The sequence below is a fragment of the Ptychodera flava genome, chromosome 4 (genome assembly GCF_041260155.1).
Source record: "Ptychodera flava strain L36383 chromosome 4, AS_Pfla_20210202, whole genome shotgun sequence".
NCBI lineage: Eukaryota > Metazoa > Hemichordata > Enteropneusta > Ptychoderidae > Ptychodera > Ptychodera flava.
Genome location: NC_091931.1, coordinates 3829762 through 3951657, shown reverse-complemented (window position 1 = coordinate 3951657; position 121896 = coordinate 3829762). Strand labels below are relative to the sequence as shown.

At 36.3% G+C, this 121896-nt stretch overlaps 2 protein-coding genes across 14 annotated transcripts; one reads left to right on the top strand and one right to left on the bottom strand.

Moving 5' to 3' along the window:
* Window positions 1–1806: 1806 nt before the first annotated feature.
* LOC139130708 (stromal interaction molecule 1-like) lies at window positions 1807–86697 on the bottom strand. Of its 13 annotated transcripts, none has more exons than XM_070696465.1 (23): window positions 86378–86697; window positions 63906–64039; window positions 52911–53025; window positions 40585–40696; window positions 39848–39960; window positions 39019–39193; window positions 38281–38458; window positions 37780–37947; window positions 37266–37366; window positions 36162–36331; window positions 31564–31662; window positions 28228–28359; window positions 26648–26776; window positions 20534–20665; window positions 19179–19304; window positions 18378–18500; window positions 17253–17381; window positions 15219–15350; window positions 11513–11701; window positions 9293–9406; window positions 8018–8321; window positions 7050–7471; window positions 1807–6456 (listed from the first exon to the last, which is right to left on the bottom strand). In XM_070696465.1, the coding sequence occupies exons 1-23, from the start codon at window positions 86541–86543 to the stop codon at window positions 6284–6286; spliced, it is 3636 nt and encodes a 1211-aa protein (XP_070552566.1). In that variant the 5' UTR covers window positions 86544–86697; the 3' UTR covers window positions 1807–6283. The 13 variants fall into 13 exon arrangements, with proteins under 13 accessions (XP_070552566.1, XP_070552567.1, XP_070552572.1 ...); XM_070696466.1 differs by having other exon boundaries at window positions 11579–11701; XM_070696471.1 differs by lacking the exon at window positions 11513–11701.
* Window positions 86698–86931: 234 nt separating this feature from the next.
* On the top strand, window positions 86932–104612 carry LOC139130710 (steroid receptor RNA activator 1-like). The gene is made up of 6 exons (XM_070696479.1): window positions 86932–87070; window positions 90217–90354; window positions 98210–98451; window positions 100927–101035; window positions 102331–102401; window positions 103178–104612. Exons 1-6 carry the CDS (start codon window positions 87052–87054, stop codon window positions 103352–103354), a joined length of 756 nt encoding a protein of 251 aa, XP_070552580.1. The 5' UTR covers window positions 86932–87051; the 3' UTR covers window positions 103355–104612.
* Window positions 104613–121896: the final 17284 nt, after the last annotated feature.

Below are 121896 nucleotides of genomic sequence, written 5' to 3'. Positions count from 1 at the left end.
CCGTGGGGACTAAAAATTGTGTCACTGCATCCTTTTTGCAATATGAATACGATGAGAAACTAAATTTTAATTTTTCGTGGCCTTATACATGGGAGTCTATGGAGATCTGCCTTATACATGGGAGTCTATGGACGTGTAAACTAAAAATATGCAAATTTCACCACGATTTGCCCAAATTTGGGAAAGGTCACTCCTATGCACTTCCATACCAAGTTTCAAATCAATCGGACTTGTGGTTTCAGAGCAGGAGATTTTTTGACCAAAAATGGGAGAAAATTACAAAAAAATTCATGAAAAATAGCAAGTCCAAGATACTGACCCAGATGTGCACAATCATTTCATGTCAGCCCAAAGTACTTACATGCTAATTTTTCATGTAATCTGCTCAGTGGTTATTGAGTTTTTTCAATTTGACTGTTTTTACAATTTTTCACTTAATTTGCATATTTTTGGCAATGACAACTTCATTTGAACAAAATCTCATCTACAGCCCATCATCCATGTACACACCAAATATCAAGATGAAATGTACAGCGGTTTTGGAGTTTTTGATGTTGACGGACAGACATACAGACATACAGACATACAGACACACAGACATACATACATACAGACATTTCCCTAGCCTATAAGAATAGCTTCCATTGCCATATATACATATGGCTATGGGAGCTAAAAATGAGGGAAACATCAAAAGTAAGTGTAAATAAATGTTTTTTTATCTCATTTAAACAAACGCGAGTATGGCTATCCCTAGAAAATTGTTTTGTAAAATAATATTGCTATCTGACAAGTGGTTTTGGAAAGTTTTGCATTTTTAAATGCTCATTTGCATATTTTGGGCAGTAGCATGAACACTGAAAATAATCTTGTGGACAAAGAAATGAAACACATCGTTATCCACTGTTCACAGAAAAAAACCGGTTTCAGTGATTCATTATTCAATTCTTAGTCCCGCTTTTGAACTAAAATCACATGATGGCTAGCCTTGCTTGAGAACACCATTATTTAAGCTGACCTCATTGACTTTGACAATGCAAGTAGATTTCTATGAAAAAGCCTCTGACATAGAAGGAATAGTCCCAAGCTCACACTTAAAGGGGCAGTCTTCAATCCCTGATACTCGCACTCGTGGTTGTTGACATTGATTGTTGATGTGATTTCAGTCCTTTGTCCTCTTTTGAAATGTGTTCACAGTTAGTGAATTTGCTCTGAGTAAAGCCTGCTGATGAAAAACCTGCCCCTTTAAGAAACAAAACATCCGCATTCAGAGTGTTAATGAACATTGACCAAATGATATATCACATGGGACTTGTGGAAGACTGTTTGACCTTTTATAACTTGAGCAGACATCATCCAGGTTCTTTCTAGTATAATTTAAGAATTGTAACTGTATTGGAGACAAAGGCCTGAACATGAATGCCAAAGACACAAGACAAAACACTAAAAGAGTATGTATATCACCTTTGTATTGACAAGAGTATTGATGGATAAGTGTATTCCAATCTAGCTCATATTATTACAAAGGAATAAGTTTGCTAAGTTTGGGAGAAATAGGGACAGACTGAAAAAATTCAGTGAGGTGTGTGTCATTGTGACCTCTGACCCATGACATGAAACATTGACGGAGGTTATAAAAAGACTCTATTGACACTTTTCCAGTCAAGGGACAACTATTTTTTGATCATAAGACAGTGAGGAGTGTCATATAATATCAAATCACAGTTCCCTAACAGACATGTGCCTTTTCAATGACAGAGATGTGGATGCTGTAGTCTGTATGAAACAAACATCAAGACAAGGTGCTTTTGTTTTGAGATCTTTTATTTGAGCAGAAAGTCAATAGATTGTGTACAAGGCTCTTTTTAGCACACACTGCTTTAGACAAAACCGAAAAGACATCAGTAAAAATAAAGAGTGAAAACAATTTTGCTCAAATATTACTCTTTGAGCATTTTCATTAAACATCAATTATTGCAGTGTACATTAAGTTTACAATCTGACGTCTATGGTTAATTCAGTTCATAGCACTGAGATTATGCAAATATTCCTTGAGTAAGTCACTTTGCAGTCAAGAAGAAAAGCTTTAAACAATCTAGAAAATGATGTACTGTATGTGTTTTGTTGCAATTACCTACCAGAGGCAATAAAATTGATCACTGTTGACTAAATTTGCAAAAAAAGGGAAAAAAGAACTCAGAAAAGTTTCAAGGTTTGTTACTCTTCAGAAAATTTCAGTTAGCTGAAAACTGACAAGGTTGATAGCACTGAGAAAAACATGCATATCAGGACCAGTCCATCACTGCAAATTTTGCCATACAAGAATTCCGATGAAAACTACTTTTTAAGTATGCTTCTTCATGATGAAAATGTTTGGACATTTAAACATTAACTTGGTGCAACTGTGCATGTTCTGTGAGGCGCATGTCGAAACGCTCGGTTAAACTTGGCAAGTAATTCAGTCACAAAACAAATAACTCAATCTTGACAAAACTTGACAAAATAACAAAAATCTTTAAACTGGAAATCCTTTCTGACACAAATGACACATGGTACATCACAGTAACTCGGAATACAGAGTACATTAAACATCAAACCATATTGAAAGGAAATAAGTTGATTTGCTCTATTCAGTTATTAATAACACTATTGTAACAAAATCAGTCAATGACTGATTTTGTTAGTACTTGAATTTTGAACAAAAACAATAAAATAAATAAAATCAAAGTTGAAATAATCACAACAAAAACAAAAAATTGACAACTGGCATGTGTTCTACAAGAAGTTTCAAATTGAGAAACAACAAACAAACAACAAAAATAAAATAAAAATTTGAAAATGCCGATCTCACAACATCAAATGATCAATATTTGTACAATATATATTTTATAATTTTCAAAAATATTAACAGCTTATAAGTAATACTAACACTTCACTGTTGTTCACAGTTTAACTGCAATGAAGGCAGATGTCTGCTGCCTTTACATCAAAATGTCCAGAAACTTGACCTCAAAAACTATAAAATGCCACTTTTCATTTCCAATTCATGATTTTCATAATTTTTTTCACATTGGTTGAGTCAATTTCAGTGACAGCAATTTATATAACTACAATTTGAATCTTTGGGTTAGATGGTCCTTAGAAAATACATCACTTGTAAAGGAAAGATATTATAAGTTATTTATGTAATCATGGGTTCTATTACACTCGTCTGCCATGTTTCAATTTTCATGTTTTAAAGTATTGACATTAAGTCCAGGCTATTGTTCCCTAATGCTCAAAATCACAGCTGTCAACTATCTTTCTCAAGAAAAATCTCTAGAAGACATTTTCTTTTATTTCTAAATGCTCAGCTTGCTTTCAGTAAAGTTTCTTGTTATTGCTGAAGAAAGTCTACAGTATACTGCAACACTAAACTGCACATACAGAAAGCAGTTTTACAGTATCTTACTACAGGTATAAAGATGCAACAACTGAAAGTTGGTACTTGGCACCATCCTAGTGTAATATCAACAAAAAGAAATGTGGCAATGAATGTGGCTTTGGCTTGCTGCATATAAATCTATTTATATCACAGATCATGTCTTACAGGCTTGCTTTCTCAGATCAAGTCACAGAAATACTGCAATATTGGCACAAGCAAGCAAACTGGATTACGGAGTGCTATATGGCACATTTAAGGCTAAAACCAACACTGTATACATAACACATGATTTATTAAACAAATGCAACAATTTCCTACATATAAATTAATATGTTTACTGTCACAATCAATGGTATTCACTATAAGAACTGTATGTTGATAGAACTGTATGTTGATAGTAGCTGTGAAATGAATCTGTTAACAGGTGATACATTTGTACACGGCTGTTGATGTAGTGATGAAAACTTGCATATTGATTTTCTGAATGTACCATACAATCTGATTGGTTCATGGTACAGCTATGGTGTGTGGAGTATATGCATTCTGTGCATTTTGATAAAGGCAGTAAAGCAGTAAACATTACCAGACACTCCCATGTCAGTTTACCAGGGTTGTCCTTGGCATAAAAACACAACATTTTTTATAGAGGACAGCAACAATGTTATCACATTTCAATGTTACTAGGATTGGAAAACCACTTCAACCAGGGTTTCCCTTTGTATATCAATTCAGTTACTGCAGGGAACAGAAGTGATCTACTGTACTTGATAAATTGTTTATCTGTGTTCTCAAATGTTTGGCAAATTATGTTCATTGGTAGGGTGTAGCTATGATGACACTTGATGGTAATTGGAACATTTCTTAATCCCTAACTTGCATACATCTTTTCCATTATTTCAAATTTATTTTTTCATATGGCTAACATTGTTTACAACTTTGTTGAAAAACACAACAGATAGCTACCAGAGAATGAGAAAGGAAAACATGCAGTAATCAAGAAAGCATAACTCAGACATTTTTGTAATCAAACAATCTCAAGAGTTTTAAGCAGAGAAAACTCATTAAAATATGTAAGAATTAATGCATAGATCTTACCAAGCAATATCTGATGGAACCTAGCACCTTGAGTTGTTTCAGCTTGTATGAGTAGCTACTGGACAAAACAATGGCTAAATCTAAAACTAATAGTTTACACAGATTAACCGTGAATTTCAAGTCTGATGGTTTAAAATTTTCCTGGTGAGCTATGAAGCATGATATCAAAAGTTCACCATGATACTGAAAGTTATTAGTTGATTTTCAAAGTACATGTAGAGCAATCTGTGTCATTCTGTATTTTATATGTACAGAGAGATTACTGGCATGGTGAGAAACCCTGTACTGACCACATCATGTAAATAAGCACTTAATAAGCACCTGAATTTCCAATGATCATATTCAATACCATATTTCCAACAATTTATACATATTAAATCTCCAAAGTTAATTCTTGCATATATGCCTTGCTGCTTGTTGTTCATATGACTTTGCAAAGATGTTTAATACTATGGCAAAAATTGCTGACACTACCGGTACAGCAGTGACACTACACTGTGCTCTATTCTGTTTTCAACAATGGCAAGGTCAAGGCCAAGCTATCTATTCTGACAGCTGTGAGCATGGTCATAACTTACATTTCAAATACTTCTCTCATTTCATCTTTCTTTCATAACAGGTATTTCTATGTCATGTGTATTCAGAGAGTACAAACTATTGTTTGTATTTTACAGGTGAAGTATGAAGTTATTTCATTGAAATAAACAAATGGCATAGTATGACAAGAATGAAAGCATATTCTCCAGAGATTAAAATGATTCATTAGTGTTCATATAATTGTACAGTGCATTGCTGAGATCAAAAGGTAATCCAAAGACACTTATTGTTGTAATTCTTGTTGCAAATTATTGTTGCAAGTTATTGTCACAAATACTTCAAGAAGAATACTTCAATTGAGATATTTGAACTGCTGGTCATTGCACCATCATCTTCATATAGTAGATACACACAGATGTTGCATCTATGGTTGACCATTATTGTTGGTAGCACAACAACAAATATTTTGACCGTCTTGAAAGTTTCTGCACACTCAATTTTGTATTTATTATCTGGTACACCAAACATAAATCAGAAGACAAGATTGTTGGTATTCACTGCAGTGGTAATACTGCAACTATCCAGGTAGTGTTGCAAGTCTACATTTATCACAAAACAATACAAAACAGAGACAGAAGAATACTGTTATTTTTTGTGAAAAATGTAAATGATAGACTTTGGTAGGTGGATGTAAATAGAAATCTCTGGATAAAAAAGACAGTGTTCAATTGTTTTATGAAATGCGCCACTTGACATTGAAAAAAGCAATGATCATGAATTCTTACAACATCACTTTACAAAAACATCAGATGATCAAGGTTCATTAAACTCTCAGTAACAGCAAATACAGTCAAAATGAGAATCACATATTTAGTCTCCTCCATCAAACAGTGATGAACATAAACAATATACAATAGTGAGAATTGGATCAATCTGATACACCATTTTGCAATACTTTTATAAACCTATGGCAGTTGAAGCAAGCACTCTAGGCAAGCCACTGGACTCATTACAAAAGCTATATAAACAACACACATGTACAGATGATAAACAATGCTGCCTGAACAGATAACATGGAAAATAGCCACATCTGTCAGATCAGAATACTTCATAGCCTCTGCATATTGTGTGGTTGGTAATACATTTATAAAAGGTCTGATGTGAGGTTGTGTAAGACAATGACTGTGTCTCATTATTGTCACTCCGTTGTATTTTTGTTCTTTGATTCTATTGTTGCAGATACCATGTTGGTTTGTGTTTATCACTGCCCTTTCCAAAACTTATCTTTTTCTTCTTCTTTTTTTTCTTGTCATCACAGTCAAAACTATCTGAGCTATCACCAGCTTCATTGCTTTCCGCCTGTACTGTACTTGTTGGACTACTATGTTTTTTGAACCAACCTGAAAGTAAAACGTGAAAGTATACATTGACGTATTTGATTAAAAATCAACAAGAAAGAACAATGTCACATTATTAGCTCCAACAGTTACAAGGAAACATGATAATCTATTGTTTCATGTTATACACTAAAAAGACAAGGAGACCAGCATATCAGAGGACAACAGACTGCAGACTAAATGTCAGTCAGATTTTCTGCTGAGAAAACATGAACTACACTAAACAGAAACAACAGACTGATTATTAAGTCTTGTGCCTGGTTCACAGATATTTGGACTCAAAGTTTTACAATACCTTTCTGATCTACCACTTGTATGGGCTAACGTTAAAGCTCTCAGAGTGTATATAAACTTTGCCACCTTCTCAGTAAAAACTGAAATATCAATTATTTCCCATTTTAAGACATTTTGAATTCAAATATTGGTAACTTTACGGTAATTTGTATCCACAGCACCAAAATCTGCATGGTGACCATGATTTTATTTTTACTTTGACAGAGAAAATTTGAGCAAAAGTTCAAGCCTTTCAATTTCAAGGTGTATACTACCTAGCAAGCCTGCGAACAGCAAATGTTATTTGTAACTTAATTTCTCACCTGATTTCTTTTTGGCTGTGCTAGGCAGAGTAGCCGCATTGTTATTTTCAACATTTGCAGATGTCATTGTGCTCAAATTTTTCTCTGATTGAGAGAGAGCCAAGCTGTTAGGTCGTCTTACTTTCTTCATCAATTTCCCATCAGGTACTGTTTGTGACATTTTAACCCAAAACATGCTGTTTGCTATTTTCTTGACGTCCTGGCTAACCATGAGTGCACCGGCAGATTGACTCATCTTCACTTGTTCTTTGGTGGCTTTTGACGGGTTTTTCGAACTCTGTTTTTGATCACCTGCAGATTTGCTTCTTTTCAGTGAATCTTGACTGCTAGCTTTCTTTTCTTCCTTAATATTGCTTGTTTTCTCATCGTTACCTGAGATTGGTTTATCTTGTCTTGATATTGCACCAGGATCTGCTGAGGGACTGTGAAAGAACACGGCATTGGCTATTAGTCACTGGCTTCCATGAAATAATAGAGGCAAAAGATAGTCAAACAATTGTTTTGATGATAATGATAAAATTGTATACCATTCTTCAATGCTTAAATGGAATCATTCATTTTTTTCAAGGAAAGCATATCTGTTGACTTTTGTGTCTAATTGGATATTTCTATAAGAATATCATGCATGCAAGGCTAAACTATTTTTTGTTAAGTCTATTTATGCAAGTCCTTGCATAACTTTCTTTAATCTTCAAAGTTCCTTGTCCTTTCTTTGACTCATCTGTGACTGTAATATTTATGGTAGAATTAAGTCAAAAATGGGATCCTTTAGACATGTTACTGTTCACTAGTTGTTTGCAGATTGCACATGTGGCAAGTCAGGTAGCTTTACTAGCTCTGGGAGAGAAAGCAAATGCATGCTGCAACCATACTGTTACATATCAGTCAGCTGTTCCAATCTTTATTAACCTTGAAAGGGAAAGTTCAAATAAATGAATGCTGCAACTACCCAATATACTGATACATACCTGTCAGCTGTTTTAATCTGTGAAGTTTGATGAGTGCCACTTGTGCTTGCTGGTTGTGAGGTGATCTTTTCTGTGGACACTTGTGAAGTGCTAGTACTGGGAGTTGCTTGGCTGCTTGTTATGTTTGGATTCAACATTGTGTTACTTTTACCCGGTGCTGGGCGACTGGTGATGATTTCTGAGTGAGCAGTCCCAGTACTTGTACTGGCAAATGGCATAGTTGCAATACAAGAGGCACTTTGTACATTTCGTAAAGGTTGAATTCTTTTCATTGAACCATATCTTGGTGGTTGGTTACTGGCATCTGTAAAGAAAAATTACAGTTTAATTTTTATGATGTGATCTGTTCTAAGGTTGTAATGACTTTAATGATACTAATGCCAAGTGTTTGTAAAAATTCTATTCACACGGTATTCAGTTACAAAAGCCAATCAATTCTTTTAATTTCCATCAGGAAATATTTATAGTATTCAGCTTTTTAGCAGCTTAGTGTTTGCTTTGACAAGGTCATTAGTCAATTCACTGTTTGCGTTAATTGGTTTTGATTCTATCCAGGTTCATAAAGCAATCAACTTTTACAGGACAATAACACTTATCTGTTGAAATAACTTGATATATCCTCTAATGTTAAACAGAAATGTCAAGGCTGAGAAAGTTTTATGTTTATTTCCCATCCTAACTTTCTCACAAAATTGTTGCTACTGGCTTTATGATTTGCTTGAGCAGACAAGATCCAATACTGACTACATACAAACAACAAAGTAGGAATGTTTACATGCATCGGTAGATTTGACATTTGACAACAACAGTGTCAACTACACTGATCAGAACTGTACAGTTTATTTTATGCGATATGGACATTTTCTATCATGCGTAGGGCACTGTCATTTTTTTATACTTAATTTTTTAAAGTGAACATGGGGGAAAAAGGCTGGCACCACTAGTTTAGATCAACATGTACATGGATGAGAAACAAACCCTTTTCTCTCTAAGGGCTTGAAGGCCAGTAAGAATTACAAATTTTTGCTTCAGAATTGCTGATTCTACTTTGCAAATTTTGAACCTCTTTCTAAGATATTGTAAAGTCGGCCAAACACAGATGCACTGCAATTTGCTCAGCTTCAACAATCGATGATCGTAGTTTATGTTATTTCATTACATAATGAACAATTTCTTGGTTTACAAGAGTAAAAGATTTCACTCCCTGTGGCTGTTGTCTTGCCCAACAAAAAATCCAAGGTAAAATACCGTACATGATAATGTGTCTGGCCTTACCTGTTACCATGGAGTAGGTAGGAGGTAAATCTTCATCACAGTCAGCTATACTGATATGGGGATTGAGTTCCATTGGTGTCAAGTTTGCAGATATAAGTGGTGAACTTGGTGAGCCTGTCAAGATATCAGATAAATTTAACAGTAACATGTCAATTCAATGTGGTAGTTGACTTGACAAAAGATTACACTCAATGGTTAGTAGAAACAACAGACTGGGGTCCATGGTGGAAAAAATGTGCTATATAGATCACCACTACAGCAATCAGACAAGTAAAATACAATGAATTTTGTGCTGGTTACGTTTGTGTAAATATTGAAGGTAAGAAAGAAACTATAACAAACACTAGTGTGTATCATTTACAATGTTATACTGGCACTTGGTTCTGTCAGTGCAGTTATCTTGTGACTTTCACAGTACACATATATTATTCAACTGTAAAAGTGAGACTGCATGTGAATCATCTTGCTCTGAAGGGATTCATAATCGATGTTAGTAGGTAGATAATCTATACATAACTAGGATATATGTATAGCTACTTTTTCTTTACACTGCAAAGAATTTAACAGAAGAAAACTAATTAATGTTACAATGGAATTTGTGAAACAAGGAATATTAAAGGACCATTGTACAAACACAGTCATGTGCAGAAATGTACACAGACATATAGTATTCTTGTGCACCAGTTCATCCATGTTTTGTTTGTACTAATAGAACATGACTTCTTTAGTATCTGTTTTCCATAGAACACTGCAGAAGTCAGAGTGTAACATGTAATTGCAGAGTATGCCCACTGGCAATTCATTCATCCCATTATAGCATATCAAACAGCTCTATGGAGTGACCTCCTGTCAGATCTTCCACAACTAATTAGAAATCAAATTTCCTTTATGGGAAGGGATATTCCATTTTTTGAGCCTTTCTGATAATCCTTGATCTGATTATGTTTTGGTGATTGTTTGTAGATTAGAATAAAATATTAAAACTTAATATTGTTACAATTTGTATCTTATAATGATGCACATGAATGGAACCTTTGAATATGAATCCATGGATGGACATGGATCAAATTTAAGGAAAACTGATCATTCCGTGACTTATTACATTTTCCATGAGGATATTGATTAAAACGAATCTTATTTGCTGTTGATATGATTCAAAACAAAGCAACATTTAAGGTTCAATTTTTCAAATACAATGGTAACATTTTTAAAGGAAGTTTATCATCTTATATATTATGGACAATAATCATTATCAAAATTTGGATGATTTGGTTCAAACAGAAAACAGTCTGACATGATACAATCAACCTTTTATAACTTCTCAATGAAGTAAATCAGCTTTCTGTGATGCTTTAATTTGTAAAAAATGAAATTCTTTCCTATTAATGGTGTAATGGTTTACAACGTTTACTGGGATGAGTTTGCATAATAGAACTTGTTTGTTTGTTTGTTAAGACAGTCCTCATTCCTCATGCGAAGTACGAATATGAATGAGCATCAAATTGAAATCGTATGCCAGCATGACTTATTACTGCAACAGCAATGGTGTGAGTTAGTACGCATGAAATGTTTCTAAAAGTAGTGAAACTGCAATGATTAGTACAGAAGACTATGGTAGTCACAGTGTAAATGCTGAAATGAAACGTGTAACAGATACAGTGACAGTGTTAAATAAATAGAGCAATGGAATTATTGTCAGGTGTGTTATCTGATATAAGACAATTAAAAGTAGAAAAGAAAGTGTTAGTAAAAATTAAGAATGCAACTTTTTGTTGCCTTTGTTTTTCCATTGTTGTCTAAAATGACTCCACTATTTGCTTGCCATAACTAATATATTATAATCATGTTTATTTGTCAATAATTCTTAAATCTTTGTCTGTTTTTATGAAAAGTAAGCATACACTGATCAGATACAAAATAATTGATTTGCATAGTCAAAAATGTTATTTACATTTTCCAAAGATAAATAATTCAGAGTACATATTACCTAATAGCCATACAGCTACATAAAGCACTGTGCACTAAGTTCTGGTGATAGGATCATTGTAAATATTGCTGCAATTACAGCATTCATCGTGAATTGAGTGAAATTTCACAAGCCACAATGTAGGATATTGGTATTCTGTGACTTTCCTCAGTGAGGAAATTGGTAATTTATACATCTGAATTGAGAATTCAAGCACTGTAACTGTACACTGTTTTGATGTCAATGAAATGTACCATGAAATAGCTGATCTGTACTGTTGGTGATTCTGGAATGTATGATTAATTTGTTGTATGGTCTACCCAGTTTACTGAGATCTGCTTCTGAGCTTGACTTTCCTCCACTGTACAAACTGCAACCAAATTGGACTGTACGCTTGCTCTTGATGCTTTGGGTTGCATCACTGGAAGGGCTGGCTTTGCTACCTGTGAGGGGGTAAATCAGGGGTATATTTATACTATATTTGGCAGTGGCATAGTTTTAGTGACCTAGAACACCAAAGATAAAATCTGTTGGGTTATGGACACAAAGTAATGATCTTTATCTAGTACCAGCAAGCAAGATTCTGCTTGTAATAATTTGTACAAAATATGGAAATCCTTGAAAAATGTTGTAAATGCAATGGTATCCATTGTTTACTTTAGCAATTATTGCTACTTAATCTTTTAAGATTTAGTCTTACAACTTTCTTTAGAAGTGAATCTGTATTTTCAGATTATCACATTCATAGGCTTTTGCAAATTAATGCTATTTCAACAATAATTTCCGTTTTCGATGGCAAAGCAAAACTGTACAGAAAAAGTCAACTCTACAAAACCTAGGTCTCGGTGACTGTATTTCTGTTATGTGTAACACTGAGAATATTTTTGAGATAAAATCTTGTTTCAATGAAATGCTTGCTAATTACCATGTAACTTCCATGGTGAATTGCCAGCTGTAACTTAAGTACTATAAAACAAGCTAACCACAAATACAGGTTTCTACCACATCAGCTGGCAATATGCAAGGCAGGTTACAATGATAGTACTCGTACTTATAATAAATCATGTGCTAGCTAGGCAATGTTGACTTCATGCCAAGACGTCAACCATCATGCAGGATGACTGTCTGACTGCAGACTACCATAGGCTTTCTAAAACACGATGCAAAGTTAACTAAGCTGGCTAAAACAAGAAATCTGCACACAGGATAGAATGTACAGCCATCATTTCACAATATATCACTCTATCATGTCAACAAAACTTTCATGCATGTTCACAATAATGTTAGCCACCACATTCTGAATGATGGCGCCAGTTACTACCATGCAACTAACAACTTTCATGGTGTTGTACCATACCAGCTAAGTAGAATATTCTATAGGTTGCTATGGCACCAGCAAATCAGCATTCTACTGGCTTTAAGTTGAGCAAAACACTTTGATGGCACTGGAACCATTCAGTCAAAACAAGAGCATTAATTGAACTTGATTATCTTTTGTACAGCAGAACAACACAATAGGTAAGACCTAGATGTTATGCAAAGGTCACCTACAAGAAATGAATATGGCATAGCAAAGATTAATATGGTATTGACAAAGGCTTTGCAAAATTGTTCAAAAACCTACCAAATAATAAGAGGAAAATGAACAAATATACATTTAGTGATTTGTTTATTTATCCATTTATCTATTTAATCATTGATACCAGCAAAAATGTGTAAATGAAGATTCACAAAAGCAACCAATTCCATCATTCCAGATATGACCCAAAACATTCATACATATTGGACCTAACCCAACATGTAGAAAGATATTCTGTGGAATATACATATTGTGATGTACGTGGAATATCAGAAAGTCATGATCTGTAAATGTAACAATGTGTTCAGAAGTTTCATAAATGCTGGTTTTTACATGAAAATACACTGAGGTGTATTACCTGACCAAGAAGACTGCACGATATAATATAAACGAGCTTAACAATTTCACAGATTCACAGTAGAAAATCAAAGACATTGACACAAACTGTGCTAACAATTACAAAGGTTCTGGAAACTGTTACATCCATAGTAGTCACAGTCATAAGCTATGGACTGACAGATTTCATGCAGAATTGTTACATCCATAGTAGTCACAGTCATAAGCTATGGACTGACAGATTTCATGCAGAATTGTTACATCCATAGCAGTCACAGTCATAAGCTATGGACTGACAGATTTCATGCAGAATTGTTACATCCATAGTAGTCACAGTCATAAGCTATGGACTGACAGATTTCATGCAGAATTGTTACATCCATAGTAGTCACAGTCATAAGCTATGGACTGACAGATTTCATGCAGAATTGTTACATCCATAGCAGTCACAGTCATAAGCTATGGACTGACAGATTTCATGCAGAATTGTAAGCTAGCTGCTATATTATGCCTACAAAGATTCACCATGTTACGAAAGCTCTTTAAATTGGAAATCATGTCTGTAGAATTTTTCAGTCTTTGTCATTTTGATTTTAAGACATGCTTGTATTGGGGCTGGTGGGGTGTACTGTTTCACAGGTAACAAAAACAATGCAGCATATTTTCCAGGTTGGCATATATTGCTTTATACGCAATGATGACTATCACAACTTTAATTTTATTCATTCATGTTCAACAAGACTGTCATGTCACCATTATTGTAGTTTACATCACTTGACATTGTAAAATTGTTATGATCAAAATCAGTTGAACATACCATCTGATTCATTACATTTAATCATTTAACTCCATGGTGTATGGCTCAAACCCATTATTTTCAATCATTATGTTGATTATGGACAGGGAACTGGATAAACAGGTTAATGCATAACTGAGTGACTGATAAGAATGTACTGTATTACTTGTTCAGATGATTTCTTACAGTTATGAGTAGTTTTTGACTGAACTTAAAATAATAATAATACTTTAAAGCCAAAAACTTTCATCAAACCAAAGCTCTGTCACTGTCACATAAGATCTTACATGACACAGTGAAGCCAACCAATAAGCAATGGAATGATTGTACCTACATTACCAAAATGAAACCTGATGTGACAACGGAACAAATAATCAGAAGTTTGAATCAGAACAAAGAATCTATGATCACAGCTATTAAAATCTTGGTTTTTCAGTTAATCATCCATGGATACCATGGTGTTTATCAGCTACTATTATATTACAACCAAAATGAAAGTTCTGTATAAAGTAGAACATTTTTACTGTTTTAGTCCTCTTGAAGATGTAGCATAATGCTACTGTTATTATAAAATGACCTATCTCTCAGTAAAAGCCAACACTAGCTGGTTTATGCTGGAGTTTTTGCTCTCACAAAATGCCACTTTATGTGCACTGTTACCCTACTGATGAAATCTCATGGCTAAATCATTCACTGTGGTTTTTGCAAGATGTTTAAGGAATACTATGGAGGACAACTCTGAGCAAATGAATTTGAAAAGTGTAATAGAGATGCCAGAACTAATTTGCTATTAGCATAGAACACTTCTCAATAATTGAAGGGGGCTGGGGGTCAAGGGAAACCATACAACAAAATTTTACCAGGCAAGATAATATATAATGCTTGAACATTGCAATTTTTCAACTTGGATATAGTTAAGACAACAGCTGAGAAATTTACCACATACATACTCTACTGTTATTGTCTTAAGAGCATCACATCAGTGGAATGAAGCTGGTTTCATCACCATAGCAACCGTATAGATCAATATTTGCTTGGAAAGGACATTACATACAGCTGTAACACCATTAGTCACATCTGTAGGAAGGGGTTACAACTTCAGCAATGAAATCAATTATTGATATCCCTTATATCTCACAGTTTTAATTATCTGACAGTCCTATGGAGGGATAATGAATGAGTGGTCACAACATGTCTAAATATGAAATTGATCAGAAATATAAGAAAGAATTTTCACTGTATGGTATACCATTATCAAGGATGTCGCCTGCTGAACTTGATCTTGGACGCTTCAAGATGGACTTTGTAGGTTTTGTACTGACAGGCTTTTCTGTTTTATCATCAACTGGTGCTGGTTCTGCAGCTGAAGTCTTTTTATCACCTGTTCAGAAAAATTAGGTCTATCAAATTCAACCCTGAGCTTTGTGTCAACTCCTCTGATATTCTACTAAACCTTTGTATGGTAGAATATCTGGACAGCTGTTGTTCCCACTTGTAAAATATACAGGTCAAGTTAAGGTCTGTCCTGATTGTTCAGTCTTTTTTTTATATCTGAGACTTTTGCAATTTCAGTATTTAGCAATGTAACTGCTATGCATTGGGTTTGTTTTAATGTCATATTAAATGAAAATCAACATATCATGTGTATGCTTGGATTGTATCCAAGCAATTTAAAACTACTTGACAAAACCATTGGTAATGTAATAATAGGAAAGCACATAAATGACAAAGCTTGGGATGAGATCTGCAGTGGAAACAGTGTTCCTAATTCACAGATATTGAGTATAAGCAAGCTCTCCAATGGAAATGGTATGGTTTAAATTGTTGATTTAGTGCCGTTGGGCAGGACGACAGTGGGGGAATATGCTGTACAATACATCAAACATGCTAGTCGGATCTTATCATTTTCAAGTGTGACATGAACAGAGAAGTAGCAAACAGGGTGTGACTGAATACCAGATGTTTGAATGAAAGCATCATAACTATCTGCCTCTGTCCACTTCTAGCAGCCTAACTGCTACATGGATATTGAGAAAATATCAAGATAAAATTCTTTTGCACCTTGTGCAGTTTCTTGACTATCTGATAAAAAATCATGTCAGCGACAGTGCTGATAGATCATAATTAACACACCGGGTACATTGATAGGTTTAACTTTCCAGCAGACTGTTCAATGTGAGAAGGGTACATTTATAGAAGATGTCTTTTGCTAAGTATATAAATTGGCTCTATAAAAATTGAAATAAAAATACTTATACAATTGTGATTTGAAGCAATCTGAATGAGATCATCCTTTAGGCTAATACAAGCCAGATTTGAAAGCTATGGGAGAAAATTTGGCAAAAATATTCACTTGGTATATCCAAGTATTATGATTAATTTAGCAATAAGGTAATCCTTGGGAACCTGTCATAGTAATTTTATTGCTATAGGATAAGTGTTTTGAAAGCAGTAGAGTTTTAGAGACAAAATAAGATGAGAAATTTAAAAATTTACATTTTCAAATTACAGACTATTTGAATAGATCTGAATTAGGCATATATTTACCAAATATAAAGGCAACTTGGCTAAAGTTCCCTTGTTTCTGTAAATCCATTTATGATTTTTCGACTATTTTTATAATTAACTGATTCAAGCTTGCTTGAAGAATTTATGATGCAGATTAGTAAATGTAAAACTTCAAGCAGGTCTGTGTTTGAGTCTTAGAAGCAATAATATGGAAAATGACACTGGCATTTGCAGGTTTCTACTTGGCCAAGAACAGACATGGAATGAGACAGTTGTCATGACAACCAGAGAGAACCATAGCACCTTGCATGAAATGTGTTTGAGAGTTAGAATTGAAGTAGGGTAAAAATTGCCATATCTACAGGTGACCATAATAATTGCCTATTATATTAAGTTACCATTCAAAAAAAGAGTTTCAGGCAGGACTTTCAATGGTTAGTTTTAATCATTCATAGATATGATGCCCCTGAAATGAATGTTCATTGAAACTTTTTTATTCACTTATAGCAATAACAATGTTATGAACACCATGATTCCACATTCAAGGTCAAAATAGTCTGGTTTGATTTATAATTTTCCATGAAAGTACTGGACAACTGACAGAAAGGCAATACAGTGAGAATGGAAGAATAAGAGTGACAGATAGCCACCATACAATTCCCATGATAGTCTACACATTACAGCTACTGTCAAATTCTAACACATTACAGCTACTGTCAAATTCTAATATGATGGTAGATGGGAAACATGAAGGATATCAAAAAGAACTGTATACCATGTGTAAGGAGGTCACTAGCTGAACTTGATCTTGAATGCTTCATAAGGGACTTTGTAGATTTAGTTTTGACAGGTTGTTCAGTTTTATCACCTGGTGGTGCTGGTTTTGCGATGGTTTCTTTGGTACCTGCAGGCAAAGTTTCATCTATCAAAGTTAAGCTTTGAGATACAGAGCTCATTAATGTGATGTTCAACTACTGTACAACCTTCATCACACCAAAATCCAAATATTACACAAACAAACTGAATTACCTTGCATCCACAGGGAAGTAAACAAACACAACAAATCACAACAACATTTCTGGCAAACTCGAACACAATTTTTGTTGAGAACAAAATATAAGTTCTTTGATTGATCGCTGTCAGATCAGCTGAACTTTCATGTACATGCAATGATTTGCTATATACATGACAAATAAATGCATGCTTCAGCATCAAGCCACTTTTGCTGAAAGCTTGTTGACAGGAATATAGGCAGCAGTGCAATGACTTCTGAGAATTTTATACAAGTAAAGCTTTGGTCATGAAAAAAGTAAATGAAATAAGACTTTTCCACATTTTCCCTTTTGCCGCAACTCAGAGTGGAAGTCTAAGCAAACAAGGGGTGCATACCATATTCACATTCATTTGTACCGTTCATAAATTGTTCAAATGCTAGAATTGTTGATTACTTATCACTTCAATGGAACTTTTGTTATGAAAACAGTAAAATGACATGAATAGGTGAGGGTTACAAAAGCTCCGGTTGAATCAATGGAACTTTGAAAATGTCCAATTTATGATTACTTTTCACAGCCATGCAAAATGAATTTATAGTCCATACAACATTGAACACATAAAGATTTTGGGGACCACAAACATCACCATGAAGCCCATTTCATTCAGTTAGTAACAGAGAATGTCTATGATTGCCTTGGTTTGTCACGTACATTTCAGGAAAAATACTGACAATCAAATTAAATAAAAACACACAGATACAATAATACCACCCACTTCAGAGCACTACTATGAATGACGAGGGAAGAATTCCCCATGACAAAATGAAAAGCCATGAAATCTTTGTAATGCTACCATATGATACCGGTATTTATGAGGAATTTTTTAAAACAGCTTCACTTTATACCATTATTGAGGATGTCACTAGCCGAACTTGATCTTGGACGCTTCAAGATGAACTTAGCAGTGACAGGCTGCTCAGTTTTACCATTGTACGGTGCTGCTTCAGCAGAAGTATTCTGTTTATCACCTGTACCGGAAAATTTTGTCTATCAAAGTTAAATGTTGATATACCAGTATATTGGCCCTATCACCATGTTTTACTTAATATACACCTTTGTCAACTCAAACTCCCAATGGTATACCGGTATAATATAGAGAGTGACCTTAAATCCATGGTGTATATTAGACACGACAAACCAAAACAAAAATCCTGCAGCATTATCTACTTCACCGAGACCAAAGTATATGTAGTTTGTCAGATTTAATTAATCATGTATATGGCTATGCAGAGTCACATACTGAATGGAGCAAGATGTGTAAATGCTGGTTTTAATGTCAAGCAACATTTGCTGAAAGCAGAGATGAGATTATGAACATCATTTGAATAAAACGATATGAAGTCATGTCCAGGGATTTGTAAACCAAATATTAAAGTTCTAACCAGAAGTAAAAAAGTTGATGCACAACCAACCTAAGTATCTGATAGGTTTAAAGTTTTACTGTAAGCACTGAATAACACATATCCATATTCCATACACTCTCAATAAAGTAACAATGATTTATCACCATCAAAATATGTATTATGCGACTGTCCAGTACAAAAAATGGCATATGGATGAGACATTATCAAACTGGAGGAACGAAGGTGTGATGCATTCAGCATGAGATGCACACGTCACTCTATCTATTAAGTTTAAAATTCTACCATTATCATCTGTTTGATTGGAGGTTTTAGTTTGATCAATGGTTTGAGTCTGACCGATGGTTTGAGTTTGACTGGACTCTGTAGGCAAGGCTGCTGGTCCATCACCTGACGACTGACCACCTGCTTCTAGAGATGGGTAAAACATCAGTGGATTATAACCTGTGAAACAAAGCTGCAAATTGTGCACACACTGCAATGAAATTTTCAGGTTAAAAGTACAATTGTCAAGGCTTTTTGCTATCACACATCATGATAGAATAGTCTCTAGCCACTGCATATTTTAGGGTAGTATGCACCTCGAAAGTGAAAGACTTAAACTTTTGCTCAAACTTTCCTACATGAAACTTTCAAGCATTCTCTTACCAAATCAACAAAAATCAGGGGTCACCGTGCAAAATTTGGAACTAGCGAAACAAATTACTCAACATTTTGCGATATTTGAAATTCAATATGGCCACCATCATTTTAGATTTTCAAAAACTAAGATGGTGAAAGTTTTTCTTTCTTCAAGAGCTTTAAAATTAGCCCCCACAAGTGGTAGATCAGAAAAGAATTGTAGAAATTTGAGAGTCTGAATATCTGTCCCCGAGGCGCATTCTACCTCAAGGAACTATCAAAACACAACACTACTCTACGGAAGAAGTTGAACACAGCAGATGTCATGACATTATTGTCCACACAATGAACGTTGTCATGAAATTTAATGCTACTGCAAAAATTCACACAAGGGCACACTATGGAAAAGACTAGCAGTAAAACTTAATGATGCATCAATTGTTGGTTTCTTTTAAGAAATGTGATGACAGGTTTTACTAGTGATAGGACACTGAAATCTGGTTACACTCTGTTAAGCTTTATGCTAGCAAATAGTGCCTTACATTACAAACTAAATGACAATAATTGTTTTAAGTTTTCTTGTTGAGAAAACATTTACGAAAGTTATAAACAGCGATGACTGATTTTCTAATTCCATTTGCTTTGCAAACATTATATGATTTTCTAATTCGATTTGCTTTGCAAACATTATAGTTGCCAAGTGATCGATATTTGAGAGTCATAATACTCTCTTCATGCAAGATTTGTTGAAAATATGGAAAAAATGGTATTAACAGCTAAATGCAATCATATTCATGGCTAGATGTGATCCTTTGCATGGAAAGTATGTTGAGGCAGTTGTAACACCATCAGTCACATCTGTGCAAAACAAGGACTTCAGCAATGAAATCAGTGATTGACACAATGAATCAAGTCCCCTAGAAACATGTTCTGTTACTTTATATAAAGCAATGAATGGATTTACAGTTATAACCTAAGATGGATTAATATGTGATATCAGAAAGAATCTTTACATATACCATAGTCAAGGAGTTTACTAGCTGAACTTGATCTTGAGTGCTTCAAGATGGACTTTTTAGATTTACTTTTGTTAGTCTGTTCAGTCTTACCACTGACAGGTGCTGATTTTGTAGGAGTAGCCTTTTTATTACCTGTACAAAAAAATTGTTACTTTCACAATTACATCTTGAGATGCGGACTTCATAAATTGTGATGTGTGACTCAGCTTGGTTGAACTGACATTCCAAAGTTACCCACAAACTCCATGTGCATGGTTGGACTACCAATGAATTATTCATCATTGTGTACCAAACCTAGCTCAGTGTAACTATAGCTTGGCATGTACTTGAAAGTGACATCTCAATGTACAGGAAAATGGAATCACTGATCATGATATATCATATGCAATCTGTGTCTTGAAAATGATTGAGTGAATCAAATGTTGATTCTTTGACAGGCAGCTGCAGCAAATTTATTAAAACTGTGTTGCGTAGTGAAGTCTTTTTTGTCAGACTTTGTGATTTTTGAAGCATGACATTTAGAAGCAAAAGCAGCACAGATTTTTTTGCATCTTCATGTTTCGTTCTGGAAGTATTCAGACTCTGAGAACTTCCAATTGGTAGATGACCTCATTCAAAGAGCCGATGATGAATACTTGACATAAAATCAAAGGAACTATTGAAGCAGTCACTGATCTCTTGGTAGTTTCAACTCAGCTGATAGGTACTAGTGTTGTCTGTATGTCACCTGTGTTGTCTGAGGGTTAACACTGTACATCTTTACCATGTATGAAATACCACCTGATTGTGTTGAAATGGTAGAAGCCCCTCAGCAATGAAACTGCCATATAGCATATGTTGGAAAAATTGATAGTGGCCTGATAAAATCAAAGTAGACATGAGCAGTGCTGGCCATTCTCCAGCTCCAGGAATCAACATGTATCTTTCAACTGGCCATAATGTTTGAACTTCCATAACATTGCTCTATTCTACCATGAGATACGGCTAGACCGCTGCTACAACAGTAATACTGTTTTACTGGCAGAATAGGAAATATCAAATTATGCTGTGACTTTAGGGTTTTCTTTATTTTTGAATCAAAAATGTTCAATAAAACACAGAGATAACTTCATTCCCAAGTTAAACATGTTCATATCAATGACTATGGATGTCATTAGCAGCTGCTTTGGATTACAAACAAAATCAAACTATAGATTCCACAATTGATATCCTTGTCATTATGACATTCTCATTAAAAATTCACCAATCGAGAGCCTATGCTATCTATAGCTGGGGCATCTGGTATGTGCATTTCTCCAGTCACGTGATTGGCGGATATGTACCGGGTAGAGCTTGATATATACGACTATAATGCCTAAATGTTTGCTTAAAATGTTTGCTTTTAAAGCACACTTTGCAACCTTTGCTGAAAACTGTTTTGAAGACAGTAGAAATATGCAAATTAATTCCATTACTAAGTCAATGAAACATAGCAATTTATTACAATGGTATACATGGGAAACCTCACATATCAAACATGAAACTTCATAATATAATTAATTGATCTTTCTTTATTATCAAAACTACAACACTTAGAAGATTATAAAATTTTCCTCAATGGTTTTATGAAATTTTAGTCTAATGTTAGACGTTAGTTGCAGATCTCCCACAAATACGGTAATAACAGAAGCAATTTCAGAAGTATGCAAAAATAAAAAAACATATACAGTGTTGTCCTTATATTTAAAAGTAGCCGGGTAATTTAAGAAAGTAGACGGGTGGACTGCGAGGGAGCGAAGCGACCGAGCGGCGAGTGAGGGTAGCGAACGAGGGGGAAGAGCGCGAGAGGGGGGTGTCCCCCCTCTCGCAAGGCGAAAAATGAAATTTTGGAGTGGAAATGGTGTTCTCTGGTGGCATCTTAGGTGACATTTAGCTGAGACTGAAACAGTACTTTTGTTGTGTGTCTTAGACGTGGCTCACATACAACAAACAAACAAACATGATTTTGTTTTGTTTGTACTATTTATGACACACTTATGGTTTTATTTGCGGTGAAGATGTAACATTTAATCTTAAATCACCCGCTGTCTGCTCATTTCATTGCTCATTCCCATTCTCCATTACCACATAGCAGTTTCCCAAAAACTATCAAACTCATTCTATTCTAAGGCCAAAAAAAAAGAAATGTTTCTGGTCAGATTTTTCTTTAAAAAATGCTGCGGCGACGCGCATTTTTTTTTTTTCAATTTTTATTTTTTTTTCCCTCAAGGGAGGGAGGAGGGTCAGTTTTATAGTGTTATCAATAAAGTCACATATGTACTCTTCATGCAGTCACTGATCATGCCCCAAAAGAATTTTCTCTTTCTCTTCAGCCATTTTGGTTTGGTGTCAGCCACGGCCGCCGGCCACAAACAGAAAAAAAAGGTGACGCGCTGTTGTTCAAGTGACGCGCGGCGCTGACCAGAAACATTTCTTCTTTTTTTTGGCCTAATCAAAACACATTCGCTTTTGTTAAGAAAAACATCGGTAAGATAATTCACTGTAACAGTGTTCGCATTTACGAAAAAAATGCGTATATAGAAAACTCATAACAATGCCGCATATCTTTACGGCCCTGATACGGCTTTTGCGGCCCGAGGTCGTACGGCGGAAGGGCCCGAGCGTTATAATATTCAACATTGTTTAGGAGATAGAAATGTGAGCGATATCAAAATTCATCGCCATTTGTGTCAGTTTTTCAGAAATACGACGGCCGCTTCCCGTCGCGGATTGACATACATAATGACGTCATTTGTTTACCTGCAGAATTCTAGAACGCGCAAAGCAACATCCGTACTGTACGTGACCAACAGAGATCAAGGCTGAAATCGAGGTGTAAGAAGGACAAAAGCGTAATGTCAGTTTCTGGTCATTTATACTGAACAGGCACACACTTAGGATACACAGGATTTCACTAGAATTTAGAAATAAAAGCCGATGTCACCTGCGCGGCTCCACTGTCGCCACGCGCAACTACGATCTGAGCGAGCAGACATTTTCCTAATCTCGCGCTGGCTTTGTGTACGAATGGAACGTTTGCGGATAGCAACGCGCGTAGTAACCAGAATCGAGATAGTTCAGAAATGCACGCGATTGCCCATATTTGGGCACCGGGCCGGGGCGTGATACGTAAAAAATGCACGGATCTGAGGGCGCTTTCTCCCATAGCTTTACACAGGCACGTGAATGTAGGTATATGATAATATTACGTATTGCATTGAGTCTCTACGCATTTTTCATTGTTATGAGTTTCTATACGCAAACGATAATAGTAAAACGTTTGCGAAAGCACTCTCCGCGACTGAGCTTAGGCGACAACCAGACGAGATGAGTGCCCGCTTAACATTAAATTTGTTGCAACATTTCTGTCAATCACTCATTTTGTGTGGAAAGTTTCGGATTCTCTGAGTGTAGTCTGAAAAATCGGCATCGTCGAGTCAGAGGCACGTTACCATGTCAGCTGTGCCTATGAACTTATACTACGTTGCTAATTTTCAGGCGAGCGATAGTTTCTGAAACTTATGACACAAAGTGAGTGATTGACAGAAATGTTGCAACAAATTAAATGCAAACCGCGCACGATCATCGCGTCTCGCTGTCCCCAAATTTCATCAAAGCAGATATGCAGCATGGCGTCGGAAGGAAACAACTCTATTTTCTTTCAAATTTGCTCCACGAGTCCGTGAAAAAAAATGATTCAGAGGGTCCATCGAAAGACACTATCGGGCAACCCAACATAGAGAACATGGAGAGGCGCATTGAAATTGAACCCATGCCGGAATCCACGACATATTGTCCTGTTGTCTTAAACAACGGGATATTAGCGCCACGGTTGCTGCGTAAACGAGCCCTGCCACTGCTTGAGATATTCTTTTGGGAGTGACCAAGCTACCCGAGTGGCAAAGACTACGGATTCTCAGCAACACCACGGTGAAGCCGTGAGCCGTGACGATGATGCGCTGGTCGGCAACGGTCGGCAACACACATTATATGCCTGTGACCGTGGATTCTAGTACGTAAAAATAATCAATGAAAAAAAATACCCATTCAAATAAACAGTTGCTTCTAAAAAAATCAGTTCTAGCTCATTTTTTTAAAATCAAGAACATGCGTTGGTATTGCTCTGAGAATAACTTAATTTGTTGAGAAGATTATACTCGTAGTGACCGTGACGTTGGCAGCCAGCGCGGCGGCGGAAAACTAGCTGCAGTCTCATGAACTTCGAATCGTCGATTAAAATCACATCTTTTCGGCGCTTTTTTCTCACAAATTCAGCGAAATTGAAGTTTTTCATACATAAACTAAATATATTTTTGGAATCAAGTATACCTTTCGAACGGGCTTTCTTCGGGAAAAAATATTCCATCGGCAAGGTGCCAGTGGCCGACGCCACATTTCTTTTTGACGCCTAAGATGACCTTCATACTAATCAAACCAATTACACTGCTCGTAACAAAGACAACACCATATAGGCGCGTCCATCAGCCAATCACACTATTTAACAAATAAAAGATCGGGCTCAAAAAGCCACAAACGGGTATTTAGAAACTGTTTTATGTTTGTGCAGTTCCATGCGGGGGAAAGGGGTCGCGAAACTGCTAATCGTACGTGTGCCGTCTAACAGCTGGCAGTGCAATCCCGAAATTACAGGTCTATAAAAATAATCTAATGACGTTAAAAGTAGCCGGGAAAAAATGCAAAACAGCCGGGTTATTTACCCGGCACCCGGCTTCTAAGGACAACACTGCATATAAGACACTATTTTGAAATAAGGTCTAGAAAATGAACAGCAGTTTTATTTTTTATAAAAACCCTGCTTACACTTTGCAGTGTAGGAATATGATCTGTCTAGGATTATTGACACAGTTTGCTCAGTGATTTTATGTGATATCAATGATTATTCAATTGCCTAGAACTGCCAGGTAACGTAGATTTAACAAGAATCAAAGTCCATTAACTGACAGACAATATTAATTAATTAGTCTTCTTATCCAGGCCAAACCATGGATTACATGATGTACTAGTATTTACACTGTAGAAACACATTTTGTTCCTTTTTATCTGTCTTTGCACTAGTACTCTATTAAGATATCTTAAAACCAAATTGAAAATTAACCAAGAGTGTGATTAAAGTATGAAACACATTGTAGAGCCCTACTACTAGGGCAACACCTGATACATTTGACATTTTCCACTTATCCATGAATTTAATTATTTGATAAATTTAATTCTACATTTGCTCTCCAAGAAACTGCACTTTGTGCATTTTAATTTCAGTAACAAATATAAAAGTCCAATATACTGTAGAACAGCATTTTTCAACAGTTTAATCCACTATTGAATACAGCCTCGTGTCAGCTGACCAAAGGAATTTTTTGGCAAATGTGTATTGCTATAGCATTTGGCAAAGCATGCTGAGGGCCAATAGCTGTATCCAGTACCCATAAGCAATCCATGACCAAGGCAAAGCTATAAGCCCAGCTGATTTTATGCATTAATGAGCTCCAGAAGTTTGGCTGGTATTGATGAATGCTAATACTCTTCAGTCTGTTCATGCTTTCATGATAAGATTTCATTGGATTGTGTTAATCTTGGTCTGTGAAACAAGCATATCGATAAACTGCAAGTTGATGTCTCTTCATTGAGTAAGCAAAATTGATATTTGGAATGATTGAATGACAGGTCAGGTGGTTTTACGTCAGTTATGATGGAATAGCAGTGTATCTCATGAAGTAATCGGCAAATTTCTTCTGAAGCCAATAGTGACATTTCTTACACCAGTATGACCAATGTGATAAATCATCATGAACAAACTACTGGTATGACATTTTACAGACAAATCTTTGGTGCCTTTAAATGTAAATTTATCAACAATACACGGTACCTACCATATCTCAGATGCATGAACACATGGAAGAATTATGAATTCCACAACATACATGTTATTCAAAGTTGCTGACTTAACCTAGTGAACTAAGATGATGACAAATTGCATTTCTTCATATCATACAAATTTGGTTCAATTAGATAATGAATTGATATGTGAAATTACAAAACTAATGATCTATATGAGGAATAGAAAGGAATAAAATATACCATAGTCAAGGAGGTCACTGGCTGAACTTGATCTTGAATGCTTCATGAAGGATTTTGTAGATTTAGTTTTTATAGGTTGCTCAGTTTTGCTGCGGGCAGGTGTTTCTTTTTTAGCAGAAGCCTTCTTACCTGTACAGGAAAATGCCTAGCACAATTAATTTCTTAGCTGTGATTCTTAATGGCAGGATTTTCAACAACATTTTGTTGAAATATGATGCTGATTGTGGATATATAATGAAACAATACTTTATCATACTGTATCTGGTATAATAATCAGATGGCGCTTCAAAATCCTGATGGCCATACAAACCATGATACAGTTGGTGGATATTACATGCAAATCTCTCTTATAGCTTATTATACAGGCATTATTTACTAAGACCCAAATGGTCATAAATACATGGGAAAACACAAATCTTAAATAAGAAACATTGTATCGAAGTTCACAACAACCAACTTTATATGATTATCCATAAACTATAAATGGAAGATTTGATAGATAAAAATTCATTATTAGAAGAAAGATTTCAAGAACATCCAGCTCAAGTTTATATATCAAAGGTTTATATTGATAATGAGTACATAGGCACAATATTGTGACACATCTGTTGGGAATATTCCTTTGACTTGTAAAGAATGGGGCAATTGTTATCTTATTGTACATGTAGAAAAACCCAAATGTGAACTTCAATATTGTTTTACCCATTTAAGTTTAATACATGTATGTGGAATTTATTCACAATGAAAGATGCCGTAATGTTATGCCCAGTGAGTCTGTTTGCAAAACAATATTTACCGGTACCCTCCACAGCAAAACTAAGCACAATAAAAGCAAAAGTGTTATAAAACAATTAAAAAAATGATTATAGAAAAGAAAATATATGATCTAAAATCTTGATGAATATAATTTGTAAAGTTTGTTGTGATTACATGGGAGGAACCTTGTCATTACAAATGAATATGACATAATAAAAGTTATGACAGCAATACATCTGGCCACTTCAACTACCAGTACATAGCATGACAAAAACTATAACTCATATAATTTCGTTGATTTTGTTATTCTGAATGCTAATTTTAACTTCTTTGAATGATTTCAAGTACAATGAAAAGTGCAAAGTGTCTGAGTACAACAAAGGTTTACTGTTGCACAGGAAATGTCAACTCTCTTTGAAGTATAACAATATAAATTACATCATTTTTTTTCAATAGAATGTTTTGAGCATGTCCACAGGCTTCTGTGACAATAGGTGAATGCGACTAATTTCAAAGACTTATGTTTACATGAGATAGGACCTTCCCTGTTAAAATGAAACAGTCCCTCTCAAAACTTATGAGGCCAGGCACCGTCCCTCCACCCACGGTGGAGGGACGATGGGCCAGGCAAGTAGTTCTAGAGTTAAAACAATCTTTGTTTACAAATGAAAAATATAAGCTTTGCAAATGTTATAGATTTTATCCTCTTAATTGATGAATGGGTGAAGCATACTGAATTCCTATATGTACATGATATTTGAGGGATATCAGAAAGAATTGTATACCATATTGATATTTGAGGGATATCAGAAAGAATTGTATACCATATTCAAGGAGATCACCAGCTGAACTTGATCTTGCATACTTCAAGATGGACTTTATAGGTTTAGTTCTGATAGCTTGCTCGGTATTGCTACGAACTGGCAGTGGCTTGTGAGAAGCTGCTTTCTTAGTACCTGTACAAGAAAATTGTCTCTCAAAGTTAAACACTGATCCATAAGGCTTACAATGTCTTATTCAACAAGCCAAGAATATTTCACCACCACCATGATAACCAGTACTATCACTATCACTGTTGTGGGTTTTACTTTACTACACCATTTGAAAACAACTATCCCTTCCAATGCCAATAAAAAGCACCATATGTAAGCCTGGTATTGTGAGTGTAGGTATTTGTATGGAAGTTAAGACAGATGACTGGGGATGGTAGCGGTTGCCTGAAGTTTGACACAGTCTATAAGAATTACATCCTACACTTGTGTCATGAGTAACCTCCTATCAGCATGGTGGAGAGCATGAAATGTGCTTATACACTAAGTCACTGTTAAAAGTATTTGACAATTTGTAGCATTTCTGTATGTACTTGCAATCTTTCATTTATTCTGATACACAATATCAAAGCTACCTTGGACTTTGTGTTACATTAATTGGAAACTGTACAACAGTATTTCTCACACAATTACATATGGCTGACGCAGACAGCACTTCTTTGCTTTACAGAGAGGTACATGTATACCATTATGTATGAATTCAGTACTTGAAGTAACAAACATGGCTCTATCCTACACAACATTTTGAACACAGACTTGGGAAATGACAGATTTGGAATCCTAACTGATAACTACCAAAATATAGTAACTGCGTGCTTGCTCAGCTAGACTCGGAATGCCCGTTGATAAGAACTTGAGCATAAGTGTACAGTCAATGTTCCTTTACACATTCTAATGACCAATGCTAACTTGCCATCTTCAACGTGATTGTTGTCAACCACTTGTTAACATTAAAAAATCAACAACTTAGAGGACAAGATTGCAGAATAGTGAGTTTGGCCAAGCCACTAGAAAATGAAACATATCACATCACTACAAGTTATATTTCCATTTATATTGATTGTGAATGGTGGCCATCAAGAGGACATCCAATCCAATTATCCTGATGACACAGAAATAATACTATTCATGGAACTTGATGATTGGGCAGAAAATCAACTCATTGCAACAGATACAACCACCTGGCACTAGTCATCTTTCATAAATAGTGTTGTGTATGAACCATGGAATCATCGGATACTTCCTCTCATTGATGTGTACTCAAAGTCTGACATGAACTCAATACTTTCATATTGTAAATCACTAACCTACACTGCAAAGCTATGCACTAAATCTAGTTATATGTCTCCTATCCATACTTCAACATAAAAAGTATATACTTATATGTTACCACCATTTTTGGGTCACAAGTTTTTGTCAAACATCAATGATTTAATAAGATACATCGATTCAGCCGACAGAATGTGTCAGTAAGTAGTTTAGGTTTATATTTAGAATTATGCCAACAATAAATACTCTACGCGTGTTCTGAGTTATCCAGCCACAAGGTGTGTGATATTTCAATAGCTCATGTTCCATAGATGAGGATAATTGAAAACTAAGGCATCAAATACATCCCTATGTGTATATTGCCATTTTATTTGCTCCCTTTGATGATACTATTGCATACATTGATTTGGTCTGGTCAGCTCAGAGCCACTAAGTATATCATATCACAGGTAACAAAACACCATTGACAAGATCAATTTTGATACAAAGTCTATTTGATAAATTGGTAAACTATGTACATTTCGGTAAGATGTCTTCCATGTTTGTACTCTACATTACTGAATCTAGGTATCTATGAAAAGATCTCGACAATTAAACATACTCAACACACTTGCTTTGAAAACTATTTCAATTCCTGACCTTCTATGTGCACTATTTGATATCAAGCTAACAAGTAATACTTTCAAACTAAATAGTTCCAGCTTCTAATACTGTATGTTATAAATATTTTCAATTCCTGACTTTTTTATACATGCACTATTTGACCTAAAATGCACTAGTAAAACTTTCATCTCAGATGAATTTAATAGTTCCAGCCTCTACTATGTGATAAATATTTGGATAATCATATTTAGCCATTGGCAATGCCATTGCTGATTAAAACATGTGAATTTCACATTCATCAAATTGTGCAGCATCCAAATGTCAATTGAAAAAATAAAATTTGTAAAATTTTTATAAAATCTCAGAAACAATTAAAAGTTATCTTGAATAGTTCAAAATGTATAAAGTTAAACCCTGACTGCCCCATACATGTATTTGCATTGAGAAACAATTTGAACCTGTGCTTTATTCTTCTTTTCTACTTTTGAAACCATTTTTCGCCTCATCACTTTTGAAACTCATACATTAAATGATTTTCATAAGATCAAATGACTCAAATGTTACTTGTTCAAGAAGATTTACATTTAGTTGACATTGTTGACAATTTATTCACCTCTCCACCAAATATTCTACCATGTGAATGCCAAGAGGAATGACTGTGATTATCAACAGCTACAGCATGCATCGATGAATGAAGGCAGCAATATGAATACCATCTACGATCATACTCAACTGATTTTCTATTCATTATAAAACACATGTTAGGCTGTACTGAGATAAATTTATGTAATGTTTCATATTCCAGCAAAGACCTACCTATGAGAGCTGATAGGATTGATTTTGTTAATGTTGTAATGTGGATCATCAACACTGTGCCAAAGTGAAAACTATATCAGTCTGCACTGCTACACTTTAAAACGAAGATCAAGGTTTTCAAACAATGAAATTCCTCTAAATTCATTTTTCACATAAACTCAAAGACAATTTTCTCCCTTCTGACTGTATATTTATAACAAATCAGCTAAATAAATAAGACATACAAAGACACATATCAAACTATTATGATCAGTTTTAAATTCAGTTTGACAATTATAAAATATGCACAAATTTGTGAATTATTCACAAAAGAAATATTTCGATGGGTTCAAACTTGAAATAAGAACTTTTTGAAAGTACATTATACACCATAAAAAGATTTAGGACATAACTGCAATAACAGTTAGGTCTTATCCCTGCAACCTTTGAATGATATTTTGCATAAATGAAAGTGCTTCCTAGTATCATGAAATTGACACCAAAATGAATAGGGTCAAATGTCAGTTCTGATCACATGACTGTCACATGGTCATGAAGGGATGGTTTGCATTTGGTGAGTACATAGATGGACTGGGAGTTGACTGTGCTGTGGTGATAGTTTACACACTAAAAATTAGTAGAAAACTAAGCTTTGAACGCTACCAGTCTCTTCTGCCTCACTTGAAGTCTGCTGCCTATATTGGCTTGGTGGTGTTGGCATGGCAGGTGTAACAGAAGAGGTTGGACAAGCTGAGCCATCACCTGTGTCATGCAAACATAGTACAGGACATAAGAGTTACAGGGGTGAAGACACTAACAGTGTCAAATCAACCAAAAGAACAAAAACATAAAATAATGATGCTGCGTAGTTATCAAAGCACAGGGTTATGCCACTTAAAAGATGAGATACTGAATGCATTTGGAAAGTTTTGACATAAAGTGAGTTACTGCATATACCCTCAAGAAAAACGGGACAGGCAACTGCTGTGGTTTCTTTGTGCGATCTATCTTAGAATATCTTAAGTTTATTTGCCAAGCGGTCCCTGACAACAATACTTTGTACTTAACATTGAACGTCATTAACGATCAAACTGACGTTCTGGATATGTACACTGTGCTCTTGCATGGCACGTTCCGAGTAATGACACAGAGAATTTTGAGGGTTTTTTTATACCAGTCATGGTGAATGTTCTGGTAACGATGAAGATCACGTTTTGGATTCTAGCCGAAGCCAACAGGAAAACACCAGACGATAAAAACAGTGTACATTTAGCCATAGACGCTACAGAAAACTCTTGCTAGGTATCGACATCTTAAGTTTACATTCCCTACCATAAAAATCTCTGATAACAACAAACATTTACAAGTTAGACAGGTCTACACTTCCCCAGTCCTGCAAAACAAAAATCTGACCTATATTTTATCTGTCACACAAAATTTGACGAAAATCAGGGTATAAAAAAATGACTACTCCATCGGAGCTCAAGTACACGACCTCTAACATTTTGGTACTGTTTTAGCCTGAAGAAACACCAAATTTCGGATATGCTACACATGTCTACACCCGCAAAGTACTAGAAAATACATTTTTAACACTGACTTTCGCTGTCAGGCGAAACTTTGCGATAAATCGGGACTCAACAACAGTTGGTGGAGTCAGAAGCAGTAAGGTAGACAAGCATTTACACAAAGCTAAACGCTGTTCTTTCGATCTTTACAGCAGTTGCCTGTCCCGTTTTTCTCGAGGGTCTATGGTTAGAGAACCAAAATCTTATCAAGATTTGTTAAAGGGTACAAGCTGACATGCAAGCATGCAGAGTTGATAGTTGCCGTGTTTTAAATAGCAGCAGTCATAAACCAACATGCTTATTTACCTTACATCACCACTAAGTCTTGTGTTATTGGCCACTAGTGAGACAGATACCCCCAGACTGTCTATGCTTTCACCAGCATCAACAGATTTCAGTATGGTGTCCAAATCATCACCACCCATCTTGGTCCATCATTGCATGTGTGTACAGAAACTTCTCAAAGTTGTTCTCAACTTATGGACATAACTGTCTCAGTCACACAACACATCAATGGTCCATGTGCATGCTAAACAACTAAAGCTACAGCCTTCACAGGTCACAGATTCATTATTTTTACAAAATGCAAAATAGGGCTGTGTATTGAAAACAGAAAATGGCCGTACCGCTATTTTAAGTTGTTTATTAAAGTAGTAAGGAGTACACAGAGAGACGACATGATATGAAATAGGGGAATCAAAATACATTATGTACTCATAAATGTTGAAATTTTAGAGTGCTCAATGTTAGCACAGACCATACAACATTATCTTTACATATCTCTCTTTACAGGAATAAACTTCCTGCATGATAGCTCAGACATTTCCTGTTCACTACCGCTATGACACAAATTGTATGGATGGGTACTGTACCTTCACTTCGACAATTATGTCTGCACTGTTTTGATAGAATCATTGATGTACCAGAACCAGTATCAGACCTCAACCAATAAGACATTCAATTTAATCTGTCACACTGACAGAACCAATGAGACATTCACTTTCAATCTAATCTGTCACACTGACAGAACCAATGAGACATTCACCGTCAATCTAATCTGTCACACTGACAGAACCAATGAAACATTCACTTTCAATCTAATCTGTCACACTGACAGAACCAATGAGACATTCACTGTCAATCTAATCTGTCACACTGACAGAACCAATGCAACATTCGCTTTCAATCTAATCTGTCACACTGACAGAACCAATGCGACATTCACTCTCAATCTAATCTGTCACACTGACAGAACCAATGAGACATTCACTGTCAATCTAATCTGTCACACTGACAGAACCAATGAGGCATTCACTGTCAATCTAATCTGTCACACTGACAGAACCAATGAGACATTCACTGTCAATCTAATCTGTCACACTGACAGAACCAATGAGACATTCACTGTCAATCTAATCTGTCACACTGACAGAACCAATGAGACATTCACCGTCAATCTAATCTGTCACACTGACAGAACCAATGAGACATTCACCGTCAATCTAATCTGTCACACTGACAGAACCAATGAGACATTCACTGTCAATCTAATCTGTCACACTGGCAGAACCAATGCAACATTCACTGTCAATCTAATCTGTCACACTGACAGAACCAATGAGACATTCACTGTCAATCTAATCTGTCACACTGACAGAACCAATGAGACATTCACTGTCAATCTAATCTGTCACACTGACAGAACCAATGAGGTATTCACTGTCAATCTAATCTGTCACACTGACAGAACCAAAGCAACATTCGCTTTCAATCTAATCTGTCATACTGACAGAACCAATGAGACATTCACTGTCAATCTAATCTGTCACACTGACAGAACCAATGAGACATTCACTGTCAATCTAATCTGTCACACTGACAGAACCAATGCAACATTCGCTTTCAATCTAATCTGTCACACTGACAGAACCAATGAGACATTCACTGTCAATCTAATCTGTCACACTGACAGAACCAATGAGACATTCACTGTCAATCTAATCTCTCACACTGACAGAACCAATGCAACATTCGCTTTCATCTAATCTGTCACACTGACAGAACCAATGAGACATTCACTGTCAATCTAATCTGTCACACTGACAGAACCAATGCAACATTCGCTTTCAATCTAATCTGTCACACTGACAGAACCAATGAGACATTCACTGTCAATCTAATCTGTCACACTGACAGAACCAATGAGACATTCACTGTCAATCTAATCTCTCACACTGACAGAACCAATGCAACATTCGCTTTCAATCTAATCTGTCACACTGACAGAACCAATGAGGCATTCACTGTCAATCTAATCTGTCACACTGACAGAACCAATGAGACATTCACTGTCAATCTAATCTGTCACACTGACAGAACCAATGAGACATTCACTGTCAATCTAATCTGTCACACTGACAGAACCAATGAGACATTCACTGTCAATCTAATCTGTCACACTGACAGAACCAATGAGACATTCACTGTCAATCTAATCTGTCACACTGACAGAACCAATGCAACATTCGCTTTCAATCTAATCTGTCACACTGACAGAACCAATCAGACATTAACTCTCAATCTAATCTGTTACACTGAATAGCAAATGGCAACCAGTCTAATAGTACAATGTACATGTATGTCACCATTTTCAAGATTTGTCAAAATGATCATTGCCAAAGCCATATCCATTTACTGAAATTTAAAAATGATATGGACTAGAAAGATTACACCATGCAATGCCACAGTGTTAGCTAGATCTGCAAAATAATACTGTCATGTGTTAGTAAATTACCTCAGAAACAAGCATTATCTCTACCCACCTTAACCGTTCATTGTCAATGATGTATACATATTTGTTTGTGTAGTTGCAGTTGCAGCATTATCAAAGTATTAATTATACTGCTATTAAATATCACCCAATACCACAGTGCTGTACAAAGTAACAATACTGGTATCTCTATATTTTCACACCTGTATCAGATCTGCCAATACTGATGGTGTGACAAATCTATGTGTGTTACTATAGTTACATTAATAGCTTCCCACCACCAGTGAAATATTCAACAATTGCAGATTTTAACAACAGTTCCATTCTTAGCATTGTCACTTTATAAGTATCTACTGAGGTGTTTTCACAATTTCTGAGAATCATATTTGATCAATTTCAATTAAAATGATGACTTTGTCTATGGTTACCACAACATTATTCTCAGTCAGAAATTTTTTGGTATTGACATCTGATACTATTTTAGAGAGACTACTTAAACATCATTTCACATCTGTGCTAGCACATTCTTTTGAGATTTTTTCTGTATCAACACACACAATTCACGATGTGTTGTAAACAGAGCTGACCTTTCACAAAGCAATATTTTCATTTATACATCCTGTACAGTACCTGGTGCATAAATGTGTTCATAATGAAATGTACTAAGTTATCGTGGCCTGTGAGACACCACAGGGTAAGTTACAATTTAAGTCAATGAGTCTATGATATCCACATACCACTCGGTAAGATTTCAAAGACAGAAGACAATATCATTTTTGTTAGATTGCTGTAACAGTACCCGTTTTCATCGTCACTTCACAACAGTCTGGAGGTTCTGCCCATTTCTAAAACTAAGTAGTTGAAATGACTGTACAAAACATACTTCATCACACCATCAAGACAAACATACACATGCAACTTACTGGGCATACTGATTGGTGTTGCTGCCGCTGAGCCGGTGTCAGTTTGTAAAATTTGTGTTAGGTATGAAAGGCCTGGGTTATTTACAATGGGTAGACCAATAATTTGTTCAATCTGTCCCCATCTATGTAGTCTCTCTTGTAAATCTGATGTCACCTCAGCCAGCGCTGATCTGTCAATTCAAAACAGACACATGATATGGACATTTCCAATTGAGAATTCTCTCCAGCAAGTACACAGTGGTACACAATGTCTTTGTTTCTACATACATGTATTATGAATTTACAAACGTGGTATTTATGGTGGGATTTATGCCGGAGTAGATCATACGGCGAAGGTATCAGAGATGAACCATGTACAAGGTGTTGTACTCATATAGTGTTTTCAGAATACTCTGTACCTACACAGCATTGTACTGGTTTGATTGCATCAAGACAACATGTGGGTATATTTTTTCCGTATCAAACCAGAACAAAAAGTCAATCTGCACAGTGTTGTAGTTAAGCAGAATTATTTCACATAAATCTACAGGTTTTGAACTTGTCTTCATTCAATGCATGACTAAAGAGATTATGAGTTGTACATTTTTGAAAAACAGGCATCTTGTTTTCCCAGTGTTCACATTAACAGATGAGGTCAAAGGTCATATACCAGTAGAGTCCAATAACATCAAAAGTTATTAGACTGCGCATCATACTTATTGGACTCTCTGTCCACAGACACCAAAACTTCTTGTGTATCAAAACATACCAGATAACAGAATAGATGGAGGTGTAATAATAATGTTCTTCCATCTCTTTAAGTCCAAAATTACAAACTGCCATATAACTTCGTCATTCTGAATGAACACCAATCTCACAAGTGTATACATGTAGATATAAAAGCATATGCCAAAATCCTGACAAAGCGCTTCAGCTCTGCAGTCAATTCAAATGTGTGATCTTATAGACTCTTTTTCCGCTATACGGACTTTGCTAATATCTAATAATGATTTGTTTTGAAATATACCATTGTATTGAATAACATCACATAAAACACAATTTGAAACATCTTTTTCAATGCTGCTTTAGCTTGTCAGAGTTAAAAAACAAAATAATATGTCTTACTTAGCACTGACTATCCTATGGTCCACTTCATCTAGTGAACTACCATGTGCAATACGAAACGAACCCATAAATGTACTACGTTTCTTTCGTAATTTTTCACACTGAAAGAAAAAATATACAAATATTTTTGAGCACTGCTAACTGTAAAATGCATTCTATATACTGATTATTTTTATGATTGGTTGTACTATTAAAGATTAGCCATGAAAGGATAAATGGTTTATGCAGCAAACATTTTGTAGCATCTCAAACATGGTTCAATATGGCATTTGTAATGTAGAACAGTGACTTTTCCACTTGCAACGTTGTACCTCAGAGATAAAGAAAAGAAAATAATCACAGTCACCTTTCATAGTAATAATAAGCCACCCTTCTTTCCTGAACACAATACAAAAGATCACTTTTTAAAGTCACTTGGGCACCAAGATGGTATACACACTTCCTTCCTGTAAAAAAGTGTTCACTTTGTTAAATAAGAAAAAGTCAAAATCTATATATGTCTGAGATTTTTTACCCCTTCTTTTGCTGAAGCCAGCTGTTTCTCTGCTGCTTGTTTTTTCATACCATAATACATCAACTCTATTTCATGTGTAACTTGTAACCATTGTTGTAGAACAGGAGGAGCCGACCAGGCACTTCGACATTCTAATTCATATTCTGCTTTTCTCAAAGCCCGGCGAACCTACAAAGGAAAACAAACCAAATTGTGTTCCTCATTTACAGTTCCACTGAAAGGGGTCTCATACACAGTTCTACCATAGTACTGCAGGATGATATATTAACTATGAACGCATGAAGCTGCATATTGTGTCTGTGTTCAGTCTAGGCTGAACTACACTCATGCCTTGTTTTTTCTTCATTGCATCTTGTATGCAACCATAGACAGTGGAGGGGGAAGACCACTGTCTATGATGCAACATAAATGTTACTTGGTGACCATGCATTTCATGCAATCATATGAGATGACATTCTTACAATACTGCACTCTATCAACGGTTTAAAAACCACTCATTACCTGTTCAAGTTCTTCCTCAGCCAGCCTGAGTCTGTTTAGTTCAGTGTCTGTATTGTCTCTGGCAAGATGTAATCTCTCTGCTTCAGCTTTGGCTGCCATGACCTCATCTCTCATTTTTTCCTCTAATGATTCTTTCTCTTCTAACACAGACTTCTTTTGCTGGTGTGCTTGTTGTAATCTGCAGTATATGAGTCAAGGTTAAATGTTACAAATATATTGATATTATACATACATGTACACACTGCTAATATTAAATTTTACAACAGATTTGAATGAACGTCTTACACCCAATTACCGGCATACCGCTATGGAATATGGTATGTTCTTCTCAAACTTGAAAAACTTATTAAATACAAAGTTGACAAGTAGTCATGCATTTTATTTCTGATTCATCAGCACTCACAATAATACCACTATGAGTATTAAACATATAAAAATATGCTGTGTCTGACAATCTCCATGCAATGGTACAAAACTTCAGCGTATCAAAAGTATTTATTTTGAAACTTTTATATGCTGACCTACTCAGTCCCTGTGCAGAGCTTCAGTATGTCCCTCCCAATGAAAACATCGGTATATCTCCTGTTTTCTGACAAATACACCCAACCAAGTACCGTATAGATTTAATACCATTATCCAAACTACATGAGAAATATCTTGTAAATTTTTGTCTGTAAGATGGAAATCAAATGAATTAATCTTGCAATTACTCAATCAACTAATGAAAATCTCTCTTACTTTTCTTGAAGTTCAGAGAGAGACTCTTCAGCCTTCTGTAAATTTTCCATGTCTTTCAACATTTGTTTCATATGAGACTGTGAGTATCTATGTTGAATGTAAGCAAACCAACATCCACCAACAGCTATGACAAGTGACATGACCAGTGCAGTGTCCTTCACATAGTTATGGCTTGCTGAAAACAGAAATGTGAAATAATTAGACATGTACAAAGGATAGATGGATGTGCCTGTTTCCGTTGAATGATGAAAAAGTTTGATGAGATGAGGACAACGCTTGCAATAGTTATCAGTACATCATACAATCTTTCTGAGAAGATGATTCTTTGATTAAAATATTTTAAGTTTTGTATCTAAAGCCTTTGTATTGTACTGAAATGGTCATTTTCTGCATATTTGGCAAGTCATAACTCTGTTTTTTCTATCTACTGCACTGCCTAAATTATAATGCATGTACAGCAATTTACTATTGACATAGTAACAGACTTTACTATCACCTCAACTCAGTCTATAAATTCAACACAATGTCACAAGATTAACTGAAGGCAATGATCACCAGTTTGACGGGAAGTGTATGTAACATAAGTTGATCAGTCATTGCTTAAGTCCTCCTTTGTTATAACAATTATGGACTATGGTATATTATGGATTGCGGCCAGTGATCTGTGAACCAAAACCTCTTGTACAGTGTCCTGATGACAGCAACAAGAAAGAGTTTAAGAAAATTACCTATATTTTGTCACTCTATGACATATCAATATTGATAAGAAATAAAAAAATACACTTTTGAAATGTCATTACTTTATGGTATGCAATGATAGTTTACTTACGTTTTGGTGCCCCGAATAATACCACATCCATGGCTTTTACCATAATTTTTTGTTTGTGAACAGGATCTTTGATACCAAGGATTGTGACAAGGAATTGACTATTAACAGCTAACCTGAAATAGAATAAGAATGTTAATACTGGTACATATAAACAATATGTCCATAGCATAATATGACTGTGCATCATCTTGAAAAAGAACAGCAGTTGGTACATCAACATCATACTAGTTCTGATACTGTGATTGACTGATGAATCGTACATCAATGTATTGTAAAACTGGAAGCATTCAGTACGTCTTTATTATCAGAGGAGTGAGGTTACTGCTTTTAGTATAAAGATTCTCTCATAGCCCCATATACTGCTGTACACACACTGTAAGCAGTGATTTGTTGACCTTAAAGATACTGATGATGTGAGAATATATAGATTTACAATGTCACGGACTGTTTGTGACAATTTTGGATCAGAAATTCTGGAGCCATTATCTAGCGTACATATCAGACTTTTACCTAACAGTATCAATATTTCAAGTTGATCATCCATTTAACATTTTCAAACAATATTTCGTGATAAGTTTAGCAAAAGCCAGTCACATTAATTTGAAAATGGACTAGTTTGGTTATGAAGTTTCAAGAGTACAGAATGAGGGATTGTGAAATTTGTCAAGTCCTAAAAGGGACTTTGTTGTTTGGTTAGGTTCATTGATCTACATGTACGATAAGAATACATCTAGTACCTTGGTAACATTGCTCCATCCACTGCATTGTTTTGAAATGTATCTCTATACTGTGGCAATTCAACTGAGTTCACCAACCAATCCAGTGTCTCTTCAACTGTCCAGTTGTAAACTGAAAAGAATGAAAATGAAAAAGGTAAATTAGACATAAAATAGAGGTATACGATATCAAAAGTAGTATTCTTGAATTCACCATACAGTAAGCATTCATTACCACATGTTCAAATCATTCTTACATTACTAGTTGATCAACCACAAAACAAATCTAGAAGGCAAACACAAGAATTTTTCTGTCTCTGTCAGTGATAGACCACCTGAAGTCCCCCTCTTCCAATACTCACCCCTACATGAAATCATTTTAATAAATCCCCCAGTCTAATAATCAAATGTAGCCTTGCCTGGGTTTAGGGCCAGGGTTAGTATGCTAGACATGCTTGGTTTTCACCAAATTAGTCTGGACACATCATAATAAAGGCTACATGCAATCTACATGTATACGGTAGTATGCAAAAATAGCTGTCGGTTCAATGTGATGGACTGTATACAAAATGATAAACTTGTACTTCATTCATTCAGAATCTAACATGACAGTGTAAATAATATCTTTCACAAAGCAATGACGATAAATACTCAACAAATTTTCAATTCTCCATACTGAACTACATTTACTAAAAATCAAAGACTGTCAAATTTTCATAAGTAAGTTACTGTAGATGTTAGTTCTCAGATACGTACCGGTATATCAAGAATTATAACCTCTGCTTGATGTTGTTTTATGAGTATTAATCAAAAGTGTGGTTCATTTTCTGCATTCTATACTTTAACATAGTCTTCCCATTTCATAGATTATCACTAAAACCATGACACTATATGATTTGTTGGTACCTTGTTGATATTCTGACCCAATAATGGCAATATGTTACGAAAAATCTCACAAGCATCATGTTTTCAACATACAGTATGGTCATCTGTTTCTCCAATATTGCTGTAAAATTCATACTTAACTGTACACATCAACAATAATGACTGAATTATGAAGCAATTTTAAACAATATGGTCAGATGGTCTGTACATATGGCTATCACTTGGATGGTTGAAGAAAAAAAACCATGCAATATTGTATACCAGTATTATTTATAATGATCAAATTATTTTAAACAACATAGTCATAAGTTCTGCCAATAAGGCTCTGACATTGACATTTTCAATATAAGAACTGCCAGCATTTCTTTGTATTTATATGAATGACTTCATTAAAAACATTTCATATCTACTAAACCATCTATTGCACTCACATTAAAAAAATCCAGAGCACTAAATCAAAGTTTCACAGCTGTAATCGTGAAAACAGAAATTCTTTTGAAACAGTTAAATGATGTTGCAGATGGCTTTCATTGTAACATGGTGTATTATCATACTTAAATCTCACTGAAGATCACTCTTTGCAGTTTTATTCCTTATAAATTGTTAGCTTATTTTGATTGGAGGTGTGTAGTATACAAAATGAATGATGAATACTTTGTATTATTTCACACTAAACTCTTTGACATCCTTGATATTCAGAAAATTAAAGGAATTGGTAAATTCTGTTCATTAAAATCTTTGTCAAAGAGTGTCATAATAATAATTTTCAGGCTAAGAGAATGTAAATTGTTCATAATTACTGTTGACAGTTTCCTATACGTTGATCATGCCTCTTCCACACAACAGAAACATCAGCTCCAACATCAACACTGCGTTTGCCGATCATTAGAAAACTGACAAAGAAGTCTTGTGCCAGGTGCACATGACAAACAGTATTTATCCAAATGGCTCTAAATTGTGTCTGATTTGCAAGCTCCATATGTAGGACAGTATTTATCCCAATGGCTTTGAAATTGTCTATGCTCAGTCCACAAAAGCTAGGATCTGTCCTTGAAGATAAGCATTGTGAAAGCACTTCACATCACCAGGTTTTCTATCTGGCATACTTTGACGTCTACTTTTCATAAAGAGGAACTTCTTCAGTTGGCTTTACAGCCAAGAATAGATTGTTTCTGAGTGCCACTGATTATCAAGACATTTGTTGTACTGCAAAACTTCATGGTATACCGGTACATGTACCAGTAAATCTTTTAACCTTTTTCCACAATAATGGGAAAACATTTAACTCCACAGTCATCAGGGCAAAATGTTGTTTTGGAAGCTTTTCCTTTTGAAAGTAAGATGGAAGCTTTTACCCCAACTTTACGCATAAAACAAAACAATTCTGCAGACTTCAGGGCAAAGACACATAAGGTAAAGTGTGTCATCGTACCATTTGATATTACCATCTTGTCTGAGAGAAGAATCAAGAATTGGAGCTGTGCGAGGTGTCAATATTGGTGGTGTCCATCTGTGTACTAAAATTGTGGTAGCATTGTACAGAAAATGTGTGAGCTGAGACAAAGCGTTTAATATTTCTTCATATTTTTCAGCATTGATGAAAAGCTGTTCATTGTTTTGATGAAGTGGCTTCATTGTCTGCAATTGCTGGAAAGACTTTGATTGGATGTTTGCCAGAGGGTCTTCATTTGTAAGGGATTGACTTTGATTCTATACCAGTATGGCAAGAGTGTGAAGATTGGTGACAACAAGTACACATGTGTACTCCTACATCATCACTTTCAAATGATTTGGTTGATGGACACTTCTAATTGTTGTTTCAGAAAAAAACATATTTTTTCATAATACCTAAATAAATAGAAGTGTATGTATGGCACAGTGGGAATGCTACTCCCTGATACTGTTTTGATGTGAAATAAATTAAAGGTAAGATACACTGAAAATTATCACTCCTATACAGCCAAAAACACTGTAAAAATTTTCAGCTTCCTGTCATCCTTCGACAAGCTATATTGCAACTTTCAAGTGTCAAAAGCTCACACAGTCTGATTCATGCTTGTGTAAAGCCCTGACAAATTATTCAAATCAAAATATTTTATGTGTACAATTTTGTATTTCCCAAATACTAGGCAGCAATTGGAATACAAGTGTGTTAGTAACACTAAACAGGCATGAGTGATTCCAAGAAGGATGACAGACCTAATTTAGCATGAGTAATTTCCTGATACTCACACAAGTGGCAGGAACTTGACAGGTTGACAATCTGATTGACCTACTTATACACATTCGCTTTACCAAGCCGTCATATCCTGTTTTGATCAGGTCTTTCTGGAACTTGTAACATCTTTCCAGAAATGTGAAGGCCTTAATGTTCAATTTCACGTGTTTGATATTTGACACACCTTCATCTCCTGGCATCAGGTCCAACTAATGCAATTTATCTTTTATTCCAACCAACCATAATACAGCCATGAAATGATGCACATATAAACTGTTATGTTCATAATACAATGAGTTTAGATGCATTTTGTAGATATTTACATCTACTGTAGTGTCCTTTAATCATCATTCTGATACTCACTATAAGGATGAATAAAAAACAATAAACTGAATGAATTTGACTAGGACTGTCAGAGTTCCATCATTATTATGCACAAATAAATATCTGTCTAAAAAGTTTGACGAGACTTTTGGATATTAATTTTACAGGAATCATCTAAATAGTTCTTTGATGACACCTATGTTCAGAATAACACTATTACAATTTTTTTTTTCCAAAGGATACCGGTATTACCAGAAGCAGCGGTAACAAAGACACGTGTGCTCAGACAAAATTTGTCAAAATTTCTGTCAGCAGTTGCAAAATATCGTGCCACCGTTACTACACTTCTTAACAAACCTTCTGTTAAATTACACATTGTCAAGATTTATCCACATTGCATGTTGTATTTTTTAATACATAAGTTTCCTGAATATATTACAGTCATCCTTGTGAAATCTGACTTTTTTACCCCAACAATGAACAATATAAAGTACTGGCATGCGGGAGAATACACATAATTATGTAAATGCCTTTTCTTCATCACTTTCTGGCCAACATGTGTCTGAACATTCACATAGGAATTATGGAAGAACATGTAATCAAGTAGCTCACTTACTAACCTGTGGTATGGCATATTCTGAACATTACTTTTTTCATAAACGACAATAATTATAGAAATAGCTGGGAACATAACCATAAAGTTTGAAGCTTTTGATAAAATTGTGTTGAGCTATTTGTGTCATTATTGTCTATGGTTCCATTCATTGATGTCCTGATCAAATGTCTCATTTAATGACCATTTAGACTTCATGTACATGTCATACAGAAACACACATACACAACTGGAATCCATTGGACCACATCACCAAATGTATTATTTTATGATCACACAATTTTAAAGCGGATTTTTACACTTTTTTAAAGGTCAGAGTAAACTGCTGTCAGTCAGTAAATATTTATGACAATTGCTTTAATTTTGCAATGACAGTAGAACAAATGTGGTACCACTATGCAGAGTACTATGGTCACAATAACGAAATAACAATTTTTGAAAAAAAATTTTTCAGGCTTATTGAGAATTTTCCAGCCAATAAACATAGGAAATATGTATTAAATGTGCAAATGACATTACTAAGTCATAAATGGAAGTCCAGCACACCAGTAGTAATATTTGTAAGGCTTGCTATCAAATACATGTACCTTTGGGGTGAGCAACTTCAAGAAGATGAGCAATTAAAAACGTGCCAAGGTACCTGGTATATCACTCAATGTACTGGTATCTAAATTTATCGCCTGTTTTAAATTCTTAATTAAAGGCAGGCATACAAAACTTACTATGATCACTGTTTATGAAAAGCATATAGAATGGTAACCATAGAGTTTATTTTGTTTAATGTTCCTGAACTACTGACGATGGGTCAATAAAAATGAAATTAAAGGCAAAGAGATAACTCATATTAGTGCAAGAATAATCAAAATTTTTAGAAATTACACAGCAGTATGCCTTTTTGGTAATTATCACATCTGTAGGAAGGTGTGTTCTGCAGAGGCAAGAAAATGTCATATGCCATGTACCAACATTAGGCTAACACAAGTAAATGGAGTAGTAATATTTGGATAACTATATTAATAGCAAGCAATAAGTTCACAGTTTATCAGCAATGAATCCCACTGTGCATATGTACAGGGCAATATGAGGTAAATCTTTTGTTAAACCACCTCATTTTCAAATTAACAGTCCACTGAAAATATCTAATTATTTCAACGATTCTCTGTTAAGTATACCATGTGACACTGAACCAACACAAGACATGTTGTTACCCGTTACAAGTTACAACTGGCCTTGCATCCCTTTGCTAAATGTATGTAACAGCATTGACCCTAAATGGTAACAGTTGTGGATTTTAGATTGTTTCAATTAAATGTAAGTTGTAAATTGTTGTACTGAAAATACAGTACATGACTGCAGGATTGGCACTACATTTTGAAACTTTTTAGACAAAATTTCCTGAAACAACCTGTATAAAGTTAGAAGTTTTACAAAAAAGGAAAAGAGATTATGTACGCTTGAAAAAGTTATAGCCCATCATCTGATACAATGTTATATGTTACATCTGCCATCTCTACATACTGTAGTCTGTATAGTAAAACTTTCTTTCATTGAATTTATACCTTGCATGAATGAATGAATGAATGAATGAATGAATGAATGAATGAATGAATGAACGAACGAATAAATGTATAAATGGAAGAAATGTTTCATGTTTTTATGTCTTTGGGTTGTAGACACAGTTCAAAAAGCTCAAATCATACTCTTATTTCCTAACTGCATAGTTACAGAGGTTTTGACAATCAAATGCAATATTCAATATTCAGAATATTCAATTTTCAGACATGATTTGATCACACATGGCAATCTTTGCATTTGTGAAAAAATTTGCCTTCCTCAGCATTTGAATCTTTGATTGAATTATTAACTGAAGCAAAGACCAAAATTACACGGATGGAGATAGAAATCTAAGTTTAAGAACCAGCAGCATATATGGACAAAAACATCAAACTTAATGCCTTTACAAAATCCCTTTCCCCTACATGTATGATAGTGACCGCCACTCTGCTGACAATGCAGTGACTGGGCATTCCCTCACTGTGTACCAGTACTAAAGTGATCTTCCTACGATAGTGACCCCCACTCTGCTGACAATGCAGTGACTGGGCATTCCCTCACTGTGTACCAGTACTAAAGTGATCTTCCTATGATAGTGACCGCCACTCTGCTGACAATGCAGTGACTGGGCATTCCCTCACTGTGTACCAGTACTAAAGTGATCTTCCTATGATAGTGACCGCCACTCTGCTGACAATGCAGTGACTGGGCATTCCCTCACTGTGTACCAGTACTAAAGTGATCTTCCTATGATAGTGACCGCCACTCTGCTGACAATGCAGTGACTGGGCATTCCCTCACTGTGTACCAGTACTAAAGTGATCTTCCTATGATAGTGACCGCCACTCTGCTGACAATGCAGTGACTGGGCATTCCCTCACTGTGTACCAGTAGAGGTATTTCGAGGTATCAAAAACGGAGGAGTGAGGGACAAAGTGCGGGACACGCAAACTGTAATTTATGGCACTCTGAGGGACGTCCCGCACTGTGTAAAATATGGGACTCTGAGGGAACGTCCCGCAGAGAGTTAAAAACTGGACTCTGAGGGACGGGGGCGCCCCCAACGATGTGCATTGGTCCGGTACGCGCTGACGCGTTACTTTTCAGTTTGGCTTTTTCGTTTGCAATGGATCGCCAACAGCGTCGTCGAAAATTTGATACCTGCCAACAGAACGTGAAAAGAAAGATGCAGCTACGCCAGGAAATCGCTTCTAACGTTTATTTCGTTTTTAGCAAAATACTTTCTATATAGCCCATTCTTCATGATGTCCTGTCTGATGTGGCGCTTGGATTGCCACCACTGTCATGGCGAGAAATGGTATAATATCACAAGCAGATTGTGCCTCGAAGTACGGTCCCCCCCGGACGTGTTGAAGTTTATCGAAATGCTTTTATGTGAAAATCTGTTCTCGTGTGAACAGATTATGACATAGCAACCACAGTCCTAGCCTTGCGTACAGGTCTGTGTGTTCCCGGCGTTATACAGCCTCTCACATGTAGTAGGCCGTATAACGCCGGGAACAGAGTAAATAGATCTTAACGCAAACGGGGTGTTATTATAGGAAAGGCAGTGACTTATTTTAAAGCTGAATAAAATGCTGTTTCTGGTTGTGTAAGTCTGTCGATCGAATATATATTTTGTTCCCAGTTGATTAATCATGGGGGAGGGCAGTCTAGATCTCCCCTTTAGATGGTTTGATATTTACTGACTCTTCCTTCTCATTTTTGTCAATCGATGCACAGTCGTTGGAGAGCTATTCAGCGTTGGGACTATTCGCCCCATAGACGAGTATACAGAAGCGAGAAATACCCAAGTCTGGAAACAGAATGGCTATAAAACCACGCCATGTCACATTCCGTGTCCGATTTCACTGTGAAATTAGCAAGTTCATCTATCATGCAACCGTCGATCGTTCCCTATCATTCTAAAATTTCATACCTGATACTTTATCTAATTCAAAAACGCTCGTTTCGTGTGATTTTCGGCCGAATTCGACGGACACCTCGCCAAAACCTGAGGGTGAGCAACATTCCGGTCACCTCTTGGATACCTCCACTTTACTGACGTTAGCGCCGCCTACCCATGAGGGATGACTGGACTGTTGCTCACGCTTATGTTTTGGCCAGGTGTCTCTCGAACTCGGCCGAAAATCACAGGAAATGAGCATTTTGTAAGCAGATGAAGTATCAGGTATGAATTTTCGTGTGATTTTCGGCCGAGTTCAGAAGACACCTCGCCAAAACATAAGGCATGAACAACCTTCCAGTCACCCCTCATGGGTACGCGGCGCTAACGTCAGTAAAGTGGAGGTGCCCAACGTCCACTGTGAGGTGACCGGAATGTTGCTCACGCTTATGTTTTAGCGATGTGTCCGTCGAATTCGGCCGAAAATCACACGAAACGAGCGTTTGTGAAGGAAATTAAGTACCAGGTATGAATTTTGAGAATGATAGGGAACGGTCGACGGTTACATGATAGATAAACTTGCTACTTTTCACGGTAAAATCAAACGTCGAAGATGACATGGTGGCACAATCCCTATACGAAATAGCCATTTCATTTCCTGACATGGGTATTTCTCGCTTCTGTATACTCGTCTATGGGGCGAATAGTCCCAGCGCTGAATAGCTCTCCAAACGACTGTGATCGATGAAAGCATTTTCGTCTTCCATATTTCAATCTTACTTTGACCGATGTTATATCCTGACCTATTAGTGTCATTAGTTTTGACCAACGTACAAAGACGTGGCCCATGCGCCCGGTTGACGAGATATTTTGCAAAACTGTGAAGAAATATTTGAAAACGTACGGCCATATATATACTGTATGCATGGGGGCCCGGGAGACATCGATGTCAGTCTTTCCGGACTGTTTACATGTAGCTTAGGGGATATCAAAGCAGATGAATCAGTTAGTTGAATAAAACATAACTTTTCGGACATATTTTATGTCAATTTTGTCAATGTCGGACTTTTGATTCGATTAGAGAAACCAGAATAATCTACAGAGATGTCTGTATTAAACACGGACGCACAATTCGGAATAGTTTGTTGTGCTACGTCGGTCTCAGTCTTGGTGTCTCTCCCATAAAATTTCGAATCTATAGGCCTACACTTGTCGTTTCGATTCACAGGTAGCGGTACAACCGATGACCAGATATTGTATGTTCTTAAAACTTTTCTATAAAGCATTTTACGACACTCTTTGTCATCGTGTCTCCCCGTGAACGTCCTTGAACCTATGGACGTGACCATTGTTTTTCTGCGCCCATTATAGTGTAAACACCTGCTCGTTCCAGCAGAGTACTTTTTAAAGTTCTGCACATCATTGTACACTGTGTGTATAAGCCCTAAACATTGTTCAATTATGGAAAGGCATAAAGAATAAAGGGTCGTTACAGTTGCAAAAATTGCGAGAAAAACGGCATGTTTTTCCAGTACTTTTACAGTTCTGTGCTTTCCGTCCCTGTTACTCAAATAGAATAGTCATATTCACAAGCGCTATTGTTTTAAATCACGTCCAGGATGTGCTGTTGATTTTCATTCTTTCGTGCAATTTCATTCATTTGAAGCAATTATCCTTTCATTTGACTGCTCTGTGGGACTCTTCTGGATATGTGTTTTGGATAAAAAGAACTCTACAGAGAAAGACATAAACTTCGACGGTGATAGGTATACAATATCGGTTTGATGTGAGATTACAAGTTATTTTAGAAGTTCTCAAAACCAGTAAAAATATTCTGCGCACGTCTTGTGAACGTCTTTGAATCCGTGACCGCGACCATTGTTTTTTGAAGTGTTCGACGGTCGATGATCGGTAGATTAATGAAGACATATGTTACTGAACTATTATGTGATTATTAGCATGGTTAGGTAATAGACGGTGTTGTAGAGGCTATGCGGCGAAAGTCCACGGCCCAAGGGAGCATGAGACGTACATCGCATGCTTTCTCAAAACGAACGAGCCGTCGGTTTCCCTACGTGAAATCCGGCCTCACCGATGTCCCTGTCCTGATTCGGAGAACAACTTTCAAGCTTTGGTTGAGGTTCAGATGTCCGATTTTTTTCATATTCAAAAGGCTTATTGATTTACAGAGAACGCCCGTCTTTTCTTTAGCTTTAACTTAGCACATGATGGCAATTGAAAATTCAAAGCCAAATAGCCAGTGGGAAAAAATTCAACAACTCGCTCTCACCAGCGGTCGCAATGGAAAAAAAAATCGAAGTCTCTGAAGTCGGTATCATTGCTCCTCCATGTTTATTGTTGGTTGTACGGCCAGTTTAAAGTCAAAGACTTTCTTCACGGTAAAATTCATATAATTACCATACCGCGAAGTTCCCTGTGCATTTCAATATGTCTATTTGGAAGCAAAGAGCGTCACGGACATTCGATCGATGGTGATGAACTTTCTCCAGGCCGTGACATGTCACCAGTTACGAACTTTACCGGTTTTCGATACGAAAGATGCAATATATTATCAGCATTGTTCACATTGTTTTTGAGTCTGATATCGAATATAACAGAAAAAAACTAACGATTAGAGTGACGACAGAGACCATGCCCGATACGGGAAATTGACATCAACTTTTGCATTGAGCAGTGACTTCAGACTGATATATAAATGTCGAAAATATAAAACATTGAAAAATGCCAGAGAGAGAGAGAGAGATAGGGAGAGAGAGGTTTAAGCTGTCGCGAACTGATTATACTCTTTCGGATATGACTTCGGTATAGACGATACACAGACATCAAAAATGTACATCTACTTTACAGAAATTTGACAAATCTTATAATAAGAGTAGAAAATATCCAAAAGTGTTGGTTGAAGTAAATCTTCAGATGTTGGTTTTCCAAAGTTAGACAATACTTACAGAAATATGGTCGTCATAGTCTTCTCTTAAAAACTATTTTCTTCAACACCACGTTTCTTATTTATTTATTTATTTCTCTTTAAATCGGACATCAATTGTCCATAGAACACTATTACAAAATGAAAGAATAAACTTAAAGACACGTGGAATAAAGCACCGGTGAGGGTGCTGACAGCCAACCTTATCTCACTAGAAAAGAGAATCAATCCAAAACTTATGATCGGTGATGTCATTTTTTATTATTTTTACAAACTTCCAATGCATCAAACACCATTAGACTATCTCATCTGACTGTCAGGGAGTTACAATATATTTCCAAGGGCTGGCACGCGATGTCAACTTACGCGTCGTGTGTCGTGCGGCCGGTGCAGTGTCACAGATCGCTCCGTCTGTAATCGCGGCCACTTTTGATGTGACACCCACGTGCGTTTGAGGGTTTTTGTTACCTAATTTGTCGACCTCACAAAATTTCACAGTCCTGGCTCTGCATGGCAGGGCTGTGTGTTCCCGTCGTTATATGTGGTGGGAGGCAAACGCCGGGAACACACAGCCCTGCCATCACAGGCGTGATGTTTTCTGGGTAGTTTCTATAAGCGTAGTTTATCCTACGTTTCGACGTTCTCTTCCGTAGCCTAATCATCAGAACGCCGAAACGTAGCATAAACTACGCTTATAGAAACTACCCAGAAAACATCACGCCTGTGCGTGCTATGCAGAGCTACATGTACACAGTCCATGCTTTGAAGCAGTCTCAACATGGCAAACATGTCTCGTGTAAATTTCATCCTCGTCGTTCCAATTAATTCAAGACTGCCCATAGCATACAGCCCCAACACGGGGAACACGCAACTCTCTTCACCTACACGCCTTTCGATAAATTTTCACGTAGTACATGCAGTTTCAGCGACCTGCAGCGCAATGTTTAGTAAGCCCGATCTCCATGGGCCCGATCGTGATTTTGTGCTATACCAATGCACATCGTTGGGGGCGCCCCCGTCCCTCAGAGTCCAGTTTTTAACTCTCTGCGGGACGTTCCCTCAGAGTCCCATATTTTACACAGTGCGGGACGTCCCTCAGAGTGCCATAAATTACAGTTTGCGTGTCCCGCACTTTGTCCCTCACTCCTCCGTTTTTGATACCTTGAAATACCTGACCAGTACTAAAGTGATCTTCCTATGAGAGTGACCGCCACTCTGCTGACAATGCAGTGACTGGGCATTCCCTCACTGTGTACCAGTACTAAAGTGATGTTCCTACATGTATGATAGTGACCGCCACTCTGCTGACAATGCAGTGACTGGGCATTCCCTCACTGTGTACCAGTACTAAAGTGATCTTCCTATGATAGTGACCGCCACTCTGCTGACAATGCAGTGACTGGGCATTCCCTCACTGTGTACCAGTACTAAAGTGATCTTCCTATGATAGTGACCGCCACTCTGCTGACAATGCAGTGACTGGGCATTCCCTCACTGTGTACCAGTACTAAAGTGATCTTCCTATGATAGTGACGCCACTCTGCTGACAATGCAGTGACTGGGCATTCCCTCACTGTGTACCAATACTAAAGTGATCTTAAAGGCTACATGTACGTACAGGGTAACTGTACATCTACACATGGCAGCTCTGATGTCTCCATAAATTTTCCCTCCTTGTAAATCTTGAATCCTCTCTGTTGACTTTGTTTTTCTCAAAGTGTTAAGAGGACAATGAAGCCACATTTATTCTTAGGAAGAGATGCACATCATCAACCTTGATCTGATGAATCACATTTCTGGATGACCATCAAGTCAATACAAGAAAATGTAAATTTGGTTTCAATGTCCTCCAAATGCAAATAAAACTTTGAAATTCTTAACTTTAAGTTTCAGATTCTCCTACCTTCTGAGTTTTTCCAGGCACTCCAGAGGTCATCAACGCTGATAAAATTATCATCTCCATGGAATGTATTGTGTCTGTCAAAATTATCTTCATACTTAAGTTCATCTCGCAGAAACTATGAAAAAACAAACAAACAAGTAAAACGGTTAAATATCCTCTGGAGCCACTTCATGTATATGGCCTGTGAAGTTAATGTCTAGAGGCTGTGTGCATGAGAATGAGTCCTGGAGTCTCAAACGCTGTTTTATGTTGAAGACACTGAAGGGAAAACATAAGGACATTATGAACAAGTCATCGTTGATGACACAGTCCCCACTTGTTAATGGGTATTTTGATTACAGGTCCTCAGAGAGGATAGAGTCCTCTTCATTAGGTCTGTGATAAAAATACTTTTGAATGAATTCGTTTGATACATGTCTGAGTTATGGTTCAGGACATGAACAAATCGTAACAAAATGGTCGCACAGTGGCCATATTGGATCGCATCACAAAACAAATTGATGTGCATAGCTATGACATTGGTCGATGTCCTTGTACCAACTTTGAATAAAATCGGTTGAAACATGCAGATATGCCTGAGAAATGGCTCTGTACATGAAAAAATCATAATAAAATGGCCGCCTGGTGGCCATATTGGATCGTATCACTAAACAGATTGACGTGCATATGTATGACATAGGTCAATGTCCTTGTACCAACTTTGAATAAAATCGGTTGAGATATGCCTGAGTTATGGCTCTGTACCTGAAAAAATCGTAATAAAATGGCCGCACAGCGACCATTTTGGATCGTATCACAAAACAAATTGACGTGCACAGCTATGACATTTGTCAATAACCTTGTACCAACTTTGAATAAAATCAGTTGAAACGTGCCTGAGTAATGGCTCTGTACATGAAAAAATCGTAATAAAATGGCCGCCTGGCGGCCATATTGAATCTATCACAAAACAAATTGACGTGCATATGTATGACATAGGTCGATGTCCTTGTACCAACTTTGAATAAAATCGGTTGGAACATGCCTGAGTAATGGCTCTGTACATGAAAAAATCGTAATAAAATGGCCGCCTGGCGGCCATATTGGATCGTATCACAAAACAGATTGACGTGCATATGTATGACATAGGTCAATGTCCTTGTACCAACTTTGAATAAAATCGGTTGAGATATGCCTGAGTTATGGCTCTGTACATGAAAAAATCGTAATAAAATGGCCGCACAGCGACCATTTTGGATCGTATCACAAAACAAATTGACGTGCATATCTATGACATTGGTCAATGTCCTTGTAGTAACTTTGAATAAAATCGGTTGAGATATGCGTGAGTTATGGCTCTGTACATGAAAAAATCGTAATAAAATGGCCGCCTGGCGGCCATATTGGATCGTATCACAAAACAAATTGACGTGCATCTGTATGACATATGAAGTAATCCTTGTACCAAGTTTGAATGAAATCGCTCCAGGCATCTCTGAGATATCTGCGTGAACGGACGGACGCACGGACGCACGCACGCACGCACGCACGCACGCACGGACATGACCAAACCTATAAGTCCCCCCGGACGGTGTCCGTGGGGACTACAATGAACAAACTTTATTGGAAGCCTTGTGAATTGCCTGTGGATGAAAATGTAACTTAGAAATAAGTACAATGTAATTGAACCAGCAGTTTAATATCCTGTTTTCATGCATTATGGTCGCACCCATATTTGTACATTTATAAGGCAAATGATCTATCTCCTGTGAAGATGTACTTATAAATGTAGGTCAGGCTGAGAATTTTACTTAAAAATCCTTGTTCCAATATTGTTTGGGAGTTCATCAACGGGACTGAGGTATGTGTACTCTATCAGTGCAATCAGAAAACAGAGCATATTAAAGATTCTTCATGGATCTTGTTTAGTGCAATGTTCGCTTCAAACACAAAACATCTACGTAATTTTGTTGAGTAAATCTTGCTACAAGACCATGATACCAAAAATATTCTGGTTGTACACATATGTGCACTGCTGCAGGAAAAAAATACCAATCTACCCCTGGAATGGAAGTTTACAGATCAAAAGTTCAGTCTTGTTCTGATAACCACGGATTTCACAAAGAGCTGTACAGTAATGTCACACATCAAAGAATAGGATTATGTCAGTTATTTCTAAAATACTGAAATACTAGTATAGCATCTACATGAATATAAAATATTTAATTTTACATCTCTCCACTATGCCAATTTTGAGAAAAGTAATCTACACATTTTTGGATGAAATATATTGGTCTTTGACGGCATGTACTTGGAAATCAAAGTTAAACTTACAAATTGAACTATACAGGTAATTGTCACTGCTCACTGATTTCATATAAATGAATAACATGATTGACGAGTAATCATATATACATATTGTACCATATGGTACAGTGGTATATGTTGTAGTATATTTGTAGTACCACATCAAGTGTGTGGCGAGATCTGTATCACAAAAGTACACAGCATACATGTGAATGTACACATGTACCTTGTACATGAATAATTAAAATACCGGTACATGTTGCAACACTGACACGTACAATGTATACATATTGGATACTGTGTTAATATACGGTATTGATTAATAGATATCTTACAAAGACATTTTTTCAACACAATACATTGCAAAAGGATAAGAATGGCATTATTTTGGAAGAGAAGATGAAATACTCCAGCATGCTGAGCCAACAAAAGAATAAATACTATACACTACATGGTATTTTCAACAAAGAGAATTCCAAATGTATTATTAATCTTTCAATGGCTGGAAGTGAATTGTTGTCATCTATGGTTTACTGTTACAGTAATCTAGTAGTCATATGTACATGTTTTGTACCGGTACAAATAACCCATCTGCCAAAACAAGTGATCAGCCTCTGCCAAGTCACCTTTGTATCTTTCTTTCTGAATTTTGAGCTGGTGAATATAATAGTTGTAAAAGTCTCTTGTCAACATTAGTATCAACAGCATTACGTTCTATATCATCATTTCCATGACATCAATAATGATGTTTCTGGCACCATGGTTAGCTTGAGTTCTGGAATAACTTCACTGACAACCATGTGCAAACATACCCGGTAGCTATGAGATGTCAGGCAGCATATAGAAATTCAGCCAGAACAAAGGTTTAATATTACACAAACAATTATGGAAACTGAAGCTGCTACAAGACTGGACATAATGAGACATACAACATGCAGGTTTTCCCTTGACGTAAATTTGGTAGTCAAACAGCGGTTATAACATAATTGGCATCAGTGTAATATGAAGTGTAACAGTGAAGCTCTGATTTTTTACCAGGAAGTTAGAGGACCCTTACATGTGTATACAAGTGAAGGTGGCATTTTGTGATTGGTTAAAATGGTATTTTCACTATCACTCAGAGCCATGTGCGTTCCTCTTATAATTTACAACAGTTGCACTAAAAATCTATAAAAATTAGATGTTCTTTTCCATAATCAATGAATATTCTTATTACCTTTAAATGAAAGAAAAATTGTTGAAAACTTCACATTTGGTTCCCCTTTAACAACCATGAGTCATGGACCAGTAAGATACCGTGGTATACTCCATATGGAGAACAGTAAATGATCGCTCAGTATTTGAATCTGAGAAATTTTCACACTCAAAATGACTTAATTTCTTGAGTTCATTCATTTTTTTGTCATATTTCATTCAATTTGCATTATAAACAGAGCGCCCTCTTACAACTGAATTTCATAAGCATACCAGTAGGCACCGTGAAGGAAATTTGCATGAAGAAGTAAGCATACTACATGTATACCAGTATATCGTTCTTCCATACAAGAGAATTTCAAGATCAACATAGTCAAATAACCATAAAACTAAAGTTTTAAAGAGTTTAAATGATGATCAACAAACAATATGCTATGCAAAGAACTCCACATTTCTATTAAAATTGTATTGACCAACTGACCTGTAGCAATTTTCACACCGTGAGAAAATTCCCACAAACCTGTCTATTGAATTCCCACAAACCTGTCTATTGTCTTAAAACCAACTGCTCAGCTTTCTAATTAGCCTTAAAAATATGGTATAACAAAAAGAATTGTCATAGAAATAAAATCAGTGCAAATAAGACAACTTATTACTCTCCTGAAAACTTGTCATCTTTCAGCATACCAGATGGTATAGTCGCTGAACATGTACACTGAACTCACAACACAATTTGAATGATAACCTTTCACAAGGATTCCCAAGGTACAGCTACCAACATGTATGCTTCATTCTATTGAATCCAAACCACACATCATCATCAAACAATTTTTTTAAATTTCATGTTTAAGAATGTAACCAATGTATCGTCTCTGACTGTGGTGTTGCTTTGCCAAAATATCACCTAAACCTGATGAGATGAACTGTTATTCTAGCCAAAATATCACATAAACATCATGAGACAGACCGGCTTTTAACAACGCCAAGGCTGTTTAAATGTACTTCAGTACATGACTGCTATAAATGTAAACACAAGCACACAGCCAAAAGGAAATCGGGATCAGGTTGCCCTGTTGCCTTGTCTGTATAAAGGTTTTTACACGTTCCTGCCATATTATTTTTTGTATGTCTGCATATGGTTGGTTGGGGATTTCTGCAGGCATAATGCCACAGTATTATGTGATGACCTTCCAGGGTCAGTCATATTGTTGTTCTATAAATTTGTAGACATGAAAGGTAACTGCCATTTCACATGTACTGCTAGACCTTTTACAGTCGTACATAGGGCTCTGCAATATGAGGGCAAAAACTCTGCTCAACCAAATTTAAAATATGTAACGTATTGTAAGGATATATCATATTTGTTTTCATACTGGCTAAGAAGTTCACGCAACACCATCTCAGATGCTTGAATACCATTTTAATTTAATAAAATACGTTTATGTTATGCATTCTGATCCTTTGTCATATTTAACACTGATGTACCAGTAAGTTAACAGTGATCTGATGGTAAACCTGTTTACAAATCATTGTCAATAATAAACTGCATGAATATGTTCTAATGAGTACTGCATGAAGTAATTACTGATATTATGAACTCAATTCAAAATTGTGAAAAGATAAGTTGTATGACCTTTGCTTGACTCACACGGTAAATGCTGGAGCAGTGCATTTAGCATTATGTTTACATGCAGAGTTTATCACTCTACTGTAGGCTACTAATGGATCCACCAGTGACTCAGGATAACCTTTATGATGCTGATACAGTACCGGTAGGTTGTAACACCAGGAAGATATTTGGTAATGGACTTTAACAAAATGCATGAAAGTGGAAAACTAGCGAGATTGTACTACATGTACATGTATGAACAATAAAAATACGAGTACCATACCATGTATGTCAATGAGGAAGTTTTGAGGGGAAAATTGTCAGTTTCACGTTTTATGAGATTCATGCCACTGTTAATTTCTGGTGACTATTTCCTTCAGTTTCAGTACAATGTAAAAATTCAGGCCAGCAATGACAACATGAATCATAAAACTGTACCATCTAATGCAAAGCAGTATTTCATGAAAATTATCTTTAAGAATTAAACCAGTCGACATTTTGGTATACAATTATTGTTAGAGGACTAATAATACTGACTTTTGATGATTGTTTTCACCATTTTTGTTTTTAAAGTCTACCATGATTTCTTGTTCTACTCCCAAAAAGCATATTGATATATACAGTGTTTAAGGTTTTCAACTGAGCCTGTACCGGTACATGTGTAAACACGATACTGTTATTGTTGACAAGTGAATTCTGGTCTGGACTAGAATTCAAATGTAAACAATGACATTGCATTAACACATGTAGACGCTATGTTGACATGTTAAATAGTGGATGTTTGAACATTCTTTTGGAAGTAGGATAAGAACTTGCAATTGGCATACAAAATAGAAATAATGAAAAGATCATCAAAAGTTGGCATTGCTGGCCCTTTAACTGAGACAAGTTGATTTGAATTTTTGAATCACAAGAACAAGGTCAGGATGAAGTCTATGCTTTGATTTGGTGTCAGCTATGGATTTTACTAGTTCAATGCAGAAGTAAGTTAGTAATAATATGACAAATTTCAATGAATCAACAAAGCGAAAGCTATGTGTATCCACAAAAAGGTAACTAACACAATATCATGATAAAAATATAGATGTAAAATAAATGGCTATTTACTTATGCAAGGGGTTGAACAGAATCAAGAAGATCAATTTGTTGCACGGAATAGCTGGAAGTTGAACGCTGTCTCCATATTGATAGGTGTAAGTAATGATGTACAGAAACTTACACACTATCAAGACATTAAAACAATAATGAAAATTAGAAAAACCTTGATCAAATTCAAACTCACAACATAGGGCACGTAGTCATCTGAAAAATATGCAAAAAAGTTTAATTTTCACAGAATGAATAAGAGCATCCCTCTGAAGGTACATATCAAACTGAAATGCTATAACATGAGAGGTATTAGTACAGAAGAGGATGTTTGACACCCCAATTACCTGAAAACTTTGTGAATTTCATTATTACCTGAACAAAACTGGCAAGGTTGTTTCTTGGAACCTACACACTAAAATTCAGTAGCTATTGGACTGAGAGTTTCATAGAAGATTTTGAAAATGAATAAAGAAGTTCCAAAGTTGATAATGTTTAACAAATTAAAATGAGTGTATCCCTGGAAGCTACATATCAACTTTGAAAACTGTGGGAAATGCAATATTAGAGAAGATGTTTTGATCTACTGTAAGATAAGAAAGAAAGCCCCCCCCCCCTCCATCCCCCAACATTTGCATACCTGACTTTCATCATCATTTGAGCAAGTCTGGTAAAAGTCATCGTTAGCGACTTGTGAACTAGATATCAAGTTTCTTATGATTGGAGGTTTCAGAGGAGTGTACAGTAAACGGTCAATTAAGGACAATAAACCTATCTGACCTTCATGTACTGGTATCAACATTGATGACAGCCAGAGCTTAAAAATACCAGCATGAGCTGGTTCACCTTGAACCCACAAACATATCAATCCAGGCAAGAAAGAGACAGGCCTTGTCTAACATATATACCGGTACATGTATCATCATGAACCCTTATAGCACATGGATGTCACAGCCCAGTCTTCAGTTCATATGCTACATGTACAGTACCTACCGTATGTAAAGGGAGAAATAATCTGAAACTTAATCTGAGTTATTGCACTGTCAAGCACATAGTCTATCATGATGGTATTGGTATGATAGTAATCTCTTCAACCTAATTGATTTGCCATATATCATTGTGTTGTCTCAGAGATTACACTTGGACAATGGAATCCACCTTAGACATACATGTACCAGTACATGTGTACATTCTATCTGTATTTCTATACTGTAAGTACAGTTAGTTACCAAAGATATAGTGGGCAAGCCATGAAAACAGCACTTGATAATTGCTATCTTAGACTAGATACCAAACTGTTGTATAAAACTGTTTATCTTGGCATTTGCTGATTGACATGGACCACAGACAGTGGAGCAGGAGAACCGCCACTGTCTACATGTACAGTATGAATGGACGTTAATCATACTCATAGACAGTAGTCTCGCTTCTACCGTCTATGATATAATCCTCTTCAAATAAAGCAACATTTACATATACATGTATCACACTATTTCTCAATGCAAAAGTGATATCTGCTGTGAAGTCCATGAACAATGTTTATTTATACTATGGCAAATTTTCTATACTTTACTGGTTGAATGCAATACAATCAAACTATCGGTATATCAAAATTATGGTAAAATATTGTATGTTGGAGTTTCCATATGGTCACCCACTCAATGCTGTACACTTTGTCTTGCCATACTATTCTCATCAATACCAGTGCTACTACATGTAGTACCAGTATCTTTATATACATTTTACGATATGGCAAGACAACAAATCCATTCTCCTACATGTATGTATCCATAAGATTGGATCAGTACACAGTAATAACAAACATTAGTTTTGCCACATACACCTAAGGGTGACAGATTTAAGTTATTTCATTCCCATGATACTAGTGATAGATTGTCCCCGGGAGATTGCCCTACTAGTCACTGTTCATAGTGCTACTTAAAGCCCCAGTAATGCTAACTTTTGATGATTATTTTCATTATTTTTATTTTATAAATCAATTGTGACTTCTTATTCTACTCCCCAAAGAATGTTGAAACACCCACTATTTAGCTTGTCAACTTAGCGTCTATATGTGTAAAATGAATGGTTATTGTTAACATTTGAATTCTTGTCCGGACCAGAAGTCAGTTTTCAACAACCATAGGGGTTGCGTTGGCAAGCTGGATATTGTGTATATCAACATTCTTTGGGGAGAAGAACAAGGAATTATGGTTCACATTCAAAATAAAAATGGTGAAATTATCATCAAAAGTTAGCATTACTGGGGCATAATACATTTTACTTCACAGTTTCTTGTTGCTCCAATTTGTACCGGTAGCATGGAAATTTGCTACCAGCCCATCCCATCCAAGATGAATGCCAAATCCAAAAACCATTGCGAGATTAACTGTAAAACCATTGCAGAATTAACTGCATGTGAAACCATTGCGAGATTAACTAAACCCATTGCAAGATTAACAGCATGTGAAACCATTGCGAGATTAAATGTGAAAACCATTGCGAGGTTATGTGAAACCATTGCGAGATTAAATGTGAAAACCTGGATGATTGTTCTTTTGGTGAAATAATTCCCTTCATCTGTAACACTGCTGGCAGATTCACATTGAATTCTTCTTTTTGATTCTAGATTCACAAAGTGTGTACTTGGTTCTTATTGATTTTCTTTATGTTCCTCTGATCCCTCTTGACAATTGGTATTTACCTGGCTCAAGAGATGTACATGCAGGGATGTAGAAGATAGCTGGGAGCTCACAAAAACAACTGGTTGTCAGCTAACATATTTCACCAGCTGGGAAAATTATTAGTTTAATGAAAATTGGGGAAATTTTGCACAATTACAATGTGCTAGAACACAACTTGAAAACAACCTATACTTATCCATTTTTTCGCATGAAACCAAAATTTTCTACATCTCTGACATGTTCTTTGTTTTATGAAATGCAGAGTTACAATTATGTAATGTTATCTCAGCCATAGTACATGTACCGGTACATGTACTTGTATATGAATGTGTTGATAGGATGGAACTCAAAGCAGCAGTTCCTGGTTTATAGAGAATCACAAATAATTCTTACAGATATTGGAATAGTATCTACTGGGTAAGTCATCACAAAATTGCCAAGTTTTTGAAGGACAATCTATCTGTCTACATGTACATGTAGATATTTGACATTTTTTGGCACTACAGGTTTCTCAGAATTCACTGAATGCTACAGAGAAATGGTTTTAACACTGACGTTGTTCAATCACGAGGTGTAGTGACCTGCAACACTACCACTGCCAATCACAAACTTCACTACCACTGCCAATTACAAACTTGCATGGATAGCTTGGAGTAAATTACTGTCCACAATCTTGAATTCAATATACAATTTTATGAACTTATCAAACAGACACAAAAGTTATATCTTCTGTGGGCCCTACAAATGTAGTAATTTCATGTATGTAAGAATTAGATTACTTGGATAGTATATGGGACGTTTAATGGAAGCAGAGATGTCACTTGTGGTAGTAAGTGAAACAGTGTCTGAGATAGATTATCCCACTGACTTTACAAGTGAAATTGTTTGTCCACTTTACCAAGCATTTTGATTAAAAGCTATCAATTGACTTTTTATCACTGTTCATTGCAATGTCTTCCATCACCTATCCCTGACATTGGAACTTCTTCAATCACCTCACCCTGTCTGGAACAAATTAATCTAGTTGATAAATGGCTTGATCCAAGATAACATGAGAAATGCTGACAAAACATCCAGTGAAAATGCCAGCATGCATCCCAGTGTGCACATACAAGAATGACAGTCACCCTAGTAAATCTTTTATATGTAGCTTGAATCTAGACAGTAGAATTAGAAACTGCAAGCACAGACATGTGCCATTATTGATTTCCAACAGCAAAAATGAACCTTTACACTCTTACTAATCATGCATCAATCTGGCTAAAGGGGATAACATGATCTAGCATTGTGTCACAATTATCATCATATGCAGAGGTATTTGCGAGTACAGCATTTCTTGCTTTAACCTCATGTACATGTACCGCTACATGTTGAAACATGAACCTTGCTTGGATGCAAAAACAATTTTGACTAGACTTTGAATACCAGGGTCATGTTAGCTTTTACTGGTACATTAACATAATCATGAAAGTATTGCAGGTATGGTCACACATAAAGAAACTGTCTTGATTTCCAAAAGAATAGAACCTTGAAAACGTTAACATAGCCTTAAGTAATGTTTTAAACTGGAAATGAATAGCTTTAAAAGACAAACTTGTACTCAATACTTGTAGTCAACACAGTTTCAAATCATTCACACAAGTTTCTTACAATATTTGAATTCTTTGGACGGAAAAAGACCTTTCTATGAAACACATAACTACACTATACACAGATAAAAACATTCAGTTGTAGCAATGGCATATCAGTTTTCAAAACATTAAACAAACTCAACAATATGTTTAAAGAACATTTCCAGCTTTTTTATTGTGTTTACATCTGTTTCATTCTAACACCGTTACCAAGGTTACTAGGGAAATGAACGTTCGAAAAATCAGGGAGTAATAAAACAATTCCTCGAGTGTAAACTGATCCTTACTTCTGCAAATTGACTTACAAATTGTTCAGAGAAAGTCAGAAGTGAACTGAAACTACATGTAACTCTCACATCACTCAATTTGTAATAATTACAAAATCCTGATTTGAAGTAGACCCCCAAATCATAGAATTACTCATTGTTGTTAGGAATCTATAACAGTTACATACATGAGCTATGGAATTCAATATACGATATGAGTGTTGATATGTTGCTATTACCTCATCACTTTCTGAAGGATCCACATTGCCATTAGCATCATCATCTAGCTGTCTATGTAACATTCGTATTGCATCCCATCCTTGTATGTCTTTATCATCCACTTTTTCACATGACTCCTTTATGCAGGTATCAACTATAAGAAAAATATTGAAAGGTAAATGGTAAGAAAAGATGAAAAAAGTTTCCGTTTGTTGATTTACAAACAGCAAAAGGGAATAATGTATCCCTTTAATCAAGTTTTAGGCAACAGGAGACAATCAGTACAATGTACTTTTTGTAAAAATGTACTGAATATTTAAACTATCAGAATGACTATTTTGGTACAATTATTTTGGTGACAGGAATACATGTTAATTGATGCATACAGGAAAGTTGTAGATAACAGCCTGTAGCCAGCAAAATACAACCAATCACTTTTCCTTTCTGTAGCAGCTACCCCCCACCCCACCCCATTCCCAAACCATTCACTTTTTCACCCAATTTCCACACAGAGATTGTAGCGCGGCGGCGTTGATAATTCTATTAACCTAGCTAGAGAGTCCCTGAGTCGTTGACCATGCACCTCCATCAATCTCTGCTGCAGGCAAATTTAAATATTCTGAACTGGGTCTTCTTTCAGTCCTGCTCATGCACAGTTAGCTAAATGTGGCAGTCATCTCATCTTTTAAGAGAAGCTGTCCAATTACAGATAAAACTTTCCATATACTGGTTAAACTTTTAAAATTGTGTGTGCAAAGCTGACAGCTGTAGGGGCGGCCATCTTGAATCACTGATTCACACCTACATGTATGTAACCTAGAGCAAGGTCTATGTTTTGTACGGGTTCACGGATGTAGAGGATTGATATTAAACCTGGTGTATTTTTTATTTATCTTATATTTTTTTTGTTCCAAATATTAAATATAAAAAAGACAGCAAATTGGGTGTAACATGTCCCTTGTAGCAGAGATTAGTGTGGATATTGGTCAGACTCTGCAGAGATTGTTTTTCACCATCACTAAACTCCCTCATCAGTTCAACTGCAAATACCCAAATAAATGTTTCACAAATAATTGGATAACAAGAATATTTTGATACTCAGTGTACCAGTACATGCAAATGGGGTTACATGAATTGTTTACTTTCATCTGGAGCAACATTGTGAAAGCAATGCTCTAATGGAAATTTTTGACTGAAATGGACTCAAAGGATCTTCCTGCTGGTATGGTAGTAAAGGAAATATTGATATGTTACAGGTAGCAATAGTATCTTTTAATAACTTTAAACTACATACAACTTTTCTACTGGCAGTGTTGGAATAAGCTCAGCAAAATGAATAGAACCTAGCAATCAGCATAAATACTTCATTCTTCGCTATATTTATGTACAAACAACTTTGTTTTGGATTATCCAACAAAATCATGTTTGGTTTGAACTCAAGAGAGGTGTAATACAAGTCTAATGATATTTAGGGAAATGGGTATTGAAGTTCCCTTTCTTTGTCTCGCAAATGTTAATACTACATGTATGTATGTGACGGTAGGTATCAATAATGGTATGAACATAGCCAACAATGGTTTGATGCCAGATAGAGTACCGGTACACATGTACCATCATAGCACGTTACTGGAGATATCCCATAATTCTTTATGATTTGTACCATTGGAGATTCCTCAGTGGTCTATCATGTCTCCCATGTGTAGACAAATTCATTAGACTAGCTTTAAAAATTTGAAAAGTACTTTTTATAATACCATTCTTCTCATTTCTAGTTTTAAATGATTAAAATAAATTATGCATGATTGAGAGAGGAGATGGCATTTTTGTAAAATTTCCACTGACTGCATCCTTGGCCATACAGCATAATGTAACGGAAAGTAGGGAGACTACAGGTACAGTAGTTCCACCTGTTTTATGAAACAAAAGGATATTGATTTTTTCCAATGGGCATGACATTGAAACAAATTAACATGATGCTAACTTTTCTCTGAGAACTTTTCTTCAAGTTCGTTAAAACTTGTTGCCCAAAAGTACATGTATAGTATTTGTAGTACATGTACCCACAGAATGTCACTTTTATGGTTATTTAACAGTTATTCTAAAATTTTTACTGAAATATCCAAATTAAAAGCTTTTGTACTATTACTGGATATAACTAAGCAATTACTGAGATGCTTCAAATCATTGGATGTATACAGTTATAAGAAACGTAACCTTCATTGGTACAAATCAAACAGAACTGTGGGTAATTTATTTTACTGCACACTGGTATACTGTACATGTACACACATACATGTACACTGTACAATGTACATGTGTATATATTTGTCAGAGCAGCATACATGAATATCCCACAGCCAAAGTCTACAATTACCACACTTAATTTCTCATGTGATTCAGAAGGGGCTTCAAGTCAACAACAACAATACAGGCACATTTGAAATTCTTGTGCCAACACTTTTGTAATTTACTTGATGGAATAAGAAAACAATCAAAGTGTCTGGGTTATTGTACTGTGGCTGAATACGTATACTTCCCCTGGTTGTCAATTTTACGCAAGCATTCATGCCTTTAGATTGCTTAGTTTATAAACAGTAGAGTTCTGTAAGTGACATTGTTAAATCCCAAAATCAATTTGTTTTGAGCTGACTAACTGACATGCACGGTATACATTACAGCTAAATTTTTCAGCATTTGATTGATGTCAACAGGGTAACACAGTGAAATGGAATGCAAGGTCCTTGTTATTCAAAAAGGAATGGCATAGGGTTACAAAAGAGTGCAAACAACCTGAACTTTCAAAAGTGAAATTAACAAATACAAAACTACTTTACGTTCCCATTTGCATCACTATGAAATATGATTAACACTGGGGCCATATAGGCATCTCTCTAATGTTCTGTCAATCCATCATACAGAAAAATATCTTATGTGTTGACCATGTATGCCGTTAAATTCAAACTGTGATGCATAATTTCAGAGAATAATTGATAAAGAACAACTCATAATCTAGTACAATTATTTTATATAATTGTGTTACTGACAATTGAACTGGAAACTATTATCATTCTTGCAATTTTCCATAAATGCAAACGAAAATTGTATGCAAATTGCACGATGTTCCTGATTCAGTAGACTATATTGTGTAATAGTCTAGGACCTGTTGCTTTGTGAACACAGCATGTGCTGGAATGTAGGCTGTCTGCTGGACTTGTCTCATGCAAAGACACACATTACAGTCACATGGCTGATGACATCACCACAATTGTTCACATGCATCAATAGCATGTTCCTTTGGATCCTTTAACCCAGGGGTAATTATTAGGTCTACCAGTACAAGTGGGCCTGTAATCTATATATGACATCATTGCTTGGTACAAGGGTTTTGGCATGGTAGCTGGGACATGGAAGGTTTGTTTGGGACATGCTAGATAATTTATACAGCTTGTTGACATTTAACAATTATGTAAGTAATCAACTAGACATATGAAGTCAGTAGATTAAATGAAAACGTGACATGAGATTGGCAAAATTCTTTTACTACTCTTTTACTTTGTACATGTATGTACAGGTACTTGGTAGAGACAGAGACATCTTAACGACAATTACAGATCCTGTAGTAAATTTTGAAAAAACTTTACAAACCAATTACACAAGTGTGATAACATTTAGATCAATTTCACTGTCCATTCTTACCTGGATATCATAGTAAGGCTAAAATACAACTATGTGAACTGTAATTGTACAATGCATACAATGGATTAGGACCACTTATGATAGGGCATGATTTAATAAGGGTTGCTGGTTGTTATGATGTTGGCCAGCAGACCACAAATACTACCGTAGAGAGCTGTAATTTGACAATTATAATATAATATGTTCACAACCAATTTCCAATAGCAATCAAAAGTTTTTAGGCAATTACTGTACATGTACTGTTAAGACTGCAGTGCACCGGTACATGTACAGTACATGCAGATGCTCTATTTTCCAACATTTCTGCTTGCAACTGAAGATTATTCTACATTTAAGGTAATTACACATTTATCCTGACATACTGATTTGACAGTTGTAATTTGAACTATAGCGTCACTTACTGACTCATGTACCGGTAGAGAAGTCCAAATACAGAACTTCTTCACTTAGTGACCATGCTTGTACCTAATGTTGTTCAAAGATGCCACACAGAATGTTTACATTTTTCAGAATTATCCAATATAATTACTTTCTATATTTATATGTTTACTGGTATTCACAAAGACATAATGAATGACAATTTTGAAGAAGCCAATAGAAACCATGTTGACAAATGTAGTAGATTTACTTCTTTTTTGGAATACACGAGCAGACTTTAGAGTTAAATGTAAAAATTTATGTAATTGCCAACACATTAGAAGAGCCAGTTCAAAAACAGTATAAGTTTCAATGTAAATAGAACAGCACAGGTCATATTTGATTAAAAAATGCCTTATATGGTCAAGACATATCTATGTACATGTAAGGTGCTCAGCCATGAATGTACACATATTCAGTTTAATGCAAATACATAATTTATGTAGTTGATGGCAGAACAACAACATGGAAGCTATAAGAAAATTTGTTTTGACAGTTTATCTAAAAATTTTATTATTTTATTTGGAAGATTTGAAAACAAATGATGTAATGTTCATTTGGATTGAACACACATGATACAGCAATGATATTGATTTTCAGGTTATAAGTCATGAAGATTCTGAAGGGACCTAGGTTTCTTTCAATTATACCTGTAAATATTCAAAATTTGTAGAATGTCCAGTCAGACATCCATGTGCATGTGATTCTTCATCTTGGAGTCAACAAGTCACCACCTACATTTGTATTTTATCATGTTATCATTGTTCATCATACTGTATGTGAGGGTTCTTTGCATGGGCATACTTGGGTCATGTGAACATTTTGTTTGGGTTGTGGTACAGTACATGCAATATGTTGCATTCATGGTAAATAATTATTAGAAAGATCAATGATTACCGGTACATATGTGTATGAGTAATCAAAATGATGTGATGTAAGGTTAAAGATTACTGTAGAATATATAATGTACCAGTAATACAAGCTTTGGGTACAGTAATATGTATTTTCTGGAGTGTCTTTTGAAAGATATACATGAGAAATTTATATTTGGGTATAGCATTCCTTGTAGCTTTTTCAATCACCACGATACCAGTACCGTACATGTTTAACTGTGTGAATATGAATATGAAATACTTCCTTCCATATCTTTGTTCAAGAACTCTGTTAAAAACTACACATAAATGTACTTTGTGACAAAATATATCTTTTTTATAATGCAAAGATAGTGAAGACCATACTAAATTGCACAACATAATTTGAGAAAGTCTTTGATTGATTCAAGATTACAATACCGTGTACTACATCACATGAACATTTACAAAATCTTGCAAAGCAGGTATTTAATGTATTTGATCTGCCTTTCCATACAAGTGATTCATCACAGTTTAACTAAATAAATAATTGAAAGCCAGGACATTCAAGGACTTCGTGCATTGAGACAAAATGCCGATCACACCAAGTAATTAGATCTACATGGTAACAATGAACAAAGACAAAGGATTTGTGAAAGTAAATTTATGTTCACAGCAACAGTGTTGATTATTTCACAGCTACATGTAAATGATTACTATCTGAGTGTGACCTACTTTGTTGTGAACCCTACATGTTGCTCTTATATGATAAATACCACATCAGTGGTGAAAGTATTGTACACATACTTTGGGCAGCTTTGCACAAATAATGGTTTCAAATGTTATGACAGAAAAGCAAAATAAAATGGTCCAGTAGCTTTTTTTAACACATGAACTGTACATATACCAGTATATGTTGGCCTAAATTGCATGTATGGATGCAGAGGTACATGTACACGCGTAACACAGATGGCAGCTTACCAGTAAATGGTATTATAGTAAGAATCTGTGAAAAAGCACTATATTACTGATTATATTACCATGCCCTGTCCGTCGCATTTTGATTGGTCGAGCTGAACCACGTGACTGACCACAAATACACAGTAATGGTTTGTTCACATGCCCGTGAATATGAATAATAAGATTAACAACTCAAAGTATCGTAACTTTACAGCTCAAACGTAATCATAATCAATCACAAAATAAAATGGAGCACTTGTAGGTCAAGTTGAGATACTTTTTTCTGAAAACATCTCCGGATTTGCCAATTTTTTACAGCGCGCGTGACAGTGCGTCGCGTATTGCTCAGTTTCTGGGGCCCAGTTATCGTTCGCTCCTGAAATTTTCGGAAATTTTGACGGTTTTCTTGGGTTCGCTGATAATATAATGGAAATAACAGACTCCACTCTGACCATTAACGTTTATTTGTGGGCGCGGGCTCGAGGAAAGCCAAATTAAAGGGCTCGGCAAGCCTCGCCCGTTAATTTTTGGCTTTCCTCTCGCCCTTGCCCACAAATAAACGTTAATGATCAGCGCATTGCCCGTTATTACTAAATAATCCATCCATACATGTATACTGTACTGTATGAAACTATATGATTTGACAAGTTGAACACAGGCATTTTGACATTATTTTGGGACAAGAACAAGAATCTGTTTTATATGTACACAACAACAGGATTGGAAAACATCAAAATTTGCAGCTAAGCCTAATGTAACGGAGTTACATGTATAGAGAAATCTGAGCAAAATGGCTATTACAATCAGCAACAGATGGAAATTGTGGAAAGCTGCTGATATCAATCCGCATGGTCCTGGTACAGGTGAAAATTCAGTAACTGGCAGGAATGCATGGCAAAGTCTTCTGGCTATATGAAATCACAAGCTGGTGCCTACAGCACTTAACTATGTACAGCATTCACAAAGTGATCATTTACCCTGGCTTCAGTAATATTATGAGGATGCTAGTCTAAAAAGGCACACAAGTACATGCATTTATCATTGTGCATATCAGAATACTGGTATGGACCCTGTGTAATAACCTCATGAATACATGTATTAGGTACCCTAGCAATACTAATACACAGCATCTAGTTGTTTATTTTGTTCTGAGGTCACTAGGTCACATTTAAATAGAAACAACAAGGGACACTAAACAGATGTTGTTTCTATTAATTTTATTGATATTAAGCTGCATATCTGCACAGGGCAATGATATTGATAGCTGAAATATACATGTTGACCAAATCTATGTGTAATAAAAGCTTGATAAAAATTTTAAGATCATCGTCTTTGAATATGTACAGGTGGTTGTTTACACTGTAATCTACCGGGGTGCAATTTATATCAGAAATTACATCAGGAGTTACTGTATGACATACAGAATCTAAGGTGTTGGAATTTTGCCTTCCATGAGACAGCTGTACTACTATTTTATTCCGTGTTCATGTATACCCTATAGCCAAGTCTAGACTAAAACTGTCAACACAACAATACAACACTTTAAAATTTTGATGACAGCTCAACTGTCACCATGCAGTATAAACATATTGACTTGCCCTATGGTTAAACAGCATATGTTTGTTACCTGTTGGCTTGATAATCACCCAAAATCAGTCTGCTTCAGGAGGAGGCCGTAGGCCAAAGGAAACAGACTGTTTTGGCTTATTCTCAGGTCTGAGGGAAAACAAACATATGTTGCTACCCAAATATGGCCAGTCAATATGTATTTTGTACACACACCTTATCTAACTTTCTTGCTGAAAAATCAAGAAGTTCCTAAGCTATCATCACTCGTCTCAGTCTTAGACGACACCACCATCTTCTTACACATGCACATGTATAGATGGCACTTCACTCATGTATAAAATCATATCAACTGGTCACATAGTTGACTAAAGGAATGCGAGTGGGTTGAAATGAAAACCTTCCTACACATAACATTTTAGCCTTAGGATTACAGAAAGCCACTAAACCCTGGAGCTACATCTGTAAACTGCAGTAGAAACAAACAATTTTGAATGAAGAGTTTTCACTATCCACTGCCACTCCAATAAAACAAGCACTGCTGCGTTTGCTTAAATTGAAGGATAAAAATACCAAACAGTACCCATAATTTCCATGAGCATTAAATTTGGAGTTTTATAAATCTAATTTCTTCATCATCCTCATTGAAAGTTACTGATTATTTTCAGTGACAGGCTGTACAAAAGTTATTATTATTAATATTAAAACAAAAAAGAGTGCTTTTGGAGTAAGGTTATCATTCTTGAACAAGCAGTGTGATACACAGCTTGCTGGTAAACTGCCAAAATAATGTATGAAGGCAGTTACTGTACAGTAAATGAATTAAAACTTGTGATATTTACATAACTTTCATTTGCTGCAAGATTGTTTTAGATTTGATTCATCATAATTGAGATTCATAGTACTTGTTAATGTCTTGATGCAACTGATGATGTAACAGTTTGTCAAATTAATCTACACTCTGTGCTATTGGCTAGCCTGGATCTCTACCAGTACTCTCACACACTGTGAAAAGTTAGTTTGTTATATACCGGTAGGTGCTATCTTGAAAGGAGCAAAGTTTGATTGCTACATGTGGAGAGGCAGTCTGGAAACGATATTGGAATACACAAACACACATTTATCCTGGTGATTTCCTAAACGTTCAACCTTTTAACCACCATTATTTGGCCAAAACCCATTGATATCAATGCAGACTGTTGATCTGTTTACACGGCATTGGGGTGAACAGTTTGAAGTCAAAATAATTTGTTGCTTCATCATTGTTATCATCTACAGTACAGTACACCAACAATATTTATTTCAAATTTTACACTCATACAAGTTAGCTATATGCCTTTACAATAGAGAAATTTACTGAGATACAATGCCCCCATTAAAGATGTAATAAATCAAGGGTGTTTCAAGTGCCTTTTAGTACTCAAAATTGCTTACAGTAACTCAGGTCAAGGGAGCTTTTATGTCTTGCAAGGCGGAAATGTCACTCACTCCTGTGCTCTCACACTCTATGTCTCTGTTTGTGTCTCTCAGTACCAAATAAAATGTTCTTCAGAAAGAAATCTTGTGAATACATGTGCATATGATAATGTATTATAAGTTAATATATGTTACTGTTTATACTGGTATGTACATGTATGTGATGAAAAAATATTTCAACAACAAAAAATTGTCATTACTGGTATGTGCAGATGGATCATCCCTTGACATACATGTACTAACAAAAAAATAAAAACAATAATCATATCTACTGAGGTGTCTATGAAAACATAACCAAAATGAACAGAATATTCTTGAACAAAATGTATGACATTCAAAAGTGCGACAGGATCTCAATGCAATGATTCCTAAAGGATTCCAATTAAAGCTGCAGGGGAAATAGGAAAGATAAAGCATACATGTAATACCAGTAGAAGAGGTTGCAAACTGATGAACCAGAGAAAAAGACACCAGATGGTCATGGCTGATAAGCTCAGCACTTATGACCTTGAAGGAGAAAAGCTACATGTATATGATTTTTATACTTACAACAAAACCATTACAACAATATTTTATGGGCATTGTTGGATTAAAAAGGTATATGACTTCAAACAGTGGTAAGCATGCATTGCAATTAGTCATACATGTAGTGTTAGTGATGTACATGTATATGCATACAGTACCTGTACGTATTTTAGATCCACTTGGAAATGTAACAGAAATTTATCCATACGGACAATACAGAAATTAGGACAGCCTTACTCATAACAGTTAACATACAGTATGTATCAATACATATACATGTGCAATATTTTGAGTTTGTATTCCACATTTGATATTGATGCTGTAATTCTGTACTGTACATGTATCTCTATTATTGGACAAGAGCATAACATACATCAACTATGGGGAATCAAATACCTGTGTCTGTGTGTGTGGGTGTCAGTATGTATGTGTACACACACACACACACAACATCTTTTGTTTTTTTCTGTATCTTTTTTGTGGATATCTTTTCACCAGAGGAAATCCTACTTTTAGCATTGAATGTGTCAATATTACCAATATTACCAACTCAATAAACAAATATTTTATTAGGTGAGAAGATGTGTATAAATACATGCATTCTTCTACTATGTGTGTGTGTGTACACACACACAGACACACAGACACACAGACACACAGACACACATATATATATATATATATATATATATATATATATATATATATATATATATATATATATATATATATATATATATATATATATATATATATATATATATATATATATATATCAATATTTAGTATATAAATGTACATGTATACATACTGGTGTATCAATAGCAAAGATCAAATATAAATGTTTAGTGTACTGTATATACCGATACATGTCCTGCCACACTTACACACACACACACACACACACACTCACACATTTGTTCATATTATGTTATGTTTAATTTGTCCACTAGCCAGTCCCTCATACATGTACCGGTATATCATCAACAAAAACTGCTATATACTATAGTGATATTCACAAACCTAGAAACAGTACCATATATTTCATCTCAATTATGTTGTACTGAGTATATGACAGTTTGCAATCACAACACAATTTGAACAACAGGAAAATTTTACAGTTAAAAATCCCTGCCAAGCAGTATGATGAGAGCTGATCACAACATGATGGATTGATCTTCTACCATAGTTTGACTCCTGTATGTATATCAGGTCAGTAATTTGTACAGTACTAGATAAGTGTACTGACTACATGACTGACCTCAGTTCATCTGATCACAGTTAATTCATGATCTGATAGTTTGTAAATGATCAACAAAACTCAGCAAAGACACACCTACATGTACTCCATACCAGGACAAATTTCATATATGAAATGATATCATAACAACAGCTCACACTGACCTTTGATAGAAGGTCAGAAACTGTTTTGGAAATAAAGCTTTGTGCAAATTTAGGTTAAAAAATACATATTTAATATGACAAATGTCACATGTCAATAATCACATATATTTAGCTAATGTTTACAAAAACTACACCGTTTCTTATAAGATGCACCAATCTTGGACACAAGGGCGTATCATAAAAATTGCATGTTTAATAAAACACAGTTTTGATGTTTGAGAACAGTGACTACTTGCATTTACCAAGGATTACCAGCATGCAAGTAAAAACCATTACACATTAAAAGAAAGATCTGTTCAAATGTTAATCCTTGATCCAGAGAGCACAGCCAAAGGCAAACATATAGTGTGTGCACATTTACGCATGGTAAGCGGAGAAAAAAGAATCAGTCAACTCAATAGACCAGCAAACAAATACTATTTGAAGCTATAAATATCAAAATAATGATGAATTTCACATTGCAAAGTTCAGCTTTGCTGCATATCAAGAGCCCACACAATTTCCTAAACAAAGACAAATGTATCCTTCAAAAGGAAATGGCTGTCATAATAAATGACGTTTTGTTATGAAAAGTGCCAACATGCGATTTTATTTTTATGGGTTTTTTATTTCAGGAAAAGAAATGTCAAGATTGTGTCGCTTCTCTTTAAATTTGTTAGCACACAACTTACTTAACAAATGTTGTGACACTCTCATATCAAAAAATTATTCAGCATTGCTCGCTTAGATTATGATAAGTTTTTCTGTATCATCCAATTTTCTGAATATTTTCTTTATTTAGAGTTATCTTTTTTCCTGAAAGATAGCACATTAATTTGATGACGTGAAGGAATTCAATGAATACCTTTGTAACTGTCACTTTATTGGTAGTAACGTTTATCTTCGCAATGTCATTATTGATTATCATATTATTGTAAAAACATTGTTCTGAATTTTGCATACATGTATTTCAATGGTAGGATCATACTTTTTACTCATACCTAGTATTGATTGGTTTGATGTATTTTCTGTCAGGGCAATGGTAGAACTTCATGTAGGAACAGTACTGTATACCGGTAGTGTTTTTGTTAAGGACAGTAAGCAGGTATATGTGAATGTTACCCAAGTTCCCCAGACATTTTACCAGGATTTCTCTTGGTTTATCAGTGCAATCAGATTAGGGGATAGTAGAAATTTTACAAGGGTTCCAAAATCATTCATCAATATTTCCCAATCTGAGCAAACACACTGACAATAAGTAAAATATATGCACTGCAAGGTACAATTTGATGCATGAATGATAATTGGACAACCACCATGGCGAATCATAAGGACACATCTTACGAAAATATCATATCTATGTGTTTTGTAGACAAAAAAATTGTTAATAAGTCAGGACAATATGGTCCACCTCCCTGTAAAATATAGGCTGAGAACATCTTGGATAATTAGAATTCAGTTTTTTGAAATCATGGATAAATTTATCTTTCAAAAATCTTGTATGTTTAACATTGCTTTAAATAGAGTAACTTAACTCCAAAATTCCAGTGTTCTACCAAACTTTAGATCCATTACATAATTGTTTCATGGCCATGTAAAGACTTAGCCAAAACCTTTGGTTGAGTGTGTGAACTGTACTGTGTATGTTGATAACAGCTACCAGTATGTGATCCAATGTAATTGTTTAATCTCTCAGTCCATTGATGAGTCCCATTGAGAACGCTTAACTGGATAAAACGGACAGGAAATTGAAAATTATTAACCTTCCGATAAGACATACCAGTAAGTATGCCAATTACAGCAAATGCTGTAGGATTTACATCAAAATTGTGTTCTTCTGTGAGCCTGCCATCTGATACAATTCACAAACTATTGGAAATTCATCAATAATGGACAGCAGATATGAACACACTTCCTCTACTGTCTATGCATCAAAACACTGGACAATTTAAAGTTTCATCAATGTAATCATAGATGTCTATGATGTAATATACTTCTCAATATTAGTACAGTGTCAATTCACAAACTATTAGAAATTCATCAATAATGGACAGCAGATATGAACACACTTCCTCTACTGTCTATGCATCAAAACACTGGACAATTTAAAGTTTCATCAATGTAATATCATAGATGTCTACGATACTTCTCAATATTAGTAAAGTGTACTGTATGACTACTATATCACTGCTATGACTGTGATACAGCTGTCATCAATGGATTCAACAGATTGCACTTACCACTGCCCATGCCATATGCTGTTATCAATAGACTCAATGGAATACAAAGTCTAAATGATGTGACATATTGTTTTCTAGTAACATTATATTACTGAGAGATCACAAACTAGCATTACAGTCCTCGAGATATTCACGTACAAACATGAACTAGCACCACATAAATGTTGACAACATTTAGCAAAGACAGCAAATAATGACAATATTTTACCCTTGATAGAATATTAATTCATCAATTTGTTTTTTAAAAGGGTACAGGTCTGTCATCAACTTTATCTCAAAAGCAAATTAAACAGACGCAACTTTCAGAAGAGCGCAAAGGACTAATATTATGTAAAACAGCCAATATCAACAAGCACTATTGCAAGAATACTGTAGTAACCCTTATCTTGCCAAGTTCAAATGTCACCATCAGGTCAAGGTGGTTAAAACCAGTGAGGCACTACATGTCCTATATGTTGCGTTTCAATAAAAACTTGAACACTTCAAGGCTCCTGAATATTCGAATACCCAGAAACGGTAAATTTGGTTTTACTGACCATACCTGCTATAACATGCCAAGCTTAGTGGGTGAAAATAGGTATAGATTTTGGCTCAATACCACTTTTTTCTGACTTGATAGGTGGGGAAGCTAAACATCACTTTTACTGACATGGCAGATGGGGAAGCAATACTGTCTGCTTGGATTAGGATTAAAAACCTTAATGTCATCATAAGACTTGAACTGCAGTATGGTAACTATATGACATGCAGTACCATACATTTCTGTCATTCCAGCACTGCCTTTGTCCATATTACTGTACATGTATGTACATGTATCAAAATGTGAACAAAGGAATACCTCCATTTACCTGGTATCAGCAAATAAATTGCCAGTTGCAGTGTGATTAAACTTACTCTGCTGTACCGGTATGTACACGTATTTCAAAGTTTCACCAGGTTCAATGACAGTGTTGAGTCCAGGCTGCATATTGTTGTCGTATTTGTCTTCAATTTTGCTAGCTTGGTCTTAAATTTTGACAGGTTTTGAAAGTAATTGTCAAACACTATTTTAATCCACTTTCAAATTCTAAAAGTTATATCTGATGTTCTTGAAACATACATGTAGTTTGTTTCTTGTGAGGATGATCATTCCATGAAAAGCAAGAGGCATGAATACTTTTAAAATTGTGTGTTGGGACAAGTTTATATCAAAAGTCACTCTAAGTAACACAGGCAAACTTCTCAAGTGCTAACTTCCAAGTTGTTGAAACTGTAAAAGCTTTGTTACTTGAAATCAGTTTATTAAATGCTTCCATCAAATCCATGATGCAAGTTCAGCCACGTAGCTCCATGGTTCAGCACAAGGGCTTGGCAATGGTTCCAGTTATGAGTAAATCGAATGCATGCTATACATGTATGTATGAAAACACTAAAAATATCAATATCAATATTATTTACTTTTTAAAAATATAAATTCTAATTAACAATGACACTATGTGTGGTCAGTAGTAATTTTAAACTGAAGCAAGTCGAAGCTTACACATGTGCATGTACATCCTGTGATGTTTGATATTTTCAGTCTGTTCTTAACAAAAGGATTCTAAACTTGTACCCTCTTCTAGACAGTAATCTGAGACCACCCAGTACAGGGTGTAAAAGTATATGACAACTCCTTTTCACTAAGCAAGCATTCCAAGGTTTTTATTAAAATTCTCTCAACCTTGATTCTGTCTGTCGTAAGACTTAAAGATGGTCTACCGGTAGTTTATTAGACACTCACTTTTTTATTTTCGTTGGCGTTACACATATGTTGTAAACAATACAATGTACTTTACCCAGTACATCAATATTTTCTGTTGTGATGAAGTGTTACATGGACATGTACAGTGTCTGATTTAGAAAAGACAATGTCATCTTCACTTGGAAAGAAGTGTTTCAGGATGCTGCTGTAACTTTTTGTGCAGACAAATAACCTCATTACCATTTCAACTTATACTGTCCTTTATATTACATAAATTGGCATATAGACAAGAATTTAGGGATAAATTTCAGTTCAGAAAACTCAAACTGACTGAGTGAGGACCAGTATGGGTACATTTTGTACATGTTAAATTGATTCATCTCAAGTATGATTATCATTATAATAATTATTGTGTATCTTTTATATAGAGGTTTGTGATATTTCACAATCATTTGCAAAGAAATGATTTTGACAGGAACATGCAAACAACATTGTAATCATGTAGTTTAATGGAATGGCTATCACTGCAATGACAAATTTGGACAAAAAATGTTTTTTCATAGGTACATTGTAGGTAAGCATGTACACATGACTGTACTGTATACAGATAAATTATTAAGTATATTTTAAGCGTATATGTACATGGTATTTATGGCAAGAAGAAAAACATTAAATAAAGTTTTCTATATTTATCAGTGTCACAAACATAAATATGACCATTGCTTGTGAACTGATTGAAATTTGATACCTAGTGTATCCTTCTCTTGCCTGAAATGTTTCAATTTCCAGAGGCTGCATGTAACCCTATGTAGTCTGATAAATGATGAATATTGAAATATAATAGTATAAATTTGTTTTACACAGTAATTATTACTATTATTATCATTATCATTGGTAGTAGTCAGGGCTCGAAATACTTTTTTCAACCACCTGTCCACTGGATAAGTGAAAATAAGTCATCGTTGATGACACAGTCCCCACTTGTTAATGGGTACTTTGATTACATGTCCTCAGAGAGGATAGAGTCCTCTTCTTTAGGTCTGTGATAAAAATACTTTTGAATAAATTCGCTTGATACATGTCTGAGTTGTAGTCAGGACATGGAAAAATCGTAATAAAATGGCCACATGTCGGCCATATTGGATCGTATCACAAAAGCAAATCGATGTGCATATGTATGACAGAGGTCAATGTCCTTGTACAAAGTTTGAATAAAATCAGTTGAGATATGCCTGAATTATGGCTCTGTACATGAAAAAATCGTAACAAAATGGCCGCACGGCAGCCATATTGGATCGTATCACATGAAAAATTGACGTGCATATCTATGACATTGGTCAATGTCCTTGTACCAACTTTGAATAAAATCAGTTGAAACATGCCTGAGTAATGGCTCTGTACATGAAAAAATCGTAATAAAATGGCCGCCTGGCGGCCATATTGAATCGTATCACAAAATAAATCGACGTGAATATGTATGACATAGGTCAATGTCCTTGTACAAAGTTTGAATAAAATCGGTTGAGATATGCCTGAATTATGGCTCTGTACATGAAAAAATCGTAACAAAATGGCCGCCTGGCGCCCATATTGGATCGTATCACAAAACAAATTGATGTGCATATCTATGACATTGGTCAATGTCCTTGTACCAGCTTTGAATAAAATCAGTTGAAACATGTCTGAGTTATGGCTCTGTACATGAAAAAATCATAATAAAATGGCCGCCTGGCAGCCATATTGGATCGTATCAAAAAACAAATTGACGTGCATCTGTATGACATATGAAGTAATCCTTGCACCAAGTTTGAATGAAATCGCTCCAGGCATCTCTGAGATATCTGCGTGAACGGACGGACGCATGCACGGACGGACGGACGGACGCACGCACACACGCACGGACATGACCAAACCTATAAGTCCCCCCGGACGGTGTCCGTGGGGACTAATAAAAGTACCTGTCCCAGTGAGAAAAGTACCTGTCCAAAATGGCTTAATTTATTCTGAGAAACTATACTAATTTCGACTCACCTGAGACATATACTAATTTCGACTCACCTGAGACATAATGTCCAGAGAAATTGAATGTCATTTCTAATAGAACACAACAGTGAATCCGGGAAAATTCAACAAACTCATGTCTGTACCATATGCAAATTGTGTAATAGCACCCTTGGTGTCGAGATACCGGTAGCCCTGAGAATCTCCCAATCAGAGAGATTTGAGACGTGACCTTAGATAAATTAATATGGCTGCCTCCTGTAAACAGTGATTAGATATTATCGAACTTTCTTTTACTTTTTTTTCTGACAGGTACATATCCAAATAATGATTTTCAAAATTTTAAAAGGTACATACTGTAAATTTAAACTTTTGAATATTTGCTGTAGTCAATTGGTTGAAATACTGGTTGCAGGCTGAAAAAACCTACCTGTCCACTTGGCCATTTGGACAAGTACTTTTCAAAACTGCTTGTCCCAGGCCAAATTTCACTTGTCCGGGACAGGCAGACAGGTGCAGTAATATTTCGAGCCCTGGTAGTAGTAGTATTACTATTAATATTATCATTAGAATACACACATAGTACATACACATGTGCATTCTAATAGTAATACATGTACTTCACGTTGACAAATGGCTTCTTTACCGATTTCCAAGGGTTATGTTCAAGGGGAAAACAAGCACATTTCCATCTTTTACCTAAAGTACAACAGCATGTTGAAATGTAAAGTAAGTTGTAATAGCCTTACACCACTACGCAGCGTTATTTATTATTTATAATGAATTTAGTCCTGACAAACCTTTAGTTGTCAACAATAACAGTGCACATGATTACAAAAATACATACATTGTTGGCAAATTCAACACAGGGTGTTTGACAGAATTGGGAAGTATGGCAAGAAACCATGTTTTTACAAACACAACAAACACAATGGAAAATACATAAAATGTTAGAGATAGTACAGCTTTCAAACAGTTGGGAGGCACTTCCTCATATCAAAGAACTGAATACTCAGTCATATAGAAAAATGGTCAAAATTTTATTGTATGATATGTCAGTGAACTTCAATTTTGTTTCAATTGCAGCAGAAACTATATATAGTATATGTATGACATACTAGGTGTGTAGTTCTTATATCGATTATCTCTGTTATTTTTTTTTCATTGATATAATGCAATGGAAGATGAAGGAAATTTGATTACTTTATAAATTAGGTCATTTGTGCACTGAAGCAATTTACATGTAGTAAACACCCAACACCTGTAGGTGTTGGGTGTTTATAAATTGCTTCATAGTAACATACACACTGAACAGCTATTTTCAACTTTATCTTCAAAATAATGGCTTTTATGGCTTGATTCACACCTTAACCCTTTTCCTGCCAAGTCCATATTTCACCACCTGGTCAAGATGGTTAAATTAATGGAACACAACGAATTCCATATGATGTATTTTAACATAATACTGTACATGTGAAGGCTGTTGGAAACATAATACTGTAAAGTTGATTTTTTTTGGACAAAAGATGCTATAACATACCAAGCCAAGTGGGTGAAAAATGTCATTTTTTGGCTCAATACCGCTTTTTACTGACTTGGCTGATGGGGAAGTGATACAGTTATTACTGTCTGGCAGAAAAAGGGTTAAAGAGATATTGTCAGTCAGAGTATTTATGTTATCTTAATACATGCAAGATACCACAGTAACATTTCAATACACAGTTACTATATTTTCAATGATGCAACAGGTGGCAGTGTCTGTATTGCCAATGCTTTCAACAACACTTAACTTCATATCTCATTCTGAACACATATAAGTTTCTTGTGGCCTAGATAATATTGAGATTAAGAGACAGGCAGGACCTCAATGAAAATTGCATTTTCTCTCAAATAGTTGCAGTGCTGGAACAACATTTATACATCTTCAGGACATTTTCTGTTGTTTATTTAGATTATTTAGATTTTACTCAGCAATTGCAAACAGACAAGTTCATTCGACAAAGTCACAGAAGTTCCAGATACAGTATGATGATTTAAAAGGTCCATATGAAGGCAAAATTTCTATAGCATATGTACCTATTGTACTAAATATACACGTAAATATATAGGCCTACAACATTGCAGTGTTCTCCACAGCTTGAGATAACAGAGAGGTGGCTAATCTAAATAACATGCATGTAATATGCATATTTCTTTAACATGAAAAAATTATTCTTTTGAAGGGTTTGTGGAAAACCGCCATTACTGTTTCATACATTTTACTGGGACTGGAACTCTATGGATAGAATCTACCGGGATAAGACTATAAAATGTTTGTGGTTGCTGTGATCTCACCAAATAATGAACAATACAATACTGTAAGATAAAACCCTTTTCTGATGGCTCACATAAAACTCTTCAAGTTAAAGGGTTTCAATTTAAAGATAATTACTGTATTCTTTTATGTTTATGGCTCAAGCTGCCTATAAAGCCATCACCTAGTCAATGTCATTTCTTTATTGGAAATTACTAAGATATCATTTAAATGTATGGTAGATGCCAGCAATCAGCAGTCACAAAAGAACAACATGTAATCTACCAGTCTCTGTCCTGTTATATATGTAATCCTAGAAAAATCCCCTTAGCTGTTTAGAGATTATAATTCTAATATAGTGATTAAAACTATAATTGGACACCAGATGTGCATTGGATGGTTGAAATAATGCCATTAGGCCACATATAATGAAAGAAATGTTCTTACCTGTACACATCCAATTTTGCCAACTTTGAAATTTTACTTTACAAAAATTCTTCGACTTGGTAATTTTCTTCGTAGGTTGTGATTATGTCCTAATTGTTTTATTACACTCAGAATTTATTCATATTAAACAAAACATTGTTGGAAAACTATATAGAGTGTTTATCTCTGTGATTCAACTAAATTAAACTTTAATTTCTAGCAAACTTGATGTCTGCTGGGCTTCTCAACTCAAGTGCTACAATGTTATCATCAGTCATCCTAAATTGCCATGGAGGGATTTTAACCAAAAGTTCACTGGGAATAACTTATGGATGCTTCAACTCTTACTCAAGAACCTAACCCACAAATTTTGGTTTTTCAAACCCAAAAATTACAAAATGACTAACTACATTCCACACTACCCAATCACTCTACTTCAAGAACTTCCACAAATGTACATAGACCTACATATGAATTGATACTTGCATCATGCTTAGCTGTTTTCGTAGTCAGAGCACCATCTTTCCTACTAGTGAAAAGTCTATGCAAGAGCAAGACAAGTGTAGCCACTTGTGACTTGTACATATATGACTATCATGACGGCAGCATCAATCAGACCATAGACCCTATCTCGATGAAATCAGACCATAGACCCTACATGTATCTTGATAATCTTCATCCAGGGTCTGTGATCAGACTAATAGTAGAATATAGGTATAGTAGAATATGCAAATGTACATTGGTGTACTGCACAATAACGAATGCTTGAACATTAAACACACATGCATTGTCTTGCAGCAAGAAAACTGGTACCACATTTACATTGAAAAAACATTTCTACCATGAGGTGTGTTGTTCCATCAATTTGCATGACCTCACTTTTGAGGTTATCAATTACCATAAGGAAGAATGTTACCAAAAAAATATCTGTGTACTCTGTAGAGATACCTTGCATAAGGTATTAAATGTTAGATGTTAATGAAATTTTTACTGAGATAAACCAGAATGGCTGGAAAGGTTTACAAACTCATGTCAAATTTCAAGTTTCTTGAATGAAATCGTCACAATTTTGTTTAATTTCAGATCAAGTTATTGCACACTATATCTGACCTCCATGATAAAGTCATCTGTTGATTTTAATATCTCTCACTTAGGAAATAACTGAAATGATATTTAAAAAATTACTGAACAAGCTACAAATTGTATGGCATTGATGACTTGAATATTCAAAGTACTGCAGAAAGGTCGCACTCCATCGAAATGATATCCCTATTTCACTTATACTGAACAAAATTGCACATGTTTGTCCATTTTACTTTGAAAACAGTGAATGAAATATTTTGACAATTTTAGTCATTACTTCTTTTTACACTATTTCTCATAAAAATTGGAAATTATTTCCTGTTTAAATTGCAATTTTTTTAGGATTTTCAGGATTCGCTTTCAAACTAAAACACAGTTACTGAAGGATGTGTTATACACACAATTGAATGGGACTGCAGTTGTAAGTTTTAACAAGGTAAATAATATACTAGTGCCATTATCAAAAAAGGCTAATTCCATGTGATTATGCAAAAGACAGCCGATATGGTGCTATATAGCTCTGCTACAAGTGGTAGATCAGAAGAGAATTGTAAATTGTAAAAGTTTGAGAGTCTGAATATCTGTCCCAAAGGCGCATTCTACCTTACAGTTTGATTTTCACCTATAGCATCATTACCAGCAAATGATCTAAATGGTATTATTGAAAGTGTGTCCGTAAAAACTGTAGATATTTTATTAGAGTTACAGCTTAGAGAAAAGTTCATGTATATCTTTACTTACAAAGATAAACTAACCTCTTGCCAAATTTATTTCTTGTAAGTTAGTTTCTCCCCCCCCCCCCCAGCAGCAGTGTTGTTGAAGTCTGCATCTTTGATTTTTGTAATTTTTGCCATACCACACTCCTTGAGTGTCTTGTTGAGCAATATATTGTATTGTATTGTATATAATGGTAAATTCTTTTGCAAAATATCAGAATATATCTACAAAGAAGATGCATTGAAAATAGACACCCTGCTCAACGAAATTTAAAACTCCTTAGGAGACAATAAGCAACAATATTGCATAAGTTTTTCTCAGAAGTTACATGTAGTAATATTCAAATTAGTTATATAATATACAGTTATGTCTTTTTCAATTATGTCAAGGCTACTTGTAAACAAAACATTAGTCACAGTTCCATCTGTTCAAGACTGTTCACTTTGCAATCTACCAATAACCTCTATGGTCTGTTTCAATGTTCTGACCATGGAGGTAGGAAGGGATCTTCCCTTCCTACCTTCATGTCTGACAGAGGAAAACAACAAATCGTGCAAATTAAGTTAAATACAAATATTTATTCAGGTTCAAAGTGTGGGTGTATGGAAATTGTAAATGTACCTATAATTTGAATGCAGGAAAGTTTATTGGTTGCCGTTTCAACCCACATCGTTTGGTAATAACTAGCAAGACCCCCGTGACACAGTATGTGCAAAGTTGTTTGCTTTTAAAAATTTGTTATACGATTTCACGTAATCTTTTTTACAGAATCTAAAATTGAAGATATTATACATGAAATTTGAAAACCTTATCAAAGATGTATGTGCACAGCTCGTCGAAACGACAACGGTTTACTGCAATAATCTCGAGTACACGCGACCAGACAGCTGTACCAATACTCCAACTGTAAGACTGTGTGTAGACTCAAGAATTAAAATTTGACAGACACCTGGCGCGGGATGAGACGCGACGGCGGGTAATGCCGACGTCAAGACCGACAGCATCTTCCAGCTCGTTTGCTGTTTCCCACTTTAACTTCCGGTTATTTCAGCGGTCGTCATACAAGCGTTGTACATTGTATAAGACGTTAAATATATGTTGACCGATACAGTCATGGTACGACGAGAATGTGTCTTACCTGGAACGGCTAGAGCCGTCGATGATCCCCGAGGAAGTCGTGGTTTCTCGACTGACTGCCCAGCTGATGCGATAGAGCTCCACGGCCAAACAGCAACAACGATGACAACACCACAAAGAACAGAACTCAAATTCATTGAATGTATTCGGCAATAGTTTCTCAACATGACAGAAATGAAGTCAACGCCTTCACAGGTTAGATTTCGGAGTTCGTCATACTAGAAAGAACAGCAAAAATTCTTATTTTGACACAAAATGACCTCCGACAACGCTGACAGACGACACACACATACACAGTACGGAGTAAATAAGGCAGGTTCCGGCGTTCAACACGACAGGGCTGTTGGAATATGTAGCCACACCCCTTGTTAAAATTTAAGATGTTTTTTTAAAAATTGCACCTGCGATTCTTTTTCGACTAAGTTCTCATGATTTGTGCGACTTACAATAATTTAATATTACTTGGGAAAATTCTCCTTCGTAATCTGCGGAAACGAAAATGAGGCGAATAGAAAAAGTAGAAGTAGGAATGAGAAATGGCAAGATGATGGAAGAGTCGGGTTCAGAACTACAGGTCGAAATTTCAAATCATTGAACACTGAGTGTAGATTTGGCGCTCGTTGATTGGTGTAATTTATGTCATGTGTGCCCTGGTCACCTGATTGACCTTCAAACATGGCGGCCCTCAAGCCGGGTGAGTTGGCGTTTCACACAATTTTGAACACACAGGGCATTTCCTCTATTCGTGTATTTCAAAACTATTTCAACATCTTTGCCATATATATTACAATGATCTCTCTTTTGTGACTATGAGAATTTCACAGACAAACATGATATACAACGCCATACCAGCACTGCGACGGTAGTCATGGCTGTGCAGGACGCGGACGCTATCTAGCTTAGCTGTAGCTGCAAAATTGTAGCGCTACGGTGAGGCGGTCGGTAATTTTTTGGTTTTGCGACTTCGCTCACCAGTAGCGCTACAATGCCGATGGCCCTGTAGAGGTGAAAATAAGCGCACCCCATTGGACAAGGCGTGTTGATGTGATTACCAACTTCCGGTAATGGCGGCTCCCAGAAACACCGATGCCAAACGCACGCCCAATGTTTTATGTAACGCGATCGACGTGTTTGAACAAATTCCAAAACCTATAAACGACAAGGTTAATGTAGTATAGTGTTGAGTCTTCAGTAGTGATAAATCGGTACGACCAAATGCAGTAAATATGTAGCATTTCACATCAACACGCCTAGTCCAGTGGGGTGCGCTTATTTTCACCTCCACAAGGCCATCAGCATTGTAGCGCTACTGGTAAGCGAAGTCGCAAAACCCAAAAATCACGGACCGCCTCACCGTAGCGCTACAATTTTGCAGCTAGCTTAGCTGTTGCTGCGGTTACCCCGTAGCCCTACCACTCCCTTTGCACTCCCCCAACACAACCAGCAAAGGGAGTGGTAGGGCTACAGAACTGCAGCAAGCTTAGCTGTAGCCCTGCGTACCTAGCTCTGCGTAGCAGGGCTGTATGTTTATACCGGCGTTATACGGCCTCCAACAACCACAAGGTTATTTGTGGTGGGAGGCCGTATAACGCCGGTAACACACAACCCTGGGTATTTGTGGTTTGAGGCCGTATAACGCCGGTAACACACAGCCTTGCCACGCAGAGCTACTGCATACCGTGCTGTGTGTTCCCAGCGTTATACGACCTCCCACCACAAATAACCTTGTGGTGGGAGACCGTATAACGCCGGAAATACACAACCTGGTACGCAGGGCTAGCTGAGCTGTAGCTCCATGTGGCAGGGCTGTGTGTTACCGGCTATTGGCGTGTGGTGGGAGGCCAATAGCGGGGTCCAGGCACTTCACACCAAAACCATTTCGTACCAAAACTACCTCGTCCCAAGTACTACTTCATCCAACGCCACTTCGCCCCAAGTACCTGGCACTAAAACCACTTCGCCCTAGTATAACACGACCAACTCGGCCTAAAACAACAATACCATGATGTATGCTGACATAAGGTTGTTTTTACCTACAACATTAATGTATCAGGACATTTTGACTACTACAAACCATTTATTCTTGCATGAAATCATAAACGATATATTAGTAAAAAGAAAAAACGCAAACTACTACATGCTACAACTCAGGTGCTGTGCGCGGAATTGCATGATGTCATTTTCTCACAATGTATACACTTGCAAGATTTCAGACCTGGGATTATAGAAAGATGATGAAAACTTCAAGGGCAGTGGTAGGTTACAGTATAACCTTACCAGTTGGCGATTGGTTTAGGGTGAATTGATGTTGTTTTAGGGGGAAATGGTTTGGGGCGATGTGACTTTTGGGGCAAAGAGGTTTTGGTTCGGGGTTGTTTTGGTAAGTGGTTTTGTTGCGAAATGGTATGGGACGAGATGGTATGATGTGAAGTGGTTTTGGTGCGAAGTGTGTGGGAACCCCAATAGCAGGTAACACACAACCCTGCCATGCAGAGCTAGCTTAGCTGCAGTGCTGTAGCTCTCGGTTTTGCATGGGTATTTGGGTCGGATGGCATAACTTGACTTTGTCGTCCGACGTGAATACTCAAGCAAAACCTTGAGCTACAGCACTGCAGCCACAGGCACTAGAGACATCGCTTTGCGATCGGTACTGATTCACAGTAAACAGAGAGAGAAAAGTTTACTGTGAACCAGTACCAATCGCAAAGCGATGTGTCTAGTGCCTGTGGCCCTGGCCACAACTTTTCCCGGCAATTTTGGGTGATTAGTAAATATCGCCGGAGGAAAGATGAAAGATTTGAAGCAAAAGTTAACTTAGTAGCAGTTTAGTAGCCTAGGGTTGTGGGTCGGAAGGCAAACCAGATTACCATCTGACCCACAACCGTCGATCAGCTAAATGACCCAAAGCCCTTGTACTTGCTACATATCTGAAGCAAAATAGAGTGACACAGAAACTACACAAACATTAGGTTGAGGTTATGTCAGTCAATGTGTGTACAACACAGTTGCTGAATCTGATGTGTGATTTTTCCATGAGAATCAAAAATTGAAAATGGTCAAAGTTTAACATTTGACATGGGCTCAGTACGGTTCCAGACACTGTGCACCAAAACCAGGTTGCCTCAAGTAACTTCGGACCAAAACCATTTCAGACCAAAACCACATCGTCTGTACCTAGTCCCATGCCACTTCACCATAAGTACCATTTCATACAAAACCACTTCATCCCAAGTATAGTACCATCATAATACTACCAGCTTGTCCTAAAACAATGTAGATGGTAGAATGTATGTTGACCATACATGTATATTGTAGCCTCACTTTCATAATATCATGATGATGATCTTTGAACAAAAACTTTCTCTTTAGTAGTCTTCAGAATTATTGCCATCAGAGAGATATGTCATACATGCGGTGGGGAATTGTTCAATCTATAAGAAAAGACCTGTGAAGTCCCCTCACTTGCTGATAAAAGTTTTACAATTTATATGTCATCATAAATGTTGCCTCAATTTAGCGAGAGAGGTAATGACCATGACCATTCCAAATAAAAGTGATTATAAGGATTTTGTCAATGAATTTAAAACATCACAATATCAAAAAGACTTCAATAAGAAAGAGTAATTCAAAATCTGAAACCTTGTTGTTTGTGTAAATGATCCAGGCCTCTAAAGAATGAAATGAATCCAACAAACAATGGAAACCAAGAGAATAATCATCTCTCAAGGCATGTTATGACACATTGGCAAAGTTCTGATAAGCTTAGCAAAACTTTGGAAAGCTACAGTACGTCTCTTCAGTATATTAATTCACTTTTTTGTTGAAATACTTTGATTGTAGGTAATCCTGAGCGAGGGTGGAATGACCCGCCAATGTTTTCATACGATGTTGAAAGTGCATCTCAGAAGTCACCAAGAAGAAATCAGTTGAACAAGCGAGTTGGACATGATCTCACTGCCTTGGGCACAAAGAGCAGTGGTATGTGTCATTTTCATATTCTTAAAATGTTTTGGAATACAAAAAATGACAATGTGCAACATTCTACAGACACACCAAAACTTCCGTTCAGAAAGGCATGTCTAACACAAGCCCAAAACAAGCACAAGACTAGTCCTAGGCTTGTTTTAGGCTGGCCGTAAAGCAAGCCCAAAGCATGCCCAGCTTGACAGCCAAGTCTGCATGTCTCATTCTCACCTTGTCTGAGGCCATTGAGTCTAAAGGTGATAACTATCATTGCCACTGAATTATATGTCTGTGTGATTTCCTGTACATTTTAGGAGACAATGCATGTTGAAAGCTAGCCTGTTGGTCTCAGGCTTATTTTAGGCTTTTTTGGGGCTTGTCTTAGGCTGGTCTAAAATGAGCCCAAAACGAGTCTAAAGCAGGACTTAATTGAACACAAGTTTTGGTGTGTACTGTAATTAAGTCAAAATGTTTATAGTTGTTTCAAATGACTAAAAATAAAACTGAGATATAGCTTCATGATCACTTTCATTACAAGACAGTTTGATTTTTCACTGCCCGTAACATTTGTAAACTCATCTGCGATTTTAAATAATAATGATAATGTACATACATAGTGCCTCGAGGGTCTATGGTACATGTTACTTGTTAGGTTATTCACAAAATACCTAGGTTTATATCCAAGTATAGTACATCAATGCAAAGGAGGCCATCCAAGATTCATCATGTATAGGACAATACCAAAGTGTAATAATAATGTACAAGGATGTAAATCTTGGTATTTTGTACTAGTAACATTAAAGCCGCACTTTTCAATCCCAGGTTCTCGCATTAGTGGAGTTCTCCTCCTAGTCAACACCTGGCCAGAACGATGTTTGATTTCTATAACATTAATTACACAAACTGATCTCAACCTTTTGTCACATTTTGCTAATCCTGCAATCAGAGTTTATGCAAGCTTTTGATTGACGGTCGGTTCAAATCGCCAACGGTCATTGATTCCCACCACAAACGCTCGAATTTCCTAAAAAATTGTCTCAGTCGCGTTAGAACTTGAACATAACCACAGAGTTCGATAAACAGCAACTTTGCGCTGACCGCTTGGCAGTCTGTCTGTGTTTTTGCGGCAGGGAAAACTAAAAAGTGGCATTTTCTGGAGCGTGTGCCCGTGTGTTGCCTGTTTGGTGTCCACTTACACAATGAACGCCGCCATAGCTTGGCCGCCTTTAAATAGCTAGTGATTTCAGAATGCTATACTGTATACATAAAAGTGCATTATGTAATTGCTTGCAGATTAAAGGTAGGGAATCAATCCCAGGGATTGAGTTTGTTCTACTCTTTAAGGTGTCATAGTCTTTTATTTTTTTCAGTTGAAATTGTGTTCTAGTGAGTAAATCTCCTTGCAAGACAATCTGACGCCTGACCCATGCCTTTACGTACACATCCCAGTGTCTCCACAAGGGTTTTTGACGGGCGGTGCGCCGGCTTCTTTTTGTCGCCGCCCACCTTTAATCTCGCCTCGCCCACCTTTGATCTCGCCCGCCCACCTTTGTTTTCTGTAGCCTAAACTGTTTCACAGTCAGTTGTCCGAACAATATCTGAAAGCCTATTGAATAACCAGATATGAACTGAAAATGCTCACGTGTTTCATAATATTGCATTATGTGCAAGTTTGAACCTTTGCTACATGATTTGCTACATTTAAAGTGTTATGATCAACACAATGAATTTCACCACAGATCAATTCTAAAGGTCATTAAGTATTCAAATATGTAATTAGCTGAAATAAAAATAATTAATTTCTTTGAGTACTGTCATTGTATCACAATATAGCATGTGTAATTACCTTTGGTCAAGTCCTTCAAGCTCTATATGCCAAACCGTGAAAGCTTGTTAGCTATTTATGCAAATTATGAATTAGCTGACATGAAAATGCAAAATGACTTTCAATACTGTTATAACCTGGTATAATGATCAATGTACACAGCATGTTTCGCCAAATTTTATCAAGTAAATGCCAGTATATATCCCTAATTTGGAAGGTTCATTAAATATGCATATTGGGAATTGGCTGAAAAAAATGTCAAATGACTTTCAATAATCTTGTATCATAGTATCTTTAATGTACATAGCAAGTTTTGCCAACTTTGGTCAAGTCAAAACAGATAAATATCGCTAATAAATGCGGGATATCGGACCGCAGGCGGGCGAAGATTGCATTATAAGCGCGCCAACCCAAACTCACTGCATGGGCATCACATTTACGAAATCGAAGTCCAAAGTCAACTACGTCATTGTTAGAATAAGAGAGGTTTTCCATCACACGGGAGCATACCACCACAAATTTTGCACAGATGGCGTTGCACTGGCATTGAAAAAGGGGGCATGGGAGCATGGGAACGCGGGCAGTTTCCTCGCTATGGGTAGGAAATGCATTGAGCAAGACACACTTCCGGGTTCGCAAAAAAACGAGGATCCCATTTACGGGGCGCTCAAATATAACTATTTGCTGTGATACATAGCAGAGGCGTATATGTTTGTGATGCTGAGAATAACATCAGTAAATAAATGACGGGTTTTAAAAGTTGACGTTTTTTGCGATGAAACAGACTTCTGAAGGTAGCTCGCTTGGGGAACACGTCATCCCGGCCGCTGTCCGCTTTGACCCAGTAATTCACACTGGTTTTGGTCGGCCCCAGGTACCCAAGTCACTTCGACCCCGTCACATTTTTGCCTACATATCCACGGAGACGATTCAACATGTTCCACAACAAAGCCAAGACAAAAATTGAAAATATCAATAAAATGGCTTCACAAAGGCTTAAATACACGATACTCGATGAAGTATGAAGTTTATGAAATGAAATCAAAATTGACAACACAAGTGTTTGTCTCGGGTAATACCACTTGAAGTTGAACTATTCTTGACCGCGGAGTGACGTCACTTTCACCTCACGCACGCGAGTGAGGTGAAATGGGATTTGACTTCACAGGACAATGAACAATGCAGAAATTATGTGACAAAGTACAGAACTTAGTGTTTATCATTGACATGATGTTGAAACTTTGAATACTGCTGTAAACATGTAAATGTTGAAAAATCCACACTTCAATATTTTGTTCTCTCGGCAGTGTGACGCAAAAATGACGTAAAAATCCGCCAGTTCCCGGATGTCCGCGGTCAAGAATTCTACAGACTGTTTTTTCCATACAGTGCAGTATTTGTCAGTGACAAATTAATCTTTGCAATACATTTTTTTGCGATGAGCTGGAAATTTGATTAATATCGAGTTAATGTACATAAATATTCCGTTATTTACTGGGACACGTTTATTTCTCGATCCGCTATCTGCGGACTACGTGCTGAAGTACATTGACTGTTCATGTCAACGATCGTTTCTCCCTCTGCAGAGTTTCTGTATCCCGTTCAACAACGCTGTACCTCGATCACACGATAGTGACGCTATGTAGCTGTGCAGTATTGAAACTTATCATAAAATGGCCACCTCGTCTAACAGTAACACGTATTGTCGGGATTATCGTACGGAAAAAAGACTGCAAAAGTAAGACTTATGAATCTTCATCAGAATTGAACACATCATGATTGTACACGAGTATCAACCGTGAATGCACGTTGAGCTCGGCAGTTACACAAGCATGGTACGCTACATGCATAGCCCTACGAGTATGGCGACAGTGTCCGGCTTTGGCTACGCCGGGGGCTACGCCGCCTACCGGAGGTGGGAGGCGGCGTAGCCAAAACCGGACACTCTCGCCATACTCGTAGGGCTAGCTACATGCACTGCCGCGATGCCGATCGTATGCATTCCAAGGCCTATCCCGGAATTTGTTTCACAAACAACCTCAAAGGAGAGCAAACATACTTCTATGGACAATGACGAATACGTTTCTTGGCGAAGCAAAATCAAAACAGTGCAGAAGTACATGAAGTAGGTCATGGCCTTGGACTCTGTGCACGAACCTGATTGGACACTTCAATACCTTTGACCCAAAGTTATTATTCATCAGCACTTCCATGCCATGAGGCTAGGTAGAGAACGTATTAGCCCTGCGTACGATGCTGTGTGTTCCGCTGCAGCTAATAGCCCGCTCACCACAGCCCTGCAAAGACCCGTACGTAGAGTTGGTGACTTCAAATCCATTTTTTGACTTGACGTAAAAAGCCAAATTACTGCCGAAATTCAGCGTTCTTGGGCCCAAGTCGTATCCCTGCCTACCTCAGCTACTCGATCGCTTCCAAAATGCCAGTCTTTTATTCTTTTTCGTAAATAACCGTCGATGTCGGCAACTCTCTCGCTAGCCCTGCGTACGTACGCAGTGTACGCTGTGTGTTAGGAACGCACACAGGGAATGCACAGCGTACACTGCGTACGTACGCAGGGCTAGCGAGAGAGAGTTGCCGACATCGACGGTTATTTACGAAAAAAGAATAAAAGACTGGCATTTTTGGAAGCGATCGAGTAGCTGAGGTAGGCAGGGATACGACTTGGGCCCAAGAACGCTGAATTTCGGCAGTAATTTGGCTTTTTACGTCAAGTCCAAAAATGGATTTGAAGTCACCAACTCTACGTACGGGTCTTTGCAGGGCTGTGGTGAGCGGGGCTATTAGCTGTAGCGGAACACACAGCATCGTACGCAGGGCTAAGAACGTATGTACTCATTTCTGGCGATCGAGCAGCGAGGGAAACAATCAATTACCAAGGATAAAGCTAATTTGCTAAACGATATTTTATCTTGAATAGTGAGTTGAATGAGTAATAAAATATCATATTTTTAATGTTCAATACGAGGTTGAAACACGGAGGGACCGTGGTTGAAACCAGTGCTATCCAGCTGTAGCCAACCTGGACAAGCACATTTCACAGCGCCCTCAAACAGTCGATTGTTTTCACTTGTCATACGCGGCGTAACAGAAAAATTAAAACTTTCATAACTTCATTAATATCCAAGCCACGCCCACCAAAACCTTTTCAGTTCTAGCCATTTGAATTCTGAAGATGTCTACCAAATTTGACTGAAATACGTTCAGCCGTTTTTGAGAAAATGGACCAACAGACAGACAGACAGACAGACAGACAGACAGACATCGCTGCGACATATGCTCACGTGTTCACACGTGAGCAAAAATGACAGCAACTGACAACGTCGGTTATAAAGAGGGGCCGTTCACACATCTGTCGGTTTGTTTTGCGACTGCATGCAATCCTCAATGTTCTCCCCAGGCGTTTAAGAGGATCGCCCCGTCCTTTATTTTTTTCGCCCGATCCTGTTTCATATCCGCCGATACTCTTTAGTAAATGTAGTTGAAGACCTATTGTTTCTCAGCGGCGATTTTGTCACGCTTTTATTTCAGCGAGCTTTTCAAGTGTGAAACGGCCGTAGTGCCGATGAACACTGGCTAAGACTTCAATTCAAAAAGCTTGAAATGTGTGAAGCTGCGGACCGTACCGTACAGACACCGTCCATTTCATACAACGGACACGGTACACTCAAAGGCCCGGTGTTGCATTTTTGCCAGCGGACACTCAGTCAAAGCATCTATGCTATAGTCAACTGCCATTGCCGCCAATGTCTCGTACTTGTAAGGATCCGAAGGTCAGGAAAAGTGATTTCGATCAGATCTGGCTAAAATCGTAGGATTGGTTGAGACAAATATCAGATGCAAAAAGTATGGTACTTCGCGTGTTCAGGTCGTTGCGTATCCAAGCCAAGTTAGCCATTTTGAGATCCGTGTACGTCCACATGACGTTGAAGCCATGTGTGTCACTTCCTGTCACGCATTCGTAACTTGCATGGATTCATTCGATTGACTTTGAGAAGCAGTTGCGTTTGATCAAATTTCAAAATCCGTGACCGTTTTAAAATATCAAAGGCACAATGAAATGAAGTAAAAAGAAACTGCACGAGCTAAAATCATCATTCGTGTGATCATCCGAATACAGCAGCTATGTACATACGGTTCTGTACTGTATAGTTCAAAGGTCGCATGTGATCGAGATCAAGAGCACCATGCACCAGCGTGCTCCACACAAACATGCATGGCAGCCTACGCCGCGCAGTTGTCGAAGTTTTGTACGTTTGCCAAACTAAGAGTCGATGAAATTTCAAATCTTTCTCTTGGAAATACTTGGTATCATTTTTTTTCGGCCCCTCTTTATTATGAATTGAGTTTTATTATAAAGTCAACGTATGTTTCTCTGCAGGCATGCTCCGCTGACTCCGCACATGTAACTTAGTGCATTATTCAGTCCCGTATCAACTTGTCATGGACGTAAAAAAAGACGTTCATGGCTTTACCAATCCGGCTACAGATAAACATACCGTATAGTAACAGAGGGTCACATGAAAACGTGCCACCATTTGCCACAGATTATTTCGAACACTGATTACTTCTCATGTAGGCCTACTTTTGAATTTTCATGTTGGTATTGTGTAATATATTTACTAAATTGTGTATTGTTTGTATTAGTTCAATGTGTTTTTTTCACTTTTGATGTTTTATTATTTATTTAAAGTAAATAAACAGGATTTTAAATGTAAAAATAAATTGTATAGCTTGCCATTAATCACTGCTGAATGGAGAAAAATATTGAGAATGTCAGAAGTACATCTCATCACTGGAATGCCTTGTGAATAGCCCTGGTGATATGTAAATTGTATGCAAATATTATGCAAATAAATATGCTAATTAGCCGCCCGCCTTTAATTTTCATTTGTGGAGAACACTGCATCCAAGTCATCAACTAAGCATGAAAATTCAACCCACTCACACAATTGAGAATTTGTAGTTTAGCAGAATTATTTTAACAGAAATATTTCACATAGAATGTAAGGTTTTGACTGATCTACTGGTATGTACACAGTGCGTGGCTTAGTGATCATTAGATGTGTATTTTTGGGGGTAAAAAATTCAAGATCATCACAGATTTTCCTCTTGATTATATAAAACAGTTAAGAGGCTAAAGGTCAAATAGTGTCCAATTAAGACCCAAAAACCCAAAGCTAATTTACTGAGTTTCACTGTTATTGGACTCCACATACCAATTACAGACACTGCTGTATAATAACGATATCATACAAAGTGGATTTGTAACTTGGCTCCAAACAGATATATTTGAGTCCTTGGTAAAAGTATATGTAGGCAGAACTGGTGCAATATCTTTTTGACTTAGATTTGAATTCCACGGTCAATTTAAATTTTTGTTTTTCGTCATTGGTTATATGAGTTATTGACATGTTAACTCAAACCTACAGTCCCTCAAATGAACCATTGAATATGAACTTATACTGTACTAAGCTTAATGATTGACAGGACAAATTTAAACAATATCATACACACACTATTGCCTTCAAAATTCAACACTGTATGAATTACCCTCCAAAAACAATAACATATGCAGTCATTTAATGAAACTTTATGTCACTGATGACTCATTTCAGATGATACACATTTGATATTTGAACCTCAATGACTGCAAGATTCATTTAACACATGACGCCCTATGGCAAAATGATAGATTCAGCAATTGTGAATGGTAGGGGGCTGGACTCGATTAGTATGTTATACTATTTTCTAGTCCCTACCCAATTTACTAATCCTTAATGTGTCTGTATTTTTCTTTTTCTTTTCTGTTCTATTGGGAAATAAATATCCTTATCCTTATCCTTATCCTAAGTATGCATCCAAGATGTAGCCATCACTATCTCTTGAAGACAGGTGATAGAGTTTACACAGGATCCATCAGTGTCTGTTGTGGCTCCTGTTAACTTGCCATTGAAGGAGTCTGCAATTGTTTTTGTGCATTATCTTTAATTTCTTGGGCATCTTTTCTCTGATTATTGTCTATAGGCTCTCCAAAAGTATCATCGACGGCACCACCACCAGCTGGACCACCACTATTACGTCCTCCAACAGGTTTACCTCCCCCATCACTGCCAACCACAGCATCCAATGATAAAACAGAAATTAGTGGAATCACAGAAGATTCCTCAGATGCAGGTCAAATTTCTACTGAAAAATCTATCAACTTAAAGGAAGATTGCCTTTCAAAACTCAGGAAGGATTTGTCGAGGATTGAAAAATTAGTTTCCGTAAGTAACATGTACTTGACTGTGTAACTTCAAAATCGCTGGAGATCTCCCTTCTTCTAATCATTTCTTTTTCAGAAGGATAAAGGGGAAACTTCACATGAATTATACATATTAAGTCAGACTTTGTTCTCGGTCTCAACTACTTGTAGTACAGGACAGCTATAATGGCTTCAGGTATATGATCTGTGTTTAGACTTAGTCAATTGAGTATCAGCCTGGACTCTAAATGGAGTGTTTTGGCCTCAGAGTTCTTTTTGCCTTCTTCACACTCCAATGCAATGATGCTGACTTCAGAGACTTCACATATTTTTTCAACATTACCAATGCAGCAATGGTGAGAGTACGAGTCAAAAAATATTACATCATGGTATTTGGCTTTGAATTTCCCACTGACCCAAAAATCCAAGTATGCTCTCTGTCATAGGGTACATGAACGTGAAAAATTCATACATCTGAACATCAACACTACTAGCTACAGTGTATGCAGCTGGACAGTTACTTTTAGAGACCAGATAGAATTGTTAGTCAAGACCAGACATTGCATGGTAACCATGGACACCAGCTGACATCTTTCCGAGAAAAGCATGTGATGTGATGCACGCTGCTCATTGTCCGCTCATACAGGTTGTTAGTACGACTACAGTCTACCATTTCGGGGAGCATGAAGCTGCCCGGACAAGAGAACAGCGAAAATACACATTGCTATATGCAAAATGGAATGATTCAAATTATGTTTACATCTAGCCCCTAGAAGTCATTTAGCTACCAATCACAAGATAGTGAATTTGTAAATTACAATACATTTGCCAATACTAATATTTGTCAATCATTATACTCAACAACAGGAGCACAAAAAATGAGGGTCATGGTTATGGGTTCAAGGACATTCATGAGGAGACACCTCAGTCTGTCATGGCATGTTTGACAATTTCTGCAACTTGCTACCATAAAGCTAGTAACTCGTCATATCAGTACACTGGAATATGGCAAGATTGTCTCAGATTAAGGTGTTTTGTTTGGTCCAAGAAAACATCGACTTATTTTCTAGATACACAGTGAAAATGTTGCCAGTGTAATGTCGAACAAATTGACAAGTATACTTCTATCAACTTCAAAGTTACATTTTTCACTGCAGCTTTTTACTCAAAAACACATTTTTGAGAAAGTAGACATACGGGAGAAAGGCAACATAACTGATCTCTGTCTTTTAATAATTTTCACGAAATTCTTTTCAAAACTTCTTATTGAGTATTGTACCTCTTCATGACTTTCAAGCAGACACTGTTATTACGCCACCTGTATGGCAGTACATTCATGTCCTGGCGTCTTATTGTGCAGTAGCAAAAGAAATTCTATTCCAAATATGTATGGCCAATGCACACATCTCTATGGTAGATGCAATAATTGTAGCCCATGGACTTTGCACCAGCTTTTTCTGTCGTTTTGGCTGTGTAGCGCTGGCCTGTAGGTGGTTTCTCCACAGTCCCTGTGATGAAGAGACTGTGGTTTCCCTTATCCATGTCAAATTGGCTCACTACAACCATATAGTCATTCAAATCCCCTGAATATGCTCTCTGGTTTAGACATTTTTATTCATTGCTTTTTTGAACATGCAACAAACAAAAAACAGTGCACAGAAGAAAAATCCATGCCACACGTTATAGAAGTTTTAGGGAGTTTGCTTGTCATGTGCGAAATTCCCATTTAACAAATTTGAAGTAGACGAAATGTTTGCTATATTTGGGCATAATGAATATTTACGAGGTTATTCCTATGGCATATGTAGCCAATTGCTGGAGGGCAAATTTCATGATTGACTTCAAGGGGATGCCAGTGATGTAATTTTTCTCAACTGGAACCCTTTCACAGTCAAATGAGCAGTTTTTATTATTGCTTTAATGAAATTATGGATCTCGCGGTTAGACGGAGTGGGGCGAAGGCAAAAAGAATTCCCAGGCCAAAACACTCTGTTCAGAGTCCAGGCTAATAGAGTATCTGTATACATGTATTGCAAACAACTTTGTATGTAATCCCAGTGAAAAATCAAAACATTTACATTTCAACTGGGGATGAGTAAGCTTGGTGGCATCAACTGTTCAAATAACTCCTCCCCAAGAAAACAAGCCTATCATTCCATGGGATTACAAATGAAGTTGTTGGCCCCACACATTATACTGTACTTAATCTGCAAATGAGTGTTCCAAACATGTGGAGACATATTTGTGTAGAGTGGAAGACCAAGCCCTGGTTCTGCTGTAAGTGGTTGTTGAAATTGACCATTTATGTGATGTAAGTCAACTGTTTTCTTTTGATAGTTGTATCCAGTAAATAAATTTATTTAGAGATACAGCTGACAACAGACCTGCCCATTTAAATCAATTTATTCCGGGAGAAAGCTGATAAAAACCTGCCCCTATAAGTACCTATTTGACCAACATTTACATGAAGCCGTTTCCATGGTTATTTGTATCATAGATTAAAGTGTCAGAAGACATCAGTCGCAAGTTAGAAATACTTTCAGACATGTGGGAAAACAATAAACTGTGTGAATCAGTTCAAAGAAGAACATCTGAATTGGCAACAGGTAAGTTTAACTGATGTTTTCTCTCAATTTTTGTGTTATCTACAATAAATTCAGTAGATTTTTGATCAGATTCGAACTAACAACGTTCGGCACCCAGTCACCAAGCGATTAGGCGTCACTGTTCATCAAATGTTCTCCTGCAATGAAGTAGATATGCAGTGGACAGTTCATAAAAGTACATATATAGTAGAAATTTTGATCATTGAATAAGAACAATTAATATTTCACAAAAAATATGTACAATGAAACAGTAAAGTGAACTGTAAACTGGAAAATAAAACAGTTTATTCACTACAAAGAATCATATTGTAGCTGCCATTACATGTAACATAGCACACTGCACTGAGCATAAATGGAAATGACTGTGGTCTGCCATGACTTCACCCATAAATATCAGCAAGTCTAACATTTTGTTGAAACACTGTGTCCCTGCCTTTCAAAGTAGCATTTCTCCATACATGTAGATTTCTTCTTGGGGAATGTCAAACAACGATGTGTAAAGTTGCTCTCACTGTCCCTTATATTACAATGTACATCCATCCTAGCCAGCCAGACCCAACTTAAAGCTGGAGAAGGTCTCCACATGCTAAATTCCATATGTTGCCTCAAAGATTTATATATTTCCATTAAAATTGCAAAATAATAACTGAATAAATTAAAAACATCAACAATCTTGAAGGAACTCTTACCTAAGTACTAATTTGCTATTGCACTAGTTTTTAACAAGCTGACTGTTTCATTTTAAGATCAGCTTCAATCGGGTTAGGGGTCTTGACCATACTGTTTTCGATTTCGTAGTGACATTCATGTATGAGACCCCCGCATTTTTTTCCTCACCTTCAGCTGTGAAAAACCCAATAAAAAATCTACTGAATTTTCAAATCCTTTGCAAACACTGTTACAAGTAAGTCGTCTACCAGCAGAATTCTACCAGTTACATGCACACAGCCTTACCCATTGATGTGTATTGTTATATTCTTTCATAATAAGCCATCAGAAGTGTACAACTAATGTGTATGTAAAAATACACAATCAGACAGTGTGCATGATTCTTTCCATTCATGGGAAGCCACACCCTGTCTCCTTTCTTTGAACATTTTGTTCAAAACAGGTTGTACAGGATTCTTCTACCCCCCGACTGTGAGTCGGATGTGGCTAATTAGAACACAATTAGAATGAAATACAGAAATTATCACCTGGGAAAATACATCTCTGATATCATATACACCTGAATAATTATATGTAATGCATGCCCTCATCATTAATCTATGTAATTTTGATTTTCAATTTATCAGCTCTGTCGAAATCTGACTGTGATAAGGCCAATGAAATACATGTTGGACTAATGGTTGACCATGTATCCGAGGTGAGTCATCAAACAGGGTTTCATTTGAAGTGATAAATAAGCAGACAGAAATGTCTGTGTACCAGCAGCAATGAATTGAATGTCACACTGTGTTGTTGATTTTCACTATCAGGGGTCATTAATACATACACTGTATAGTACATTCATTTTAGTTGTGAATGTTTAAACAATAAACCACACCCAGTGATGGTTTTGACCAGTTCAGGACATATACATGTATGCAAGAGTGATAGCAATTGCATATATTAAGTGAACTGGTCAAAACTGAGTGGTATACCATTGCTGGGTGTGATGTATTGCCATTATATCATAACAGTATATTGAAATTCTGGCATAGAACATCAAAAAAGGATTTTTGCTCTTGCTGATCTGAGAGCTAGTGTGTGTGCCAACCGTGCTATATCAAGAATATGCCATGGTTCTTTTCACGTCTCAACCAATCAGATTGCTGTATTTGCGCCATCAATATACTGGAATGAGATAATACATGATATTAGACTATCTGATGTTAACAGCATAGATATTACTGCTACTCATGTACATCCATAAACTGCGTTGTTGTATATCGAAAACACAGGTAACACTTGACATCTGCAGCATTTTATTTCTGGATGTATCAGCAGGTACTTCACTTTTTTTTTGAAATGTTCTTTCACCCTAACATTTGTTACTGTTGACAAAGTTACAGCTTACAATCATATCACTCAGATTTACAATGAGACACTGGCTTGATTTTGTACATGAACATTTTTAAAATGTTGTGACATTGGTTTTAGGTGAGTCAGTGGATGGTGGCCATTAAAAGATTAATACATGAAATTAGAAAATTGCCAAAAGTTGAATCAGACTCTCCTGATGATAACAAAGGAAATGGTGACAGTGAAGACACCAGAGATGTGTTCAATGAAGAGAGCAACTCAAAAGGAGAAATGAAAGAAACAGTGGAAGACTGATGAATCAACCAAATCAATGCTCCCTATTGTTACTACAGAATATATGGATTTCTGGATACAGTTACAGTGAATACAGTTTGCAATGATATGGAAAAGTCAGTGTCAAACGGTCCAACAAACCAGTCACATCCTTGAAGGAAATGGACATATTTTTAATTTTGTCAGAAAGGTCTTGCTTTTCAAATAGTGTACCAGCTACAGTATAGCATCATTAAAAGTTGTTCTTATCATGTCTGTTATAAAACTGTAAAAATTGCAACAGATTAGTCAATGTATAATTCAAGCTATGTGCACCATTACTACAATAACTTAGCAAAGAAGGTAGCAGCATGGCAAATGCATCATTGTGTAAAATTTATAGGATCTTTTGTCAGACCCTGAATAGTTGGAATATGTCCAATGATCAGTTTCCTCATCCATTCATTTTGACCAATTAGCAATCAGGTATGCATGTAAAACAATAAACACATCACTCAGGTAGACATTGTCAAATATTGCTTGTACTAACTTATTGAGAGAATAGTGAATTTACCTGAAAATGTACAGTATAAAGCTAAAATCTGTAATGCAATTACCGTACCAGTACATCGAGGTAAACTGATATGTCAAAATAAAACATAGCAAGAAGAACAGAGTGATACATGACATGCATAGTGCTCTCTCCAACAGACCAACTTTCAAGAGAATTACTACTTCCATATTATGAGATGACAACATTCGTAATTCCCAGACACATATCCTTTCACTCAGTAAAGACCAATGAGGCTAGTATCAACCTGGATAATTTTTGCCCAATGCTGTTGTTTTTGATGTTGTGGTTTAGCTCTGTACAAGTGAACCCTTGATATATGGATGAAGACACGCCATTCTCTTATTTGTTGACTCAACACATGCTTATTTATCATTTTCCTAAATGTTCTAATATACATTTGTATTAAAACAATGAAATCTGTAAGCAATGGTAACAGTATAGATTTTTAACATGAAAAAGGACTTTAAAAAAACCATATGCGAAAATGTGGTGGAAATTTGGACTAATGACTAACTGTTATAAATACTCCCCTCCTATTCCTAGTTTATATAAATGTTTTGAAATAGAAACAAAATAGAAAAAGACACAGCTTAATATACTTTATAAAACATTTACACTTAAACAAACTGATGGTCCTATGGCTGCTGTGAAATGATCACTTTTAAGATTTATCGTGTCATATGTTTTATATTTATATTCCTTTAAAATAAAATATTACTTTGACAAGTTTTGACTGTAATGAAGATCATTATTTTTGTTAATCCTTTTGAATGATGTTTACAAATGACAGCTAGTGTGTTGAATTCTCATTTTAAAGAGAGTCTTACATTATTTGGTAATGTCTATAAATAGCAGGGCCAACTTCAGTCTATCTCCTATCAACATTTTGTCATCTTGATGAATTTCTTTATCAATAGAGCAAAGTTGTGAAGATCTTGGCATATGCTAGTTTCAATACACATGCATTTTGTGAATTCAAATACTGTGAAACACTATGAATAATCTGCATGCTTTTTTGGATGTTCATTGCAATCAGGTTTATTAATTTAGCTAAAAAGAAATCCTAACTATGGTAAATACAGAGCTACCCATGGTGAAAATAGGGAAAAGTTTAGCAGTATCTGATATCAGCGACTTGGTGAGAAGGCATCGCTAAAAAGATGCTAGTGAAAAAAGGCATGTTTTACTAATACATCGGAGAAAGACAAATCGCTGTATGAAAGCTTTTGTAAAGATATAAGAGAGAAAAAAGCAAAGCATAATAGAGACATTTTATCAACCAGAGAATTGTCTTCTACTGCTTTCTGTATTTTCATAACATGGCATTTTGAGTCAATTTCTCATTGTGGATGAATTTATGAAGCTTAGTTAAGTATGACTTTCATGTGCTTGCAGTGGTGAATATTACCCCATTTAGGAGTGGTCGTCAGCCATTGTGGTGATTTGGCAAGATTCTGAGAATGGTCACACTCGCATTTGTTCCCAAAACATAGTGCACAAATTGAAGTTTGCTGTGTAGTTCGACACATTTTGAGATAAGACACGTTCTGTTTCAGTAAATTAATAACCATTACAATAAATCAGTGTTGGTAGCTAGGAACTGACATTTCACACTGCAGAAGAATGTGGAAACAAAAACAGAAAGCTCTTGACAAAAAAGTTTGCTTCAAATGAAAATTGCTGTCACTGACACAGCAATCAAAAACTTTTGAGCCCATAATCCATTCAGTGTTTTTGTTAAGTGTGGTAAGCTGTAAGCAGTTAAATATTTCCAGAGTTGCCCAGTCATTTACACCAGGGTTCCTTGCCATAGATATAGAATAAAATACCCAGTGCAGCTGAATATATGATGTCATTATACTCTATGACAGAGGTATTATTTTTGTTTATCATTGTTCCTATTTATGAATTTACAGATGTATTAATAACTCAAATTTTGATCATGACCAATTCATGTCTACTTTTAACTCTGAAATACAAACTGTCAGAGATCGTTATGGTTGAACAATGCAGCATGGAGCTCTATTGGATCATAGCATGGCAAATGGCCTTTCCTACACAAAGTGTTGAAGCATAAAAATCCAAGTACTGTTTAATTTATGACTTTCACAATAATTCACTGGATGCAGTTTTGCAATGGACCTGTAGCTTGAGAGGGATTGCTTTGATCTGTGTGATTTTTGTCTGCTTTATTCACACCAAACACATTATAAAGTAGTTGTCATCATTACATGCCCATAGGTGTTCTACAGGAACAATTTAGCCCATATGACAGTTAAGATAATGGATATGACCCTGGTGATTTTTCATATATCATAAATGCATTATACTTTTAATCAATTAAATTTAAAAAACCACAGTACAGGTTCAACAAAATGAAATTATTGCATTCAATGTGTTGCCACATGTCGAACAAAGTTATGAATACATGCGTCTGCTCTGTCTTAACCCTACATGTATTGAGATGTCAATGACTCTGAATAAAAAATAAAAAATATTTGCAAGGTACAGAAACAAATAAATGACAGAAAAGATTTCCTTTCAGTAAAATTTCATCGTCAATAACAGATATCAGTTTGCTCTTCACAGCAGATAGAAACGGGTATTGTGTGTAGTTTCCACAGAGACAGAATAGCCCTAGAATTTGGACTTAAAGCCGCACTTTTCAATCCCTGGTTCTCGCATTAGTGGAGTTCTCCTCCCAGTCAAACACATGGCCAGTACGATGTTTGATTTCTATAACATTAATTACACAAACTGATCTCAATCTTTTGTCACCTTTTGCTAATCCTGCAAACAGAGCTTATATAATCGTTTGATTGACGGTCGGTTCAAATTGCCAACGGTCATTTATTCCCCAGTACCACACTCGAATTTCCTTAAAAAACGTCTTCCAGTAACGTTAGAATTTGAATATAAACACTGAGTACGATCGGCAGCAGCTTCGTGCTGACCGCTTGGCAGTCTGTTAGCGTTTTTGCGGTCAGAAAAAACTGAAAAGTGGCATTTTCTGGAGCGTGTGCCCTCATGTTACCTGCTTGGTGTCCACTTACACAATGAAGGCCGCCATAGGTTGGCCCCCTTTTAAAGGGAGGCTCCGCCTTTAATTAAAGTTACATTGAATATCAATGAATACCTTTGCAAACTACCAACAAAATCTTTACTGTCAAAATTAGTTCTTGCCAAGCTATGCAATGAGCTCATTATCACAAGAAGATAACTTTCATGATCCAAGCATAGTGTACATCTTGTACACACCAGTGTGTGGTATATCCCATAATTTCCCACACAAATTACTTTCTTTGTCAACTATAAGGCACTTTAATCTGTAATGACTTGACCTTACCTGAATTGACCTGCACCCAAGTAATAATTGAAATTTTACATTGGTTTCAGTAAGCACACTGAATCGGCACCAACCAACCCTGTGGTCAGTAAAAATGCAGTATTATGAACTTATAATTTCACAGAGGGGTTAAGTCATATACCCATGAGGGCACGTGTAAGAAAGTTGCTTACCAGAGAGCAGAAAATACCAGACTAAGGATGTTTGCTACTCTCTACTCAAAAGAAAATATTCAAAAGGGGAGAAAAAGATATAAGAGACCTGCTAAAAATGCAGAGAAAAAATGATATTTTTGGTAGAAGAAGAGTCGCGAATATAAAAACTCCTTATGCAACATAAGAAATAGTGTGGAATCCATTCAAAATATTAACTTTGAAGATCAAAGGTGTATTTACAATCTAAAGTTTGTCTTACTTTTCTCTGAATTGAAGACTTGCATTTTAGATTTTGAAAAATTGTAAACAAGAGATCAGGTTTGTGGTTAGAAGGAGTTGAAATGCATTTACTTTTCATGACAAGAAAACAGATATTTTCATATCTCAAAAGATGTGAACTTACACATGTATCTGCTTTAAATACTCACATATTGGTCATGTTCAATAACAGTCAAAGTTTGGGAAAGTTTTCTTTGAAGTAGTATCATGAAGATTTGAATTATCATAATTTATATCTTCTCCGTTGATAATTAATTTGCATTAATTTATATCTCTGATTGTCAATAAAGATATTGTCAAATATATCATACTTCCCACAAAACAAATTTCTTCAATTTCACCTATTTTAGGGCTAAAATGTTGAACTTAATATGGCATGGATAAAAATATGGGGTCACCAGCCTATTTACGGAGCCAAGCTCCTCTAATGAAATCTCTATCAATTTCAATCAATTAAAATCTGTTTTAAATCTCTGATTTTGTCGATAGAATTACTTTGTCAAATATATTCTTCCTACCCAAATTTCTTTAATTACACACATGTTATCATTGAAATTTTGAACTTTATATATTCTGGATGTATGCTGGATACACTGTTAAACATACAATGATTTTTCTAGATAGCATATTTTCTTTCAAAAACACCAAAGGTCCATCTGTCTGCTGGCAATTTTCTGAAGGTGAATTGGGATTTTGTATTTTGTATAGGTAGTAAGTATGGTGGGAGTATTCTATGTGGCAAGTAAATAGAACAGCTACTGCTTGCTGCACAAGAAGAATCTATATCTGCCACATTCGAAACAGATCAGTATATGTGATCACATCCAAAGATCTAAAGTTTGTTGATCTGGATCTGGATGAAAACTAGGGACACACTGTGTGTTACAGGGCTATCACAACCACCTGTTGCTCCAGCTGGTTGTTCCTTTAATCTTCTCAATCAGTTGATATGTTTTATTTCATGTAAAGTAAATTCAAAATATCGTATGTTTAGTAAATTTCTACAAGAGAGTAACATTTTTAACTAAATACCTTGTATATCTCTCAAGTATTTGCTATCAAGATTCAACTGCTTTGACAAATGAAATCCAATGAATTCAAAACCTGGATTGCTGTTAATGACAAAAAGTAGGTGATTCACAAGGCAGCAAATATTTTTGAGAAAAACTGTAGTGTTAACATCTTCTCTTCTAAGTTTGGTAATGGTAATCAACAACGAGAGTGCGATGTACAAGTCAGGGGTGTCAGTGTGCATTCGTCATCTACAATTTGTGACCTTGGTGTCACATTTCGCGTCCGACCAATGACCATGACATCACATGTTGTAAGTTTGTGTAAATCAGCGTCTTTTGCTTTGTGGAAGATTAGTAAAAACCAGGGATCAACAGAAAAATTAGTCCACGCTTTTGTTACTTCAAGGCTTGACTACTGTAACAGTCTTCTTTATGGACTGCCAAATTGTCAAATTAATAAGTTACAGGCTATTCAGAATGTCGCTGCACGATTAATCACTAAAACAAGGACAACAGAAGATGTTACACCATTACCTAAGAGATTGCACTGGCTCCCTACAGAGAAACGGGTTGAATTTAAAATACTTTGTCTGACTTACAAAGTTTTAAATAATATGACTCCGTCTTACCTAAGAGAGCCTTTACATATTCGCTCTTCCATCTTTACTGATGGAGCTTATACACTTTTATCAGCCTATAGTTTACACGGATTTTTATGGAGACAGGTCATTTTCTACAAGTGCTCCACGGTTGTGGAACAGGCTGCCGATTTTACTCCGTTGTAGTGAGAATTGTAACATTTTGAAGTCAAACCTCAATATTCTTTTATTTACCGAATGACTATTTTATCATACCCGTACAACATTTTAAACGCCTTTTCACTTTATATCAAGTATGTATTGTGCTTTGAAATGTTTCAGCACGATGACAATTTTGCTCTAAGTGACAGAAATATTTACAAAATTTAAATTTGCAATTCAGATTTCAGCCAATATTAATGTGTTCTGTAGTAACCATCAAAATTACTATCCTCTTTGACGATGCATACATGTGCAGACAAGGAGTGTAGAATTACTCAGAATACAAAAGGTCTTGTTGACATACACTGTCTCTCAATAGTTGTATACCAGTCACTTGTCACTTGTAGTTGTCCATTTCATGGTACTGTGAAGTTATTAAGTCTTAATTTTGTCCTTGTCTTGTTTATTTTCTGTGTCCGCTTTTTACACAAGTCATGGCAATCCAATCTCTTGATAAACACAATATTGCAGAAACAAACTTAAGTTTTGATATACGATCTAGGACAAAACTGAACTATTGGGAATTCACCCTTTATTATCACGTATGAGGCAAATCCAGCAGGATAAACCAGCATTTGAAAGGTCTTTTCTATTACTACAAACACATGTATTGATATTTAACTTTTCCGGGGGCAGTCAAAATTTCTGTGTTATTGAGGGAGTAACACAAATTCGGGACACAAATTCATCATTGTTGACTAAAGGTTACTCCCCCGACCCTCCTAATTACGGTAGGTTTTCTGGTTGGCTTTCTTTGTCCTCCACCGTCCTTTTTTTTGTCTTTCATTTTAATTTTAGCTAAATGGGATGTCTTCTGGCTGTCGTTGGCTTTTAGGCCAGTGTACGTGTAACGACAGCCAGAAGCCATTGCACGGGGCCTACATATTTTATTGCACCTACGATTGCCTTGTATTTGCCCCCAAATGAAATTGAGTGTTTTGAGAGTGTTTTAACCTATAATATCATTTTGTGGTATGAAAATTTGACTGTCAGAAACAGAAGTAAGCTTTCTAATATTGTGAGTATGGCAGAAAAAATTATTGGCTGTCGTCCATATTCCCTTGTAACCCTTTACCATCTGGCAGGAAAGTGCACAAAATCGTCAATGGTTCTGATCACCCTCTTCATGGTTACTTCCAGAAGCTCCCGCCAGGGAGACGTTTTCGGGTTCCTCGTGCAAATAAAAACCTCTTCAAAAAGTCAATTCTTCCATCTGCATGTTTCAATTTTAAACTCAAACTCGATGTAGTTGTTTTAAACCTCCAGTTGGTCCTTCGTTGTTTCCGTATGTGTTTCAATTTTTGTATCTATGTCGCTACCTTGTGTGTTTTTAAGCATTTCAATGTTAATAGCGTCCCTTTTTATAGAATGCTCTTGCTAGTTGTACTATTTTAATTTGTATATGATGAGCCTGAAGGCAAATTTCTACATTTATTGTGGATAATAAAGTAATTGAATTGAAAAGTCAATTTTGTTTAGCTCTAGAAAGTAAACAATTTCCCATAGCAACCGTTGCGTAGGAACGCGTTGATCCATCGGAAATGGAAATTTGTGATGTCGCCATCATAAATCTGCATTTTCAATTATTTTGCAGAATTCAACCGTTTCCTCCCGTCCTTTATGGAGTAAACGTAATTGGTGATTATTTGACAAAGGTAATTTAAACCCTACATAATGAATACATACAAATACGTAGAGTCGATCTTAATACCCGCGGTTTTAACTCTCCCTGAAAATTACAACCATGTACATTTCTAAAACTTCAAATTTCATTTCACTATACTAAGAAATCTTCTTCTTCATTTTTATGAATTTCGTTCATTTTGAAGGTAAAACTTACTACGCTTGTTCAGTGGCCGGCAACCATGCATATCCAACATTCACACTTTTACACACATTCACACATTTCAGTGGACGCGCAATACTTTTATCATTGTCACGGTGATGCTGCACGTGCGCAACATCCGACACTACTGCGAGAAATTCCGACAGCTGCACGGATGGCTGTTGTTGCAACTTGTAGTGTGAGTCATTATTGAATGTCTATTCTAGAGTTCATCGTACATTGACAGTCGCCAATCAACTTTAACATTTTCGGCATTCTTGCATGCTTAAATTGCATATTAATGAGCGAAGTGACGTCATTTGCCAACAGCCGCCTTACTAATTTTCATTCAAATATGAAAGAATTACACGGTATTATTATGTTGACACACAAACAAGCATGCATTACAAACCGAGTTGTATCCATCATCGAAGATCCAGATGATCCAGATTATTCTATTCTTTCCCAAGTGCTTTTCAGAGTCATATCAATATATATCGTGCTTTGTCATAAACAAGTGAAGGTTACTGTTTCTAACCAAATTTAGCCTCAGGAATTTAGAGCTGTGTTTAAGTTTTATTAATTGTGGAAAAGCAAGATGATAAGCGTATGCAGGAAATTACAGCTAAACAAGACCCCTTACAGTTTTTTAGTAGGGGGACGGAGAGAGAGAGAGAGAGAGAGAGAGAGAGAGAGAGGGAGAGAGAAGAGAGAGAGAGAGAGAGAGAGAGAGGGAGGGAGGGAGGGAGGGAGAGTTGCCCCGCCCGTGTGTCCCAGGATGTGTATATTAAAATTTTATATCATTTTTGTTTTACCGCACTCCCCGAGTGTGTTATTGAGCAAAAAAGTTGTTAATTATTTGGCTGGAAAAGTGAACGTTTTTACCTCTGTAACCTCCTCGGAGCATGACCGCCGGAGAGTGAGACGGCTAGTTGTGTTCGGGGAAACCACAAAGTTTAAAAGGAAACGAGGAATGGAAAATACATAATACATTTTGATTTTCAAATGTCACTAGATCTTGGGTAATTTGTTTATCTGGTACCCTATTTTTATTCTTGATTTTGAAAGAGAGTGGTTAAAAATTCCTTGAGAACTTTTTAGCAAAAGTTTAAATCTTTCACTTTCGAGGCGCAAACTACCTTAAGGTGAAGTACTACGAATTACGTCAAAATTAAGTTGTGGTGTCATTTTCTTGAAACTTTGCACAAATATTCTTGGAAGTTGTGCAAGTGCAAAAATGAAATAAAAAATGGGGTCACCACGCTTGTTTCCATGGAAACGGACGTTAAAATGGCGTCGTTAGAAATAAATAAAAATGATATAATTCACTTAAACTAAAGAAAGCAATTATAAAACGCTCAGCAAATGAGTTAATTTTAATAAATAAGATCCATATCTATCGAATGTATAGTTTTCATGATGTTTGTGAAGAAATTTTAACATAAGTATCGATTACAAAATGACGATATCGAATTATTCACTACATAATTTTCCAACTTTCTTCCTGTCGCTTTGAATGGTGTCATTTTGACCAAACTTGGCGAATAAACTCCTGACATAATACCATTTAGTTTACACTTTTAATAAAAGGGTGTCACCACGCTACTTTTACAATATCTCCAGGTGAATGGGTAATTTGCGCCATATAAATGGGAGAGAAATGTTAATTTTTCGCTCATATTGAATAAAAACCAGCTTCCTAGGGGTCAAAATATGACAAGGTTATAGTTCACATGTATTTCTAAGACACTGGGTCAAAAAAATAGGTAAAAGTGCAATTTCAACAATGGCAGGTGATGTTAAATACATGCGCTACAAATAACCCATTTGCGGCAGGCTGGAGTTAAATCTGCGCAGAAACGTTCTAAAGCGTGTGCGCGTCCGAATTCGTCGCCCTTTACCTTAAAGAAACATAACAGCCATGCACTTTATTCATGGCATCACCGAAAGTAGTGCGCACCTGGAAACTGAAAGAATTCACTTCAAATTTCGCCCAAACTCTCCGTGAGGAAACTATAAATCATCCATTCCGACACCTAGATAAAGGTCAGGGGTCATCGTGAAAGTTTGGTACTAGAGACAAAACTTGCAATATTAATATTCATTAAAATGGTCGCCATCCCTGTGTTTTACTCTGTTGATAACTACCGACAATGATGTGCATGTAATAGAGTATTTCAGGAAAAACGAAGTAAAGTCTTATTGTAATAAACCTAATTACGATACCGCAGTCGTTTGAAATGGTTTGGATGGCGTATTATTTGTTAATTTGAACATGACATTCACAAGGGAATTAAATGCCAAATTGTTAGCAATGATGGAAGTCATACTTTAAAAAAGAGTAATTCTTCAATACAACACAATGTCAATGACAAAGTGAATATTTTTAGACTGAATATATCTATATTTTCTCCTTCAACCCATCAAATTAACAATCAACTGATGCAAGTGTATCAGGCATATCAAAGAAATAGAAACGTCCAGCAGCAGCCTTGTTTTTCTTGTGTTGTCCAGGTCTTGTTCTTCCTTCTCGATGTCCCCTTTTCTTCTTCTCCTTTCTATTTTCTTCTCTTTTGCCTCTTCTTTGGATTTTTGTTACTGATTGTCGATCCAACCTGCCAAGCAAAGGGAGAAAGCGTTTAAGAAGCTAAGTTTACAAAATGCACGAATGTCTGCTGTGAGACGTTTCATGTGCAGACGCGCTACGTTTATCACCATACAACCATTAAAATCAAACATAAAAACAACATTTCTAGGATGCAAATTTTGTTTTGAAAAATTGAACATTTAGGCTTGAACGATTGTTTTTTAATTTACCTGAGACCAAATCCAACTACATTTGAAGTGTTTCACAACTCAATGTTCATCCGTGATGCTATGCATTCTGGGAACAGCATATTACTACGGAGAAGAAACTTTACATCAAAATCTCAGATGAGTGGACGTCATTCCATTGCTAACTCACCTTTCTTAATCATCATAGCTTTCACTGATTTATCTTCCTGGAGTTCTCTAAGAAAATAAAAAAATACAAGATAATTGACTTAACAAACTTGGCAAAAAAACTAGTCAAAAGGTGAACTAATTATGACATGTGCCTGGCCATTATTTGTTTTATATCAATTCATAAGTGAAATAAAGGTGATGATGGATAAAATGGTATTTCAATTCAAATGCGTACAAACGTTTATTTTGCGTGACCTATAATCCTCGACGAACGGAAATAAGGCATGAATATTAAAGTAAACACCATGTTATTGTTGGTGAAGAATATGGAATGAGGCCAAAACGAAACGTATAAATACTAGTATTCAACTGTATTGACAGATGAAAATGACTTGCGAGAAATGATGTCATCTCTACAACGTAACGTAGTTTCTTGAGACCTCGTCCGGAGACCGAACTGGTGTGAAAATACATCTACGAGAGGAACACATAGCTATTTACGTAGATGGCGGAATATTTGTTTGGGTAATAGACCCTCGAGAAAGGATTGACAGTTGTTACATAACAATACTTTGTAACTGTTATGAATATTCAACAACGACAATTAACGTACATAGCAGAATGTATTAGTTTAGTTGTTGCATAACAATGCCTTGCTTCTGTGTCGACATGATGAGGATACAAGTTCGTTTCTTTTGTTGATCATTGAATATTCCTGATGATGGATTACCATAAATTTCTCTGTTAAGCAAAAGGTTGCAACGCTGTTTGGACCTGTAATATGGCTTGGCTCTAGCTAGGACCTTTCCATCAATTAGAGTGTGTGATGTTGTTGTCCTTTAAGTTCCAAATGTGTTTACTGAGTTCGTGTGAATGTTCTAGAGCGTACGTATCGGAATGATGTAATGTGGTTGGGGTATCTTGTCCTCAAATTGTTTTCGATGAATCCAACGTCTGGCTTGGTAAATTGGTAAAATTTTGACGCAGTTATCGTATGAAAGTATGCGTCTTGCTGTTGTTGGCCGTGGTCCCGGTGGTATACTGTTGTCACGCGGGAGATGTGTGACTTTAAAATGTGTTCGTTCTGGTTTTGGAGAAGTGTAGAACGTAATTCAAAATTTATTCATTACTGACACTAGGATCCTGAGATAGAAACTCTCAGCCAATCATAGACGTTTAGTTTATCCAATCAGACTTTGGTATATTTGCCGCTCAAATTACTTTGCTACTTTTCCTGATGTTTTCTTAAGCGTTTATGGTCGACGTCACGAGGTAGGATAGTGACTAGCCACGCTGCTAGTTTTAACATGTTGGAGAGAGCTCTATAGATTGCCGATGTTCCATAGCATGGCTGGACAAGCCTTGCTACTCTGGTGTTACTAGTTATTGTTGTTGGATAATAAACCAACCTTGGTTTTTACATTGAACCGAATCACTCGCTTCTGTTTCGACGTCAGTTTATCTCGAACCCCACCCCGGGGGATTCTCATCGTCACTTTACTCCCCCACACTGCTTCGTTTTGTTCATGCTGCTAAAGCTCAGTTTTATCGTGTTTCTGATGAATATTTTTCTGAGCTTGTGGTCTGTATATTCCGCTCTACTTTTGTTTTGAGCACTTTGTATCGGAACCGCGTACTTCGTGCATTTCTACCTTTCAGTGAGTGGATTCGTAGAAAAATCATAACAAATACACATTCCATACTATTCTACAAGAAATGACTACGAATACCGAGTACAATTTCTCTAACTCACCTTAGTCTATCTTGTTCCATAGTATCGACGATTCGATTTCTCTCCTGTACAATATATTCGAGTTTCTTTAAAAGATCAGTTGTTATCTCCTTGTGTTCTTCGTTATTAACGGTTTGCAGGAGACGAATCTCGGATTCTACTTTGGCTTGTTTTTCCTCCAAAGTTTGTTGCCTGGAGCTTTAATCGAAAATATAACTTAATTACAATATTACATCAAACGAATATTCATGAGTGTTTGTGAGCTCGTTACAATAATATGGAACATAGCTCTGTAAAACAATGATGTGAGATATAACGATTACAGTAGTATAAATATACAACACAAGAGGCACATTACGATGGATGTATGATATCCTGAGATTTTGAAATTCATTGACAACAGAAGATCTAGGTCTTTATCATACATAGATCTTCAAAGAGAACATCTCTCAATTTCAATTCATTCAAGTCGGTCCTACTATAAGATAAGTCGTATGCTATAGAAATCATTTCGCTAAACGTGAGTCAAATCAGGATTGCGATACTAGCAATGACACTTACAGTTGATGAAGTTCATGCTCTCGTCTCATCAGTCCATTCTTCTTATCTACCAATAGGAAATAGTCTTTTAAAATGGATTCATCGGTACTCCGGGATTCGTCGCCTGCAGAAACAAGTCAGTAATTGGCTCGGTTATAAAATAAGTAAGAATGTCGAGAATGTAGGAATGAAAATGGCCGATTAATAACAATATTTTCCTATCAACTGAGTTGCACCGATGCAATTATGTCGTCACATGTTTATGTATCACCTCAGACACATGGAAAATGAATCAATTCTAGTAGGAGTGTCAAAAGTAACAGGTCACTTCAAGTTTGACTTCATATAAATAAATGTACATTACAATAACAAATTCAAAAATCGATACAGGCACGTCAGGCACAATGTAACAATGATTTTCCAAATAAAAATATATTCTTACTTTGCATTTCTTCGCGTTCCCGAAGTTTCTTTTCCAAATTGGCCATTTTCTCATCAAAAAGTTCATTCATTTTTTTAAGATCGTCGAGCTCAGCCTTGATCTCACCCCTTGGTGAATTCACTGATGTCTGTAAACATTAACGATCGTAAAATAAAAAAATGACACAACAGAAGTACAACCGTTTCTCATATTTATAATTGCCATCAAAATACATCTTACTTAGAAATTTGATGATCTTTTTTCATCGTTCTTTCATTTGTAACCCTTAAATTTTGAACGGTAAATGATGAAATGCTCTATTTGGTTTGGCAAGTGGCGATATAGATTGAAATGCTGAGACAATCATCCAATTTTGCCAACCGGTAAATGTTCTGTCCTAATTATAGCTGTTAAATATGAAGCGACTTTTTCAGCACAAAGTCCATTGCACGCAGATTTAGTTACTAATTTTCCCAAATGAATAACAGAACCAGGGGAAAAACAAAAAACATAGTGCCTTTTTATCACGTGTACCTTTTCTTTCAAACATTCATTACTCTGTCAACGTGTAATAATCGTAAAATCTAATGTAGACAGCATAATAGGTCCAACCTTTGTTTTCTCTGTTGGAGGCAGTGGAGCCCTTCTTTTCTTTCGCTTTGGAATGATCGGACTTCCTGTGGAGGATGGTGCTGGGAGAGCTTTGTCCTTGAAAGTCGCTGGAAGTTTTGGTGCATTGACCTGTAGAAAAAAATGATATTATTTTTGTACATTCTGAACTACCCATACATTTCTGAAAATATTCCGTGGAAGTTTAACCACCATTGATAAATGATGATAATGAAAATATCACACAGGCGATGTGGATGAAATATTATTATGAAACTTATGCAGCATGCTATAAAATACAATACAAAATTCCAATACAAAACGAGGTAAATCTGTGTATTTATAGATGCTTGTATATTGATATAATTGTATTTGATTAGACTAGGGAGGTTACAGTGCATGTGTGCGCAAGAAATTTGATTTCGGAATTCACCGAAATGTTGATTCACAATACATTGTAGTCTATGAGGGAACTATGAATTTGACAATTGATAAAAATGTACATGATGGGGAATAGGGTGTTTGAAAGCTAGAGCAGATGTGAATAACAAATATGATATAAGAGTTGCACCTAAGTGATTATTTGTAAAGGTTAAAAGCTACTGTTTGAAAGTTCAAGGTCATATGAGAAATATTTCAATTAAGGTATTATTGATACGGCCTGAGACACTCAGGGGAGCATCACTGTTTTTTGCGCACGAAAAGTTTGGAGGGTCACTTTTTAAGGGCAAACACTGTTGAAGGGACACTTTCGCGCAGGGTCATTTTCATAAACATCGGCCCTCCCACCACCCCTTGTAATTTCTGTCCAGTCTCTCATTTCGACATCGTCCGCCTAGCGTCATGTTTATACTTTATTACGTTGAACCACAACCTGGTTTCACAAGATCACTAGAACAATTGCCAATAATGATTTTGACTAACCTTTCTTTTCTGGAATGGAGACAGAGGTACTTTTCTCTTGATTTTAACTTCATCACTGGGACTTGTCAAAGTCTTGTCGCCGCCAGCTTTTGGTGACAAATCTATAGTTCCTGTCATCACAGCAGGTTTCCGAAAGGAGTTCTCATTGTTGTGCAAATGTGCATCACAGGGTGGAGGAGGTGCAGGCCGCTTTGTCTTTATTCTGGTTTGGTTTTGACTGTCTTTTTCGTCAAAGTCGTGCCGGTTGTCGTAATCGTCAGAAAAAGGGTTTGATGGGTCAAATTTGTCTTGTGTCAAGTCAGTCTGTTTGTCATCGCCAAGTCGGTCGTCGTAATCGTCAGAAAAAGGGTTTATTGGGTCAAACTTGTCTTGAGTCAAGTCAGTCTGTTTGTCGTCGTTAAGTCGGTCGTCGTAATCGTCAGAAAAAGGGTTTGTTGGGTCAAACTTGTCTTGTGTCAAGTCAGTCTGTTTGTCGTCGTTAAGTCGGTCGTCGTAATCGTCAGAAAATGGGTTTGTTGGATCAAATATGTCTTGTGACAGGTCAGTCTGTTTGTCGTCCTTATGTCGGTCGTCGTAATCGTCAGAAAATGGGTTTGTTGGGTCAAATATGTCTTGTGACAGATCATTCTGATTTTCGTCGTCCTTATGCCGGTCGAAGAAGGAATCAGTAAACGGATTGTGTTGTTCAAAATTTACTTGTTTCTTAACTTTCAGTTTTCCATTCAATGCTACCTGGTTGTCAACCTCCTTATCATCTTTTTCCAGATTGGCAATGTCGCAACCTCCCTCGCTTTCTTCTCCAACCTGTTGAACACATACGCATTCAACGGTCCAATGTCAGCTATTTTATCTCTAATGTATTGGTAACGCTAGCACTCCACTCCCTGCTTTGACATAGTGCAATCTATCAATCCATGCACACATGCATGCATGCATGCATGCATGCACGTACTATATTACATGTACGTACATACATACAATACATACATACATACATACATACATACATACACACATACATACATACACACACACACATACATACATACATACATACATACATACATACATACATACTTACATACATACATACATACGTACATACATGCACGTACATACGTATATACGTACATACATACATACATACATACTCATGCATACAGTTCATTCTATGCATTTCAGCAATGTGATCCTTCAGGTGGTGTAGCAAATGAAAGACATGTAGATGAATTAAGTCTTATCATACCTCTTCTTCGATGTCACAGATGAAAGGCCTCCAACAGCAACAAAGACACCTTAACCACATCAACAACTGTCTGAATCCGTGGCTTCCACTGCAATATTGATTTCACAAATAAATCAAAATTACATTTAAAACGTACGCTATTTTGCAAATTTTATTGTATTTAATTTACAGTTTTTGATAATGGCCACTGTAAATATAGCCCAGTTAAATTCATGATCATACAGCATAGCTTGTCTTGTACCTATTCTGCAATGCTTAGATCGTTTCTGAAATTGTGATGAATGATATATTACAAACAATTAATCTCAATGATCGATATCGTCATCGAGTTGAATTTCTTGAATGAAGTTCACTTTAAATTACTTACAACGTATCGTGTGAGATTTCCATGTTGTCGTTAACCTTGCTTTGATCATTGATGTTATTCATGTTGAATTTATTCTGGAAAATAAAATAAAATAATTTTATGTTTCTTGAATGAAAGACGGAAGTGCTCTTTCATCTTTAGCAAATCTAAGTAGAAAGTATGATCAAAGCCTTACAATACTGCCTTAAATCACTCAACTAACGATCACGTCACCCGATTTCGAATATTGTATTGTCAGCCAAGTTCCAATTTCTGTCATTTACAAGGCGCATGCGCACGCTTTTGAGTTCGGGACGACCCGCGATGTTGACCAAGAAGCGTGTGCGTTCACTGATACTCTTCGCAATTTACGCTTTAACAATAAGTTGTTCCGTAATTCGAACAGTTCAAGCGTCTTTTGTCGCACCAAAAATCTTGGAAGTTAAGAGACAGGTGAAAGGAACTTTCCAATAACATGCACCGGAATGTTTCGACATATTGAAAACATCTTTAACATTAAACTTCTTTAACTCTTGAAATTCGGAAACAAGAACCTTAGCATGTTTTGTTAAAATAAGTAGCTATTTCAACATGAAATACAAATTTATTTACAAGACCTTCAAATGAAAATACTGATGATATGTTTTCTTTATTTCTCCGACGACTGCTAAACGGAAATGTTATCATCTGACTTTTCTTGATGCAAAATATAAATATGCGTTTTGAAAATTGTTAATGTCATTTAATCACAAACTCAGCTTGTGTATATAAATATAATTTCATATCCCGTTTTGAATCTTAGTCATATATGTCTGTGAAAAAACAAAATATACTTACTGAGATATTATTCCGCACTCCCTACTGTTCGGGCGTAACACGCAAACTGAGGCTTCTTGACAGCGTGTGTGACGTAATATTCGATGGTTGCCATGGTTCCTGTGACTTTTGACCAATCAAAATTGTAAGCGATAACTCTGAAAGAATTCTTACATACGAGATCTCGCTCTCACGTACAATGATTGGAAACAATTGTGTTTATTTCAGCAATAAGACACCCTGTCTGTGACGAGATTTTGACAAGTTCAGCACATTATGCAATGGTCAAAATTCAGTGGTTGTCCGCAGACTAGGTGGTTTATTCCTTTTGATCACCACATTTTCAAATCTTGCATGAAACGTTAAAACGACTTTTTACCTATCTGATGTCATGTGCATGTTTCAATTATGCAAATCCCAAATACAGCACTTCATTTTTACATCTCTAGTACTCGTCAGGATGCTGGGAGTTTGGTCGAAGATTTCATGTTAGGTGTAGATATTATCGTATGCCCACTTCATCTTCCCCGTTATACGGATGGTATTAACTCACTAAAGCAATTAAAATAGTACAAGCAATATACCAACAAGGTGTTATTTAGGTTATAATCATTTCAATTTAAGTTGAAATTAATTTGATTATTTAATGTGGTTTTACTGATTTATCATGTTGCGATAAAGTGATTTACACTAATAGGCCTACCTAAATATGGTATTTCTAAGTAACCACTTGTCATTCACATCATAATATAAGAAGGCTGTCCCATCATCGAAAGACCAGGCAATTCTACTGTCACGTATTGTCAATAGCCAATGTCAGCCTTCGAAAGAGTGAAGGTGTTGAGAATAATGGTTAGCGCATATTTTTAACAACTAAGATTGAAATGTTCACGGGGAAATATAAAATGCCTGTGTTTGTGACTTTATTCGTTTAGCTAAATGCAACATATCTTTTAAACTCTAAACCAGGTGTAGTCTAGTCATCCTATATCCATAACGTTCTGTTCAGAAG

Bases quoted from the DNA above. Each gene is read 5' to 3' on its own strand.
- LOC139130710 (XM_070696479.1), top strand. The intron at 90,355-98,209 runs GTATGTGTCATT...TATTGTCTATAG, and splicing joins CTTGGGCACAAAGAGCAGTG to GCTCTCCAAAAGTATCATCG. The intron at 98,452-100,926 runs GTAAGTAACATG...TTTGTATCATAG, and splicing joins GGATTGAAAAATTAGTTTCC to ATTAAAGTGTCAGAAGACAT.
- LOC139130708 (XM_070696465.1), bottom strand. From the start codon at position 86,543: ATGTTGAGAAACTATTGCCGAATACATTCAATGAATTTGAGTTCTGTT. The intron at 28,360-31,563 runs GTAGCGTTCAAA...TTTCTTGTACAG, and splicing joins AAGTGAGGCAGAAGAGACTG to GTACTAAGAAAGCAGCTTCT. The intron at 8,322-9,292 runs GTAAGGCCAGAC...TTTTCTTTACAG, and splicing joins TACCTACTCCATGGTAACAG to ATGCCAGTAACCAACCACCA.